This window comes from Papio anubis, chromosome 6 (assembly GCF_008728515.1).
Source record: "Papio anubis isolate 15944 chromosome 6, Panubis1.0, whole genome shotgun sequence".
Lineage (NCBI taxonomy): Eukaryota > Metazoa > Chordata > Mammalia > Primates > Cercopithecidae > Papio > Papio anubis.
Genome location: NC_044981.1, coordinates 126,442,486 through 126,554,756, shown reverse-complemented (window position 1 = coordinate 126,554,756; position 112,271 = coordinate 126,442,486). Strand labels below are relative to the sequence as shown.

The following is a 112,271-nucleotide window of genomic DNA, read 5'->3' as shown; positions in this document are numbered from 1 at the left end:
AAAGTCATAGGGTTCTGACATCTGATTCGCTCTTACAACAAGAACACGTTACAAGGTTGCATGGCAGATACGTATCACAATGGGAATAAATACATACACTCATGAAAAGACTAGTGAAATCAAAAGCAAACCACAAAAATGACCCTAGTTAGGACCCTGGGAAATATATTGGGAAATGCAATGACCGTCCCCCCCCAACCCATGGAGGCCGTGTGAACTTTGTGTTACTCAGAAAAATTTGTGTAAATAATTGATTGGGAAATGTCATGATATTTCTTCTGTCTCACACACATCTCAGAGAGATGCAGAAAAAAGAAGACAGAGCTCCTACCCTCCCCTTCCTTATAAAAGAAAAAGGAAAAAACAAAAAGCAAAAGTCCTACAGAAAGGGCACAGTCTATCTTCTGAGCCAGACATGAGCTCAGACAGGGAGAGCAATTTAGAGCTGTCGAAATAGACCCCTTTGGCCAAAGGCAGCTCTGTGTACCTTCTCTAACTTCACAGCACACTCACAGGCTATCTATAATAAGTATACAGCTTCTAGAAAATCTGACTGCTTCAAACACACATGTTGATTTGCCAAAGTGACATAAACAAAACATACATGGAAAACTCCAGGGCCCTGAGCAAGCAGTCTTGGCAGCCGCGCTGCGAGGAGGGTGCAGCTAACACAGCACAGTCTCCAAGCAGAGGACAGCACGGACCAGACTCCAAGCACTCGTTTCTGCTACTTCAATTATATTTATATGACTCGATGCTGAGGTGTTAATTTGCAAATAATGCCCTTATAACATGGAAAATGTTCTCCTTATAACCCTGAAAATTGTCATCACCTTTAGGAAAAGAAATTTTTCTCAAGCTCAGAAGGAACGGCACACTATTTTGGACACATTCGGCACTCACATAGTAGCTTTGGGAGTTAGTATTGCTGCCAAAACCCCTTTAGAACATGAAAAGTGAGGTCTAGAGCCACGGCCTATTAGTCAGTGAGCGGGGACACCTGCTCCTCCCTCCCACCACTTGTGTGTCAGCCTCAGGACATTGGCAAGGTCCTGGCAACTGGACCTTGGCTGTGGGCTCGCCACAGAACAGGGCAGGCAATTGCAATCACCCCATGCCCCAACCCCGCAGACACACACACACACACACACACACACACACACCTGGAACTATGCACATTGCTGCAGTCTTCGTAAGAAGCAGTAAAGAACTCCACCTTTAGAGAAAATAAATGGCATAAGTCCAAGGAGGTCTCAAATTCTGGCAGCAAATCAGTGGCAAATTACACAGGGAAGCAAAGTGAGAACTCACCACGAATGTCAGTTCCATCTGAAACCCACTGATCTGAGGTGCAGGGCCTAAAATGTGAGACCTCAGGCCTTATTGAGGTTTTCAGAGAGTCTATCCAGAAGTCCAATAATACAGTAATGATAAGGAAGAAGAGGAGCAAGAGAAAGAGCGGGAGAGTAGGTAACCTTTACTAAGCACTTACCAAGGCATTGTTTAGGAGCTTTGCATGTATTAACTCACAGTGACTCTATTCAGTGAGAGCTACTATTTTTTCCAGTTTCTATATGAAAAAAAGTTGAGAACCAAAGGGTTAAATCATTGTCAGGGTCCATGAAACCAGGCCAGCTGGCTCCAGAGCCTGACAATGTCGTATGGTCATTCAAATCCTCCTGGAAGAGTCGCCTCTACTTGAATACCTCCGAAGCAGACAACTCTGCATCCCCAGCCAGCCCTGCCATTAACGTCATCAGTGTGAACGTGCACAACTGCACACATTCTAGCCACAGTTGCACCTCTGGGAATTTAAGATACACATGTGCATGTAGGCAGTTATTTATTGGTGCATGGGTATAGTTTGTACAGAAAATAATCCGTATTTCCATCAACAGGTAACTAGTTAAATTCATTGCTGTGTGGTCACACAGGGCACTAGTCTATAAAGCTGGATTCTCCCTTCCGCTCCCTGCAACCCTGGAGGCACGTGGCTTTGTCAGTGGATAGCACTTTGATGGGAAGAAAACTGTGCCTTTTCATCCAAATGGAAGCAGGGCACTTGTACTGCAAGCCGTGCAGCCCCATAGCCTCGCAATGAATTACCATGCAGCAGCAATAGAAAAGAAAGTGGTGCACATACGTCCACGTGCAGACCATCTCTGGAAGGACCTGTGGGAAACTGATGACCACATTTGCCTCTGAAGATGAGACCTGGAGAACTGGGGTGGGAGGGTGGACTTTTAGCTTATAAGTCTCTTTGCTATGTTTGCATTTTACATGTATATGTAAACCAAGCGTATCTTTTAAGAAAGACTAAAATTTCAAGTTAAAAATTTCTAGCCTGGGCAACATGACAAAATCTCTTCTCTACAAAAAAATACAAAAATTAGCCAGGCATGTACCTGTAGTCCCAGCTGCTTGGGAGCCTGAGGTAACAGGACTGCTTGAGCCCAGGGGGTCAAGGCAGCAGCAAGCTGAGAGCACACCACTGCATTCCAGCCTGGGCAACAGAGTGAGACCCTGTCTCAAAAAAATAATAATAATACAAAAAATAAATTTAAGAAAAATTTTAATAAACCAGTGAAAAATAAAATATTCATTACTAATCAGTTATAAGCAAAAAATTAGAAAAGGTAAAACAAAAAAACTAAGTGTCCAACAATTTGGGAAATGGAATACAAAAATTAGCTGGGTATGGTGGCATATGCCATAATCCCAGCTACTCAGGAGGCTGAGGCAGGAGAATCGCTTAAACCCAAGAGGCGGAGGTTGCAGTGAGTCAAGATTACGCTACTGCACTACAGCCTGGGAGACAGAGAGAAACTCCATCTCAAAAAAAAAAATTGGGGACATGCATAAGAACATAAGAGGATATGTCTTCCATGAAATATCACGTCATCATTAAATGATGGGGAAGCTATGTAACAACAAGGGAAATGTTTAGACTACAATGTCAGTGAAAGAGCAAAATGCCAAATTGTATGTTCCATGTGATTACGATCACTATAATGTGAAGAAAATTGTCTTCTCTTAGCAGCTAGAATAAGTATTTCTTCTACAGGTGGGGGTAGGGCCGAGTGAGCTGAGATCGCGTCATCGCACTCCAGCCTGAGCGACAGAGTAAGACCTTGTCACGAGGGGAAAAAAAGAGGCAATGAGACGCAAATACATTCCAGCTCCAAAAGGCAGTTGGAAATCTTGCAGAAGACAGTGACAGCAAGGATAGTAACGAAACCTCCACGTTTCTCAGATCCTCAGGGCGCTTAGGTTCTTTCAGCCACCATGTCCAAGCCCGTCACTCCTGGGATCAGGTAGAAGTGTAAAAGCGGCATGAGCTGCAGGAGAGAGGGATGGGTGGGCAGTAGGAGGAGGAAGGAGTTTTGGGGTTTTTTCCTTCTGGGACGGAGTCTCGCTCTATCACCCAGGCTGGAGTGCCATGGCGTGATCTCAGCTCACTGCAACCTCCGGCTCCCAGGTTCTAACGATTCTCTTGCCTCAGCCTCCCAAGTAGCTGGGATTACAGGCATATGCCACCACACCAGGCTAATTTTTGTATTTTTAGTAGACACGGAGTTTCACCGCGTTGGCCAGGCTGGTCTCAAACTCCTGACCTCAGGTGATCCACCCACCTCGGCCTTCCAAAGTGCTGGGATTACAGGCGTGAGCCACCACCCCCGGCCGGTTGGAAGGAGCATTTTGTAAAACACCTTAACCTACCAATGAATCTCAAACAGATAACTGATCCTGATAGAGAAATTCAGGCTCAAGAACGGAAATAACAGGTCTTTCTTGATTATATCCGTTCTGTAGAATATATAGCTAGACAGTCATAAGGTTGCTTACCTCAAAGAGCACATGTAATAGCTAAGCAGGTAGATGACAAAGAGCATGCAGTATTTTATAAACCACAGTTCAATCCTTTCTCCTCTGCTGGTCTTCCCCACTCTTGTTCCTCCTTCATCCTTTATGCCCACAGAATGTAGGACTGACAGTGAACCACTGAGCCTCAAGCCTGATACTTGAACAGAGCACAACTTACCACACCACTTAAGCCCCCTAAGCCTCAGAACTCCACGAATGAGATGGGAACAATAACAATATTTAGCTGTTGAGGTTATCTTGAGCATTAAATGAGATCATGGATGTGAAAGGCCCCTGGAATTTTAAAGCATTCTATAACATTATCAGGGGCGAAAAAGCTTATGCTGTTTCGGAAAATACAGAAAAATATCCCCAAGAAATATGATGGCTAAAATACACAATTTTGGGATACCACATAATTTTATAGCATTAGAAATTCAAATGTTAATAAACTTGAAACTAGATATTACCGTCTTGTTTTTATTTTATTCTGATATGTACTTATAAATAGAATCTAGCTTAAAGAAAAATGGGCTAATTTGACTCCTCTTTTACTTTAATTAAGGCCTCTTAAAAAGTAAAAAAATAAAATAAAATATCTATGAAAGAGAGGTTGTTTCTTTAAAAAAGGGACAATGTTACTTTCTTGAAGTCACTTTTCAAAATGCAGCAAAAAAGTAGGCTTCAAATTGAATTGAGTGGAAAACTCAGTGATAGCTTCCTAAAAATTCCACATAGCTTAATCGGAATATTTCCACATGTTCTTTGATTTTTCTAGGTAAAAAAAATTTTTTTTTTTTTTTTTTTAGACCCAGGCTGGAGTGCAATGGTGGGATCTCAGCTCACTGCAACCTCCACCTCCTGGGTTCCAGCAATTCTCCTGCTTCAGCCTCCCAAGTAGCTGGGATTGCAGGCACCCACCATCACACCCGGCTAATTTTTGTATTTTCAGTAGAGATGGGGTTTCACCATGTTGACCAGGTTGGTCTGGAACTCCTGACCTCAGGTGATCCACGCACCCCAGCCTCCCAAAGTGCTGGGATTACAGTCGTGAGCCATGCGCCCAGCAAAAATATTCTTTCTAAGTTTACCTTTCTCTTTCATCATATTGAATATAAGCATATTCATAATAATTGGTAAACTGATGCGCATTATATTTACTATTATAACTATAAATAAATTGGTGTCAATCAATTGTAAGTGACTATTCTAAATGAAACTCAATATCTACACCAGGTCACAGAGCCATGAGGTCATGGTCAAAGCCCCCTTTGGTAGTGGTCCACAGTCAGAATCCCAATCATTCTGTCCATCTCCTCTACCCAGCGCATATTTAGAGCTGTTGGACCGAAAGGGAGGCCATGGCAGGGAGCTCATGGCCTTACAATGCATCCAACTCCAGGCTGAACAGCTCCTGGTATTAGAAGGCCATCTTGACTCTGAGCTTCCATCTACCATCCTTTGACTTCCAGCCATGAACGTAGAGCTTCCATCTGGAGCAACACATAAAATCAATCCCCCTCCATATGAAGAGAACTACCATGTTCCCCCATCATTATCCTTTTCCAAATTAAATACATTACATTGCATTAACTCCTCCTTATAAAACACGACATCCTGACTCCTTCGCCATCCTGGTGAAACTTCTCTGGGTACAAACTTCTCTGCATCTTCCCAGATGGATATACTATTCCAAACATGCTCTAAACTATTCCGTGTACAATGGAATTCACTCCTCTTACGAACGAATATTACCTATATAATTGTAACATAAATTTGCATGCATTTTATTGTTTGCTTGTTTGTTTTGAGAAAAGGTGTTTGTTTTGGAATCGTTATCTCATTCCAGGCTTATGCTGAGCTTGGTGCCTTATAGTTGGAATTATCACGATTATATAAGAAAATTTGTCTTTAAAATGTTCAGAAACTATCTTAACGTTTTTACTTAAATTCAGCATTCTTACATTCCTCAAGGTCAAAGAGGAAAGAACTACATATGTCTTAATACTAAGTATTTTCAGAAATGATGCCACAAATCTCTACAAAGAGTAAGGGACTTCTGAAAAATGCTGTGTGGTCGAAGTAAAGACGATTTTTCATCTTCAAAGTATATAGTAGCTAAGTGTCTTGAAAGGGGACGTTATAAGAAAATAGGCTGGCTGGGTCCTGCACCAACTGATGATATCTCAAATAAGAAAGGTTTTAGCAAAACATGTGATAATCATAAGCTAATCTAAGCAAGAGATGCAGTTGGGGTGAGATTTAAAAGTGTTTTATTCTCTCTCTAGGACCTAGCATGGTACCTGGAAGACAGTAAGCATTTTGGAATCAGGCCTTGTTTCGATGCCAGAGACACACCTGTGAATAAAGCAGACACAATTCCCTATCTACGCACAGCTTATGCCTGCAAACATAAGTATGTGTATGGTGATGGTAAGTGTCTGTATTAGTCCATTCTCACAGTGCTATAAGGTCATACCTGAGACTGGGTAATTTATAAAGGGAAGAGGTTTAACTGACTCATAGTTCTGCATGACTGGGGAGGCCTCAGGAAACTTACAATCATGGCAGAAGGGGAAGTAAACACTTCCTTCTTCACACGGCGGCAGGAGAGAGAAGTGAGAGCAAAGGGGAGAAAAAAACCCCTTATAAAACCACCAGATCTTGTGAGAATTCTCTCAGTATCACAAGAATAGCATGAGGGTAACCACCCCCATGATTCAATTACCTCCCACCAGGTCCCTCCCATGACATGTGGGAGTTATGGGAACTACAATTCAAGATGAGATTTGGGTGGGGACACAGCCAAACCATATCAGTGTCAATGAATTCATAAAAGCAAAATTCAGAAATTCATGTTTGCCCTCCTTTTCCATGAAAAAGAACAAACCAAGACTAGACACAGTGGTTCCCACCTCTAATCCCAACACTTTGGGAGGCTGAGATGGGAGGATCACTTGAGGCCAGGAATTCAAGACCAGTCTGGTCAGCAGAACGAGACCCTGTCTCTACAAAAATAAAAAAATTAGCCAGACATAGTGGTGCACACCTGTAGTCCCAGCTACTCAGAAGGCTAAGGCAGGAGGATTGCTTGAGCCCAGGAGTTCAAGGCTGCAGTGAGCCATGATTGTACCACTGCACTCCAGCCTGAGTGACAGAGCGAGACCCCTTCTCTAAAACAAAACAAAACAAAAAAACTATAATTATAGGCACAATTCTGAAATAGAAATTTTTCATGGTTCATTTCCTTGAGGGATCATTGATGTTCCATGAATTAATCGGGCAAGAGAAAATATTTCAGGCTTTAAAATAAAATAAATAAAAGAATAGACATGACATCTTGGATTTGTTTACTTTACAAAATAAGGTCAACATACTTAGTCATTTGTGCAGCTACCATAAAGGAGACTAGGTAACTAATGTATCTTTTAAAAATATACACATTTTATATTCCTTATTTAGTCATAGGGTTTTTTTTCTAAAGTCTTCATTTTATAAAGAAGGAAATTGAGGCCAAAAGACATTAAAAGACTTGGCTAATGTGACTCAGTAAATGAGGGTCATTGCAAGGGCTAGCTCTCCAGTCTCCCACGCTCAGTATACTCTTTCTACTCACCCCAACTTCTCCCTGTGACTTCAGACAGAGGAAAAAGAGATGAGCAACTCTAATAAAATGCACAGATCATTCTCTTTTTTAATTTAATTTTTTTTCCCACAAGTTATTGGGGTAGAGGTGGTATCTGGTTACATGAGTAAGTTCTTTAGCAGTGATTTGTGAGATTTTGGTGCACCCATCTTCTGAGCAGTATACTTTGCATCATATTTGTAGTCTTTTATCCCTCGCCTCCTTCCCACTCTTCCCCCCAAGTCCCCAAAGTCCCTTGTATCATTCTTATGCCTTTGAGTCTTCATAGCCTAGCTCCCACATATCAGTGAGAATATATGATGCTTGGTTTTTCCATTCCTGAGTTACATCACTTGGAATAATAGTCTCCAATCTCATCCAGGTCACTGCAAATGCTGTTAATTCATTCCTTTTTATGGCTGCATAGTATTCCATCATATATATATGATTATATATATGATTATATATATATGATTTTATATGTGTATATATATATACACACACACACACCCCACGGTTTCTTTATCCACTCATTGATTGATGGGCATTTGGATTGTCCCACAATTTTGCAGTTGTGAATTGTGCTGCTATAAACATGTGTGTGCAAGTATCTTTTTCGAATAATGACTTCTTTTTCTCTGGGTAGATACCCAGTAGTAGGATTGTTGTATCAAATGGTAGTTCTACTTTTAGTTCTTCAAGGAATCTTCACAATGTTTTCCGTAGTGGCTGTACTAGTTTACATTTCCATCAGCAGTGTAAAAGTGTTTCCTGTTTACTGCATCCATGCCAACATCTATTGTTTTTTGATTTTTTGATTATGGTCATTCTTGCAGGAGTAAGGTGGTATTACATTGTGGTTTTGATTTGCATTTCCCTGATCATTAGTGATGTTGAGCATTTTTTCAAATGTTTCTTGGCCATTTGCATATCTTCTTTTGAGAATTGTCTATTCATGTCCTTAGCCCACTTTTGGATGGGATTGTTTGGTTTTGTCTTACTGATTTGAGTTTGTTGTAGATTCGCACGGATCATTTTAATATGTTCTTCTAAAACTCTAGATCTGAAATCAGGTTGAAAGAGACAAAAGTTGGAATTCTTACAGAACAAAGCTTGCACTAAAAAACACTATGAATCTAGTGCTGAACACAGCATAGGGTAGATTAAATGCTCAAAGATCAGCAGAATTCAACAGAATGTTTTCATTCATTTCAAACTGATTATCACCAGTATTAACAATTTAGGCAGTCAGATTCCTGGCAGCAGGCATGTGCCATTAATGAAAGAGAAATTAACATCCGTGATGTTTTACCTTCCATCTGCTTTTTTAGTGACTAAATTTGGTCATAATATTCAGTTCAAGTAGAAAATAACAGATGGGTATAAAAGTCTCACATACATTACACCTTGAAGAATATAGGAAAACACATGTATTTTTTATGCAATACTTCAATGGCGTTTGTCAAAACTAACCTGCTTTTAACTTAAATAGTCAAAAATATTTTCATCTTTCTTCAAATTTTACTCTACCATCTGCTAAAACTAACTTTAAATCTTGGATCCAAACACCTATCCAGGCAATATCAATCACAACATATGTTGATGATTTTAAAGTCATGACTGATTTACTGACACTATTACCAGAAATTCTGAAAAATGAGTAAATTCTTTAAAATGAGTTGTATTAGTTCTCACACTGCTAATAAAGACACACCTGAGACTGAGTAATTTATAAAGAAAAAGAAGTTTAATGATAAAGGGGATATCACCACTGATCTCACAGAAATACAAACTACCATCAGAGAATACTATAAACACCTCTACACAAATAAACTAGAAAATCTAGAAGAAATGGATAAATTACTGGACACATACACTCTCCCAAGACTAAACCAGGAAGAAGTCGAGTCCCTAAATAGACCAATAACAAGTTCCGAAATTGAGGTAGTAATTAATAGCCTACCAACTGAAAAAAGACCATGACCACAGCCAAATTCTGCCAGAGGTACAAAGAGAAGCTAATACCATTCCTTCTGAAACTATTCCAAACAATTGAAAAGAAGGGACTCCTCCCTAACTCATTTTATGAGGTCAGCATCATCCTGATACTAAAACCTGGCAGACACACACACACACACACACACACACACTTCAGACCAATCTCTCTGATGAACATTGATGAAAAAATCCTCAATAAAATACTGACAAACCAAATACAACAGCACATCAAAAAACTTACCCACCACGATCAAGTGGGCTTCATCCCTGGGATGCAAGGCTGGTTCAACATATGCAAATCAATAAACGTAATCCATTACATAAACAGAACCAAAGACAAAAACAACATGATTATCTCAATAGATGCAGAAAAGGCCTTTGATAAACTTCAACATCCCTTCATGTTAAAAACTCTCAATAAACTAGGTATTGATGGGACATACCTCAAAATAATAAGAGCTATGTATGACAAACCCACAGCCAATATCATAGTGAATGGGCAAAAGCAGGAAGCTTTCCCTGTGAAAACCAGCACAAAACAAGGATGCCCTCTCTCACCACTCCTATTCAACGTAGTGTTGGAAGTTCTGCCCAGAGCAATCAGGCAAGAGAAAGAAATAAAGTGTACTCAGATAAGAAGAGAGGAAGTCAGGCCAGGTGCGGTGGCTCATGCCTGTAATCCCAGCACTTTGGGAGGCCACGGCAGGAGGATCACGAGGTCAGGAGTTCAAGAACAGCCTAGCCAACATGGTGAAACCCTATCTCTACCTAAAATACAAAAAAAGTAGCCAGGCATGGTGGCAGGCACCTGTAACCCCAGCTACTCAGGAGGCTGAGGCAGAGAATTGCTTGAACCCAGGAGGCAGAGGCTGCAGCGAGCTGAGATCACACCACTGTGCTCCAGCCTGAGCAACAGAGTGAGATTCCGTCTCAAAAAAAAAAAAAGAGGACGTCAAATTGTCTCTGTTTGCAGATGACATTATTTTATATTTAGAAAACCCCATCATCTCAGCCCAAAAACTCCTTAAGCTGATAAGCAACTTCAGCAAAGTCTCAGGATACAAAATCAATGTCCAAAATTCACAAGCATTTCTTTACATCAACAATAAACAAGCAGACAGCCAAATTATGAATGAACTCCCATTCACAATTGCTACAAAGAGAATAAAATACCAAGGAATACAGCTACAAGGGAAGTGAAGGACCTCTTCAAGATCCTTTCTTATTTCTGAACCACTTCTCAAGGAAATAAGAGAGGACACAAATGGAAAAAATTCTATCCTCATGGATAGGAGGAATCAATATTGTGAAAATGGCCATACTGCCCAAAGTAATTTATAGATTCAATGCTATTCCCATCAAACTATCATTGACATTCTTCACAGAATTAGAAAAAACTTCTTTAGGCCAGGCGCGGTAGCTCACGCCTGTAATCCCAGCACTTTGGGAGGCTGAGGCAGGCAGCTCACTTGAAGTCAGGAGTTCGAGACCAGCCTGACCAACATGGAGAAACCCAATCTCTACTAAAAATACAAAATTAGCGTGGTGGCACATGCCTGAATCCCAGTTACTCAGGAGGCTGAGGCAGGAGAACCGCTTGAACCTGGGAGGTGGAGGTTGAGGTGAGCTGAGATCATACCACTGCACCACTCTAGCCTGGGCAACAAGGGCGAAACTCCATCTCAAAAAAACAAAAACAAACAAACAAAACAAACAAAATAACTACTTTAAATTTCATATGGAATCAAAGAAGACCCTGTATAGCCAAGACAATCCTAAGCAAAAAGAACAAAGCTAGAGGCATCACGCTACCTGACTTCAAAGTATACAAAGCTACAGTAACCAGAACAGCATGGTACTGGTACCAAAACAGACATATAGACCAATGGAACAGAACCGAAGCCTCAGAAATAACACCACACATCTCCAACCATCTGATCTTCGACAAACTTGACAAAAACAAGCAATGGGGAAAGGATCTCCTAGTCAATAAATGGTGCTGGGAAAACTGGTTAGCCATATGCAGAAAACTGACACTGGACCCCTTCCTTACACCTTATACAAAAATTAACTCAAGATGGATTAAAGACTTAAATGTAAAACCCGAAACTGTAAAAACCCTAGAAGAAAACCTAGGCAATGCCATTCAGGACATAGGCATGGGCAAAGACTTCACGACGAAAACACTGAAAGCGATTGCAACGAAAGCCAAAATTGATAAATGGTTTCTAATTAAACTAAAGAGCTTCTGCAGAGCAAAAGAAACATTATCAGAGTGAACAGGCAACCTACAGAATGGGAGAAAATTTTTACAATCTACCCACCTGACAAAGGTCTAATAGCCAGAATTTACAAGGAACTTAAACAAAATTACAAGAAAAAATCAAACAACCCATCAAAAAGTGGGCAAAGGATATGAACAGACACTTCTCAAAAGAAGACATTTACACAGCTAACAAACATATGAAAGAAAGCTCAGCATCATTGATCATTAGAGAAATGCAAATCAAAACCACAATGAAATAATATCTCATACCAGTCAGCATGGTGATTATTAAAAAGTCAAGAAACAGATGCTGGCGAGGCTGTGGAGGAAAAGGAATGCTTTTACACTGTTTGTGGGAATGTAAATTAGTTCAACCATTGTGGAAGACAGTACAATGATTCCTCAAGGATCTAGAGCCAGAAATACCATTTGACTCAGCAATCTCATTATTGAGTATATACCCAAAGGAATATAAATCATTCTACTATAAAAACACATGCACACATATGTTTATTGCAGCACTATTTACAATAGCAAAGTCATGGAACCAACCCAAATGCCCATCAATGATAGACTGGATAAAGAAAATGTGGTCCATATACACCATGGAATACTATGCAGTCATAAAAAGGAATAAGATCATGTCCTTTGCAGGAGCTTGGAAGAAACTGGAAGTCATCATCCTCAGCAAACTAACACAGGAACAGAAATCCAAACATTGCATATTCTCACTCATAAGTGAGAATTGAACAATGAGAGCACATGGACACAGGGGACACAAGGAGGGGAACAACACACGGCAGGGCCTGTTGGGGGATGGGGAAAAAGAAGAGGGAACTTAAAGGATGGGTCAATAGGTGCAGCAAACCACCATGGCACACACATACCTATGTGACAAACCTGCACTTTCTGCACATGTATCCCAGAACTTAAAGTAAAATAAAACAGATACATAAGTAAAATAAATTTAAAATAAGTAAAATAAAATTTTAAATCTAAAAATAAAATTAGATTACATTTTTAAAAAGAAGAAGTTTAATGGACTCACAGTTCCACATGGCTTCAGAGGCCTCACAATCATGTTGGAAGCCACAGGAGGAGCAAAGGCATGTCTTACATGGTGGCAGGCAAGAGAGCGTGTGCCGGGAAACTGCTCTTTATAAAACCATCGGATCTCATGAGACTTATTCATCATTACAAGAACAGCAAGGGAAAATCCCACCCCCATGACTCAATTACCTTCCACCAGGTCCCTCCCATGACACATGGGGATCCAACAGACACCACCAGCACCTCATCCCACTTCAAATGTGGTCTCCCATGCTTGAGAAGCAGTACTCACCTTCTGGTCTGCAAAGCGCCATCCTGGCATAATTTGCCTTGGCATTTGTCTTTTAAACGAGTATTTTAAACGTATATAACATCTTTGGAAGCCCTTATTTGCATGTATTAGTTATGATATACCTAATACAAATTCCACCACTCTAATTTACCAATCTTTACCAGTTATAAAAGCAGAAACTATAATCGTGTCTTTCAAAATAAGCCTTGGGCTATTTTGTAGCAGTGAAATCGATAGTTGTACTTAACCTAAAGAACCTGTGAGAATCCCATTGCAATGTTGAAGTTTAACAATTAAGCAATACTATCACTGGCTTTCATCATTGAATTTCACAAAATACGTATTTGCTGGGAAAACAGTTGAATCGGCCTGATGACATGAAAAATCTCAGGCCTGTCAAGGATACAGCTGTATTATAATTGCTTAGTGTCCTTTAAGCTGATTTTGCAATTAATACTGAATGTAACCTTGCTTTTTCCATAATTTCTATAGTTTCATTTGAACGTGGTAACAGGTTAGCAGGGGCCATCAGCCTTGGCGCTGCCGGTGTTATACTGTCCTCTCGTGGTAAACATAGAGAACTGCAGCCTGACGGCTTTTTCCTCTTTCATTTTCCTGTTCCATTACTTTTCCATGCTATACATATCCTTATAAACTGCCTTAAATTCTTTCTGGATTACAGCAAAATCTAAATAAATAGATAAATAAACATAGAACATGGGAACTGTTGACTAGGAGCTTAAAACATGGGTTGGAAAACCCATCTGCCTGGGTTCAAATCCCAGCTCTTAAAGCCCAGCACAGTGGCATGTGCTTGTAGTCCCAGATTCTTGGAAGGTTGAGGCAGGACAATGGCTCAGGTTCAGGGGAAAAATAAAAAATGAAAATTCCAGCTCTGCCACTTAATCAGCTGTGAGAACCTGGGTTATCTACTGGGGTGGAGACTGTCTCTCTATGCCTAGCTCCTCATCTGTAAAATGAGGATAACAATAGCCAACATTGCATAGTGTTGATATACCTCCATGGCAAGCACTAGGAACAGAACTGGCACATGGTAGGTGCCATTCAATGTGAGAGCTTTATGGCTGGGCCAGGTGGCTAACACCTGTAATCCCAGCACTTTGGGAGGCCGAGGTGGGCAGATCACTTGCGGTCAGAGGTTCAAGACCAGCTGGGGCAACACGATGGAACCATCTCTACTAAAAATACAAAAATTAGCTGGATGTGGTGGCCCACACCTGTAATCCCAGCTACTCTGGAGGCTAAGGTGGGATAATCACTTGAACCCAGGAGGCAGAGGTTACAGTGAGCCGAGATCGTGCCACTGCACTCCAACCTAGGCAACAGAGCAAGACTCCTTCTCAAAAACAAACAAACAAACAAAAAACCAAAGTGAGAGCCTTATCACCTAAAAGGTCAATTACAGTTTATTCTTAAATACAGTGGAACAGAAGTTCTCTGGGACCCACAGACCACTTCCCCACTGTGTCCAAATTTGACACAGAGTGCAGAAACTGAAATTGCAACCCAGCTGAGCTGTGATTGTGTTTTTTTTCACTGGAGGAAGTAAATCATAGAACGTTAGTGTTGTACATTGGACCTTGCAGCATGTTCCATTTGGCCTCCTCATTTTACAGTTGAGGAGTTTGAGGCCAGAGAAGTGATAGCTCAGTTCTCCCGATACACTTCCATGCTGTGATCACTGCTTCATGCTCTGAGCCCTTGTAAACACAGGAATTTCCATGAAGAGGAAACGACAAAGCTATGACCAACCAGCCATAGGTTTCCCAGCCCTAGTTTTCCCCATGCAGCTACAGAAGTCACCCTGGAATAACCCATGAGCAAGGCCACAGGCACAGACACTTCGGGAGCTGACAGGAATAGATCTTTAGACACAGGAAGGCTTTCCTACCCAACCCCACCACCAACTTTTACAAGCAAACATTTCCCACAAGATAAATATAAGAACTAGTCTGGTCAAAGGATAACAAGGCAGTAGGTACTGGAAATTCTGGACCATTTGTACTACTCAAGCTAACTACAATGCAAGGCAGGCTTTGGAACTTAAGGCAAGCTATTACATCCGGCTCTGCAACAATTTCAGAATCCGTGTCCTCTGTAGTGGACGGACTGTGATGCACCACCATGCTCTGTCCTCAACAGAGGCTGTCCTCTGACAACCCTCTCTGAAAACTGCCCTCAGCTCAAGAAGGTTGCTTTGTTCAAGGTCAAGCCCCCCAATGCTTAGTCAATGAGAAAGTGTAGAGACTCAGCACTCCCAGAGCGATGGGGGACAACTCTAGAGCCCCCGGGTTTCTGCTGAGGCCCTGCTGAGATTGCACCACAGCCCAGCTGCCCCATCACTTGAGTATTATCCTGAGGACATGCCCAGAGAGATGTCCCACACGTTCATTTCTACTCAGAGCCTGCTTGCCAGAGAAACCAGATCAACAGCCCTTTTCTGATATAAAATTTCACACTTCTTGATATAAAATTTCACTCTTCTTGACCTGGTTGGGATTTTGTGCGGGTTTTTTGTTTTGTTTTGTTTTTTGTTTTTGTTTTGAGGGGAAGAGGATCAATTTAAAATAAATCCATCGTATACTTAGCCTCTCCAATCTGAGAAGACAGTGTGCTTTCTATCTGGCAAAACCTGTTTAAAATGCTCTTTCCCGATTGCTGCCATCTAAATTATCCTCTGTGTAAATGGCTGTTTCTCCGCATACCTAATTCCAATGATGGAATGCTTCTGTTCCCCCAAAATTCACACACTGAAATCCTACTCCCAAGGTGATCGTATTTAGGAGGTGAGGCCTTTGGGAGATGATTAGATCAAGAGAGCGAAGTCCTCGTGATTGCATTAGTGCCCTTGTGAAAAACCCCAGAGAGCTCTCTCACCCCTTCAGCCATGTGAAGACACAGCAAGAAGATGGCTGGGCCTTCTGTGAACCAGGAAGCAGGCCCACCCCAGACACCAAATCTGCCAGCACCTTGATCTTGGGCTTCCCAGCCTCCAGAACTGTGAGAAATAAATTTTCATTGTTTATAAGCCTCTCTGTTTAGGGTATTTTGTTATAGGAATCTTAACGGACTGTTGGAAATTTTTATTTAGATTTCATAATTAAAACACAAATACATATTCATTGTAAAAGTGTGACCTTTTGATCCTCCCTCCCCAGGGGGCCCCTGCCACTGTTTCCAATCTGGGTCCTCTTCAGATTTTGATACACACTCCTGGGTAGTCACGTCTCCCCTCCCTGCCTTGAAAACCACTATCATCTGCATATCAACCAGTCAAGATTTTGAACATTACCTTCTTGCAGTCTATATTATAAAACCCTTTTTAAAAATGTCTCCAAATATAAAATACTATTAGAATGCTTGGTGAAATGTCCTTGCTTAAACACCTTAGTTTGAGAGCACCAACACACACCCAGTTTGGAGGGCAATGCAACCTACTCAAAGGCATTTGAGGAAGTGGGAGAAGGGACTCTTCGAGGGCGAGAGAGAGAAGTCAGGAAAAGAAGCTATTAACATAACTTGCGAGAGAAAGCATCAGCATTTACAGTAATTTCATCAAATTTAAAAGTAATCAAATCTGGATTTTATAACATTTAGGCATCAGGTCATTTATGTATAGGCTCATGAGGAAGGCCTAAACTGAATCCCCAATCCTCAAGCATTCTAAAGTGAACACAGCAGTTACCGGGAGCCCAAAATAAGGCCCCTGAGGCTTCCCAGGATTTTAGGGCATATGGTCATGTCCCCCAGGATACCAGGAGTTATACTTTGAAACACAGGGGAGCACAAAGTCAGCTCAATTCTAATGCATCACTGGTGTTGAAATGTGCTTTGGGAACGCAGGAAATCTATTCTAACGTAGAACAAAAAAGCCCACCAAAAAACCAACTTGGGGTTTGTCAAGAAATAATATACTTCACTTGGCAGAGGATAGTATCTTCCTGCTGGTTATTGAGGGATTGTTGATTACACATTTTTGAACAAGGAAACTAGAAAATTGAAAATGCAAGCCTACCTACTTGGAAAATAAAGTTATTTCAAGAGAAAAAAAAAATCTTATTACAAGGATAATGAGAAAAGTCAGGGTGGGGAAAACGTTTAAGAGAGTCAGGAACAACAGCAAGAACAAAAACTGTTGGTAGCTAGTTAGAAATATCAAAAACAATCACAGGTTGGCTGCAGTGGCTCATGCCAGTAATCCCAGCACTTTGGGAGGCTGAGGCGGGTGGATCACTTAAACCCAGGAATTTGCGACTAGCCTGGGCAATATGGTGTAACACTGTCTCTACAAAAAATACAAAACTTAGCCAGGCATGATGGTATGTGCCTGTAGTCCAGCTACTTGGGAGGCTGAGGTGCGAGGATCACTGAAGCCCAGGAATTGGAGGCTGCAGTTGAGTCATGACTGCACCACTGCACTCCAGCCTGGGTAACAGAGCAAGACCCTGTCTCCAAAAAAAAGAAAAAAGAAAAAAAATCACAGAAGGAATAACGAACAGGCAGGCATTGAAACTACACTATGACAGGTGCAGGGACTCACGCTTATAATCCCAGCATTTTGGGAGGCCAAGGCAGGAGGATCACTTGGGGCCAGGAGTTTGAGACTAGCCTAGCCAACATGAGACCCTGTCTCTACAAATTAACCAGGATGGTAGTACACACCTATATTCCAGCTACTTCGGAGGCTGAGGGAAGAATACCACTTGAACCCAGGAATTTAAGCTTGCAGTGAGCCATGACTGCACCACTCACTCCAGCCTGAGCAACAGAGTGAGACCTTATTGCTTAAAAAAAAAAAAAAAAAAAAAAAAAACTACACTATTATACTTGTGGTGTCATTACAAATGCTTTTGGCTGCAAGTAACAGAAAACCCACAGGGCATATTTTTCTAATATATCTTTCTGACAAGAAGTCTGCAAACAGGACTTGTTGATGTTGGTTCAACAGCTCAGCAATGTCATCTCTGTGATTCTAACCCTTTTCTTCATGGTCATAACTGCCCCACAGCCACTCCTAACTGGAATATGGCCAGGAGAAAGGGTTGAGAATGGAGGTGGGGCCAGGCAAGCAACTCTCTGCCACAACAAGAAAACTGTAGGAAACCTGGGCTTTGTTGAAAGTGAAGAGCTTGGCAAAATGGGTGGGGCTGAGTCCATCGCAATGGTGACCTGAGCTCCTTGGCTGCTGCACACAGTCTGAAGGGTCCAGGGAAACATGTAAATTTCCGTATCACATTAGTATGTGGGTGAAGAGGGACAAAATATCTGTTGCAAACTTATGTTTCATTTCTATTATCCAAGAAACTACCTATGAAATTCCTCACAAAAAACAAACAAACAAAAAGGTCAGACTATGTGGTGAGAAAACATGAATTTGAATTGCTACAAAACACAAGCAAGTTCAAAAGGAATGTTTATTTTAAGCTCTATGTACAGAAGAACAGAGTGTAAATGTAGAAAGGAACAAAGGAAACAAAAATGACAGGCATAGATATTTACATAGCAAGTGTAGGCAAAATGTGTCAAGAAAAGTCTTTAAATATATCTACTTTTAGCCTTTAACAGTCCAAATCAGTTTCTAAGAATAATTTATCATCCAGGAAGAAGTTTTAGAAGTTTAAGGCTCAACCTTAAACTTGAGTTTAAATCCTTGAGTTTAGAAGGCTTGTATTGCTGATACCTTGGTCAACAGCTTTTGTGTTGACCATTTCTTCTTTAGTTCGCTGTCCTTCTGACTGTGAAATGTGATGTCCAAACTGAAATAAAGCAAATATTTAACATACAAATTATTCTAATGTTAAAAAAAAAAAAAAAAAAAATGGCAAGACAAAGGGCCGATGACCCTCTGAGGTTTAACACACAATATTTACTTACTGTATGTATTACTATAATACATCGTTATTTGGCTGTGTATCAGGTACTACACTCAGAGCCAAGGACAAACGTGAACGAGACACTCTCAGCGGCACAGACTGAGCTCTTAGGCAACTAAAATTTGAGTCCCTGTGTGCCCAGCCTGAAATTAAGTGCTAAAAATTACGTAAAAAAAAAAAAAAAAAGATGATTCTCTAAAAAACTTGTAGTTGGTTGGAAAGAAAGTGCGAGAGACACTGAACTAACAGCAAGCAGTAAATGACAAGCTAGTAACACTTCGCTTATCCACTATCACTGGGAAACGGTGTGTCCCGCCTACGGGAACTTCTCAGATAACTGCAGGTTTTCAAACATCCTGAAATTTTAAGAAACCAAGTTCTAGTCTCTGCTCTGCCCCTTATATAGGGGATTATAGGCACTACAGGGCTCATTTTCCTCATATTTTTCGGGGGAAGGAGGTTACCGCTATAAAGATCTAGTGAGATGAGTAAAAAAGGTACTCTGCAAGTTACAAATTGCTCTACAAATGATAAAATTAAACATTTATTTTAGACACATTTGCATTTTTATGGTAATAGTTCTAAAGCAAACTTCTTGTCTTCCTTTTTTTTTTTTTGAGATGGAGTCTCGCTGTGTCACCCAGGCTCGAGGGCAGTGGCGCGATCTCAGCTCACTACAAGCTCCAACTCCAGGGTTCACGCCATTCTCCTGCCTCAGCCTCCCAAGTAGCTGGGACTACAGGCACCCACCACCACGCCCGGCTAATTTCTTTTGTATTTTTAGTAGAGATGGGGTTTCACTGTGTTAGCCAGGATGGTCTTGATCTCCTGACCTCATGATCCACCCGCCTCAGCCTCCCAAAGTGCTGGGATTACAGGCTTGAGCCACCGCGCCCGGCCTTGTCTTCTTAAATAGTTAAAAGAATATAATTTTCTAAGTCAACATGCTAAACATCAGATATTAAAGTACACACACACAATGGTGAGCTAAGAGGTTGCTAGCACTGGAGTGGGAATGTATGTGTGTGACAAGTCCCTCCACTCTGTTACATTTTTTTATTTTTATTTTTTGAGATGGAGTCTCGCCCTGTCACCAGGCTGGAGTCCAATGGCACAATCTTGGCCCACTGCAACCTCTGCCTCCCAGGTTCAAGCAATCCTCCTGCCTCAGCCTCCTGAGTAGCTGGAATTACAGGCACACACCACCACGCCTGGCTAATTTTTGTATTTTTAGTAGAGATGAGGTTTCACCATGTTGGTCAGACTGGTCTCGAACTCCTGACCTAGTGATCTGCCCACCTCAGCCTCCCAAAGTGCTGGGATGACCATGCCCGGCCCTGTTACACTCTTTGAGGACTCAATGCATCTGAGCTTTCCAGTCTCTTCCTCTGCTGACATCTGTCCTTCCTCAGTGCTATCTAGCTGACTGTAGATGCTGTTCCTCTTCCACACTCCTGCCCAGGGCTTATTTTTATGTGTTAATACTACCTCAACTAAATTAAGACATGTGAAAACCACCCCAAAATTAGAATTACTTCTAAATTTAAGAAAAGAGACTTCAAGTAAATAGTGGTCTTAAGGCTCAAATGCTTAAAATCCAGTGTTTATCATCCTAGGCATCCAGTAAGTGCTGTCACTAAAGATAACTATAATCCCATTTGCTTTTTTACATGCAGAGTTAACATTAGATTCAACAAAATATCCAAAGTCTGTATATTTGACAGAGAAAAATCTTGGCGTATTCACATTCCATATGGTTAAGGGGAATCTATTGCACCATTCTTCCCCGGCCCTCTCAAACTGTCAGACACCCAGTTCATACTGCAGATGGCAACATCAAATTGGCACCTAAGATAAGTCATTATAAACATATGCACAAATATTTTTAAAATTAAGTATTTTATTTCAAAAGACCTCATAATAGGCTAAAAGTGAAAATGAGCATATAAAATTAACAACAAAAAAAAACCCCAGAAACATTAGCAGCATCAATAAACAATTATATAGCCCATTCTGCACAATTACTTCAAGAGAACTTGAACACAAAACTGTAACATAAACAATACATCTGAGAAAAACTGAAAAATTAATATTCCATTAGTGTAGCTTACCCTTGAAGTTTCTGGACTAGAAAATGGGGAAGATTCCCAAGATCTATTCTCTTTCTCAAAAGAATCATCTTCTTGAAATGCAAATTTCTGCTTAAGTGCATGAGATATTAAAGAAACTGGATCCCAATGTGAATTCTGTCTTTTCCTCTTATGAATGGGTCTACCGCCAGGTGACCTATTTTTTTAAAAAAAAAATTGAATTTATTAAAACTTGGATGTAATTTTAGCTCCTTGTTGACAAACATAGTAGGAATACAAGCATAATATCTTACAATTTAATTAGTCTTCAAGAGACTGAAAATAATCTAACCTTCAAGAAATTTTTGCAATGAAATAAGGAAAGCACAATGAATGAAGAATCAGAAAAACCAAGAACCAATCTGACTTGGGACTCTGCCATAACCCTGTTAGGACCTGAGATTTGTCAGATGTCACTATGCTGAAGATCTTTATTATTGTAATTTTCTAATTTCCTAATGGGTAGGAAAATTCAAATAAGAACTTTTAAAAGGACTAGAGTTCATGCAAAAAAAAAAAAAAAAATTAGGCAAATTGTTCATCGGTTTGGGCATTCATTCATTCAATCTTCATTGAATGCCCACTACTACATCCAGCTCCATTTTATGCTTTGGGAGTATTCTGCTTCCTATTCTTACAGCAAGATTATCATCAATATACTAGTGAGTAAGATCATTTGGATGGTAATAAGTGCTGTGAATAAAACAAAACAGAGGCTGGGCATGGTAGCTCGTGTCTGTAATCCCAGCACTTTAGGAGGCCAAGGTGGGAGGACTGCTTGAGCTCAGGAGTTCGAGAGCAGCCTGGGTAACATAGCGAGACCCCGTCTCTACAAAAAAATTAAAAATTAGCCAGGCAACTACTTGGGAGGTTCAGGCAGGAGGATCACTTGAGCCAAGGAGATCAAGCCTGCTGTGAGTCGTGGCACCACTACACTCCAGCCTGGGTGACAGAGCAAGACCTTGTCTCAAAAAAAAAAAAAAAAAAAACTAAATTAAAAAATAAAAATTAGGGAGATGTAGTAGCGACTAGGGACAGAAGCACTTTAGATGAGACATGATCAGAAACAAAGCCACTTTAAGGAAGCAACATCCTCTTTAAGAAAATGACAAGGGGTCAGTTTTAGTGTAAACATCTGGGGGTGCATCAGGAAGGAGCCTGGCATGTGTGAGAAATGGAAAAAGGAAACCAACTGCAGCTGGAGCTCAGTGGACAAACACGGGACGTAGGAGAGGAGTTCAGCGAGAGAAGCAAGGGCTGGCTCCTGGAGGGACCTACGGACACAGCAAGGGCTCTGGAACTGATTCAAAGCACAATGGAAACCCACAGAAGAGTCTGAAGCAGCAGAATGGCCTGATCTGACTTCTGGTCACTATCTGCAGAAAACATAACGAGGCAAGAATGAAAACAGACCACTGAGGAGGCTGCTGTGGAAGTTCAAGCTAGATAAGAATGGGCTTGGCCTGGGGAGGTGGCAGTGGAGGTCAAGAGGGTCCACAGAATTGAGCTATGTGCTGATGGGAAGTGTGGGAGATAGAACGGAAAATAAAGACGAATGATGATTCCTAGATATTTGTTTTTGTTTTTTTGAGACGGAGTCTCGCTTTGTTACCAAGGCTGGAGTGCAGTGGGTCACTGCAACCTCCGCCTCCTGGGCTCAAGCAATTCCCCTGCCTCAGCCTCCTAGTAGCTGGGATTACAGGTGTGCGCCACCATGCCCGGGTAAGTTTTGTATTTTTAGTAGACACAGGGTTTCACCATGTTGGCCAGGCTGGTCTTGAACTCCTGACCTCAATTGATCTGCCCACCTCGGCCTCCCAAAGTGCTGGGATTACTGGTGTGAGCCACCACACCTGGCCTGATTCCTAGATCTTAAGCAACCGGGTGATCGTGTTGCCATTTGCTAAGATGCAAAAGACATGGGAAAGAACAGGTTTTCAAGGTGGCGGAAAAGAACAGGTAGGAAGGAAAAGTCTTATTTTGGACCTGTGAAACGAGATACCTGTGAGACAGGCAAATAAAGATGTCAAGTAGGAATTTGGGTGTATGCACCCGGGCTCAGAGGAGAGATCAGGGCTAGAAAAATAAACATTTGAGTCATAAGCATACAGCTAGTATTTAGAGCCACAGGACTAGGTGAGCTCACCAAAGGAAACAGCATGGACAGAGAAGAGAGGGGACTGAGGTCTGAACCAGGTACTTCAACATTTAAAGACCAGGCCCAGGGGGAAGAGTTAAAGGAATAAGAAGGAATAGCCGATGAGGTCAGAGGAAACCTGGGGGTATGCTTTCTCAGAAACCAAGTAAAGAAAGTGCTCCAGGGTGGGCGCAGTGGCTCACACCTGTAATCCCAGCACTTTGGGAGGCCGAGGCAGGTGGATCACAAGGTCAAGAGATGAGACCACCCTGGCCAATATGGTGAAACCCCGTCTCTACTAAAAATACAAAAATTAGCCTGGCATGGTGGCACACACCTGTAGTCCCAGCTACTTGGGAGGCTGAAGCAGGAGAATCACTTGAATCCAGGAGGCAGAGGTTGCAGTGAGCCGAGATCGTGCCACTGCACTCCAGCCTGGCAACAGGGCGAGACTCTGTCTCAAAAAAAAAAAAAAAGAAAGTGTCCAAGGAGGAGATGGGGACCACCATGGGCTGTATCAAATGCTTCCAAGAAGTCAAGTAAGACGAGCAACGCAAAGAGACCACTGGATTTAGCCACATGGAGAGTCACTAGTGAAGCAGTTTCCAATGGAGTCACTGTGGGTAGAAGGCAGCATTAATAGAAACAAATTATAGACGACTTCAAGAATTCCTATCAGAAAGGGGAGCAGAACAGAACAACGGCTGAGAGTACATGTGTTCTGAAGATGGGAAGTACTTAGGTATGAGGAGAAGGATGAGGTAAAGAAGGAAGATTCAGTGATGCAGAAGGGCTCATTTTAAGTGAAATCCTTGTGAAAAGGAAAGAGAAAGGAAACCAGTAACCAAAGGAAGAGCCTGGCCATGAATGATGACACTTCGCTCACAACAGCAAGACAGAAGGCAGAGAATCTGCATGGGGAATCTGTAGGTGTAAAGAGGTAAGAGAGCTCATCTGATTGCTCAGCAAGGTACAAAACAAAGTTAGCTGTACAGGCAATTCAGGAGAGAGCAGGCGGACAGGAGGCAGCGTCTACTGGCCTTTTAGTTGTTTTTCCAGTGATAGTAACAGTCACAGAGTTGCTGTTTGATACTAAGCCTGATGACATAAGTACAAGATCTAGCTGGGGCCAGGCATGCACCTACAGCCATGGGATTTTTCTCAACAAGCTGCCTCAGGCTCTTCCTTTGGTTACTGGTTTCCCTTCTCTTTCCTCTTCACAAGGATTTCACTTAAAATGAGCCCTTCTGCATCACTGCAAGGAACAAACTCACAACCTCATTAAAAACAGAACTGACTTATCTGTCCTAGGACTATTACTATACAGAAAATACATCTATTTTCTCACCAAAATCCTCACTAAGGGATTTCCAGGTAAACATGGCAAATCCCTTGTGAAATCCTACTAAAATGACAGTAAAGAAATGAAAAAGGTCTATATATCCACAAGGACAAAGAGATTAGAAGGGGGACAGGAGATAAGAATTGCAACCAGATGCTGGAAGCTGGAAAGATGATGAAAGTGAGAGCGTGGGGCATGAGTGAAAAGTCTGTGCTGAATAGACACTTCTCTCTTGCTCGTCTTTCCCCACTCAGCTCTCCAATGACCTGGCTTGCACCCACTGTGTAATCCCCACCCCTCCTGACCATGAGGGCGACTGAAGAACTTTCTAAGGAAAATCCTGTAGCCCAAAAGAAAAGACATACAGCTCTGGGATGTGGCCAACAAAATGGTCCTCTCCCTAAACACTAAATTGTGAAGCCCCCAAGTTGATAAGCCCCCCTCACACAAAGAACATGCAATCAGCTTTTCCTTGTCTCATTTTTAAATAAGAATCACCAGATGCTTACACAAGGCTACAAAACTAAAGACAGAGATCAAAGCTAAAAGGAAAAAAGAAACTCACAAAAAATAGAGTAATTCAAGAAGACAGAAAAACTTAAAACAAACCTATACGTTTAATACTGTCAGTGGGATAAGACCAATAAAACCAAAAAGATTTTAAAAAGAAGCACTTGAAGAAAAAGCAACAGCTGTTAAAAATTAAAAATGTGGGCCAGGCACAGTGGCTCACACCTGTAATCCCAGCACTTTGGGAGGCTGAGGCCAGCGGATCGTAAGGTCAGGAGTTCATGACCAGCCTGGCCAACATGGTGAAACCCCGTCTCTACTAAAACTACAAAAAGTAGCTGGGCATGGTGGCACGTGCCTGTAATCCCAGCTACTTGGGAGGCTGAGGCAAGAGAATTGCTTGAACCAACACCTGGGAGGCAGAAGTTGCAGTGAGCCAAGATCATGCCACTGCACTCCAGCCTAGGCGACAGAGCCAGACTCCATCTCAAAAAAAAGAATAAAAGAACATTTTTGGACATGCAAAGTATTAAACTAATCTACCTTTTATGTTTCTCCAGAAGCTACAGGAAGATACGATATTTAGGAAATCAGTGATGCAGCACAGAAAAAAAGGGGGCAAGAATGCTCAAGAGGTAAGCGAAGAAAATCCTTCGGGCACAGAGGGATCCTCAAGGAGAACCACCAAGAACTAAATGGAGGTTCATCCAAAAATTAGAAATAGAACTACCCTATGATCCAGCAATCCCACTTCTGGGTACTTATCCAAAAGAAGTGAAATCAGTATCTCAAAGACATATCTGCACACCCACATTCATTGCAGCGCTATTCACAATAGACAAGACATGGAAGCAAACTAAATGTCTACCAACAGATGAATGGATTAAGAAACAGGATATATACATATAATAGAATATACAGTATGCTAAGTGAAATAAGTCAGTCACAAAAAGATAAATGCTGCATGATTCACTTATATGAGGTATCTAAAGTAATCAAACTAGGCCGGGCACAGTGGCTCTCGCCTGTAATCCCAGTACTTTGAGAGACCGAGGCAGGAGGATGGCTTGAGCCCAGGAGTACAAGACCAGCCCGGGCAACACAGTGAAATCCTGTCTCTATTTTTTTTTAATAAGATAAAATAAAAAATAAGGCAATCAAACTATAGAGGTAGAAAGAAGAATGGCAGTTGCCAGGGGATGAGGGGAGAGGGAAACAATTACTGTTCAATGAGTATAAAATTTCAGTTATGCAAGATGAAAAAGCTCTACAGACTTGTTGTACAACATTATGCTTATGGTTAATGATACCGTATTACACACATAAAAATCTGTTAGCAGAACAGAGCTCATTATGTTTTTTCACCACACACACACACACAAATGCAACTCAGAGAGGCAATTATTAACTCTAAAAAAATTATTCAACAAACAAAATGTAGTCAAAATATATGAAATGGGGCCAGGCACAGTGACTCACACCTATAATCCCAGCACTTTGGGAGGCCAACATGGGCAGATCGCCTGAGCTCAGGAGTTCGAGACCAGCCTGGGCAACATGGCGAAACCTCATCTCTACAAAAAATACAAAAATTAGCCAGGCATGGTGGCACATGCCTATAGTCCCAACTACTAAGAAAGCTGAGGTGGGAGGATCACTTGAGCCCAGAAGGTCGAGGCTGCAGTGACCTATAATTTCAACACTGCCCTCCAGCCTGGGTTACAATATGAGAAATGGCTTACTATGGATGTTTACCATTATAATAAGGATATTAATTTTGAATACTCATTTAACTAAAGATTGTGGTTTCACTATTTCAGGAAAACATAGCAAGATATGTGTGTGTAGAATATCTAAGAAAATATATTCCTAATATCCTACAATTGGAAGTCAATATAATTAAAATATCAAGAAATAGCAAATAAGTATGTTGTTTCAAAAATATGGTGATAAGAGACAGTAGAAGAAGTAGTCAAAAATAATTGAATGTCATTATCTCTGGGATAGGTATTCAGGGGTAAAGAATAAGAAAAAAGACATATGTTAATTTTCATAAACATAATAATTTTTCTAAACATATAATTGACAAAATTTCAGTTCACTTTTCAAATCACAACAACATACCGCTCAATTGCACGAAGCTTAACCTTATTCATATCCTTTAGAACGTCCAACATGTTTGGAATATCTTTGTTTCTCTGGCTTTTTGAATGATGACTATAATTGGTCTTATTAGCAGCCAGGTTCTGTTTGTTCATTTCAGTAGCTGGATTATCTGAGTCACAAATATTACTAGATCTTGGTTGTACGGGAGGAAAACACAGTGGCTGGAGAGATGAAAACTGAGGAGGAAGTGGTGGTGGAGGAGGAGGAGAAGAAAGCACTGAACTTGGAAACTGATCTGGCTCCACACTCAGACGGGCAGCCCGCGATGATGACAACTGGCCCAAACTAATGGGCTTGTCATTCAAGCCAAAGGAACCTACAAACAAAGTGGTTGATTACAAAATCATGCACAATTATCTCTAACGTAATATATATTAATAACACTAATTAGAACCAAAACAGGAGCAATTTCTGTAATGCTACTAAAAGTAGCGATATAGTAGCAAGGAAAGAGAATCAATTCCATCTGCTTAGTAATTTAAGAGTCAGGTCAAATTGTGAATTCATTTTTAATCCAGTTAGGAATTTTCAGTGTAGGCCCAAGAGCAGAGGGGGTTGGAGAATGCATTTAAACAAACAAACAAAAAAATGTGTTTTTTCAGTAATTCACATACACTCTGAACTTCATCCTCTATTTTAAAAAGCTAAAACATAATCAACAACTTGTAGTTAGAAATACAAATTGATGTATTCACTCTATAATGACATTGGAGAAATAAGCATATTATTTTCTAAGCAAAGCTTAAGATGGGTACTGAGTATTTAACTTTTCCACAACAGATTTGCTCTTAAAGGACTGTGGGTAAACATGATTGCTTAAGAAAACTGTGTATAGTTATATATCATTTTACTTATTATGTATAAATATAAGTTATTGTATATTATATAATGTGTTTATATGTAAATTATGTTATAAATATATACTGTATAAATATATTAAATTATATGTGTATTTATGCATTTGTATACATATTAAACAATTTTTAGCAATTATATTTACACACAGCCCTTTACAGCCAAATCTGTTGTGAAAAGCATTCAGTACCTAGATTGCTTTACATTTTATACACACATACACAAATACATACACGTTGTGTGTGTGTGTGCATATGTTTAAAGCAAGCTGTATCTCTATAAATTTATAAAACAATCATCAGGAAAACATTACTCACCTCAACTTGCTGGAAGTGTAGCAGCAATAACTAAAAACTATAAACATATATCCTCAAACCTATATCCTCTTTCAAACCAATGCATTCTTCCTCTTTAATCTCCAATGCTTTCATGAAGAGTTAGAAAAGCTTTCTGAGGGCCGGGCACGGTGGCTCATGCCTGTAATCCCAGCACTTTGGGAGGCCGAGGCAGGTGGATCACGAGGTCAGCAGATCGAGACCATCCTGGCTAACACGGTGAAACCCTGTCTCCACTAAAAATATAAAAAATTAGCCAGGCATGGTGGTGGGCGCCTGTAGTCCCAGCTACTCAGGAGGCTGAGGCAGGAGAACGGCGTGAACCCAGGAGGCAGAGCTTGCAGTGAGCCGAGATCACACCACTGCACTCCAGCCTGAGCAACAGAGGGAGACTCCGTCTCAAAAAAAAAAATAAAGAAAAGAAAAGCTTACATAGAAGACAACAGACTTTTTAATACAAAAATACAATCTTCTAGTATAGTAAAGCTAGTTCTTCTTTAAATCAAAGCCATCCCCTCACTACAAATGTGTCTTAATTTATCTTGAATAAACATCAGATATAATAATTTTGTATATCCAACATCCTTTTATGTGCATTTAATGTTTTCATGGTACTTATTCAGAATTGTACTCACTTAAATATTAGATGTTCCTGTATGCTACTGTATGTACTATATTCAGTACAGTATCATGCTGTACAGGTTGGTATAGGCTATACCATGAGTATCATCTAACTGAAACAAAACTCCTGGTGTTACTTACTAGAATTTGCACTGTTTTTCAGTTCCTGCATTTCCACAATTGCTGCAATCTGAGAGCGAAGAAAAGTCAGCTCATTTTCAAGGGCAGCTATTTTTTTAATTGCAGCTTCATTTACAGGCATATCATTTTTCACTGTTTCTTTCTGTCTTACAGCAGGTGACAGTGGATCCCGAACTAGTTGCAAAGGATGAAAAATTTCCACCTTCTCTTCTTCATTTTTCCATATACTATTTCTGTGGGTGAAAAAAACAAGAAATGAAAATCAAAAGACAATAAAACAAAATAAAAGCTACTCTCAGGCCAGGCACGGTGGCTCACGCCTGTAATCCCAACACTTTGGGAGGCTGAGGCAGTGAATCACCTGAGGATAGGAGTTTGAGACCAGCCTGGTCAAAATGGCGAAACCCTGTCTCTACTAAAAATATTTTTAAAAATTAGCTAGGTGTGATGGCGTGGCCCTGTAGTCCCAGCTACTTGGGAGGCTGTGGCAGGAGAATCGCTTGAGCCTGGGAGGCAGAGGTTGCGGTGAGCCAAGATCGTGCCATTGCACTCCAGCCTGGTTGACAGAGTGAAACTTTGTCTCCAAAAAAAAAACTACTCTCTACCCCCCATGATTGTTTCTAGAGTCACTGAGGACAAGGAAAACATCTTATTTAGCTTTGTATTCCCAATATAAACAGAACGTAGCCTCCAATAAAGGACCATTCAGTGACCAGGGAATGAACAAAAGAAACCCTGCTTTTAGATTATAAAACAAAAATAATTATTCTGCAATTGCTCTACTTATTAACTTTAAATGCAGGTAAGTTAATTTATTTAGAAGTTCTATATAAGTTAATAAAGAGTCTTACATTCAGGATTACATTAGGGTGAAATGTATGTTCTTTTAACTATTTGAAAATTGGTGCCAGTTTGATACATCAGCCAGAATACTTAAAGAATTGACACTGTGCTTAGAGCCTGTATCTGAATATACTAACATATAAGACAATACTCTCTAGGAGTAACACATCCAAATTTTGAATTACATTTAACATCATTGCCTGGTGCACAGTAAACACTATGTAAGTTTTGGCTAAATATATGATTCTAATATCCCTTTGATAACCACTCCCTCCTAGGCCTGGTGTTAGGTTTAAATATGCATTTAAAAAAAAAACTGGCTAAAAAAATGAAAACCCGCCAGGCTTCTTTACTAGGAAGATACAGTAGGGCACAGCACAGTTTGAAGATAAACAAAACAAAAAAAGCTCCATCAATCGGAACAAGCTTCGACACAAGCAAGAATTCAGTTTATAGCCCACTTCCCAAGGTAAGCATATAAAATTACCGAAATCTGAGATAACTGGCTTCTTCATCATTTGCCACATACAAAATATCAGCAAAAGAAGGAACCACAGATCCACAATTTTCAGAGTCTACAGAGTTCAAGAGCGGGATCAACTAAAGTAAAAAAAAAAAAAAAAAAAAGTCAGAGCTCTGCAGGGAGTCAGGAGAAGACACATGCCCCATGGTATTAAATTAGTTAATGATCTAAAAGAAAGAAAAAGAAAAAGAATATTCAATAGAAACACATGCACCTGTTAGCAAGAAAGAACACTGGGAAAAATGTTATGCTGAAGTCTAAGCACTAAGCAATATTCTCTCCTCTGGTTAATTTCATCTATCATAAAATGCAAAATAAAATTAAATAAGCTCTTCAGTTATTGTTCACACTTGCCCATCTGTGAATGTCATTACAGACATGTACCACGTAACGTTTAGGTTGATGATGGACTGCATATACATGGGGTCACATAAGATTACAATGAAACTGAAATATTCCTATGATGAGTATTTACTATATTATACTTTTTATTATTATTTTAGAGTATATTCCTTCTACTTTAAAAGAAAAGTTGGCTGAGCATGGTAGTGCATTCCTGTAATCCCAGCACTTTGGGAGGCCAAGACAGGAGGCTCAATTAAGGCCAGCAGTTCAAGACCAGCCAGGGCAACATAGCAAGATCCTGTCTCTATCAGACGAAAAAAAAAAGTTAGCCAGGTGTGGTGGCATGCACCTCCCAGGTAGTTCCAGCTACTCAGGAGGCTGAGGTGGGAGGATCACTTGAGCCCAGGAGGTTGAGGCTGCAGTGAGCCATTATCATGTCACTGCACTTTGGCCTGGGCGACAGCAAGACCTTATCTAAAAAAAAAATAAAAATAAATAAAAAGTTAACTATAACGCAGCCTCAGGAAGATCCTTCAGCAGGTATTCCAGAAGGTATTGTTATCGTAGGAGGTGACAGCTCCATGCGTGTTATTGCCACTGAAGGTCTTCCAATAGGACAAGATGTGGAGGTAGAAGACAGTGATACTGATGATTCTGCCCTGGGTAGGCCTAGGCTAACATGTGTGCTTGTGTCTTAGTTTTAACAAAAAAAATTTTAAAAGTACAAAAAATTAAAAAATTTTTTAAATCATAAAAAGCTTATAGAATAAGGATACAAAAAATATTTGGATAGCTGTACAATGTGTTTTAAGATAAGTGTTACTACAAAAGAGTCAAAAAGTTTTTACAAAATAAAAACATTTATAAAAAAGTTACAGTAAGCTAAGGTTAATGTATTATTGAAGAAAGAGTTTTTGTATAAATTTAGTGTAGCCTAAGTGTACAGTGATTATAAAGTCTACAGTAGTGTACAGTAATGTCCTAGGCCTTTAAATTCACTCACCACTCACTGACTCACCTAGAGCAACTTCCTGTCTTCCATTCATGGTAGGTGCCCTATACAGAGGTAACATTTTTTATCTTTTTATTAGACTGTTACTGTACTTTTTCTATGTTTAGATACACAAACACTTATCATTATGTAACAACTGCCTACAGTATTCAGTACAGTAACATGCTGTACAGGTTTGCAGACTAGAAACAACAGGTCCTACCATATAGCCTGGGTGCGCAGTAGGCCATATACCATCTAGGTTTGTGCCAGTATACTCTGTGATGTTTGCACAATGACAAAATCACTGAACAATGCATTTCTCAGAATGTATCCCCCCATCATTAAATGATGCATGATTGTATTTAAAAAAACAAAACCACAAAAACATATATGAAATGGCTTGTTCCCAAGGGTAAATTAAAGGTTTTTGGCTTGCAGGAAATGTTTCTTCCTTTGTTGTTCTACCCTGTATCTGTAAGAGTACCTAGGATTATTTTGTACTTGGTACTTAAACAATTTATGTTGACTGACTTACCTCAAAATTAGGTCTTCGACAAGGTTCTAATGGAAGCATTTTCCCAATGATACGAACAATACTCCTAGTTGATCCATAGTCTTTATTTTCCCAAATCAGCAAAACCTATTTTAAACATAAAGTATGAATTAAAATGCACTCTGATTAAGCAGATTTATATAAGTATGAAAAAAGGAGATGTAAAAAAGATGCGGTGGCATTTTTTTTAAAATACAGGGAGTCCTGTAAAATACATTTATTTTTAAAAAGAAGTATAGAATGGCAGAGCCTCTCTTCAAGAATAGAACTTTATGAGTATTTGTCTAAAAAAAAGATGGTAGTAAACATATATACATTCCAGGAAGATCTTTTAAAAAGCACAATTCATTTTGTTCTGTTTCTGATAATGTTCAAATACCCTGGAGGAAACTTTGTTCAAAAAAATTGCATCCCCTCCTCCAGCTACAAATCTCATCTTTTTGGCCCAGCCAAAAATTGACAATTTCAATTTATCAAGCAACGAGGTAATACAGAGTATACTTATGTAATTTCCTTTAAAGGAGAAATAAAAAAGGGAATAAATAAATCAGGTCCTAGACAATTCAAAGAGTTATTGACATAAAGCAAAATGTATCTGCTGGCAGTAAGCTCTTGAAAAGGTATTAGAAGTGAAAATGTGCCACTATAGCTCAAATAATACTTCGTCCTTTAGTGTAGGCTTCCCAAATTAGTGTAAACCATTGCCACAGGAACCACGCTCCCCCACCAGCCAAAAGATATAATAAATTGGACATTTTTCCTAATATCCCAACAGATATAAGTAGCATCCTATAAGCATCCTCGTTAAAACATCCAATAAACAGCCTGTCTCAGCTGTTAAACAACAGCAACAACCAACAACAGCAGGCTAAGTAAACTGTGGGTTATGCACCTGCGTGTTGATTGTGACCCATCGTATGAGGTTAGGTGTAAAATTTTCCCATTGTGGTGTCATGCTGGCACTCAAGTAGTTTGGGATTTTGGAGCATTTCAGATTTCAGGTTTTGAGTGATGCTCAACAGATAATATTTTTAAATTGCTAAGATTATTTCACATTTTTTTCACACTCAGTCTTCAAAATCCCTTATATAGTTTACACCTTCAGAAGATCTCAATTCAGATATTTTGAGTACTTAAAAGTGACATGTGGCCAGTGGCTATCATACTGGATTTCACAGCCTAGAGGATATAGATCCCAGACCTATTACTAGTAGAATATTTGGAGGACTGAGCATTTATATTTAAAATATTCTATAGACCATTCATCTGCGTAGCCCTGCTAAGAACCACAGGCATAGAGGCTTTGCTACCATGAGGGCTACCTATGGCATATACAGTCACCCAAGAGTTGGGTTAGCTCTTAGTTAATTTAAATGATACCTTCCTATCTTGCTCGGCAGTTTCTATCCTAATAAACTCCTGTCCTTCCTCTCATTCCTTCATTGCCCCTGGACATCTTCACCACTTTCGTTGTTGTTGTTGTTTGCTTTTTGAGGTGTTTTGTTTTTTTTTTTTTTGTGATGGGGTTTCACTCTGTCACCCAGGCTGGAGTGCAGGGGCATGATCAGGGTTCACTGCAACCTCCATCTCCTGGGCTCAAGCAGTCCTCCTACCTCAGCTTCTGAAGTAGCTCGGACCACAGGTGCACACGACCATGCCTGGTTAATTTTTGTATTTTTTATAGAGCCGAGGTTTCAACATGTTGCCCAAGCTGGTCTTGAAAACCTGAGCTCAAGTGATCTGCCTGCCTCAGCCTCCCAAAGTGTTGGGATTACAGGAGTGACCCACCACATCTGGCCATCTTCATCATTCTTGTTATTTCATCTTCCCTCTATTCCTGGTCTAGCATCCACATTTCGACTTCACTAATTTTCCTACCAAGCATGGATTTTCTGGTTAATTATTTCAGTAATATGTTCAACGTCACTCAAAAATGGTTCATTCTTTTGATATTATGTGCTCCCACATTGCTAATGAATACACGACCCTAATTACTCTTAGCTAGGGAAAAAAAAAAAAAAAAGACAATATTTAGAAAAACTATGACTCCACGATGACTTCAGCTGGGTTCTCACAGGTATTCTGAAATCCCTTCATAACAAGTTAGATTCTATACCACATTGCCCAGAGCAGTCTCCAATCTCTGAAATCCCTTCTCAAATCCCACCACTTCATTACCTACAAGTGACCTTGTCTCTGCTCTTACTGAGAAAACCGAGAACTTCAATTTGACATACCTCAACTTAATTTCTCTTACTTAGCTCCATTCAAAATCTCTTTTCAGGCCGGGCGCGGGGGCTCACGCCTGTAATCCCAGCACTTCGGAAGGCCAAGGCAGGTAGATCACTTGAGGTTAGGAATTCAAGACCAGTCTGTCCAACGTGGTAAAACCCCATCTCTACTAAAAATATAAAAATCGTTGGGCATTGGTGGCAGGCTCCTGTAATCCCAGCTACTCAGCAGGCTGGGGCAGGTGAATCACTTGAACCTGGGAGCAGAGGCTGCAGTGAGCCAAGATTGCACCACTGCACTCCAGCCTGGGCAACAGAGCAAGACTCAACCTTAGGGAAAAAAAAAAAAATCTCTTTTCACTCTCTCTCACTTTCATTCTGTTCTTTAAGGCAGAAGAGTCTCTCTCCTTTCCAAGACTTATTTAATTAGATCCCTTGCCCAACTACCTTCTCAAAGGTGTTGTTCAATCACTCTCTCATGTGTATCTTAAATTTCTTCCTGTCTGTTTCTTCCAGAGTGATGACAAATATGCTGAAGTTACTTTTAACTTTAAAAATAAAAATAAAAATTCCATCCTGCAGCCCCTTCAGGTTGATGGCCTCTCTCAATTTCTTTTCACAAGCAAACTTTTCAAAAGAAGGTTGCTGATCCCACTTCCCTTCCTGACATTCTTCAAACTATTCCAACACAGTCCCATTCTCCACTTACAGAAATTCTTAGGGGCACCAATAATGCAATAGTGATAAACAACTGTTCAGCTGTTATCTTCAGTCTCTTGATTACTGAAATGTAAAATGTTTCAATCACATCTAATGACATTTGCCATTATCAAGGTCCATGGCTTCAAATATCAAAACAAAGCAGTTAACTCCCCAAACTGAATCTTTTTCTTTCCTACATTCTAAAACCATATATATATATCCAATTGTCTGAAGGATATTTCTACTTATATGTTCTAACATCACCTCTGACTCACCTCATCTCCATATTCAAACTACTTTCTCATACTAATATGCCCATTTATAATAATGGCACCATCATTTTTCAACTTACTTTTGCTTTAAAAAAAAAATTAAATTATCCGTGACTACTTTCTTCTAATTCACCCCACCTGTTTTCCTTATAGTCAATCTCATATTACAGTTATCTTTATTGTTTCTTATTCTTCATACTTTAAGTATTATGAATACAAGAACCATGTATTACTCCTCTGTATTACCTGCAGAAACAAGCATATTGTCTTTAGATACAGTAGATGTTCAACAAGTAGATAAAATTTGATTTGCTTATGATAGAGTTTGGCTGTGTCCCCACCCAAATCTCACCTTGAATTGTAATTATCCTCACGTGTCAAGGGTGGGGCCAGGTGAAGATAACTGAATCATGGGGGCAGCTTCCCCCATACTATGCTCATGGTAGTGAATAAGTCTCATGAGATGTGATGGTTTTATAAAACGGAGTCCCCTGCACAAGTTCTCTTGTCTGCCACTATGTAAGATGTGACTTTGCTACTCATTTGCCTTCAGCCATGACTGTGAGGCCTCCCCAGCCATGTGGAACTGTGAGTCAATTAAACCTCTTTCCTTTATAAATTACCCAGTCTTGGGTATGTCTTTATTAGCAGCATGAGAACAGACTAATACAGTTTATAATTCTCAGGCCTAAATCACCCTCTTTCCATTAGATTTATTCTGGATTTATTGAGGTTTAAATATTGAACTTGTTTATAAATTACCCTGAATAGAAGTTTTAATGTATCTGTGCAATAAATGTAATTCTGTGAAGGTCATGTCTGTATTTTGCTTCCTTTGTATCTTCTGTTGGCATTTGTCCTATCAGGTAAATATGTTCTCAATAATCTCATCCCTCTTCTAACTCAAACCATCAAAGCTATACTATTGCAAACTCAACCTTTGTCCCACCTAAAAAGAAGCAACAATTTTGCCTTAAATCAAATGACTACATACAAGTCATTTCAAAATGAAACCCAAGAACAAATACAACAGATCCATTCCAATCCATTAAAAGATATTTACCTGGTCTACAGGAACGCCAAAATATTCCAGCATCTCTCTTAAGATATTCAGTATGAGAGACATTGATGAAGCAAATACAGAAGCCAATTCAAAGGAACATTATCAGTTTCTTGGTGCCTTTGGGGAAAATTTTAGAAAATGTTACTCTTGACAAATAAATGCCACACAAATTGTACTACATAACCTGGAAAAGTCCTCTTGATACACACTACACCGTCAACTAATTTCTCCTAGCCAGCACTATTTTGAAGGAAGTCAAAGAAAAAGAAAGGAAGGGGAAGTCTGGGGGAAAGAGAGGGTTGTAAAGAAAATTTCAATTTATTGGTTAAATTACATTAAAACCTCATAGGATGTCTGAGCTTATGAAGGGGCCTAGTTAACAGAGACCAATCAAGAACAAACTGGACATCTACTTAGGCAAGGCTTCAAGTTACATGCCACAGCGAAGCTCGCTTTCCTGAAAGCTTTGGGCTGAGACTCAGCAGATGGGTGAGTTTAGCCGACCCTTGAAAGCAGGCAAGGGCCGGACTCAAAGTTTTTAAAAAATGAACAGCTCTTCTCACACACATATCGAAGTACTGCCCATCCCTCCTCGCTCTTTTAAAATAACGAGCATGAATTCCAGATAGGTGACGTGACTTGGTCACTCATCTAGTAACAGGCCGTGACCAGAGCCGGATCGCGTCCCTCGCTTTGGCCACAAGCTTCCTGGTGCTCTCCAAACACAGCGTGGTAGCCTTGCTCACCTTCCTCCGAAGCCGAGACCCCGGGAATCACCAGAACATCAAGCGGAGGGGTTAGGAATTCTCAATCAAATTCCAGACTGCGCCACTCCTTGTCCACATCGCTCAGACGTCTACCCAGACCTCGACCCAGTTTCCACCCGCGCGCCTCGGCTTGCAGCCACAGGCGGTAACGATGACCTCAGCGAGGAACAAGAGGTCGACCCAGTGCCCAGCCCTGGAGCCTCCCGTTCAGCCAGGGTAACGTTACGGGAAGCTCGCCCACCTCCTCCCGCACCCAACCAACCCACCTTCTAGTCCCTAGGACTGGACTGCTACTTCCGCATGACGGGACAGCTACTTCCGCATCCCAGGACGAAATCAAACTCCGCGGGCCAGGACCCGTACCCAGTCTCACTGGGCAAAACTGAAGATCGCTGCTTCTGATTGGTCATTGCATGACGTCAGGCAATTCGGGAAGGGACGGCTTTTCCTTCTCAAGAGGCGGGTCTTCCGAGAGGCAGCCAATAGGAGATGACGGGCAGGGCAGGTCGCGTTAGGGCGGCGGCGCTCGCGCAAGGCAAGGTTTTAGGTACAAAGCCGTGAGCTGGACTCGCAGGCCAGAGTTCGTACCCCATATAACTCTTCGCAGGGAGTGCGTTGCTCACTACAGCCGGACCCTAAGCGCATCCGCCTTCCCAAGGTCACCTGACACAGTTGCGATTTATTTTTTGGTTATTTCATTTATTCAGCTAATATTAAAATACCTGTGGGACTAGCAGAAGCCAAGCACTACCCCCGAGGGTTCTGAAGCTTTGCAGTGGCTAGGATGCATTTGTTAGTTCACTAAATACACCTAAGTATCCAGGCTACCGAATATGGGTCGGACACTCCTGGCTTAGCCGAGGACGGCAAGTGATGACAGGTGGTATCTGTTTTCATTTCTGATTTGAGATTATTGGCTTCATACGAAATAGCTTCCTCTTCTGAACTTCAGCTAGACGTGCACTGGAGTAAATATAACAATTTAAGATGTGTGTCTGCTACTGACATAATTTGAAAATATAAGTTTTTAATTTACATCATTTACTCATTCAACCAATAATGGGTATCTACTACGTAGCAGACACCATTCTAAGCACGAAAAATGCCTTAATCAGCAGGGCAGGTCCTTGTCTCCTGGAGCTTACATGCCAGTGGGGCATCTCTTTCCATTCTAACCCTCATTTGCTTTTCTCTATAGCACTTACCGTCATATTCAGATATGCTTCCCCTACCACCAAACAAAATTGTACACTCCAGGAGAACAGGAATTTGTTTTGATCCATGCTGTATCTTTCCCCAGTGCTTTAGAAGAGTGTCTGGTATATAATAGGCATTCAGTTCGTTTGTTGAATAAATACCTAAATGTGGTATGACAGAAAAGATGATAAAGAATGATTTGGGACTAAGCAACTAGCAAAACAATTGATAGCAATTACAGTGATATGCCCAGTAGTCTGAGCTGGATATGGTTGAAAGTGCAGAACAAGGATGATGATGGATCAGAAACCCCACATGGAGTAAGTCGCCATTTTCTCAAGTTCCTTGTCCTTCCCTATGCCCTTGTGAATAAATCACGGCTTTATAACCCCCTCCCTTTCCCACTCTCTTATCAAACAGCAGAGTCAGAATGAAAACATTCCTGCAGAATAAGAAGGGAACCACTACTGTTCCAGCTGCACTATTAGCATAGCTTAATATTCCAACTGATTTAGATAACAAGGAGGACCCAGGTCAAATACTACATCCATGAATGCTTTGCTGACAACTTTCTTCTAAATTCTTCAGAGGTATTTCCTCCACGGTTTACTAAAGCATTCATAATTCCATTTTGACAAAATCCTTTTATGTGATTGGACATTTTTTCCATTGCTCATTTTTACATGAAATTAGATTTTCCTGAACTCTTAGAATGATAAGGTCCAAGAAAGCTTTTCTGACACCACAAAGCTAGCTTTTCTGTTGTCTCTGAGTAGTGTTAAAAAATATGGTGGCTTGCTTTCTGAGGTTTTTCCTGTGTTCCCCTCCCCCAGTTTGATCCAGGCAGAAAACTTGCTATTCACAAGCTGCATGTAAAAGTATCTAGTTGTCAATTATTAGCTCATTATATTGAATTAGCTCATTATATTGAGCTGGTAAGCCTATGTCCCTAAGATTTTTTACCTACTGACTGATTTGTCCTTTAAACATGTAACATGTTAAAATGAGGAGATCGGACAAGGAAGTATCAAATACCAGTCTCCTGATCCTATGTGATTTGAAAGTGTCTCTTATCTGGGAATGCCCTTTAAGGATTTCAACACAGCAATCAAGAACCTATCTTGGCCAGGAGCGGTGGCTCACGCCTGTAATCCCAGCACATTTTTAACACAACTCAGACTGTACATGTTTCAAGCAGCAGCAGCCATAAAATTAAATCAAGCCTTTATAAATATGGAATTACCATTCTTTCATTTATACACTCAAGGACCATTTATTACATAACTACAGTATGTGTGCCAAGCACAATACTAAATGCTAATATTTTATTCTGGCGGAGACACATAAGTGGAATGAATTACTAGTTTAATATGTGCTGCATTCAGTGGCCTCAGAACAAAAACAGGAATTGGAAATGTTTTGCTAGGGTGTAAGACTTTAAGTGAACAAGGAGTAGCATAAGGCAAAGCGGCCAAAAACAGTTCATAGGGAGTTCCTATAGTTCATCATGGCTAAGGTTCAGACAACAGGAAGACATCAATGAGTAAATTTTGGTTTTAAAATGATTGTAATTTTGTACTTGAAAAACATCCCAGAGATGGCAATATAAAGATTAAATTTATGGGTAGAGTCCAAACTAGGAGACCAATGCAGCAGTTGGGGATAGTGATGAGCATCTATTATTGGGGGTGGGGGTTTTGGGGGGGGCAGCGGTGGAGAGGAAAAGACAGAACATACACTTTATAGGGATGTCCAACTAGCTTAATGGATAAAGGAAAGAACATCAGTTTGCAGTAGGATGGGGTACAGGTGATGAATTCAGTTTGGAGTGTTGAAGTTCCAGCAGAACTATCCAGGGAAGAGTTGGAGAGAAAAAAATGGAGTTCAGGAGAGAAGTTTAAGAGGTAAATTTCAGAGTCACCACCATCTAGATAAAAATGTTTGAAAATCTGTCATTCACAAAGTACTTCCATTCTTGTTCCTTCCACATACCAATGTTATTTACTAATTTTTGCTACCCCCTCTCACTTTGTAAACTTAGCCATAGACAATACCTGTGAAATGCTGGATCTGAAGTGCTAGAACATGTTTAACACTAACCTGAAATATGACTGCACCATGAAAACTCTTTACGGCTCTTCCAATTACTTTCAGGGCTTCATCTGAAATCTGTATTGCCTTTCTACTTCCTTTTAAACAATAGCTTATCTTTTGGAATATTCAAATAGTAAAATGGCAAGAGAACTTTGTATAATTGTAAGCTTGGAAATTTTGAATAAAAGTGGTATTTAAAATAATGTGAGGAAAGTTTAACATTGAAAATGAGTAATAGGCCAGGCGCGGTGGCTCGCGCCTGTAATCCCAGCACTTTGGGAGGCTGAGGTGGGTGGATCACAAGGTCAAGAGATCCAGACCATCCTGGCCAACCTGGTGAAACCCTGTCTCTACTAAAAATACAAAAAATTAGCCTGGGGCGTGGTGGCGGGCGCCTGTAGTCCCAGCTATTTGGGAGGCTGAGGCAGGAGAATCACTTGAACCCAGGAGGTGGAGCTTGCAGTGAGCCAAGATTGCGCCACCACACTCGAGCCTGGTGACAGAGCAAGACTCTGTCACAAAATTGTTTCTAAAACAATAGGAGTCCAACTCATAAATCAACAATCTCTGTGGCTCTCAATTAAATACAACTAGATTCCATATATTCCCGAATCCTAAGAAATGTAAAACTTGTTCATTTAAACTTCATTAGGACAGTGTACTAATTTTTAGTATCTACCCCAATAAAATTTGAAACAGATTTAACAATAGTATCAACTATTTGAGAACTCCAAACATATAATGGATATTACTTTCTCATATTAAGGCTCAAGAGATTGAGTCTAGCCAAATTAATCCCAATGACAATCAAGTTTATTTCTCCATTTGCCTTCCCCTTCAACTTTGTAAACTGAGAAAGGCCTCTGTACTTCTCTTTCTGGATGTGACAGTGTATTATTCCACAAGGAAATTATAGGTACATCCCCACCAAAGGGATTCCAGTTGAAACCCAGAAAAAGTAAGTTTAATAAATGTCCTTAATAATGCAGCATACTTATATAAGAAATTTGTATATATCATTACAATTATCCAGTATAACTAAGCTACCAATGATCTTACACAACCCTTTACAAGCATATATATGTACACACAGTGTTCTTATTTCTCTCACAGAATTTTTAAGGACTAATTTGCCATTTGCATGAGTCAAAATGTGTCAGTTTGTCATAGCAAACTTCTATGAAAATGCTTTGTTAAAAGTGACAGAATGGCACATGGTAAGAATTATACCAGATCTTACTCAAAGTGAATGAAAAGACCATTCTTTTTAGTTATTCACTAGCTACTGCATTTTTAGAAAGAGAAGTAATCACCATATTATTATGGGTGTAAGGTCCCAGATTAACATAAGAAAAAGAGGACAAACTAGAAATCCAGAATTCCTATATTTCAAAATAATGGCTTAGATTTACCAACTGTAAAATTTCCCACTTTCCCAGGGGAGACAAGGGAAACAAAAACAAAAACAAAACAAAACACAAAAACAGTACAGAGAGGTTTGAGGGATTTTATAAAGCATTTATCAAGCCTTACCACACCAGTAATCTTCCTAACAGATGTGCTAGTATTCTAAAATAGGCCATGGAAATAAGTTGTGTGAAACAGACACAGGTAAACAAACAACAGCGGTTATTACTTGTGACATTTTATTGGCGTATGACAATTTACAAGGGTCCCTGTTGCATTATACATCACACTGAGTAAGAATCGTTTAGCCATCTACATTCAATGTTACTTACTGGGTAATATTTTTCTCAAATTATAATTCCCGACACTGATTTTACCTGTGACAAAAGGAAGAATAGTAATTCCTTGAAGTAGACTGTAATTGGAAAAACGTTTTGCTTTTAATATAAAAATTCCTAGGATGCTGAAAGGTACACATACACACCTAAAGAGTCATGGCCTTCTTAAACAGCTTTCTTAATCCTTTCTGGAAATATCCTTTGGTTCAGTTTTTATTGCCCTTCTCTAGGCAAAATATGTTAACGCAGGTATCAGTGAGTTATTTCCTAGCATTTGTAAGCAAATATCCTTGCCAAGAGGAACCATTCAACTTTTATAATGTCGTAAAGTGTGGAGTTAAGATGTGTTTTAAAAAAATATACAGGCTACTTTTTATATGCTTGATCTGAAAAAGATAACATCCATAATGACATTCTATTACAGAGTTCTTACCATCACCCTAGCCTACTATATTCTGGTATAACACTCTTTCCTCAATTTTGTTTAATAGAATAAAAGTAACCAAAGGTTAAAGCAGTGCATTTGAACTTAAAATATAACCTGCCCACAGGAATTAAGTAGCTTTATTTCCACTCCCTATTAAATAATTTCTCAAATCCCCTTTTATCTATTGTCTTAAGTGGATAAGCACATAGTCATGCACACAGATTTGATGTCTAACCAAGTAACTGTTATGTATTTATTTGTATACAATAAAAGGGTCATGAAAATTCTGTGTTGGGGATCACATCCATGTTGCTTTCACACGCTGAACAGGAAAATATCAGTTATGTCCTGATTAATGCAATACATACTTCCTTTGGCAGGTATTTCCTCTGCTTTAATAGACAATTTCAGAAAGACATGTTAAGGGGGGGAAAAAAATCACACAATACTAAGGATCTGAGGGCCATAAACATCACATATGTTGAGTTTGCTTTTAGTTTTGTTTCCAACAGCTCTTAACCAACGTCCCTGGCTGTAATCGAGGTGCTAGACGCATTGCAAATCCTCGAAAATGTTTTAAGATGAAAGAGCAATACACTTAAGATCTTCAAAAGTTTATATTAACAGAATAAGCATTAGCTCCTTTTAACACACACAACTAAATTAACAAATGAAATGTGTCTACTTTTATATATGCCCATAAAGCAGATAGACTTAACATTGAAATTTAATATTTTAGATTTTCACTCCTTTAAGAGCTATCAATATATAGACACAAAAGATAATTCACATTTGAAAAATTATCTACCTGAAGAATAGAACCCTTAAGAGAAAAAAGAAAAAGCCATTTTACAAACTGCAACTGAAAAGTGGGGAGGTCGGGGGGGGGGAACAAGTTAGATCAATGCGGCAACAAGCTTCCTGCCAAAACTTTTATTGGTGACATTTGAAAAACAATTTTCTTAAAATACTATTAATGAACAGTATGTTGTGTTTCTCTATTTTTACTAATAGTTACACTACAAACTAATGTTCAGCTCAAATAAATATGTAAGATATGAAATCAGGTACTAATGTATCAACTTATTCTGCAGGATAAACCTCCTCCATACCAACCCCAGGATTACAGTTTTTCTTCTGTTTAAAACTAGGATGTTCAGTAGAAATGGGGTTTCTATTTGCAGTATTATTACAAACCAGTTTCCTCTCACAAATAGCTAATATCTAAGACCATGACTCAAACTATCAAATAGGAATAGAAAGAGAACACTCGGTTTTGAACGCAAATAGAAAAGGCTCCTAAGAATGTTCTTTATAGGCCACTGCTTGCTTTCAGTAAAAATAACATTTTCTCAAAACTTTTCAGTCTAATTTTTAATAGCTTGTACTTTTTAGCTATTGGCAAAGCTTTTTTTTTTTTTTTTTTTTTACTCCTTCTTAAGCATTTGCTCAAGTGTTAAACTAGCTTAGTTTACCAAAGTAACAACCTTTTGTCTGTGGTATACTTCAAAAATTAGTCACCCTACAATGTAGTGTGTTCAAATTAAACAGATGTATACAGTTAAAATAATTAGTGTAATCTCTATAAACAATTTCTGTTCCAGGATTTATATGTAGAGCTAACGTTTACTTCAGAATAAAACATTGACAAACAGGGAAGGAAGAGAATCAGAACTTTCACAGAGCTGTACTTGACCGTATCTTATAGACAAAGCAGAATTACAATGCATGTAACAAAAACGTTAAAAGTTTTTTTTAAAAGTTGATAGTTACAAATATGGTACGTAACAATTTTCTACTTTATTTCAGTACAATTTTCAACATACAGTCTACTATTTCTCAAGATATTTGAAAACTTAAAACAAAATTTCTATAGACTACTTGCAAACAGTAAAATTTAAGTAAAATGCTTACATTCTTATTTGAAAACAAAAATCAGGTAAAAAATGGTGGGTGCAAGTTCTGCTCTGCTGTAATCTTACTTCATTATTTATTATTCCTAAAAGAGAGAGAAAAAAAATTAAAGATTAACACAAGATGTGGAGAGTGAAAAGGAACCATATTAATAATTGTTCCTAAAAATGAAATAACTAATTCACCCACCAAACCTGTATCAAAAAAAATCTGTCAGAATCACAAGGTGAAATTTTATACCTTTTCCTCCTTGCGTCTGTCCTTCTTTTCTTCATTATTTTCCATGGTCTCTTCTTCATCTTCAACAATCCCATCCCCTTGGTATTTGTCATGAGTCCATTTAGGACTGCTACCTGATTTTTTGAAGTTAAAGCGCCCTCTGCCACGCTGAAAAGTACCACGACCTCTTCCTCTTTTGGCCCAATAATCCACACCATCATCTCTGTCGTCATGCTACAGAAAGGTTAAAAACAATTGTCAATGAAATGTTTCTTGTAAAGATCATTTCTCCAATCATAAACCACAGTATTAATCTTCTGAAGATTGGATATATGAGATTGGTAATATTCTAAAACAAAACCAGTAAAACTGCATTTTTCAACAAAAATATATTCCATCGTCAAGAGAATAACCACATCTTACTACTTAGCAACCCAAGCACTGAGGGTTACCCAATCATTTGGAGAATCTCAACTGCTAAATTACCACTGATTTTTAGAATTCTCAGTTTTGTTTTCGTATTATGTCAATCCAAGTCCACTTATTACACCAAATGCAATGAGATAAAATAACCAGTTTTTCTGGTTATTTCTAACCATGTTAGTCATAAAGATGCAGCAGAAAGTCATAAAAATATCACTAACGTTCACTAAAATGAAACTGGTGGTATGAATTTTATACTTTACATATAAAAGTAGATTTTAAATATACTGAGATTGAAATCTAGATCAATGTATAGTACATATCAATGTTCTGGGTTAGAGAATTTCAACGGTAAATCATGACATGGTCCCTAGAATTAACACCTCACTCAGTTCTTCTTCATCAATCTAAAGTACTGCAGTTATCACATCCCAGCTTTAATTATTAATTATATTCAAATACAGATGTTCCCTAAATTATGAATTGTTCTACTAAGCAAAACAATCTGCAAAACTGAAAAGTACTAGACTTTGTAGATGAGTAGAGATGGGTATTATATTCATACAAAAGGCCAAGGGAGTCCTGTATGTAATTTAATTAACTGCTAACTTACTAACTTTGTCACCCACAAAAATGAGAAATAAAGCAAAATGCCCCTGCATGAGAAAAGCGGTATAATGCAAACAAAATGTTGTGTAATCTATAGAGTACTAGTAGTGAGCAATCATCCAAAAGCCACTAAAACTTTTTTTACGTAATATGTGATATGAGTTTTTTTTCCCCAAAACAGAAGACTTTGCCTTTGGACATATTCATTTAACTGATTAACCCCCTTCATGACTTGAAAAGTTCAATTATATGGGTAACTAACAGGCTATATGAAAGAGAACTTACCAACTGCTAATAATCTATCTTTATCAAACCATTCAAAGATTACTAGGTAGAGGTGTACATGACTCTATAATGAATCTTGGAACTATCAAAAGTGTAAATTTAAATACAGCAGTTTATTGCAAACCCAAAATAAACTACTTTAAAACAGCCTGCCACTAAAAATAATGCCCACTTGACTACATAATTTCATGCTCCCTTATCACATTAACATACCCAACTCTTGAGAGCTTTTTTATGATATTTACACAATACGCCATGGATTCTGGGAAGAGGTTTTGGAGTAGAAGCACGGATTTAAATCACCACAAACTGTGTGACTTTGGGCAACCTCTCTAGAATTTACTTCATTTTAATAATATGTTCCTTGAGGGAACACAGATCAGTAGAAAGTGCCTGGCCCAGTGTCTGACAAGCAAGCACTCAACAAACGGTGGCAATAATGTTTCTATAGTGTGTAATATGGGTCTGGCCCTGTTCTGAACACTTTACATGTACTTATTCATCTAATCCTCACAACAACCCTCTAAAATACTGTTACTATCCCCATTTTAGAAATAAAGAAACTGAGGCACAAAGAAATTAAGTAACTTGCCCAAGGTCACAGAGCTAGCCCTTACTTCTACCCCTTGTGACCATCACCCATAAAACACATTTCCCAGATACCCTGGTGGCAATATATGATTACCACACCAGGTAGTTAAGAGTTAGCAGAAACAGAAAAGCCAATGGCAAAGCTAAACACTGGGGTTAAACTAACCATTGCTTTTAATATACAATCATCTGAAACTTGGCAAACACAACAGCACCTAAACAATAACTGTGTCTTTCGTAGGGTATCCTGGCAGCTACTTAATTGAGATTTTTGATGCTAAACATATTCTTAATACTCAAGTTTTATATCGAAGATTTCAATCTCATTATTAAAATTTTTAAATTTTAATTATCTCAGATTAAGATGGGCCAGAAGTTAGATATTTATACACAGCTAAGAACATGTTAACAAAGGAGTCTGTATTAGAACCAAGACCTTCTGAATCATCTTCTCTCTTCTCTATACAAGGATCAAGTTTCAAACAGTTAATTACCAAAACTCCAATCCTGAACCCCCTTCCCCACCAGGGATTTTCTCTTCCTTTGAAGGCAGCAACTCAACACTGAGAACCTTCAGTACTTTCCCACTTGCTCCAACTCTTCACACTCATCACTCCATAGAATTTCAGGTTCTAACTAAAACTAGTATCTTTCCTGGAATTTTTATTATGAAAACATTATCACACCTTTGCATAAAACACATCTTAGAGATAGGAAATTTCAGAAAAGAATGCAACAAAGATTACTATAACTCAGTATTGGACAACAAATAGTACAAACAAGACCTTTCAGAACCCTGACTCTGGAGCCCAATGAGTTAAGTCCTGACCCCACTGCTACTAGCCACATAACTCTGGTTAAGCTACTCAACCTCTGTACCTCAGTTTTTTCCATCCACAAAAATGGAGTAACAGCCGCAACTCAAAAGGCTTTTTAAAGTATTAATACGTACGGAACACTCACAACAGCACCGAGCATGGTACATAATGCTTAATAAATGTTATCTATTATTACTAAGCTTTGTTTTGTTTTTTTGAGACAGATTCTCGCTGTCTCCCAGGCTGGAGTATAGTGGCGCAATCTTGGCTCACTGCAACCTCCGCCTCTTGGGTTCAAGCGATTCTCCTGCCTCAGCCTCCTGAGTAGCTGGGACTATAGGCAACGCGCCACCACGCTCGGCTAATTTTTGTATTTTTAGGAGAGACAGGGTTTCCACATGTTGGCCAGGCTGGTCTTGAACTCCTGACCTCGTGATCTGCCTGTCTCGGTGTCCCAAAGTGCTGGGATTACAGGCATGAACCACCGTGCCTGGCCTGTTATTACTAAGTATTAATGTTTCATCCAAATGGGCAAACTCTCTTAAACTGGTCAATTGTTCTGAAAGAACCTAAGGGAATGAATGTCTAGTTTTAGAAGACTTTCCTTCTGAATCGTATTTTTCTTTTTTTCCCTCAACATTCCTTTACATGTAAGATACAAAATTTTTTAATTTAACTATCCATGTGAAAACCAAAGTTGCCATTTCAATGGCTCATAATTAAGTAAAAACCAAAATAATTAACTTTGGGAATTGATTTATAAGGAAACAGTGTGTAATTTTGCTTGATATTCTAGTGAACATGATCAGTCTGTGGCAAATCAATGTGTACGGTTTTATACAGAGACCAAGATTTTTAAATATAACCCAGCAAAGCAACATATAAAAATACTACTGCTACTTATATATGGCTAAATTCTTAAAATAAGACACTCTTCTTAATGAAACTACTGCCTAATTAAATGCCAACCTAAAATGAGTATGTATTTTTTAAGGGATAGCAGATTCTTAAGAGAATGCCATAGAAAAAAAGGCCTAAATTTTGTATTTGTAAGTTGTTAAAAGTGGTAAACAATTACTATCTACATGTTCACCTCTCATTCCTTCTTCACCTCCTGACCTATCATACCTGGTCTACTTCTCTGGCATTTTTACTCTCTCTCTTACTTTTCACCCCACCTTTGATATGTTGGTCTTTATCTCTTCTCTTCTGTGATCTTACCACAGCTTTAACAGTGACCTATAAAATTACAGCACTGTTTTTTGTTTCTCTAAATTTGAATTACCAACTATCCACTGGACAGCTCCATTTCTCCCAAGAACTTCAAATTCAACCTGTTCAGAACAGAACTTAATCTTTTTAAAGTAGCTTCTTTCCTATAGATTTAGATTCCTTCCTCTCACTACCAACACCCCTGAATTCAAGTCCCCATAAATGTTACTTTTTCTCAAATCTAGCCCCTTAGTTCAGACACTATATTTTCTCAAATTGCTTAACTTTTAACACCCATGATTTATGTAAACTCTGCTTAAAACTCTATTTTCTTAAAAGTATTAAGACCTTTGACACTGTGACTCCTTGTACTCAATTTTCCCAAACTTATACCAACCATCTAGCCATCTGAATACTATAGTCCTCTATACCATGCTGTTTCACTCCTTCTGCTATGTGCAGTACACTTGCCTACCTCTTAACCTCAAGATTAATTAAGGTCAAGTTCCTCTACAAAAGTCTCTTCTAATCACTCTCTCCTTTGCAAAAATCCACCTATTCCTTCTTTGGGAAAAGCAAAAAGCCACCATATATATTTAGAATGTCTGTTTCTCTACTACTAGACTCTAAGTCAAAAACTGGAATCACATCCTACTTGTCTTTCCATCCTTAGTACCTAGCATAAACATAATCCTACTTGTCTTTCCATCCTTAGTACCTACCATAAACATGTCTGTTAATAAATTATTGAACCAAGAAGTAGATGGATCTTTCACATTTTTCTACGTATCAAATGCCTTTTACTTTCCAGAATGTCAATTCAAGCCACTCAAGAAGCATAAACTGAGAAAACATCATGCATAACGCACTCTATAACCTTTTTTTTGGTTCTCGGTCATTAACATGCCAAAAAAGAGGCAAATGGAAATATATTTTTGAAACAAATATATTGTTTTTCCAGACAAAACAGAGATCCACTTCGAACTACAGCTATAATCTCTAAGTAGGTATGTCATGGACATTGAGGTTTATTCAAATATATTCATAAAAAGCCAACTGAAAAAGTCAACAACTCTTCAAGTCCAATACAATTTTCCTCCATGGAAGCAACTAGTTTTCAGAACTAGTCTCTGAAACATAAATTCTCTGAAAAGCCATGATAAAAAAATGAATACTTCTGGTAATAGTTTTGGTATATTCTTGTACACCTCTATAATGCAGCAGGGACCCTTTTCCCCATGCCAAACAGCAGAAAATGCCCATCCTTATCTAGAGAATCCTTCAAGACCTATCACCTCTAGCTTCATCCTTGAAAAACTATTTCAGAGGGAAAAGCACCTCTACCACAGGAAGCACCAAATTAGTTTACCCAGCAGCAACTTTTCTGTAATTTTTCATCATCTTTTTTCACCAATGAAAGCTGACAGCCTCCCTAAAATTCTTAATTACACGTACTTTGAAAAAATTCTTCTCCTTTTCATTGAAACAAATAGCTATGATGATGGAAGCTACATCTTAATGTGAAGTTTCTACAACTGTCACTGTCTTATAGACAGATATAAAACAAACATTAAGCTCAACTATAATATGATGTTCTTCTCTGAATGTGGGTAACAAATCAGGTATATTTTTCGCTTACCCTGATCAGCCTATGTTTAGTACCAAGAAAGTATGAACAGGACTAAAGGGACCCACATTTTTCAAAATTTCAAATCATCTGGGTAATTATTTTAAAAAAGGTTTCCCACATAACGGTGAATCTTCTTATAATAGTGGTTATCTGTACTCAAATGTATTCACCTAGTATGCTTTGAAAATTAATGCAAACCAAATAAACACAGATGTCTAACACCCACCAAGAAGTACTTCTTGCTCTTTGGGGTATATTCTGGATCCCATTCCTCTTCCTTCGGTCTCTTTTGAAAAGTAGTATTTGAGTTGTTTGGACCAGTATTTGTCCCAGCAAAAACTCCTCTGGCTCTTCCTCTGCCTCTAATTCGAAACTGATTAACATTAACAAAGTTGTTTAGTGATGCAATCAAAAGGTATTTAGTTACATGCAAACTCTAATTTTACTGCAGTAACAAAAAACATATGCCCTAATTTCCTATCTAAATCTCGTAGCCATTGAGGATGAAAAGGATGGCCATTTTATATCATAGGCAAAAAATTCTGCCAACTAAAAGTTGAGTAGGTTAAGAAGAAATGATCAACCTAAGTGTTAGAATACTGTACTTTCAAGGACTGAACTAATTTTTTTATTTTTTTGAGACAGTCTCGCTCTTTCTCCCAGTCTGGAGTGCAGTGGCACAATCTCGGCTCACTGCAAGCTCTGCCTCTCAGGTTCACGCCAATTCTCCTGCCTCAGCCTCCCGAGTAGCTGGGACTACAGGCGCCCGTCACTACGCCCGGTTAATTTTTTGTATTTTTAGTAGAGACAGGGTTTCACCGTGTTAGCCAGGATGGTCTTGACCTCCTGAACTCATGATCCACCCGCCTCGGCCTCCCAAAGTGCTGGGATTACAGGCATGAGCCACCGCGCCCGGCCTGAACTAACATTTTCAAATAATCAAGCTGTTTTTCCTTTTTACTAGCCAAAAGTTATCTAATTTCTTTGAATTACCATAGAAGCCCCAAGTATTCAGCCATACCTAACACTACATAAGCAAAGCTCTTCTCTTTCCCAAATTATCTAATTAATGAACTCCACCAAAACCCAACTAGATACTCGCTCAAGGTAGGAGTGTGAATCTAGAAATTAAAGAGGCAAGAAGATGCACTACCATAAAGTCATTATATTAATAATTATAACGACTTACGGAAACATGGGGATAATGTATACGCTATATGAAATATTTCTGATTTCTATGATTGATACCCATATAAGCAAGGATTTGAAGAAAGCAGGCAAAATGAATGTAACTGTAATACAGAGATGAACATACAGGGGTTTTATTAAGGCGTTAAGGTACTTTTTCAAAAACTAAGTGATTAAAGAAATGTTATTACCAATCAGTAACTTTCCTTGACTCTTGGTCTTTAAGGACTAGGTACAGTTATTGATCTCGAAGTCAAGAAAAGTACCTAGTTTATACAGATGCTTCTAGATCTCAAAATGGCATTTCTAAATGAAGACAGCACTTCAAACACCACTTCGTGTTTCAATACTACCTCTGACTTTAGGAATAACGACACACATAACATCTCTAAGTCATGTATATGACCTTCCTTATGTACATTACTCTAAGATAAACTCCCACCAAACAATCAAAGATAATTTTTTCACTTACAAAGGTTCCTCGTGGTCGGCTAACTCCTGCAAAGCCTGAGTATTCTTTCATTTCATGGTGAGTTTTAAATTCTTCTTCTCTTTCCTTCTTACTCTCCTTTTCTTCTCGAGAACTGGGAGAAGAAGGTGATGCTGAAGAGGATGAAGATCGAGAATGATCTTGCTCTCTACTTTTATGTTTACTGCAAAATAAAGAAAACAAAAAATGTGCTACTTTTAAAAAGATAAAGACCCTGCTGAATCTTACAATAGAAGAGATATTTTTCAAGTCAAAAACACTATCCCCTAATAAAATTATGTAAATAAAATAATTGGGTGTTAAATTTTGACACAATCTGTTTCCATTCTCCTTCAATATGTGTTTTACATCAATAATGAAAAACATGCTAGGGCCTGCCAGTTAGAAAATAGTAGTCTGTAAAGGTCAAGAATAAGGTTCAGTTCTTTAGTATTTTTAAATTAACTTATATCTTTTATTACTTTAACGAAAGGAAGAGAAGAGTAGGAAAAAGTAAGAATGTTCTTAAGGCCAAGTTTCAAAATGACTGCAGTTTGTACACTCTGGGTGAAAATAGTTGGTATAGTTTGGGCTATAGTACCATTATAGCAAATAAAAAGCATATGACATTACAAATAACAGCCATAAATTTAATAACACAAATAAAATCCACCATTTACCTAATGAATAGCAAGGAAAAAGATTATCTATAATACTTTGTGTTCCTATTTGCCTCTATGATGATCAAATTTACATGATTTAATGCAACACCCGAAAAGGTCATACCTGTGGTTAACTCTTACCACTGCTAACAGTTTCCATGGAAATATTATTTTGAAAGACTAATACACATTGCTATTTCTAGTCCTTCCTCCCCCCCATCTCTCCCATGTTAAACCACTAGATATCAGTTTAAAATTCTTGTACTCTGGGTGTTATGAGTTGAAAAAGTGCGGAATCAAGCATAACGAACCAAAGTTCTTACACAAACTGTTTCTAGAAATGCACTGCATTGAAGTCCAACCTCCTGATGTAGCCTGGATAATAGGACACATTAATTTGTCATTTTTTTTTTCAGTGTTAGCTTGCTATTCCAAAGTTTTTGTCCTCATCCACCATAAGCCGTGTAAAAGACAAATACATTTTTGCTGTAAAACAAATAATTTTAATTGTTTAAATTTAAACATTCGATTACACAGTCAAAATTGAAAGCAATTAAGCTGACAATTATTAAAGGCTAATTAGAAGCTAAAACCTATCTTAGTCAGTTTGAACAATTACCTGTCATCTTTGTAAGATTTGTATTCCTTGTAATCTTTTGGAGTTTTTTCCTGCTTTCTTGATCCACTGGATTCCCTGGAGCCCTTGGAATCTCCCCGTTCTTTACTTCTTTCTTTTCTACGGCGATCAATGTCATGCCGAAGGTCAGCAGAGTCACATCTTAATTTTTTATCTCCCTATAAAAGACAGACGTAAAATACAGATTTCAGGGGAGAAATAGAAAAAATATATATACACATATTATAGAGTTAAATTTTATGCCAGCTTCTAAACTGGCATTTTAGTATCAGAAAATAATGAATCATATAAGATACTATCACTTAGTTTTTGTTAAAAAGTACTTGATTATTTTTACTAAACATTTGGGTATACAAAGTGCAGTGGAACTGGGGAAATTATTAAAAGCTAAGTATCTTGAGAATTTTGCAGGTTTTTATCCAAAACAATCTATAATAAATTTTTGTACAGTAAATGATACAAATATTTTTTCCACTCAGCATATCCTATTATCCCTCATCCTTCCAAATGCTGTTTTCAATAGTTGAATACAGATGTTATAATCTGTAGTTGTGATGTAGCCTTCTACCTAAAAAAGAGAGATCCTAACATAATGGTTCTCATTACTTAAGCCTCATTATGATCAAGCTCTTCCCAAATAATCTGACCAACCCAATAAAAAAAAAACTTCAAAAGAATTCTATAATTTCCATAACATGCACGTAAAATATGATTAATGAAACCAATTGAGGTTGAACAAGGGTAGAAACAAAGCCAGAAAGATATTCGCAATCCTGTACTCAGTATCTTGGGCCATATACTGCCCTTTCTCAATTCAGGTATTGCAACGGACATTAGTTTAACTGGGTCACAATTCACCTCCTTCTTGTTCCATTGCTTTTTCAAATACTATATAATTTAGGAAGATGGAAAGAGGCATCTAGGAATGAAGAGAAATTATACATCAGTAAGATGCTAAGCAATGTGGACATCCTTGCTAGTATTCAACAATAAGTAGTATTTACTCTGGGAAGTCTGGCTATAATATTCATAAGCATTCATAAAACTGAAAGTACGTATCTCCAAATGGTATCAACTACTCACCTATTTGCTCCCAAAGTCACAAAGAAAAAAATCTAATCAAGAGCAAAAAAACCTTCCTATTCACCTAGGTATTACCAAGTCCACAAGTAACAAGATAATATAAGTGAAACCACTTTGCAAATTACAAACTATATATACATAATTACATATTAACATGTTATTCATCCAGACAGGAAGATAAAAACCAATGGCATATCCTCTTATCTATTCATCAGTTATCTCTACTTTTTCTCCTCTGGATCAAAATCTGGTCTAAGTAATCAGGAGAGAAGATACTCACTGTCAGAGCATGAGGACAGACTAAACTGTTGGGAAAACTAAATTAACAACTTTGAACCCAAGGTGTTATTTAAGTTAAAAACCAAAAAAAGCATTCACTTCTCAGAATCTGTTCTTTCAAGATCAATACACCCCATGCAAAACAAAACAAAACAAAAAAAACACCTTATTTGTAAGCTCTAGATTCCACATCTAGTAATAGCATGCCCTATTAAACTTGTACACTACCACTGTCCATAATAGCTTCTAGTAACAAATGTGCCTGTTTTCAAAATAACCCAATTATTCAACAACTCTGCAAAACAGAAGCATTCTCGTTTTTCTAATTAGAAAAGCAAAGTTCAAGAGGTTATTTTCCAGTTATCATGTAGATAGTACTTAGTGACAGCCAGAATTGGAATCAAGCAGTACTTCCAAGTCCCCTAATCTCTTCAAAACAGTTGTTCCCTATCTTTCCCCACATTTCTACTACTAGACATTTTATGGCCTGATATAGATTAGTCTACCTGGCAAAGGTCATTTTGAATTGTCAGAGTATATTGGAGACCCCTTAACCACTGAATTCCATTCTCACCAAGACCCCTCAATGTCTTTCACAGGCTCCTTTCTCATGTTTAAAAGACATTCCCCCATTCCCCAAATATTCCAAGAGTGATAAGTCTTTGCTCCAAACGTTTTTTGTAAATCAGTACTTAGAATGCTTATTTCTTAATCCACATCAAAAATGCCCAGTAGCATGGGGATTACTTCTTGTTATCTGTGAAGAACCTAGAGATATTAAATTTAGACACACAAATCGAGAAATATTTACTCTCGCTAATGAATCTCATCTCAAAATTCTAATTTGTATCTTTGATTTTATAATTTTCCTTTGTCTACCCACTGATTCTTTACGCTTTTCTTAGGACTATTTTTTTTCCTTTCATTAGCGTTCTGAAAAAATACTCCTGGTTTAAATTTAAGATAGCATAGTGTCAGCTTAATTTCTTCCAGGAAGGAACAGTATGCATACTACCATGATGTAGTTATGAATTAAAAGTAGAAGATATCTATAGACATTTTACCTTGAGAAACTATATTTGGTACAGTATCATTAACTAAGCTGAACTTAACATGAAAAAAATTACATTCAAAAACATACCTTCTGATTTTCTTCTTTAAAAACTCTCTCTTCCCCTGCTAAACGGGTATGCTTCCTCAAGGTACTTGGTGAGATGTCAATTCTCCTTAATGTAAAATAAAGTATATTTTTAGTCATATTACTAACTTTTTGGTTTGAAAACATCCACACGATTATCCATTTTCCTAAGACAGTTATTTCTCTCCCAATCAACTAATTGAGCACACCAAGACTATTAATTTACTAATACATAATTAAGAAAAAATATCCACGAAGAATGAATTAAAATGCTCCAACCAGATATTTTTATATAGAAGTCTGGCCTTTAAAACATCCAACTTATTGACCAAAAATAGAAAAAATGTGTTTTAACTGGGTATCATTTTAAACATCAACAAACACACATGAATAGGATTATTTGCTCCTGTCTTCAATATTTTTAGATATTCAGTGCCCCTTTGGTTTTATTCTGCGCCTTTCCTTTTTAAGTCAGTATCGGTTGCAACTACCCAGTGCTGCTTTAGCAGTCATCACTAAAACCACACCAACTGTGTATGAAGTACCAAGTCAGATACTTCATAGCCAGTATCACTGTCACTGCCACCCTGCAAAATGGGTATGATTATCCACATTTCATATATGAAAAAATTGATGTCCAGGGATTAAGTTGTTCATCACAATGCAATGAAGAGACACAGCCAGGATTTCAACACAACTATCTGACTTCAGTGCTCATGCTTTTGTTCTCTCTCATGGAACATTTTTTATTTCACAAACTTACTAGAAATTCAAAGGTTACTCTAGGCCTTCACTGCGCCTCCCAAAAACCAGACTAACTGATAACTATTTAATTCCATACTGCAGAGAAGTAAGAGTTAATATTTCAAGTTCTAACAACCAGTTTCAACTAAGCTGAAAATTGAGAATTACAGAATTTTCAAGACTTAGAAATATATTTAAAGCATAAATGAGGAATAAAACCAAATTTGTATCAATGACAAAAGCAAACTTCCAATACAATATTGTTTTAACAGAGTCTTCCTACCAAAACAACGTTTTTATATGTCAATTCAGCAGGATACATACCTGTGTATTTCAGGGCTCTTTTGCCGAGTACTATGTTCTTCAGTGGCTTTCTGATACGAAGTGAACCGCTCGTTTAGGGTCATTGCAGCTGACTTGAAGTATTGCTCTGTTGATTTAGAAGAAATACTGTCCAATTAGTTTACTTTACTTTAAGAGAGATTTGTTTGTGACAGAAGGGCATGTAGCAGGTGAAAAGAAAATAAAAATACTCAAGAAACCTAGCAAAAGAGAATCAAGTGTTACAAGGAACTCCTACCCTTTCAATTTCTTGTACCTCAACAGGAAAGTGCTTCGAAAGTTGCTCACAGGTCCCTGTCAATACTACATCTAATCCAAGAGCAATTAATAGATTAAATCAAGAGTCTCTAATTCTACTTCATTAATACACTACTTCCTCAGAATAAAAAGGAACACAATCTATGGATGTTCTAATACCTTGCCAATATGAACCAATGACGTTACTTCAAGTAATCATTTGCAGAAAACAAAAATTAACAGGAAAATATGGAGTTAACCAAAAAGCTAGTTTGAGTAAACTATTAAATTTCATCAGTGACTATGCTGCCATATCAACAAAAATGGATTTATAAAAACACTGAATACTATCATTGAAATTGGAAAAATATTTTTAAATCAACTAACATTCAATAATTATCCAAAAATCTGGCATCTTGGCAAACCCAACAGCACATTTGATATTGCTGTTTTGTCTCTCTTTAAACAATTTTCAAACTAGTAATATCAATACTGATTATTTTAAAAACCAGTTAAAGATATGTTGTAAATGTAAAATAGAAAGACGTATAAAGTCATGAGCTATGAAATGTCACATTATGAAGCAAGCTATCTGCTTAACAGGTCAACATACATCTGTGTCAACTTACCGCCCAATATCCAGCACATGTCTCATAACCAATCATTAAAACTTGAAACGGCCACTACAAGGGTAGTGCCTCAATCATAATTCCATGAAACCCAGGAATTTGAGCTAGCAACTCAGTTTTTATGCCATTTTTGCCAGGAAGACAGAAGATTCAACTTTGCCTGTATCTTTCAACAGCTATTTTACTTTGAAACATGGATTTTGCCATTTCAAAACATATTCCAGGACCTAGTTACAATGAAAAAGAAAACATCACTGGGCATTTTCAGCTCTATATAAAGTAAGAGCTGTTCAGATCGGTTGCACAATACCAATTATGAAACATCACTACAGTTCTTTTTTTAAAAAAGAAAAAAGAAAAAGGAAAAAATTTATCAAAACCTGATCTCAAAATTCAGCAATAAATTGTAAAATGTGGAGATAGGCCAAAAAAGATTAAAAAATTTAAAAAAAGAATGTTTCATATTTTATGTACCACAGTAATATGGTCATAAACTGGTTCACAAACCTACTTAGAGCCAAATAGCAAAACTGTCTTGTTACCATGTTTAAATAATTACAGCCCAAAAGAAATTCATTTAACTGGTTCACTGTTCTGATATATCAACTGCATAAAGAACTGCTAGAGCCAAGTTTCATCTATTACAGTGAGCTGTTCTCATGTCAAAGGACAAATTTTTTTAAAAAGCTAGGAGGGGATTAATTTTAAAGGACAACAGTCTTTGAAGTTCCTGGGAAAGAACATGTCTCACAGTAAGTTGCTTTTTAAACACAAAAACAAAACTTAACCTAACCCAAAAGAGATACCTAAAAATCTTTGAAAATTACTAGTAACTTTGCAACTATAATTACATACTGGTAAAAATTAAAAAAAAAAAAATCATTACTTTAGTTGAAATAAACACCCTTATCTTTAGGACCTAAAGAAGTGTCATCATCATCCTAATTAGTGACTATTCATGTAGCTAGTATTTATATAATATTCTTCTAAATTTCTTGAACGTTTTTCCTCTAAAAATCCTGATAAATTTTGTTTTATCATTTTAAGTTTATATATTAAAAATTAAGCGCAAAAAAGAAAGTTTTTCCACTTTGTATTTCTTTAAAAGTTGAAAAGAAATTCCTAGTAAATAATATTCAATAATCCTGTCTGACTTTGTTATAAATCTATGCCAAGATTTACTATCACAAGCCATAGGCATGCAATGAAAGACTATCTGTAAGCCTTCTGCACTTCAAATACACTACAATGACATACTTAAAAAACACTTTTAGCATTCAACAAATCTACATCATGTTCTACCATGATACAGATTTTTAGGGTATGGTTTCTCCAGCATTTCAATCACTTTTTATTAACTATCTTCCTAAGTTTCAATGCTATCAAGACTAGGGACTCTTCCATGAAACTGCTTTTCCAAGTTTTAATAGCATTGATGTATATTTGCTAGCCCTGGGGTACATGAATTATTAAGCATAATTACTCATTTTTTTATTTGCATGCAAGAGAAATTTAATTCACAATACTAAACATACTAAGCATACCTTTAACATGATGAACCAAGGACACAATGTGTTGAATAAATGACTCTGAAGTGCTTTTGCTGGCCTGTGGCAACTTAATGTGGTCAAAGATGGATCGGAACTCTTGCTCCTTCTTGACAGAATGGACAAGTGTACTAGCAAGCAGCCTGTCTTTAGTCAAGGAAGCAGGTCTGGAACATATTGATAACACACACACACAAAATATACCATTGGTTTAAATAAAAAAATGGTATGTTCAGAAAGTTTAAGATAATTAACTGGAATATTAACTACCCACAGATTATTTACTGGGGATCAATATGGAATTACCTGTTAGAATCATCAAGAGGAACAGGTGCCATTTTGAGTTTGACTTCAGGACGATGAGAATCACTCGCTATCATTTTGATCCTAAGTGGGCTTTCCTCTCTGAAGGTAGATTTTTCTCGTGCATCCAGATTCTTGTGTAGAGGGGGACTGTAATCAAAGAGGTCTTTGAGCTTTTCAGACTTTACCTGCTCAGGTGACTGAGTTTCTTTCTTTACTGTTATTCTTTCAGAATTTTTGTCTTCTTCTTTGTGCTTATCTTTTGTAGTGCTAGGCCTTTCCACTACATATCCAGTCTCTTTAAGTTTATAATTTTTTTCTTCTCTAAATCCATCACTTTCTCTATTGCCTTTCAGTGAAACTTTGGACTTGTACTTGAGTCCTTCCTCCTCAGTATTCCGGTGAGATGCAGTAGCAAAACTTTTACCCTGATCTGCGAGGACTGACTTCCTGAACTGTCTATAATCCTCTGTCTCCTCTGTGTCATCCCCTTCTGAATCATTAAACTTTTGTTTTCCAGACTCTTTATCACTGAAGTAATCTAGAGCTTCCTGATCTTCCCATTCTCCCTCTGCCCTCCCTTTCTCTGATCCTTTCTCTTTTGAAGCCTCTTTATCCCTGGTATTACCCCTATCAAGCAGGAATACTCTAGACTCTTCATCTGTGAACCTGCGAATAAGCAAAGAAGAGGATAGTAACTCTGGATTGCATTCACTGTAGATCGCTTCCATATTTAAATGTGTTGCCCAATCCCTCAGGACCAGCAAGAGAGAAAAAACCCTATTGAAAAGTGCTTTTTCAGATCCCACTTTTAAAAATCATTGAAAGCATCCATATAGAACTTATGTACTAACTTTTAAAATAAATTCACATTTGACTTCTGAAGTTTAAAAAATAAAGCCAACCAAAAACCTGTCCTATTTAGTCACAATCCACAATTCTGCACTATCATGAACTTCTAGAGATTGCCTGAATTTAATTTTTGAAGCTAAGAACCACTAAGGATAATACACATTATGTTAGAATTCTATTGATAACTACCCCCCAAAATTCAGACTGTTTCACTTACTTATCTATTAATATAAACAAGAGTTCACACAAATGGATTTAAATACCATTCCAGTAATACTCTTTATGAATCACAAAACAGTTCATATCTACTTGCTCTACAAAAATAATGATTTCTGGCACTGTTTCATAGAAACTAATGATCAGCTCAGTCATAAATTCTAGGTTGTGCAGTGCTATTCCACAAACAGCATGTTTCCTCTATTTTCTCACTTTTAAGTCAAATCACAATATATGAAGCAACCAATTTTCATTGTTAGCAACTTTCAGCAACACTTGAGATCAGAATTTAAACAATGTTATCTGTTTCAAACGTCATTAGGCAGTGAGAAATACCATTACCTTCTGTATAGTCAGGCTGAAATCATTAAATATTGACAGCCAGACTGTTTATGCCACCTAAGAACATGCAATATAGCTGCATTATTTATGTAGGTCACATTCTAATAATGAAAAGAACAAAATAAGCCTCCAATGCTTTAATAAACAAAATTTCTAAAAGATTTACAGTTATTAACATATATCATTTAGTTATGCTCTAAGCTACTCAACTTCTCCTCATCTGTATTTTTAATTCTGGACCGAAAATGGTAAAATTAAGAGGAGAAAAGAAATTAGTGTTTTTTTTTTTTTCTTTTTAAAGAGACAGGGTCTTGCTCTGTTGCCCAGGCTGGAGTGCAGTAGGCACAATCATAGCTCACCAAAGCCTTGAACTCCTGGGCTCAAGAGATCCTCCCGCCTCAGCCTCCTGAGTAGCTGGATACATTAATTTTTATTAAAACACTTAGCTTCCAAAGTTCACCAGATAAAAGTAAAAACAATTTGGAATTATCTTAAAATGAAGGAAGTCAAGAGTAAAAACCGCTAGTTAAACATGTATCACAAATTTACGTCTTTTAATTCCAAATAGAATTCAAAGAACAAAAACAATATTATACTGTAGATTCTGTATTTTAGTTTTTACCTTTTTAAGAACTTCCCAGTCTTTGCAGTTTCCTGATCTCCACCATCAGGATAAAATGAGGAACGGCCCCTAGACTCATCTCTTGGAGCATTCTGTGGTGCGATTGTCTTTGCAGGACTTCTTCGTGAAGGGATGTGATGAATTGGACTATTCTGAGAGGGACTGTATCGACTAGATCCATTTCCAACAGAACCAGACCCAGACCTTTCAGGACTATGCTGAATGGAATGTGAATGCTGAGAAGGAGTATTTTTTGCAGAGTGAACTGTACTGAGCATGGGAGCATCAGAGCAAGATGAACTCTGACTAGGTGGTGTAGCAATAGGTGAAGGACTATGGGGTGATCTAGGACTATTATCATAAGCTGAAAGGCCAGGCCAAATATCACCGGATGTGGCTGATGACTTATTAAATTCATCGATAGATTCAGATGGGTCATGTTCAAATGTATCTTTCGGTTCCTCCTGTGATTTACTTTTCAACGGACTCTCTTCTTGGGGTTCCCCTTCAGCTTTTTTGGTTTGTTTTTCCTGAGACCCTCGTCTTTTAGAAACAGGAGATTTGCTATATGGGGATGAAGAACGAGAAGAGGATGATCTTGGAGACCTAGAAGATCTATATGACCGGCGAGATCTGCTTCTGGATCTTTGAGAAGAAACGGATCTTCTTTTTGGACTCCTGGAACGTGAACGACCTCGTCTAGGACTCCTAGAGTGCCTTCTATTCCAGACAGGTCTATAACCACCTCGATGATATCTACCTCCTCCTCCTTGATAATACCCTCTACCCCTTCCTCTGTACCCGTAAGGTCGTCTCATTCCTCTATTATTTCTGTAATCACGACGATAATCTCTAGAATACATACGATCTCTACTACGAGACCTTGAATATGTTCTGGAACGAGACCTAGAACTAAAAATGAAATAAATATCAATGCAAGAAAAATAAAGCATTTCATCTTACCATTCTAAATACTCTGGTTGAAAATAACATGTAAATAAATGGTAAAGATAAAAATACACTTTTTTAAAAAACCTCATCTGTACAAAAGTTTATGGTTTCTAATCAAAAAGCCTAAGGTAAATACTGAGAGAATACATTAAAGACCTTAAAAATAAAGGCACAAAACACACACACACACACACACGTGCGTGTGTTATATATATATCACACACATTAGGACATATTAGCAAATTGTAGTACATCTAGGCAAGCACTTAAACTGATAATTGTGAAAGAATATTTAATGGGATGACATAATATACAGTTAAATGGGGGAAAAGATTACACAAAACTGTATCAGTGAGATACTATTAATTAAATATATACATAAAATAAAGTTAAGCCTGGGGGGAAAAAAAGAATAATCATCAACTACTATTAACTCTTAATGGGATTATGGTCATTTGTATTTTCAACTTCTGGTTTCTGTTTTCTATGCTAAGTATGTATTACTATTTAAAGAAAAATAACCAGAATTGTTAATTTTTTAACAAAAAGAATTATTTTGTTAGAATTCAAAGAATCAAAGTCGGAAATGAGAAACTATAAAACAATACGCACAGATTTTTCACTGTCAAATTCTTGCATTACCCAATTCATCTCTTAACATTGTGGACAAATACAAAGAAACCTACCATATATTATATAGTAAAATTTGAGACCTGGAGTCAGACTAACTGGATTTCAATCCAAGCTCTGCCATACTAGAGCTTGTTAGTTGAACATTCTCAACTTCTCGCTTACAATAAGGGTAACAACAGATCCATTTCAGAGTTCTTAGAGAATAAAATACATTTTGGGGTTTAGCACTGTGTTTAAGATGCGCATTCAACAAATAATAACTGATATCATTATTTTAAAAATTTAAAGCACATTAAATCACCTGTATCGCTTCTTTCTAGAATGAGATCTTGATCTTGATCGAGAACTAGACTGTGATCTAGACTTTGACCTTGAAGAATGTGATCTAGAATTGGAGCGACCCATTTCTTTTCTCCTAATCAAATGATAGGGCAAAAAAAGGTTAAAATTACAATATGATTTTTTAAATTTTACGTTATTTATTTTCAGATAAAATTTGATTTTTACAAGTTTCTCAAAGGCTATTATTCACCATCATTTTCAAATCAGTATTCAGAAGACAAGTCAATTATCCCTGACTAAAACTGTTTTCACCTGCATGATAGATACTGTAGATTAAAGACACAACTGAAGATTTTTATGGGCTGCCCCACTTAGGTGCCTCAATCCAAAAAGGCAGCAGCTATAGAAGCCAGAAAGAGCAATGAGATCAGACTGCAGCAGCATGTTATGTGTTATTCCATGCCCAATACAAATGCCTACCTCTCCTGTAAGAAAGATAAATAAATAATAAAGGTATTACAGATAAGGCAACTGAAATAAAATAAAGTGTCACAATACTAACAAAAAATAAACCTACTAGGCTGTTATCTTGTGTTTTATGGCCTTGAAAATGAGACTGAGCTGACCACTCCATATACACAATACTGTCTGGAGTGGTACTATATAGTATACAGGACACAAAGTTTCTGAACAGCTGGAGCCGTGGGTCTGCTCTCAGTACTCATGACTACAGAATAAAGTGGACTTTTGTGACGACTAGTTCACCCTGAAGCTTTGTTAAGAAGATATAAGAAGAATAAAATATAAAGAATTGGAGGGATTACTTCAAGAAAGATATATTAGAACTACAAGAAAAAAAACTTGGGCACCAGTAGTTTAACTTTTCTAACACTACATGGTATCCAATGCTATAATTAGACCTCAATGGGTACAGAAATCAGTAACTGTCAGAACTAATTGATTTATAAGATCTACTCCTCACAAAATTGAAAAAATATACACACATAGCAAATCACTGCATGTACATCCCAAATGTCACATTTTCAACTTTTCAATGATTGAGATATCTTAGCCTCTGAAGCTTGTTTTTGCTGCATAGAACTATTTCCAAATTTACACTAACTTACCAAAAAGTATTTATTTCAATAAAAATCAACTTATTAAACTTCTAACAGCTTGCAATTCCCATAATACTTAAATAGTATCTCCTACAACCAAATATTTTTGAAGGCACTTATTTTACCTACCTAGACTTTGTTCAGTATAATAAAATACTATTTGGAGGTACTAAGATGAGTTCACTTATAGAAGAGGTAATGGTAATACCTGGATAGTTCCTCATCAAACAATATAAATAACAAATTCATGCTGATTTCAAAACAGAACATAACTATCCTCTAATAGACTACCACCTTTGTCTTCTCTCACTCTTCTTCTGAATCCCAAGGGAGCAAGAAATACATAAAGACAGAAATAAAACATAGGTTCAGGGTTCAAAAAGGCAGAATAAGAATTCCACAACACAGAAGAAAGAAATTTAGCATTAACATAGGGAGATCTGATACCTCGTAGAACACAAATTTGGTTTAGCAACTGTAGTTTTGACAACATCATGAAATTGGCAAAAACCAAATTTACAGCCTGTAAAGGAAGGAATCTCGGCCACTGGGAACTGCGACATTCTAGTGCTATCTGATTTCAAAATTCTGTCCTCCCAAACATTTTAAAAGAATATAAATACGTAATTTACATTCATTGTGATCAAATTTACTTTAAGATATTTATTTTTATCCCACTCTGAGATAATCAGACACACTGTAAGAAGAAACCAGAGCTGGAAATGATTTTGGAGATCCAGTCCAGCAATAAGGCAACATTCTTTTCCATTGTATTAATTCGTAAATAAAACACTATGAGTTTACTAAAAGCTAGAGATGCTGTGTTGTGCTGTATCTCCAGAATCTCTGTTCTTGGCTCGAGGCTTTTTGGATGGTAATTTCTGTTAAGGTTTCATGAATTCTGTAGGCTTTCCCAGTCAACAGGATGTAGCTGGGCTTGTGGCACATAAGTACAACAGGTATTTAATAAGTAACTATCAAATGTATGCATTCCCCAGAACCTGGATATTTTTTAAAGCAGCAAGTTTATTTTTAAAGGTTTGTGTTTTGCTTTGTTTTTTAATAGCTACACCTGAAACTTCAAAAACTAATGGAAAGAAAGCATGCCTATCAAATAGCAGTCTAAAAGAAATGGATATCTTCTGCTCTACTGCAAAAATATACTTAGGAAAAAAGCTAAGAACATGGTCTCTGCATTTAAACTACATGAATTCAAACTCCTTAAGCTCCCTGAGCCTGTTCCTCAACTGTAAAACAAAGAAAATAACAGTGCCTACTTCGCAGACTTGTAGGACTTAATGAGTTGATAAACTTAATTCACTTAACACACCTAGCACATAAGAAACAATCAATTTGAATTACCTAAACACTACAGTAGAAACAAGTTATGAATCTCCTCGTTTACATTAGGGAAAATGGGTTAAGTAACAGAGTTTATCTTGTATGTCCTGAGTCTTTTAGTAGATGTGTTTATAGAAATAGAAAAAGCAGGAACACAACCTGGAAGAAGACAGAAAAAGAACCTTTTTCCTAAAACTAACTTAATATCTGACTTACTTCACACAAGCCACCAAAATAAACACAAAACTGAATCATCAATTCAGTAGTGACATTTCCTCAAAAAAGTCAATAGTGAAAACTAGAAAAATGAATGCTCTTTACCTTGGCTTTAAGCAGGATCAAGAAGTCAAGTGAAGTCTTTCAGATACTGTAAATATTCCTCCTGGAGAGAATGCTCTGAGAGATTAAACTCTAAATTCAAATTCCTAGCGAAGACAAAAAAACATTATATTGATTTATGTTAAATTAAATAACCATTATTTACAATGCATATAATGGGCACTGCAATAAACTCTAATAAATGCACTTACAATTTCAGGGAAGGAAAAACTAATTCAGGAAATAGGAAACTTTTAACCATAAAAGCCTAAAACTCAACTTTTTTGTAAACCACAATGCAGTAGTGTATTATGAAACTGACAGCATCTTTTTACTTTTAACTACCTGAATTCTAATTTTAGCAATTTGAGCTTTAGGAAACATGATATGTTGTCGTTCCATCAGAAAATTCCAAGGTAGCTAACATAATGCCATCTTGTTAGAGGGGCAAGGTAGCACAAGCCAGTAGTCCCAGTTACTTGGGAAGCCGAGGCAGAAGGAGTTTGACGCTGCAATGCGCTGTGATCACACCTGGGACTAGCTACTGCACTCTGCAATGCGCTGTGATCACACCTGGGACTAGCTACTGCACTCTAGCCTTGGCAACATAGCAAGACCCCATCTCAAAAAAAAAAAAAAAAATGTAATCTATAATTTTCATAATGCTCTACTTTATAACATCTAAAATATGAGTTTAATGTTCTGCTACTTATTCTCTTTGGTACTTCCTTTCACACAATTTAGTTTCATGTGAAACTGATTTTAAAATCCACATTAACAGCCATCATAGTAACTTCAAATTCTGTGCCTAAAAGCATCTTGATACATGTATATTCAAATAAAAGAACAGTCAGCAATGAAACTTTTATCTATTGAAAGTATTCTTCCTAAAATAATTTATCATTACTCTGTAAATACACTTTGCACAAAATATTCAAGTTACCAATACTGAAAAGTTTAGCTCTGTATATTCACATCAAGTATGTGCAAAGGATAGTCTAAAGCACTAGGGGAACAGAAACTAAAGAATACAAGATTAATATATGCCAGCACTCAGAAGAATTCATGAACAAGTTTAAATGGAAATCTGTAACTCTCACCAAGATCCAATTTTAAAAATAAAATGAGACTGGAAATACAAAGAAGAAATAGTAACATTAAACTGGTGAATCAAGAATAGTGTCTCTTAAAATATCCATGGCCCTCCAACTGGGGAGAGATTTGAAGTTCAGGCTAGGAAGGAGGAATCGGAACCTATTATGGGAAACATACTAAAAAAGTAGTAAAGTCAAAAAGCCAAGTAAGGCTGGGTACAAAACAAAAGGATTTCTAAAGGACATATAAGTTTAGTTTTTAAAATATCAAAACCCCAAGTGGCCAGAGGAAAAAAATGGCAGTATTTTAAACTGGAGTACTGATAAAAAACTGTATTCTGACCTGGAAAGTCATTACTACTGATTCACTCCTAGAAGTGATACAAGGCTCATTTTAGCTAACATTTTCCTAAACAATTTCAAAAGGCTAATTTCTATATATATCCAAAGAAGACTCAACTGCCAGATCTCTTTACTGCAAGTCATGATATTTTGAAGTTCAAAGAAAATAAACACTAGATACAAAAAACTGACAGAAGAGGGAACATAGGCTGTTAGACCAGTGGATATACATTCCTGTTCACAATCTATAAATATATTCAAGGATCCACACCAATAACTCAAATAACACACAAAATGTGATACAATAAATAAATCAGTATCAAAGCTGATTAGTTCAGCTAATTTTTAAAAAATGAAAGTCTATATACAAAGCACAATACTAGTTACTATAGGAAATATGTCTCTGTAAGTGGTCCCTGCCTTCCAAAAACCAAAGCAAGAACAGATATCAGCAATAAATCATAGTAAACTAAACATCTAAATACCAGCCATGTGCCAAGAACCGTGCTAGGTGACTTAAATAAAATAATCTCATATTTGATCCTGATAATCTCATGAGCTACATATTAATCCCATCTTTCAAATACAGAGAACTCTAGACTTTGCAAATAACTTGAAGTAAGTGCCTTACATGACAGACACTACTATTCTAATGCTGGGAATACAGCATTTTAAGAAGGACTTTAAGTTCCCTACTCTCTTGAAGCTTTCAGAGAGGGGAAGACAGAAAACAAGAAAAAAATCAAATAGTGGCAAGTGCCACATTGGAGAGGGGGGAAAAAGTACAAGTTGACATGCAGAGGAGGTGGGCGGGGGCACTACTTAGGTGGATCCTTGGGCCCTCTTTAAGGAGGTAACATTTGGGTCTAAGGACAGGGAACACAGAAAAGATCCACAGAGGAAAGAGCATACTAGGCAGAGGACACAAACTTAGCAAATTCAGGACAGAAACACCAATAAGAAGGTTGAGGCAATGTGATCAAGGAGTTGAGCGTATGAAATAAGGCAGCAGGAGGAGGAATGGACCAGATCAAATAGCATCTAGTAGATCACCAAAAGGGGTCAGGATTTTACTTGGTTGAGAAACCCTTGCAGGGTTTGCTTGGGTGAGTCACTCATCTGATTTCATTTTAAGATGGCTTCTATATAAAAAATAAACAGCAATGAAAAAAAGAGGCAAATTCAAGATGTGGTTTGTCAAAATGACTTGTTAATGGATTGTTAGGGGTGTGAAGTACAGAGAGTGAGGAAAAATGAAAAATCACTAGTACCCTTAAATTCTAGGTTTTAGATTTAAACATCTCGGAGAAGGACAAGTTTGAGGGAGAAAACAAAAGATATGTTTGCCGTTTTTTGTGCCCATAGTCGGACTGTAAATGGTTAATCCAAAATTTGACTGAAATCTCCTGACTCCAACTCCAGTGCTCTTTCTTCAATACCCTAAAAGGTGCCTGAGGTGGCCAAAACCCAAATACAGAATTAAAAATGCCAAATTAATCTTCCCTTTATTACAACCAAGATCATTTAATAGATTCCCACTTGTATAGAGAGATAAGGAATAAATTGCAGTACGTATCTTTAGCCAATTGACACACTAACCAATGAGGAACACAGGATAAAATAAAGCAGGTTTTATTTTTAAAAATAAGGTTCTTAAATATCTAAACAGAGCCTATCTTTCATGAAATAATACATAATGACCAGCTAGAACATAAGTGATCAGAAACTAGCTAGAAAACAATTATATCAGGCCAGGCATGGTGGCTCAACGTGTAATCCCTGCACTTTGGGAGGCCGAGGTGAGCAGATCCTGAGGTTACGAGTTCGAGACCACCCTGGCCAACATGGGGAAACCCCGTCTCTACTAAAAATACCAGAACTAGCCAGACGTGGTGGTGCACGTCTATAGTCCCAGGTACTCCAGAGTCTGAGGCAGAAGAATCACTCGAACCCAGAAGGCAGAGATTGCAGTGAGCAAAAATTGCACCACTGCACCCCAGCCTGGGCAAGAGCGAGGCTGTCTCAAAAAAAAAAAAGAGAAAATTTGATCAGAGCAAAGAAACTGGATTCAACAAAATATCCAAGACAAAGCCACCCAAAATGAATTCTTTAAGATTACGATTTCAAGCATACTTGATCCTAGTCTTCATTTTAGCAGACTCAAGGAGTTTGGTCCCTAGATTGTTGTAAACAAAGTAATGCTATTTCCATCTTTTCAAATCCTAAAAATATAGCCCATGACTATTATTCCAGTTGACTAGATTCAAATCCTGGCTCAGCCATTAACTAACTGACCAACACTGAACAAGTTAACTTAATCTGTCAGCTTCAAATTCTGTTGGTGTTTTTTTGTTTTTTGCTTTTGTTTGTTTTTTTAAGGCTACTAATGGTACTTCCTTACAAGTACAGGGTTAAATGAACTAAGGTACGTAAACAGCTTAGTTTAATGTTTGGCTCATGGTATACAATCTAGCAGTAGCCATCATTATTGCTAAACCTTGTTTAGGCAGCCTTTCTACAAGCTAACCACGTTTACTTAAAATGATTCTTGCATGTAAGGTTACCTTAATATTTTTGATACAGCATTAATCAGCATCATTTAGAAGTCTTTCCAGACATGCTTAATAAAATGTCTGGGCTGGATGCAGTGGCTTACGCCTGTAATCCCAACACTTCGGGAGGCCAAGGTGGGCGGATCAACCCAGGTCAGGAGTTCAAGACCAGCCTGGCCAACATGGCAAAACCCTGTCTCTACTATAAATATAAAAATTAGCAGGGCGTGGCGGCGGTCGCCTCTAATCTCAGTTACTCTGGAGCCTGAGGCAGGAGAATCGCTTGAACCCGTGAGGTGGAAGTTGCAGTGAGCCAAGATCATGCCACTGCACTCCAGCCTGGATGACAGAGCAAGACACCATCTCAAAAACAGAAAAAGAAAAACTAGTCGGCCTTTGTGGCGTGCACCTGTAATCCCATGTAATCCCAGCTACTGGGGAGGCTGAGGCATGAGAATCACTTGAATCTGGGAGGCAGAGGTTGCAGTGAGCCAAGATCACGCCACTGCACGCCAGCCTGGGCGACACAGCAAGCGTGTGTCTCAAAAAAAAAAAAAAAGAAAAAGAAAGAAAAAAGAAAAATTAGCGGGACATGGTGGCAAGCGGGCGCCTGTAGTCCCAGCTACTTGGGAGGCTGAGACACGAGAATCGCTTGAACCAGGGAAGCAGAGGTTGCAGTGAGCCGAGATGGCGCCACTGCACTCTAGCCTGGGCTACAAAGCGAGTCTCTGTCTCAAACAAATAAATAAATAAAATTAAGGTGTTTGAAAACTCTAAAATACTACACAAATACAGGCTAGTATTATCTTCGTGTTAGTATACTAGCTGGTTTTCAGCCTTAGGGACAGTCAGAACATATTAAATGCTATGACTGAGGTAACACTTACTACCTGAGTGTAAACAATTAACAAATTCATATCCAACAAGTACCCAGAGATTTTAGCTTCTTAATTCCCTCTTCTACTTATTTACTAAATAACAAACCACTGTAAATTACACAGCTGAATTCAGCTAGTGTGCAACTACTGATTTCCAACGTAGTTTCCGGAAACTCCCAACCTAAGCCCTACATAGAACTGATAAAACTTTCTCCATTTCTAAGTCTTCTCATCACATAGTTAAACCTCTTACAGCTTGCTGCCCACAAAAGTTTAATAAATTCAACCGAGGACGGGGACAGGGGCTCACCCCTGTAATCCCAGCACTTTGGGTGGGCCAGGTGAGTGGATCACCTGAGGTCAGGAGTTCGACACCAATATTATGAAACCCCATCTGCACCAAAAATACAAAAATTAGCCGGGTGTGGTGGCGGGCGCCTGCAGTCCCAGCTGCTGGGGGGGAAGGGGGGCGGGGGGCTGAGGCAGGAGAATCGCTTGGACCCGGAGACGGGAGGTTGCAATGAACCGAGATTGGGCCACTGCACTCCTGCCTGGGCGACAGAGCGACATTCCGTCTCAAAAATAAATAAATAAATAAATAAATAAACCAGACCTGAGCTGAGCCTACCAGTGGGCCTATCAGACCTACAGGTCTGTCACCAAGTCTTACAATACCACTGTTCTTCAAAGTCAAGAAGGGCTCTGGCTAAACAGTCTCCTTTGCCACCATTTTAATTACCTGAATTAAAGAAGATATTTCAGTGTTCACCACAATGTAATGGTTAAAGTATGATATCACTAAGAGAAGATGCTCCAAGGTTGTTTACCATGAGCTACCTTTTTAAGTAACAAGGTCTCGCTCTGTTGCCCCCTCTGGAGTGCAGGGGGACGAGCATAGCTCCCCGCAGCCTCAACTCCCGCCGAGGAGTCACTTTTTCCCTCCCATCAAATTATTTATCCTGAATTGGTTATGATCAAAAATGCACAAACCTTGTAGCAGTTTTTCCTACGTAAAGGTTATTTACTGCCTAAACAGTATCCTAACATTTCAACTAGAGTCGAACTGAAATGAGAATTCACACGAGGAGCAATACATTTTGTTTTGCTTTGTAATACCAAAAAATTTGAAAGACGCTGTTGCAATGAGATACAAGTCTCAAGTAGTTCATCTTTTTCATCAGTGTTAGCCACACTTGCTTTCAACTTGTCTTAATTTTTTTCCAATTCTAAAATGCTTTTTCAAAAAGTCTGAGGTAGCAAAGTAGCTGCTGGTACTTCAGCTTGATTCTGAAGAAATAAATTTTAAAAGCGAATCTTAAAAGCCAACTCATGAATTTAAAATGAAGGCAAAGTCCAATTCGCCACTCCCACCCATTTCTCACACCAGCTGTCTAGCAATTGTGGCTGCAACTTTTCTGACACGACTAAACGGGCTGAATCACTTGCTGAAGACTCGGCTTCGCTAGTACTCGTGAAGAACCGCACTTTCAGCCGGATGGGGCAGGGCCAGGCTCAGAACCACCAGCTAAGACCCAATCCCCTCGCTAGGGAAACGTAACTAGGCAACCACCACAAGTCAACAGCGCGCGCTAGCTTCAAAACAGCGGGTTGCAGGGGGTACTGAAATTAACTCCAGAGAACCAGGGTCAGCAGCGAGGGGCAGAACAGAGCCCTAAAACCTAGTAGCATCACAAAAACGAGGCATCAACTGACGGGTAGTCTGAAGCTGGGGAGTTGTTTTAAAGACCACGAGAAAAGGGGCAGACCTACTCAACGCACTTTGCTGCGGGTCACAGTTATTTTCTCAAAACCCCAAAGGCCAGGAAGAAACGTGGCAGTCCCAGCCAATGAAAGGCGGACACAAGTTGCACCTCTGGCGGCCGTCGGCGCCGTAGGCGGGGTAGAAAGAAAGGAACGAGCGCGCGTGCGCGGAAGGCTCAGGCGGCCGCGCGCAGGGATACAGGCTGAAGAAATGGGGGAAGGGTGGAAGAGGAATATATGCGCACGCGCACCGGAGGCCGCGCGGGCTCTGGGTCTCGAGCCAGGTTCGCAAACACGAGCGCGCGCGCCGTTAGCACTGCTCAGCGCCCCCGCCCGGCCTTTTCGGCTCGTAGTGCCTCGAAAACCTTAAGGAAGCTGACGAAAAAACGCACAAATAACGGCGCAACGTCTCCTTGGTTCTCCTTTTGCCGCCAACCCGTCACCACCCACAGAAGAGCCAAAAATATGGCCTGTCCTCGGTCTTCACTGCTTCTTGAGTAACTTGAATACAGCGCGAGGCCTACCTGACACGCCGAATCGCGGTTCCAGGGATTTATCTCCGTTGCAACCACACAGCGGCCATTTCCCGACTCAAGAACGCGAGGAAAACCATAGAGGTACCTTCGACGCGCTAGCTCGTCTCCGTCACTTCCGATCTGGGGCGTGGCCTCGGGTGCCGCTAAATATGCGGGCAAGCCCCGCCCACCCTTCCGCTCTGGTCCGGCTTCCTGGCTGCTATTAAGATGTTGCCTGAGGCCTTCTGGGAAGTCGCGTGGCTGGTCTCGCGCGAAGGTGTGGCGGCCCCGCCCTCTGGTCCGTAGCGACGGCCTTGGCCGGAGAGGCGGTAGAGTAGGGTGGGTATTTTGCTAGGCCTGAGTTAGCTTGGCCGTAAGGCGCTTTTTGCTGGCGTCTCTGCCTAGTTCCGAGGAGACCCTCTAGACCTCACCGCCGCCCGTACTTTTTACCTCAGTAAGCTTGTCTGGTCTATTCTTTCTGTGGGGCCAGCTTAGACCAGGCAGAAAACAAAAAGACAATCCCACATTGAGGAAAAGACCAGGAGGCGAAACGCGGCTGTGATTGCAGACACGCTGCTCCCTCAGCCAGCAAGTGCCACTTTTCTTCCTCTTGGACGCCTAACTGGAGATTAGAAAGCGTGGCTTTTGCTTTGCTATTAAGTGCGCAGACGCACTTAGTTGAAAAATGGCCACTATCTAAATCCCTTTCCTGAGTGGCGTCTGATCAAATCGGAGCTCACGCCGCAGCAGCCGGAAGCCTCTTAGGCTGCTCGCGCCAGAGGAGGCAGCCCTCCTGACGGCGTGGTGACAGCTTTACCACATCGGCAACGTTGGCATAGGCATAAAAAAATAAAGAGCACGAAGCAGTTGAGCTTTCAGCCTGTGAGGATGATTTGTGGCAGCCGAGGAACACAGCCCAACGTAGCTTGGTTGGCCAAAATTATAAGTCAGATTGAAAATAGGCAAGCCACATTTGATTTGAATAGAATTTAAATAACAGCCTTAGCACATTTTCCATTTATACTTCTCCGGGCTGCACTTTCTTAGGGCCTAAAACAGCTATTACTTTGATGTTTAGGGATGTTAACTACCTTGATGGATTTCAGACTTGTAATTAGCAACCAGAGTGTCAGTGAATGAATCGAATCTAGTATTGGGCCTTGGTTGTGAATTTACCACTGTGCTTAGGGCATTCTTTCTTCACAGTCCAATTTACCAGCTCAACTAGAAAAACGACAACATTTTCATGGAGTGAATCCTAGGTTTTTATTGTACAATCTGTCCCTCACCCCATTACCACCTCAGGATGTGGACACAGGAATCTTTGGCCTTTTTGTTGTGCCCTGATGTCCCAAGCATTCGCAGGTATCAGGGGAAACCCCACCCCCGATATTCAACGTTTGTTCTTTTCTATTTCCCTAAGCGTCAGCTGGTCTGAGATATTCTCAGTAAATGTTTGTTGAGTGAATGAACTATATTTAAAAAAATAAATAAAGGCTCAATACACCTCTGCTATTCTGCATGTACTGGGAGTCGGGGCGCTCAGGGCCAACAGCTTTTATTCATTTATTCAAAATACACCAAATCACAGGCTAGGATATTATCTTGAACCACCCTCTGCAGTTCTATTGCACATGTGTTGAAAATGAAGTCGTCTATTTGAGGCAATATAACTGATTATGATTTTATTTACATAACATGAGGTAGTAACAAAGGAGATCCTTTGAAACAAAGCCTTTAGTAAATGGAAGTTATCCAGACTTCTCTTGAAATAGATCCATTTGATACGTGATGCTTTCCCAATCTACAAAGTAGGAGGTTCTTGAATTTAGATGTTTTATGCACATTCTTATTTTCAAAACCTGAAATTCCACCATTACATATTCATTCTTTGTAATAAATGTTTTTTCCTATTAAAATACAAACGCTAAAAAGAAAAAGGAGCACATTTAACAAATGGGCATTGGGGAAAAATAGAACATTATCTCAAGAAGAAATATAGTTGTAAACAAATGACCAAAACTGCTAAGAAGATACAAATAGAATGCTGAGATAAATTAGTAAGCTGATTTTAATTTTTTTTTTTTTTAAAGACAGAGTCTCGCTCTGTCTCCCAGGCTGGAGTGCAGTGGCGCGATCTCCGCTCACTGCAACCTCCGCACCCCGGGTTCAAGCAAGTCTCCTGCCTCAGCCTCCCAGGTAGCTGGGGTTACAAGCTCCTGCCACCAAGCCCGGCTAATGTTTGTATTTTTAGTAGACACAGTGTTGCACCATGTTGGCTAGGCTGGTCCTGAAGTCCCAGCCTCAAGTGGTCCACCCACCTCAGCCTCCCAAAGTGTGGGAATTACAGGCGTGAATCACCGCACCAGGCAAGGTAATTTTAATTTATGGTCATGGAGAAGTTATTGTTAATATGATTATAAAACTCTTTCTTGAGAGATGTTCCTTTTGTTTTGGTTTGATTTTAAGATAATTGAAAAAGAGAAATGGACCAGATGCTGTGACTCACGCCTGTAATCCCAGCACTTTGGGAAGCCGACACGGGCGGATCACTTGAGGTCTGGAGTTCGAGACCAGCCTAGCCAACATGATGAAACTCTGTCTCTCCTGAAAATACAAAAATTAGCCGGGCTTGGTGGAGGGCTCTTGCAGTCCCAGCTGCTTGGGAGGCTGAGGCAGGAGAATTGCTTGAACCCAGCAGGTGGCGGTTGCAGTGAGCCAAGGAGTACACTCCACTGCACTCCTGCCTAGGCGACGGATCAAGACTGTATCTCAAAAAAAAAAAGAAAGAAAAGGAAAAAGAGAAATGGAGAAGAATGGATATGTGAAAAGGACAAAAACAAGAAGATAGGAATGAGGATGGAGTTGGAAGTCTAGCACAAAGGCAAGCTCCAAGACCTGACTGGTTTTGTTTGGTTTGTTTTGTTTATCTTTTTAGGTGAAACATCTGAACTATTTCCATTCTACATTATGGTGAGTTGTATAATTATTTCACTATATATCACAATGTAATAATAATAGAAATAAAGTGCACAATAAATGTAATGCACTTATATCATCCTAAAACCATCCTACCGCCCTCAGTCTGTGAAAAAATTGTCTTCCACAAAACCGGTCTCTGGTGCCAAAAAGGTTGGAGACCGCCATTATAGCCTGCAAAGCAGTATAAGACATCATTGCTGCTTCTCTGCTGTAACTCAGAATCCAGCAGAGATAAGATATAACTCTCACATCAGATCTACATGGAAGCAAGTACCAATGGTGAAAGAGGGAAAGAACTAGCATTTTAAAAATGAGTGGGATTTCACCTGTCATTTATTAATTTGTTTATTTAGTCAGCAAATTTGCCTGAAGCATATGTCATTTATAGGTACTAAGCCAGGTGCTCAGAATGGAGCAGTGATGAAGCCTAACGCTGACACTGCTCCCAGGTAGACTTCCTCTCTGTGAGGGAGACAGAACACATGTAAGCAGACACAAAGTCTGCTATCAATCAGGAAGTGACATAAAATCAAAGAAGGAGACCTTATTTATTTATTTATTTATTTAACTTTTAAGTTCAGGGGTACAAGTGTAGATTTGTTACGTAGGTAAACTCGCATCCTGGGGGGTTGTTGTAAAGGTTATTTCATCACCAAGGTATTAAGCTGAGTACTCATTAGTTGTTTTTACCCATCCTCTTCTTCCTCCCACCCTCACCTTCCTAAAGGCCCTAGTGTGTGTTTTTCCCCACAGTGTGTCCATATGTTCTCATCATTTAGCTCCCACTTATAAGTGAGAACATGTGGTGTTTGGTTTACTGTTCCCATGTTAGTTTGCATAGGATAATGGCCTCCAGTTCCATCCCTGTCCCTGTAAAGGACATGATCTCATTATTTTTTTATGACTGCATAGTTGTCTATGGTGTATATGTACCACATTTTCTTTATCCAGTTCATCATTGATGGACATTTAGGTTGATTCCATATCTTTGCTATTGTGAATAGTGCTGCAGTGAACGTGTGTGCGCATGTTATCTTTATGATAGAATGATTTGTATTCGTTTGGGTATATACCCAGTAATGGCATTGTTGGGTCAAATATTTCTTTTTTTTTTTTTCCTTTTTTTTTTATTTGAGACAGAGTCTCACTCTGTCGCCCAGGCTGGAGTGCAGTGGTGTGATCTCAGCTCACTGCAATCTCCGCCTCCCAGGTTCAAGTGATTCTCCTGCCTCAGCTTCCTGAGTAGCTGGGACTATAGGTGCGCACCACCACACCGGGCTAATTTTTGTATTTTTAGTAGAGATGGGGTTTCGCCATATTGGTCTTGAACTCCTGACCTTGTGATCCACCCGCCTTGGTCTCCCAAAGTGCTGGGATTACAGGCGTGAGCCGCCGTGCCCTGCCTGGGTCAAATATTTCTTTTTTAGATCTTTCAGGAATTGCCACACTGCCTTCCACAAGGGCTGAACTAATTTACACTCTCACCAACAGTATATTGAATTTCTTTTTCTTCACTACCTCGCCAGCGTCTCGTATTTTTTTGACTTTTTAAGAGTAGCCATTCTGACTATATGAGATGGTATCTCATTGTGGTTTTTATTTGCGTTTCTCTAATGATCAGTGATGCTTTTTTTTTTTTCTGTTTTTTGTTTTTTTTTTTGAGACAGTCTCCCACTGTCGCCAGGCTGGAGTGCGGTGGCACAATCTTGGCTCACTGCAACCTCCACCTCCCGGGTTCAAGCGATTCTCCTGCCTCAGCCCCCCAGGTAGCTGGGACTACAGGCGCACACCACCAGGCCCAGCTAATTTTTGTATTTTTAGTAGAGACGGGGTTTCCCCATGTTGGCCAGGATGGTCTTGACCTCTTGATCCTCCCGCCTCAGCCTCCCAAAGTGCTGGGATTACAGGCCTGAGCTACAGCACCCTTCCCAATACCATTATAATAGTTGGACAGATTGGAGAGAATGATAGGGAAGGGAAGAATGGAATAGATTGGGAAAAGGGAAGGAAATCAGGGGTTCAATTTTGAATATATTAAGCTTGATACATGTGTGAAACTTTTAAGTACAGAGGGAAGGTATGAAGTTAAATGTGTGCATCCGTGGTTCAGGGGTGAGTTCTAGCCAAGAGATAAAGCAAAAAGATTATATATTAAATTATTGGATGAGTCTTGGTGCATTGGCTCACGCCTGTAATCCCAACAATTTGGGAGGCCAAGGCAGGAGGATGGCTTGAGCCTAGGAGTTCAAGACCAGCCTGGGCAACATAGGGAGACCCCGTCTCTATTAAAAGTAAAAAAAATTGGCTGGATGTGGTAGTGCACACCTGTAGTCCCATCTACGTGGAAGGCTGAGGCAGGATTTCTTGAGCCCAGGATGTTGAGACTGCAGTGAGCCATGATTCCACCACTGTACTCCAGCCTGGGTGACAGAGCGAGACCATTTCTAAAAAAAATAAAATAAAATAAGATAAAATAAAATCCTAGGATGAGCAATATAGGCAGACAAGAGAAGACAACCCAGGACTGAACCCTAAAGAATCCCAACATTTAGGGATTTGTTAAAAGAGGAGGCCGAGCCAGTAAAGGAGACTGAAGTAGGAAGTAAGTGAAATCAAATGTATTGGTTTCACTTAGTATCAAATGTATTGGTTTCAATTCCTATGAAGTAGGAAGTAAGTGAAATCAAATGTATTGATTATCTACTGCTGCGTAATGAATGACCCTGAATTTACCAGCTTAATGTTTACTATCTCACAGCTCCTGTGGGTCAGAAATCTGAGAGTGATTATTTGGGTGGTTCTGGCTTAGGGTACCTTGAAGTTGCACTCCAGCCTGGGTGACATAGGGAGACTGTCTCTAAAAATAAATAAATAAATAAGTCATTTTAAAAATCTCATTTAAGAGTTTATCTATCTGTAGAAACAGAAGAATCAACCTCAAAATGATACTGATCTGCGTTTGTATTGAGTGGCCACATTATTGGCAATTTTTAAACCATTTTCTTCCTTTGCTGTTCTGTATTTTCCAAAATTTCTACAGTAAAAATTACTTTTATAATATTAATATCAAAAAAACTTTTAAAAATGTAGACCATTGAATTTTATTTGAATTGTGTAAGATAATGAAGACCTGAAAACTGAGAGGTTTTGTTTTGTTTTTGTTTTTCAGACGGCGTCTTGCCCTGTTGCCCAGGCTAAAGTGCAGCGGCACGATCTCAGCTCACTGCAACCTCCACCTCCCGGGTTCAAGCGATTCTCCTGCGTCTGCCTCCCAAGTAGCTGGAATTACAGGCATGCACCACCACACCTGGCTAATTTTTGTATTTGAAGTAGAGTCAAGGTTTTACCATGTTGGCCAGGCTGGTCTGAAATTCCTGACCTCAGGTGATCTGCCCACCTCGGCCTCCCAGAGTGCTGGGATTACAGGCATAAGCCACCGCGCCCAGCAAGAGTTTGTGTGTGTGTGTGTGTGTATGGTTCTTCCAAATCAAGTGTAAAAGTTCTCATTTAATAAGAAGAATAAGGATGGGTATGGTGGCTCATGCCTGTAATCCCATCACTTTAGGAAGCCGAATTGGGAGGATTACTTACACCCAGAGTTTGAACTGTATGAGCCACTGTATTCCAACCTGGGTGACAGAGAGAGAACCTGCCTCTAAAAAATACATACATACATATATACATAATAAAATATCCATTACTAAATCACAATCTTGATAAGCCTAATTATAAACTGCTGCTAGGAGAATATTTGCTTCCAGAGAGAATCTTTTAGATTTGTTTTTGTGGGATTTTTGGGGGTTTTTTTCCTAGAGTGCTCTAGAGCCCTCTTTTAGCTGCATGAATCTTCTGTCGAGCAATGAAGGGGAGTACTTGGTTCAATAAGAGGAAAACATATATAAAATTGTTTGCTTCCATTTAAAAGGAACCTTTATACTGAATTCCAACCAACTGTGATAGTTAGGCCTAAAAATGGCTTAATCCTTTGCAAGACAGTTATTTTTCAAAATTCTATTTGTCATATTAGGGTCTGGCTAGTTAAGTTAAAAGCACCACTGGCTGATTTCTTAAGTTCAATTTTAGAGAGTATAATAAAAGCACAGACCTGACTTTGTGTTTCTAGTATTTGTGCCATTATTTTTTTAATCTACATTATTAAGCTTAACTTTGTACTGTAATGAGGTTAATTTCTGCCCACACAAGCCCATCCAATAGCTTTTCCTAAACACATTCGTTCTCCATTATATATTCCAGGGAGATATTTCTGTCAATGGCATGTGAGATGATCTATTGACCCCATGATGAGATGCTTACTGCTTGAAAACAAATTCATTCACATTCTTAAAAATTGCTCAGGAGCAGGAACTATACAAATATTTATTGTTATTGGCCATTTATAATTTATTCATAGAGATCTAGGTGACAACCATCTGCTGCATAAAACTGAAAATTGGAAGAAAAAAAGAGTAAAAGTCACTGGAAAAATATAATTTAGTCTCTATATGTCTTTGATACATAATTCAATTTATTACTTGCTAGTGGTATGAGATGCTTTGTAATAATAGATACATATATGAAATTTAACACAAAGGGAAATTGAAATTTTACTCAAAAGTGTACGTTGAAGGACAAAGTGAAGACAATAGTAATAATACAGTAATTAGCAAATGTATATTGGCAAAGATAGTATAAACTAGACTGTGATAACGACTCCAAAATACATAATGGCTTACACACAATAGCAGCTTTTTCTCAAACAGTCCAAGATAATTGAATTAGGTTGGTAAGTATTTTCTCCATGCAGTGATTCAGGGCCCCAAGCCATCTTGTGACTCCACGAGTAGAACTCAGGGGTCTACCAATTCCCAAAGAATCCATGGATAGAATTCAGAGCTGTCACTACAATTTGTTGTTGTTTTTAATTCAATAGTTTTTTAGGTGGTTTTTGGTTACATGGATGAATTCTTCAGTGGTGAATTCTGAGATTTTAGTGCACCCATCACCCAACCAGTGTACACAGTACCCAGTATGTAGTCTTGTATCCCTCATAACCTCTCCCAACCTCCCAGAGATGTCACTATATTTGTATGGGAAAAATTACATCCCTGTTGGGGCCAGGCATGGTGTCTCACGCCTGTAATCCCACCACTTTGGGAGGACAAGGTGGGCAGATCAACTGAGGTCAGGAATTCGAGACCAGCCTGGCCAACATGGTGAAACCCCGTCTATACTAAAAATACAAAAAAATTAGCGGGGCATGGTGACAGGCACCTGTAATCCCAGCTACTTGGGAGGCTGAGGCAGGAGAATTATTTGAACCCAGGAGGCGGAGGTTGCAGTGAACCGAGATCACACCACTGCACTCCAGCCTGGGCAACAAGTACATCCTTGTTAGCTTCAAACTAAAATTTATCATTTCCCCTAATTATGAATGTAGGCAAAACCACAGAAGTATTACCAGTACTTACAGCTTTGAAACAAATAAAAAACCGATTTTTAAAAAATCATTACTGTTAGGCCAGGCATGGTGGCTCACGCCTGTAATCCCAGCACTTTGGGAGGCCAAAGCAGGCAGATCACGAGGTGAGTTCGAGACCAGCCTGGCCAATATGGTGAAACCCTGTCTCTTCTAAAAATACAAAAATTAGCCGGGTGTGGTGGCGCATGCCTATAGTCCTAGCTACTTGGGAGGCTGAGGCAGAAGAACTGCTTGAACTCGGGAGGTAGAGGTTGCAGTGAGCTGAGATGGCGCCACTGCACTCCAGCCTAGGCAACAGAGCCACAGCAAGACTCCATTGCAGAAAAAAAAAAAAATAATACTGTTTTGCAGATCTTTCAAAGAATCATTTCTACTTGGAATGCTTTCAAGATTATAGCAGTTGTATACCCACCTCTAGATCCTCTACTTTAATATATTTTTTAAAAAGCATGTTATTGTAAGAAACCTTTACGTTAGCTCCCAGTGATCCTGGTTTCCTGGCATTCATACCCTTGTGTAATCCCCTTCCAGTAACAGAATATGGCAGAAATGATGGGATGTTATTTCTGAGATTAAGTGTACTGAATCTAGATTCTGTACCCTCTCTTGGAGCACTTGCTGCAGGGGAAGTGAACTGCCATGTCCTGAGATAACGAGAGTTTGTGGAGAGAGATGCCATGAGTCTGTGGAGAGGTCAATATGACAAAGAACTGAAGCTTGCCAAGAGCCATTTGAGTGAGCTTGGAAGTGGATCTTTCCCCAGGTAATGCCTCCAGATGACTGCCTACTTAGTTGGCATCTTGATTGTAGCCTTGTGAGATACCCTGAGCCGCAACCACCCAGCTAAGCTGGTCCCAGATTCCTGACCCCCAGGAATGTGAGAGAATAAATGTTTTAAGCTACTAAGGTTTGAGATAATTTCTTATATATCAATAGAGAGCTAGTATATACATATATCATATCATTAACTTTTTTTTTTTTGAGACAGAGTTTAGCTCTCGTTGCCCAGACTGGAGTGCAATGGTGCAGTCAGTCTCGGCTCACTGCAGCCTTTGCCTCCCAGGTTCAAGTGATTCTCCCTGCCTCAGCCTCCTGAGTAGCTGGGATTACAGACACGCGCCACCATGCCCAGCTAATGTTTTTTATATTTTTAGTAGGGACGGGGTTTCGCCATGTTGGCCAAGCTGGTCCCAAACTTCTGACCTCAGGTGATCACCCACCTCGGCCTCCCAATGTGCTGGGATTACAGGCATGAGCCACTGCACCCAGCCCATATCACTAACTTTATAAATGTTTTTAGAATTGTATTCAGTATACTTTATTTCCTTTATAATTCTATTATTTTATTTTATGCATTTTAAAACATTATTTTGCCAGGCTTGTGCCTCTAATCACAACCATGCAGGAGGCTGAGGCAGGAGGATTACTTGAGACCAGGAGTTTGAGACCAGCCTGAGAAACATAGTGAGACTCTGTCTCTAAAACAATAAAAATTAAAATTTAAAAAATAATAAATAAAATGTTAGTCTGAGAAGGGATGCAGAGCATTCTTCAGTGTGCCAAACAATCCATGCATGGTACAAATAAGATTAACCCTTCCTGGCCAGGTGCGGTGGCTCACATACATAATCCAGCACTTTGGGAGGCCAAGGTGGGCAGATCATGAGGTCAGGAGTTTGAGATCAGCCTGGCCAATATGGTGAAACCCCATCTCTACTAAAAATACAAAAGTTAGTTGGGCATGGTGGCATGTGCCTGTAGTCCCAGTTACTTGGGTGAGACTCCACCTCAAAAAAAAAAAAAAAAAAACAAGAAAAGATTAACCGTTCCTGTGGCCTCGTTGTTGCCTTGTACTAGCTGGCGAAAGGAGGACAGAACAGGGAGGAAGCATACCTCTTTTTAATATCCTTGACCTAGGAATAGCAGACTTTTCTAATCACATTTATTGCAATAAACATGGACACATCTTGATGCAATAGAGACTGGCAAATGGAGTTCCTGGGTAAACTGGCTTTGCTCTATATGGTGCAAGGACCTATTTTGATAGTACCAGAGCAAATGCCAAAAATGTTAATAAAGCAACGAAAATAATATCTGCCAAAATAGAATCCTAGGATTTTTTGAAAAATAAACACAAGGAATCAAAGAAACAGATGCTGATGACATAAAAAATTTTGTGAACTTTTATTCCAAATGATATTTGTAGACCTGAAGATGTGAAGAACTGATTTGGATTTAGAATCTAGATCAGAAATCAAATTATTCTTCAGTCTTCCTTAAGAATAAATAAATGTTGTAAGACTATGAACATAAAGTCTTAATTTTCCTGAAGTCATGGAACAAAGAATGGGATAGGATCCTTGCTGTTTATTTATTCAGTAAACATTTGCTGAGGGTCTACTGTGTAACAGGGACTGCACTAAGAACTGGGGAAAATGAGACTGCCAAAAATATGACAAGACCCCTGCAATGGACTGAATGTGTTGCCCCCAAAATTCCTATGTTGAGACCCTAATTTCAATGTGATAGTATTTGGAGGTAGGGCCTCTGGGTAGTAATTAGGACATAAGGGTGGGGCACTCTTAAATGTATTAGTGCCCTTATAAGAAAAGCCCAGATAACTAGCTAGCTTTTGGTAGAATTATTGAAAATGCCCTGTGATGGTTAATGAATGTCAACTTCATTGGATTAAAGGATGTAAAGTATTGTTCCTGGGTGTGTCTGTGAGGGTGTTGCCAAGGGATATTAACATTTGAGTCAGTGGACTAGGAGAGGCAGACCCACCCTCAAACTGCGTGGACACCATCTAAGCAGCTGCCAACTGGGCTAGAAAAAGCAGGCAGAAGGTGGAAGGAGATGACTTGCTGAGTCTTTGGGCCTTCATCTTTCTCCTGTGCTGGATGCTTCCTGCCCTCAAACATCATACTACAAGTTCTTCAGCTTTTGGACTCTTGGACTTACACCAGTGGTTTTCCAGGGGCTCTTGGGCTTTCAGCCACAGACTGAAGGCTGTACTGTCAGCTTCCCTGCTTTTGAGGTTTTGGGACTCAGACCGGCTTCCTTGTTCCTCAGTTTGTAGATGACCTATTGTGGGACTTCCTCTTGTGATCCTGTGAATCAATTCTCCTTAATAAACTCCTCTTCATATATATATACACACATATATATACACACACACATATATATGTGTATGTGTGTGTATATATATCCTATTAGTTCTGTCCCCCTAGAGAACACTGCATTTATGAAACCATATAAATGGTGGTTTCATAAATTCAGTGTTGCGTGAAAAAATTAGTTATCTTGATGACTAATGACTCCTGGAGAAAAATTAAGACACAGATAAGTTGGGCTGCCAATAGCTCATCAGATGTCTTTGAGACGATGAGGCAAACCTACCCTTTCCTTGAACTTTCTGCCACTTGAGGATATAAGGAGAAGTTGGCAGCCTGCAACCCCGAAGAAGACCCTGACCAGAACTGGACCATGGTGGCACTGGATGTCAACTTTCCAGCCTCCAGAACAGTGAGAAATGTTTCTTTTGTTTGTAAGGCACCCAGCCTATGGCAATTCATTCTATCAACCTGAACTGACAGTCAGCATGTTTCCAGAGATCTTATACTGAGGGAAGTGGCTCAGCAAAGTAAATCCGTACAGTGATCTCTACTAAGTTCTGTGACATACATAAACAGAGTGCTAAAAGCAGTGTGCTAACAGCAAAATCATTCACAGTTTTTTAATTTCAACATCATTGGACTAAAACGATAAACTGGAAAGTCAGGCTTCAATTGTTAAATAGGGTAGGATTCCTATGGGGATAATTTTTTATGCCTTCCCAGGACCCCGAATCCACAAAGTAAAGCTGTCCCCCAATGTTCACAGAAAGTTTTCAGAAAAGATCTTAGGCCTCTGCTAATGGGGAATGACAAGAAAGACTTGAAAATCCATGATGTTGTTCCATAAATGCAGTGTCATGTGAAAAAAACTAGTTATCCTCTGCTCCCTCCAATGTTTACAGGCTGACTCATGACTGATGACTCCTGGGGAAAAATCAAGACACAGGTAAGCTGAGCTGCCAATAGCTCATCAGATGTCTTTGGGAAGATGAGACAAACTTACCCTTTCCTCAGGCTGAGGCATCCCCACGCTTAGGCATGTGGCTTGAAGAGCAGGTGAGCAGAGTGCAGGCTGGAGCTCGGCCCTCTTTGAGCCTTTGGCTATACATTCTGGCACAGCAGTGGCCCTGCCAGAAGCTCCCTGGCAAAGAAACACCTCTCCCCACTGCACCCTTCCTTCTGAGCACCTATTACTTTGTTATTCATCCCTCAGCAACTTGGGGTTCCTGGGACTATGTCATTCTTCCTGCTTAGTTGACAGTGTTATACAAGATTATATTCTTTTTCATAATGTTGAATATTCATTCTTCAGTCAACAAATATTTATTGAAGAATAAATGAGGTATTTGAAGAAATGAAGTATTATACACTTATGACAGAAAAATAATAGAAAATTATCTCATTGAAACCCAGGGTCACATCAAGTAACTGGTATAATCTGTATTTCATTGAAACATCACTCTTTGTCATTGCATATTTCAGGAATAAGCAATATGCTTAAGGGAATAAGCAAATGAGTAACCCAGTTCTATTTAAGGAAATATTTGATTTTCAAGAGGTGGTCTTCGAAAAGTTCTGATTGCCTCTCAGGAAAGATACTAATGCTGGCATTCTGCCCAGGTGATTGTATTTTGCCTCTGTGATATATGTATATGTATGTGTATATATATGATAATGTATATCCTCCCTTCACTAAACGGTTTTTAACAGTGGTACTCAAGCCTGTTGTTTTAACATACTGATGAGTTGTACAGCATTTTCAATGTGACTTACTACCATGTGGGCTGAACTGAGATAGTCCTTCTTCCTTCTTCCAGGAGAGGAAGGGTATTGCCATTCATCCCAGTAATTCTAATAGAGGAAATAGTCCTTGGACCTGCAGCAACAGCGTCATCTGGGGATTTGTTAGCAATGCAAGTTCTCAGACTCCACCATAGAACTACTGAATCAGACATTCTGGGATGAGGCCCAGCATTCCATGGTCTAACAAACCCTCCAGGTGACTGTAATGTACATTCAAGTTTAAGAACCACTGCAGTAGACCCATTTCCTGGTTGATTAAATGGCCCTTCTATTGTAAATAAGCAGAATAGTCAAATATTCCTTCACACAACAGGCTGGGGCTGTCATTTGACAGGATCATAGTCGTTTTAACAGGAGGAATATGATGAATCTGAAAAGCGGAAACACTATTTGCAATGGCAGTTGTGTGTCCCTATGCAACATGAGGCAAGGAGGCCTTGAGGATTCCACTGATAGAAAGAATTGAGCTGAAATCTGAGCACCTACCATCCTCTTCCTCCTCTCCCCTCCCAACATCTGCATGGAACCACAGCCCTCCCCTCTTTCCTTTGGAGCTGGTGAAGCATGGAAAGGGGAAAGTCATTCCCAGCATCCACCAAGGTTTAGAGGTAGTGCCATAAGCAAATCTCTATACCACCAAGTTCTCCAGTAAGGAGGGGCAGAGGCAGCGTGTGGGCCACACACACTGAGTTTGAAAAATAGCAAAGTTTGAAAAGGAGTTAAGGGGTTATGGGCAAGAGATTAGGTGGCCAGTGGGAGGAGATTGAGAATAAAGCAAACCAGAAATCCTCAAAGACCTGAGGCATGTGACTTGAAGAGCAGGTGAGAAGTTGTTGCCTGCCCATGCAGTTAAAAGTCGCAAATCCCAGTTCATCTAATAGATGCAGCTTTAGGAATGATTTTACAGTAAAAATCCACTGCTTAGAATGTCATTATAGTTTGTTCTGGGAAGACAGGTGAAGTGGCACTCCATCCTGGAAAGACAGCTCCGCTTTCTGACCAGGCAGGACTTTCTCACTCCCTCTCACACTTCAAGTTGAAAATTCAACAGCCAGCTAAACCAAACGGCCCGCACACAGTTGCGTCTGACTGACCATTGTCAACAGTAATGCCTCTTTGTTCTCTGTGAAGTAAGTGGAATAAATGGAGCACTGCCTTAATGCCCTTGCCAACTGAGTACTCAATAGTTCTGTTGTTTAAGGGCTCAACCCCTCCCACTACCCAGAAAGTAATGTGCTCTGAAATCTAGTGACAACCCAAGGTAGACTGGGCACTCTGGAAAGGAGGCATGGCCTGGTTGTTATAATGCGTGTGATATAAGATATTTTTAGGACTAGAATGAAGTGAAGGATATTGAAAATTCCAAAAAAAGCCCAGGCACAGTGACTTATACCTGTAATCCCAGCACTTTGAGAGGCCGAGGAGGGCAGATCACCTGAGTCCGGGAGTTCCAGACCAGCCTGGCCAACATGGTGAAACCCCGTCTCTACTAAAAATACAAAAATTAGCCGGGTATGGTGGTGCTTGCCTGTAATTCCAGCTACTTGGGAGGCTGAAGCAGGAGAATTGCTTGAACCTGGGAGACAGAGGTTGTAGTAAGCCAAGACCGTGCCACTGTACTCTATCCTGGGCAACAGAGCAAGACTCCATCTCAAAAAGAAAAAAAATAAAAATTAGCAGTGCATGGTGGTGCGTGTCTATAATCCTAGCTACCCAGGAGGCTAAGGCAGGAGAATTGCTTCAATCCAGGAGGCAGAGGCTGCAGTGAGCCGAGATCACGCCACTGCACTCCTGCCTGGGCGACAGAGCGAGAATCCATCTCAAAAAAAGAGAAAACTCCAAAAAAAGTAATATTCACACGTAAGGTTTAGTCTAGGCTAAATGTTGCCTTAAACCAGGGGTGGGCAAACTATAGCCCATGAGCCAAATTTAGCCTGCAGCCTGTTTTTGTAAATAAAGTTTTATTGGAGCACAGCCAGGCTCATTCATTTAGGTACAATACATGTCTACTTTTGTCATACAACAGCAGAATTGAATAATTGTAATAGAGAATAGATGGCCTGCAAAAGCCTGAAATATTTGCTGTCTGGCCTTTTGCAGAAAGAATATGCTGGACCTGCCTTACACTCAACTGTAACCTTTGGGCTTGGAAGTCACCACAGGCCCTCCATTTTTAGGGCTGTTTGATCAATGCAAGGGCTTAGTTATGTGAGCTACTGTTACCCACAAGTAAATGCCCCAATTTTTATCAGAATAAAGTAGAATATCTACCTCTTCTTGTCTATTTTGCTTTTTCTTTAGTTCAAAACCACATTTATCATTCACTTTCCCAAAATGATGAGAAATTTTGCTTATCCCAGTTATATTTAAAGAAATATTTGATTTTTAAGATGCCTCTTTGCCTTTTTTCAACAATGACCCCGCCTTCTCCTTGGCACCTTCAGTTGACAGTTTCTCACTACTTCATACTAGGTGCTCATTTGTCGCCCATCTCCGAGTGACTTTACCATTTTCCTTATCCTCAGCCACTGACAGCCAACATATTTTTAAAATGCAGTGGCCTGGCCGGGCGCGGTGGCTCACACCTGTAATCCCAGCACTTTGGGAGGCCGAGGCGGGCGGATCACGAGGTCGGGACATGGAGATCATCCTGACTAACGCTGTGAAACCCCATCTCTACTAAAAAAAATACGAAAAAATTAGCTGGGCGTGGTGGCGGGCGCCTGTAGCCGGGAGTCTGAGGCAGGAGAATGGCGTGAACCTGGGGGTCGGAGCTTGCAGTGAGCTGAGGTCGTGCCACTGCACTCCAGCCTGGGTGACAGAGCGAGACTCGGTCTCAAAAAAAAAAAAAAACCAACAGTAGCCTGTGGCACTAACGAGCCACAGTAAAGATCTGCAAGTCCCCTCTACCCCCACTCCCTGCTTTGAAATCAAGTCTGGTAAGTCAGCCCACTTCTTAAAATTCACGTACACAGATGCAGGACTTCATACACAGGTACCCTTACAAACACACATTGACCCGTAGTCTGCAGTTTTTTCTTTACTTCTTTGGGACTAAACTTTTCATTCAAAATGAAGTCTGTTTTATTATTCCATATATCTTAGGGCTTGAATTCTTCCTAGGTGGAAAATGCTGGGAGCTGCAAAAACTTGGCATATTCTGAAAAGAGTGTATTGCAGCCATTTGTTTTCTACTATTATGGTGGACACGTGGGCCGGCAGCATAAGTAGGCAGGCTTCACATTAGTTTTTGATGTTAAAACTATGTAGGTAGATATTCAAAATACCTGATAAATAATTTTTTAAGAGTGCATACCAGCTGGGCACGGTGGCTCATGCCTGTAATCCCAGTGCTTTGGGAGGCAGAGGTGGGAGGATCACTGAGGCCAGGCGTTCAACACAACCCTGGGCAACATAGCAAGACCCCATCTCTACAAAACGTTTTACAAATTAGGTGGCACACACCTGTAGTCCTAGCTACTTGGGATGCTGAGGTGGGAGAATTGCTTAAGCCCAAGAGTTGAAGGTTACTGTGAGCTATGATTGTACCACTGCACTCTAGCCTGGACAACAGAGCAAGACCCTGTCTCTTAAAAGGACAGAGAGAGAGAGCATACTTTTTAAGACTGACCATTTTTATAGGCAATATGGAAAAATGTTGATGTAGAAGATTCCAGATCATTGCCTTCCTAGAGAATTTCAAATCTAGAACTGTTTCTATACTTTTTTGCAGTAAGCCCACAGCTCTCCACCAAATATGTAGAATACTTTAAATGTTGCTAAAATTTAATATAATAGAGGTTCTGCAGAGGCCACTTTTGCCCCTAGTGAAATTCTTGCTAAAACAGTCATTATGAAATGGCAGATTATCTTTTCTACATCAAAATCTATGGTGAAGTGGGATATAGCTTCTCACCACTCCAGGCAAGGCACAGGACCAAAATGGCAGAGTACCAGGTAAGTTGGACATTCCTGACCATAAATAAAAAGGAAGATGAAAAGGAGGTGGAAGAGGAGGAGGAGAAGAAGGAGGAAAAGAAACAGAAGTGACATGTTTAAGGACTGTTGTTATATCTTTCTTTTTTTTGGATCTCCTGGTCTCAAGCAATCCTACCTCAGCACCCCCACCGAGTAGCTGGGACTACAGGCATGCACCATGATGCCTGGCTAATTTTTGTATTTTTTGTAGAGATGGAATTTCACCATGTTGCCCAAGCTGGTCTTGAACTCCTGGGCTCAAGCAATCTGCCCACCTTGCCAACCCAAAGTGTTGGAATTACAGACATGAGCTACCACTCCCAGCCTGTTGTTATATCTTTCCTTTAATGAATTGTCTCTTTATATTTTTTGTTTGTGTCTTTTTCTCTCACTTTTAGAAAAGTTTTTAATATATTAGGCATATTGGACCTTTATGACATATATTGCAAATATTTCCTCCCAGTTTATCAGCCCGACTTTGCTTATGCAATTTTTGCCATGCAAATGGCTTCTTTTGTTATTTTTTATTTTTTGTAGAGACGAGGTTTCACCATACTGCCCAGGCTGCTCTTGAACTCCTAGGCTCAAGTGATCTGCCCACCTTGGCCTCCCAAAGTGTTGGGATTACAGGTGTGAGCCACTGCACCCAACCCTTTCCTTTTTTCTTCTCTTTCTCTCTTCCCTCCCTCCCTCCCTCCCTTCCTCTTTCTCTTTCTTTCTTTTCATTCTTTCTCTCTCTCTCTTCTTTCTTTCTCTATTTCTTCCTTCTTTCTTGCTTGCTTTTCTTTCTTCTTTCTTTCTTCTTTCTTTTTTTTCTTTCTTTTTCTTTTTTCTTTTCTTTCTGTCTTTCTTCTTTCTAAAAGGTTCTCACTCTGTCACCCATGCTGGAGTACAGGGTAGCCAAAGTGATTCTCCTGCCTCAGCTTTCCAAAGTGCTGAGATCACAGGCCTGAGTCATGGCACCTGGCCAGTTTTTATTTTTATGTAATCAAATTTGTCTGTTTTTCTTTCACTGCATCTGGACTTTCAGTCACAGTGAGAAAGTCTTTCCCAACACCAAAGATAAAGATGACACCCATGACATGAAAAATCTTCTCATTTTTTACATTTAGATCTCTGATCCATTTGGAGTTTGTTCTTATACATGTGAAATATAAATCTAATTTTATCTTTTTCCAAATGGTTAACCGGTTGTTTGTTTGTTTTGAGACAGAGTTTTGCTCTTGTTGCCCAGGCTGGAGTGCAGTGGCGCAATCTCAGCTCTCTGCAACCTCTGCCTCCTGGATTCAAGAGAGGTTCTCCTGCCTCAGCCTCCTGAGTAGCTGGGGTTTCAGGCGTGTACCACCACACCCAGCTAATTTTTTGTATTTTTAATAGAGACACGGGTTTCTCCATGTTGGTCAGGCTGGTCTCAAACTCCCCACCTCAGGTGATCCACCCACCTCGGCCTCCCAAAGTGCTGGGATTACAGGTGTGAGCCGTTGCACCCGGCCTAACCAGTTGTTTTAACATCATTTATTAAAATTCTTTCTTGGTCCCAGTGACTTGAAATGGTACCTTTATCATTTACAGTACTAAAGTTTCATATGAGTTTGGGTCTTTTTCTAGATTATCTATTTTACTCCACTGGTGTCCCTGCATATTCATGTGCCTGTACCATATAGGTTTAATTATAAAGGTTTTATAGTGTGTTTTCAGTCTGGGAGGGCTAGTGGGCTCATCCCTTCTCATAGATTTTCTTTTTTAGTGTTCTCTGTTTTTGTTTTTGTTTTTTGGGGGGGGGGGGTTGTTTTTTTGAGATGGAGTCTTGCTTTGTCGCCCAGGCTGGAGTGCAGTGACACGATCTTGGCTCACTGCAACCTCCGCTTCCCTGGTTCAAGCAGTTCCCCTGCCTCAGCCTCCCGCGTAGCTGGGATTACAGGTGCACACCACCATGCCCGGCTAATTTTTTTGTATTTTTAGTAGAGATGGGGTTTCACCATGTTGGCCAGACGGGTATCAAACTCCTGACCTGAGGCAATCTGCCCGCCTCAGCCTCCCAAAATGCTGGGATTACAGGCATGAGCCACAGCGCCCGGCTAGTGTTCTCTGTTATTACATGTTTATTTTTTCATATGAAGTTAAGTATCAACTTGTCTAGCTTCATGAAAAAAAGTTAGAATTTGAAGCGGGGGTGGAGACTAAGTTAAATTTACAAATTAATTTAGGGAAAACTGACATCTTTATGATGGTAAGCCATCCTATCAAAATATGAGATGTCCTTTCTTTTGTCAAAGTTAATTTTGTCTCTTTTAGCAGAGTTTTAAAGTTTTCCTCATATAGATTTGCACATTTCTTATTAAATGTATCCCTAATATTTTATCTTGTTTGTTGCTATTATAATGAGGATTTTCTCCGTCATTCTGTCTCTAGATGGTTACTTCCTGTGCATGTGAAAGTTACTGATCTCCACATACTGTTGTTATATTCTACTATTCTGTTCAATTGTTTGAATTAATTTTATCATTTTCTAGGGTTTTCCAGGCACACCATCATATCATCCAAAAGCAGCTAATACATTTCTCGTGGAAATTGTCAAGTTGATTTGAACACTTATATGAAAATGCAGTGAATCTAGAAGAGCCAAAACAAAAAGAAAAACATACTGCTGCCACCTGATTTCAGATTTCACTGTACACCTGATTTCGGATTTCACTGTACACCTGATTTCGGATTTCACTGTACACCTGATTTCGGATTTCACTATGGTGTGAGGACAGACAGATCAATGAACAGAATAAACAGCCTGGAGATGACGCAGTCACCAAGACAATTAAATGGGGAAAAGAAAGTCTTTTTGAATAAATAGTGCTGAACAACTGGTTACACACATGGAAAGGAAAAAACCTTGATTGATTACTGCTACTTCCTGATCTTTACTGCTCTTTTGTGGTCTTAATTGTATCATCTGTGAAATAATTATGCTGTAGGTCCACAGTTCCTTACTTGTGGATCCAAAACAGAAAATTCTCTAAAAACTGCAGGTTTCTTTCTAAGGCTTTTTGTGCCAAAATCCAACCGTACCTAGATTCATCTGGTCACAGACCTTATCTGAAATGATTTGAGGCTACTTGTAGTCTCTATGTAATTTAGTGTAGTCACACATTTCACTGAAAATATACACATTTACTTGATTACAAGTTGTTACCTAGACCCTGCTGATTGAGTTCCATACTATATAGTATATGCAATATATTACCTAACTAAAATCCAAAAAGTTTTAAATTCATACATACATAAGAATTAAACAATCCATGTAAAGCACTTAATATAGTGTCTGGCGCAGAGTAACCCCTCAATATAATATAGGTGGTAATACTGGCCCGGCCCAGTGGCTCACACCTGTAATCCCAGCACTTTGGGAGGCTGAGGTGGGCATTTGAGACCAGCCTGGCCAACGTGGTGAAACCCTGTCTCTACTAAAAATACAGAAATTAGCCGGGCATGGTGGCGGGTACCTGTAATCCCAGCTGCTTGGGAGGCTGAGACATGAAAATCGCTTGAACCCAGGAGGCGGAGGTTGCAGTGAGCCGAGATTGCACCACTGTACTCCAGCCTGGGCAACAGAGTGAGACCCTGTCTCAAAATAATAATAATAATAATAATAATAATAATATAGGCATAATACTACCACTATAACTAGTACTATTACCTCCACAACCACTATTATCATTACTATTATTATAAATTGTAGGAGTAGCCAATAAAGTGACTAAACACAAAAGGAATTAATAACAACAATAGAAGTTTAAAGGACTTGTGCAGTATCTGTAGGTGAGTCAAGCCTCCCTAGAGTCTACAGGGAAGTGGCGTTGGTGATTCAACAGAGATACCCAGGAGGAGAAGGTGAAACAAAGCTGACTGCCTGTCAGGAAACTTGCCTCCTGCCCTTGCTCTTGGGTGGGGATTCTCCTTGCATTGCTAAATTTAGAGAACCTGAAGGGATTCGAAGACGCGGCATGCTTCCTGATAGACCACAGTCAGGAAAAGATTGTTACCATCCAAAAGGCATTTACTTTTCAGGGAAAGAGAGAAAGAAAGAGAGGAGAAGATAAATAAATACACGGAGAAAAAATAGGGAAGGGAAAGAGAGAAGAACCCAAGAGAACAGCGCTTTTCCTCCTCCTTTTTCTTGGGCCACTGCCCAAGAAAAAGAGTCGTCACCTGCAGTGACTCCGACTGCTGGTGCAGGTGTCCTCAGGAGTAAATCAGTCGACTGCACAAACTCTAAAGTAGGGGGGTAACTGAGGACAACAGGTGGAGAATGACTGGAATAGTCACCTCCCCACACTTCGGGCCAAACCCCCACGACTGACAGATGGCACTTCCTCCTCTACTCTCTAGAAGAGCATATCACATACAGTGGGACAATAATCAAATTGATAACAATATTGTCAACATGAACACTGGAGGTAACATATATGTAATATACAAATACATATTTATTGTTGTCCTATAAAGGGGAACACATCCCAACCCTTTTTTAAGATTAGCATGACTTTGTTACCAAACCAGGAAAAGACATTATCAGAGTAGTAAGCTATAGGCTCATGTTACTCATAAATATAGATTCAAGAATCCTTAAAAAAAAAAAAAAAAAGCAAATTAAATTCAACAACACACAGGGAAGGTAATACCCTTGCCCAGTTGGGTTTATCTCAGGCATCTATATGTTAGTTTAATATCAGAAAAACTATGGATATAATTCACCATAATAGCAGATTAAGAGAAGATTTGTAATGATCTCAAGGTTTATGCTGATAAAATCCAACATAAATTCATAATACAAACTTTTACTAAATCAAAAATATAGCCAGTTTCCTTAACCTCATAAAAATGTCTATAAAAAGCCTTTAAGCAAACATCATTCTGTATGGGAAAACACCAGAAATATTTTCTTTAAAGCAAGAATGAAACAAGATGTTCACTCTTACCGCTCCTCAATAGCAATAAAAAATTAGAATCATAAAGATAAACCATTTTTATTTATAGATGGCATTATTATTTACACAGAACAAATAAAATAATTTATAGGCCAGGTATGGTGGCTCACTCCTGTAATCCTAATACTTTGAGAGTATCACTTGAGACCTGGAGGTGGATCCAAGCAGATCAAGGAGGATCACTTGAGTCCTGGAGTTTGAGACAAACCTGGGGAACATAGCAAGACCTCATCTCTACAAAATATTTAAAAATTAACCAAATGCAATGGCTCGTGCCTATAGTCCCAACTACTGGGGAGGTTGAGGTAGGAGGATCTCTTGAGCCCAGGAGTTTGAGGCTACAATGAGCTATGATGGTGCCACTGCACTCCAGTCTTGGAAACAGAGCAAGACCCCATCCTACCCCTACTCCCCTCCCCTACCAAAAAAAAAATAATTTACAGGTGATGTATTTGAAATAGGAAAGGTTAGCAAATTAGCAAGACAGTTGCATTTCCGAACACCAGCAACAAACACGTAAAGATTGAAATTAGAAAGAAGACATCATTTGTAATACTTCAGAGACTGTCAGGAGCCTAGAAAAAAATTCTAGCAAAACGTATAAAACATATACAGGGAATTTTTTAAATTTATTTTTTAGAGACAGGGTCTCACTCTGTCACCCAGGCTGGAGTGGTGTGCACTATCACAGCTCACTGCAGCCTTGAAAAAAGCAACCAAAATGAATGAAATATAGCAACATGCAACAATATGGATGAATCTTACCAATATGAACTTTAAAAAGTCTCAACATACTTACATAAAACCTGCTATCCTTTTCATAAAATGGAAAAGTACATTTTTTAGAAATTCATATAGTTGAGTGAAGAAACTGCATAGAAAGAAAGCAACAGATTGATGGATGCTGGTCTTTGGATTCTGGTACCTCAGGAAGGCAAGGAAAGAGAAGAAGAAAGAACATGAGTAAATGTAAGATACTGTCAAACTCTTAGTGTTTATAATGAGAGATGGATTCATGGTTGCTTATTATATAATAATAATACAAAGATGAGGAGAGAGAGAGGGGAAGAAATGGACATTCATAAGCCAATGATAAAAGTGAGTTGGCCGGGTGCAGTGGCTCACACCTGCAATTCCAGCACTTTGGGAGGCCGAGGCAAGCAGATCAACTGAGGCCAGGAGTTCGAGACCAGCCTGGCCAACATGGTGAAACCCCCATCTCTACTAAAAATACAAAAATTAGCTGAGGGTGGTGGCACACAACTGTAATCCTAGCTACTTGGGAGGCTGAGGCAGGAAAATCACTTGAAGCTAGGAGGCAGAGGTTGCAGTGAAGCTGAGATCATGTCACTGCACTCCAGCCTAGGCCATACAGTAAGACTCCATCTGGGGAAAAAAAAAAAAAAAGAGTCATGACCAAGGATTACGATTATGTGGACTTCGATATCCAGTGAAAAACGAGCCATAACAAAAGCTATAAAAGTTATTGACCAAGAAAAACAAGGAAAGTAGGTGGTTTGGATTTTGCAAAGTTTCTGGAATAAGTAAACCCACTTAGCCACAGTGTGATTAAAATTCTACTTTAAAGTGATATCTGAGAGTAGGTAGACAGAAGATTAAAAACTTTTTGTTATAAGGGATAAGAAACTTGATAAAGGAATTCTCCAGGTTCAGGACAGATGGCAGAAGACAGAAAAAGGCTCAGATGCACAGCAGAGAATCAGGGAAGAAAAGAATCCCCACAGGACCAGAAATACATCAATTCTCTTGATTACAGCTAAGAGCTTTGCCAGCTCCTTCCTGAGCAACCCAGTATACATCTTTGCGGTTAGATGTTGTTTTACAGAGTGAACACTTATGCTCCCCCCCCTCCAAATTCATAAGTTGAAACCCCAAACCCTGATGTGAGGGTATTTTGAGATGGGGCCTTTGAGAGGTAATTAGGGTTAGGTGGGGTCATGAGGGTGTGACACTAATGATGGGATTGGTATCCTTATAAGAAGCAACATGGAGAGCTTGCTCTCTTTCGCTCTCTGACATGTGAGCACACAGTGAGAAGGGGGCAATCTGCAAGTCCGGAAGAGAGCCCTCATCAGGAACTGAATCAGTTGGCACCTTGATCTGGGCCTTCCCAGTCTCCAGAACTGTGAGAAAATAAATTTCTATTATTTAAACCACCCAGTCCATAGCATTCTGTAATGGCAGCCTGAGCAGACTGAGGCAATTGTATAGCAGTGCATTTACATGTTTACTCGTTCATTCAATGGTGTGAGGTTAATTGTTTCAAATGAATCCTGTTGCCATTCGTCCAAAGTGAAGAGCCCTTCCAGTTATTTTTATTTATCTATCTATTTATTTATTTATTTTGGAAATGGAGTCTCACTTTGTCGCCCAGGTTGGAGTGCAGTGGCATGATCTTGGCTGACTGCAACCTCCACCTCCCAGGTTCAAGTGATTCTTCTGCCTCAGCCTCCTGAGTAGCTGGGACTACAGGCATGCACCACCACACCCGGCTAATTTTTGTATTTTTAGTAGAGACGGGGTTTCACGATGTTGGCCAGGCTGGTCTAAAACTTCTGACATCGTGATCCGCTGGCCTCAGCCTCTCAAAGTGCTGGGATTACAGGTGTAAGCTACCGTGCCTGGCAGGTATTTTTATATTTACATGGATTGAGTGGCCCTATCCAAGCATTGTAGACCAGTGAGATCAAAACCAGGGAAGAAGCACCCTTCCACTGCTTTAGGAAGGACTATTTCTGCCTGGGAGTGCTACACATTAAATAATTGAAAGAGGATAAAATGGCTAGATAGGCCAACTTCTCCGCACGATTCAGCTTGGTTACTGGCCTTTGAAGGCAGAAAAACCCATTGGTCTGAAATCTCAGTGGCTCACTGCCTCCACCTTCTGGAGATTTGGAGACATGGTAGTGTTGTTGTTTGCTATGGTTAGCTTTCTCATTTCCTTTAACCATTCTCATTACTAGAAATTAGTATCAGGACAAAAACAACCAAAATCCTATCAAGATATTGTAGTTTGAAGGCTTTAAAAAACACTATGTTCTTTTTAATGTCACTTTTATAATAGGAAACAGATAACTGGTACCTAGAGTCTCTTTTGCTCAACTTGTTCAGTTTAAATAGGTATTTTGAACCTGGGCAGCATAGCAAGACCCCACCTCTACAAAACATTTACAGATAAGCTGGGTGCAGTGGTGCACACTGGTAGTCCTAGCTACAGCCCAGGAGGTTAAGGATGCAGTGAGCTATGATTGCACCACTGCACTCCAGCCTAGGCAACAGCGTGAGACCCTGTCTCTAAAAAAAAGAATAGATATTTTGTGATCTATAGTCTATTCCATTTTCAACTAAGGACAAAGTAAAAAGGTACCTTCTTTCACATACTTACACAGACCTCTGTTTTATTTTCATAGATCTTTATGAGTTCAAGGCCTGTGTCTTCCAGGCTCTTAGAATAATACACCATCAATTCATCATAGAAACTCTTAGGAGACTAGTACTAGAAAAGAATTTCCTTTATCTGATAAAGGCTATTTACAAAAATCTACAGTAAACACCATTTTTTTTTTTTTTTTTTTTTTTTTGAGACAGAGTCTCGCTCTGTCACCCAGGCTGGAGTGCCGTGGCACGATCTCAGGTTTGCTGAGCTTGAAGGAGACTGATTGCTGTTCCGGGAGGAAGCTGGCAGATGGCCCCAAATTCTTGAACTCAGCTAATGCTGCCACCATTGATGTGGTTCCTAGCAGGCTCACGTGTGCTGACAGCTTCTCTGACTTCTTCTCCGAGTTGTTTTGCTGTTCATGAAGTGAAACACACAGTTGCTGTGGGTATCATCAAAGCAGTGCACAAGAAGCCTGCCAGAGCTGGCAAAGTCACTGAGTCTGCCCAGAAAGCTCAACAGGCTAAATGAATAGTATCCCTTATACCTGCCCCCAGTCTTAATTAGTGGTGGGAGAATGGCCTCAGAACTGTTTGTCTCAGTAGGCCATTTAAGCTTGATAGTAAAAGACTGGTTAATGATAAAAATGCACCATAAAACCTTCAGAAGGAAAGGAGACTATTTTGTAGACCACACACCACACAATGTGTTTGTGTGTGCATGTTTGTATGTGTGTCAGTTTTACGTTACTAGTTTTTAAAATCAGTCCTTTTAAATAGAAACAACTTAGGTTGGGCATGGTGACTAACACCTGTAATCCCAGCATTTTGGGAAGCCAAGGCAGGCGGATCACTTGAGCCCAGGAATTTAAAACCATCCCGGGCAACATAGCTAGACCCCATCTCTACATAAAACACACACACAAAAATGAGTCAGGTATGGTAGCACACGCTTGTAGTCCCAGCTCCTCGGGAGGCCGAGGCAGGAGAATCGCTTGAGCCCAGGGAAGTCAAAGCTGCAGTGAGCCATTACTGTGCCACTGCACTCCATCCTGGGTGACAGAGCAAGACCCCGTCTCAAAATAGTAAATAACTGGAAACAACTTGGCAAAAAAATCTGCCACAGAATTTTGAGAACTATTAAAGTTTAATGAGAAACCTGTGTCTTAGTCAACACTGAAACTTCTACAGAAATGCAAAGTCATCGGTTTCTAGTGTTGAAAATCTGCTGAAACTTGACGAGAATTTGAACTTTGGGGGTTACCATTTTTTCCTGGGCATGAATTGAGGAGTTTTGTTGTTGTTGTTGTTGTTTGAGATGGAGTCTCGCTCTTGTCACCGAGGCTGGATTGCATTGGCATGATCTCAGCTCACTGCAACCTCTGCCTCCCAGGTTCAAGCACTTCTCCTGCCTCAGCTTCCTGAGTAGCTGGGATTACAGGCGCCTGCCACCACATCTGGCTAATTTTTTTGTATTTTTAGTAGAGACAGGTTTCACCATGTTGACTAGGCTGGTCTCGAACTCCCGACCTCAGGTGATCCACCTGCCTCTGCCTCCCAAAGTGTTGGGATTACAGGTGTGAGCCACTGCGCCCAGCTTGAATTGTGTGTGTGTGTGTGTATGTGTGTGTGTGTGTGTTTTCCCCCCACTTATGTCTAAAGAGGAATCCTGTTTTAAGTACCTAGTGAAAAGCTGTGAAAGGGATTTGTTGGTTGCAACACTATTGGATAGGACAGAAAAGCAGAGTAACTTTGTTTATATGAAATCTAAGTTGGGGGCAGGTGCAGTGGCTTATATATGTAATCACAGCACTTTGGGAGGTTGAGGCAGGAGGATCACTTGAGACTGAGAGTTGAAGGTCAGCCTGGAAGATATAACAAGATCCTGTGTCTACAAAATAATTTTTTTTTAAATAGCCAGGCATGCTGGCACATGCATGTAGTCCCAGCTATTCAGAAAGCTGAGGTGGAAAGATTGAGCCCAGGAGGTCGATCCTGCAGTGAGTCATGATCACATTACTGCACTCTAGAATGAGCAACAAAGTAAGACCCCGTCTCAAAAGAAAAAAAAGAAAACAAAACAAAACAAAAGAAAAGAAAGAAATCTAAGTTGGAAGGCCAGATTTTAAAGGCCATGTGTTACATATCAAAAAACAAAAACAAAAAAAAAGTGGGGAGAAAACCAAGAAAAATTAGCAAGAGACATGAATATCCAAATGGCTAATTAAAAATCGAAAAAGTGCTGCATCTCATTAGTAACCAAGGAAATGCAATGAGATACCACTCTATACCCACTGAAATGGCCAAAATTAAGAAGTTTAATAAGACCGGGATGGGAATGTGGACGTCTCGTCACTGCTGGTTAGAATATAAATTGGTAAATTTATCTTAGAAAATGCCTTGGCATTGTCAACAAAGTTTAAACATTTGTATTCTTGTCGTCAAACAGTTCCACTCCCAGGATATAAGATATGTGTAAGTTGACTGGGCCCAGTGGGCTCACACTTGTAATTCCAGTGTTTTGGGGGGCCAAGGCTAGAGGATCACTTGAAATCAGGAGTTTGAGACCAACTTGGGCAGCATAGCGAGACATCATTACTACAAAAAATAAAGAAAATTGGCCAGCATGGTAGCACACACTGGTACTAAGAAAGTGTAGGATCACTTTCTTACTAAGGCAGGAGGATCACTTGAGCCCAGGAGTTCAAGGCTGCAGTGAGCTATGATCATATCACTGCACTCCAATCTGGGTAACAGAGCGAGATCCAGTCTCTCTAATAACTATATAGATGTGTGTGTAAGTGTACACAAATACATGTGTTCAAGAATGTGTATAGCAGCAATATTTTCAATAATCCCAAGTTGGAAACAACACAAATATCCATTAAGAGCAGAAATAATATGTACTTTTTTTTTTTTTTTTTTTTTTTGAGACAGGGTCTCATTTTGTCACCCTGGCTGGAGTACAGTGGTGTGATTTCGGCTCACTGCAGCCTCGACTTCCTGGGTTTAAGCGATCCTCCCACCTCCGCTCCCCAAGTAGCTGGAACTACAGGCACATGCCACCACAACCAAGCTGATTTTTCTATTTTTAGTAGAGACGGGGTTTTGCCATGATGCCCAGGCTTGTCTTGAACTCCTAAGTTCAAGTGATCTGCCTGCCACTACACCCCAGCTCCACTGTGGAATAGTCATACTGTGGAATACAATAGAGCATCACAAATAAATATGAAATTTTAAAATGTAATATTGGTCAAAAGAAACCAGACACAAAAAATACATACTGTATAATTCCATTTACACTTGCTATACAAAGCATAGCGTCTAGGCATGCACACTGACGTTAAAGGCTTAAAGAGTACAAGTAAGAATAGTGGTAATGGCCGGGCACGGTGGCTCTCGCCTGTAATCCCAGCACTTTGGGAGGTCAAGGTGGGTGGATCATCTGAGGTCAGGAGTTTGAGACCAGCCTGACCAACATGGAGAAACCCCATCTCTACTAAAAATACAAAATTAGCCGGGCATGGTGGCACATGCCTGTAATCCCAGCTACTCGGGAGGCTGAGGCAGGAGAATGACTTGAACCTGGGAGGCAGAGGTTGCGGTGAGCCGAGATCACACCATTGCACTCCAGCCTGGGTGACAAGAGTGAAACTCCGTCTTCAAAAAAAAAAAAAAATAGTGGTAACTTTTAAGAAGGCAGGAATTTGTGTTTTGGGAAGGGCATGTGAAGGCTTTTCGAGGTTCTAGTGAAATTGTCTCTGACATAGGAGGTATTAACATGGGTTAATATCCATGTTAATGTAGGCTTAAAATCTACATTATCTTAATTAATTCAGGTGGTAACTTCAAAACAAAACTGTAATTTATATTTTACCTATGTTTCTGCATTTGTGTTATATGTCACAGTACAAAAAGGTAAAAATTACTTTGTCTTTTAAAATTCTAGGCAAAGCCAGGCACAGTGGCATGCACCTGTAGTCCCAGCTACTTGGGAGACCGAAGCAGGAGGATCGCTTGAGGCCAGGAGTCTGAGGCTGCAATGCGCTACGACCATGCCTGTGAATAGCCACTGCATTCTAGCCTGTGCAACAGAGTGAGACCCAGTCCCTAAAAAATAAATAAATAAATAAATAAATAGATACAGTAAAATCCTAGGCAAGACAATTAGGTATGCACTCTTTACCCAAGCTAATGATCCTTGCAAAAACACTCCCACAAATTCAAATACTATGTCCCCAGGCAGAGCATAACAGCTTCAGTCTTCCTTTTGTTGTTCTAATAATAGTAAGAGGAGTAGCAATAACAACAATAATAATAGCTAATATTTATTTCAAGAACTGTTGTAAGTGTTTTCCACATCTTATCTCGCTTAATCCTTATTCACACTAGAAGGTTGGTACTATTACTATACTCATTTTTCAAATGAGAATTAAGGAACAGAGAAGTTAGCAGAGAGCCTATTAAGTGGTGCAGTCAGAACTCCAGATCCTCTTAATCACGACATAGTGGCAGCAGCAGTCTTACTGCTTCAGCAACCTATTGGGTGCTTATCTCTGCCAGTTTGATTCCAGCTTTAGCCTCACTTGGATCTGTGTGACTGGTTCCAGATGCAGTGATAATCACCAGTGAGAATTAAAAGAAAAAGCTTTTCACGTCCTAATAAAATCATTCCCTGACTGTCAAAACATTTGAAGTTTTTAAACCTTATGTTGAAGTCCTTAGTGAACAAAAGCTTGCGTTTTCTTTTGAGGTGAAATGTATTGTGTCTTAATCGCTCCATAAGAGGTTCACTTTCTTTTTGGATTTTTAGAAATTGCTTTTGCAGTAAAGTCTGAAAATGTTTTGACTTGTGCTAGATGCCATGCAGCAAGCCTTTTGCGTTCTGAAATAAGATTTAACATTTATATTAATGTAAACTATTGTTTTTAATTAACTTGCAGAAAGTCTGAACAAGGTATTAATTTATGAGAGGGTATAAAAAGGGAGGGATAAATAGTGGGCAAATGGTACAGTGCCACAAACTACAACTAATAGGTACTAACTACATGGTATAAAGGAGTTTAATGCAATCTAAAGGCCAGGGGCAGTGGCTCAAGCTATAATCCCAGTGCTTTGGGAGGCCAAGGCAGGAGGCTAGCTTGAGCCCAGGTGTTGGGAGACCAGGCTGGACAAGATGGAAAGACATCTTTCCTAACCCCAACTCCCACTGCCGCCCCCCCTGCCCGCCGTCTCTACAAAAATAAAAATTAAAAAGATAGCCAGGCATGGTGGCATGTGCCTGTAGCTTTAGCTACTTGGGAGGCTGGGGCAGGGAGGTCATTTGAGCCCAGGAGTTCCAGGCTGCAAAGAAGCCATGATCACACCGCTGCACTCCAGCCTGAGTGACAGAGTGAGACCAAGTCTCTAAACAAATAAAAAAATAAAATTGAGGTAGATGAGGAAAAGGAGGAGGAGGAAGAGAAAGACAAGAAGTACAAGAAAGAGGAGAGAAAAGAAGGAAGCGCGTATGATGATGATGACATGGTTGCAGGAATAAAGGACACAGATTCTTCATTTGAAATAACCCTCAGAAAGCAAAATATACTCCAGCTGACAACAAGCCACATTACCGAACTGCTGAGAACTATTAGAGCCCATACTGGATTGGCTTTTGGTACTTTGAGATCCTCTTAATGACTATAACTACGCTACTGCATTTATTTAAAAGTCTTACAGGGCTGGCATGGTGGTTCACACCTGTAATCCCAGCACTTTGGGAGGCCAAAATGGGTGGATCCCTTGAGGCCAGGAGTTCAAGACTAGCCTGGGCAATGAGGCAAAACCCATATTGAACCCGAGAGGTTGAGGCTACAGTGAGCTGAGATTATGCCACTGCACTCCAGGCTGGGATACAGAGCAAGACCCTGTCTCAAGAAAGAAAAAAAAAAAAAAGTATTATGTGACCTGTGGATAGTACAGCTCTGGTCTTTGAAAAAATCCATGTTTACATAGCACATGATTCAACATAGCCAGTGTTGCCTGATGTAACTGCGGAGGCTTGATTGATTTTCATTTAGGTTGAAAGCTTGGATAGCAGACTTAGTCCGTTTATATTCTCTTTCTCATTCTACCCTTTGTTATACATTTCCAGAGAGGATAAGTCTCAGTGTCAGAGGAGCCATGTCGAGGGCATACAGTACTTAACAAAGATTATAGGTTATGTTCAGAAAATGTCCAGTGTTAAAATGAAGATTAGGATGTCTCTGCTGGCTGTGTTTTGTTTAAACCTGTTTTCTGTGGCCTTGAATAGGATTAGGGCTCAGAGGGAGGCCGGAAGGCAGTATCTGGTCGAGGGAGAGAGCTTCACAGTGAACAGCGTGTGCCAGCTTTTCCACAGAATCGCTCAGTCAGCTTGTGGTGAGGAGACTTCCAAGCCCATGGAGCTGCAATATCAAATTATGAAGTTGGTGGAACTTTCTCATAGAAGTTCAGTTACCGTCCCTGAGGGAAGGAGAGCCGAGTTTTGTTTTGTTATTTTGTGCCAGGCACTTTAATGTGTTAGAAGAGAATATCCTAAATATATTCCCTTTAATTAATTAATTAGTTAGCTAATTAATTAATTAATTTTTTGAGATAAGGTCTCACTCTGTCACCCAGGCTGGAGCCATCACAGCTCACTGGAACCTCAACCTCTGGACTCCAGTGATCCTCCTGCCTCTGCCTCCCAAGCAGCTGGGACCACAGGTTTGCAGCACCATGCTTGGCTAATTAAAAAAAAAAGTGTTGTAGAGATGGAATCTTGCTATGTTGCCCAGGCTGGCCTGGAACTCCTGGGCTTAAGTGATCCTCCTGCCTCAGCCTCCCAAGTAACACAGCCATTGCATTTTCTATTGGAAGTTTTTTCTACTCTGAGTATTGACCTTTTGAGAGACAGCCTAAGATTTTTTTGACCTAAGTTTAAAACATTTTTTCCAATATCTATCTTTAGAAATAAGGAATAAAATAGTGCCAGACTGGCCAAATTAGTAACCCCCATTTGGGGTGGAATGCGAGGCAGCATGTGGGGGCACACAGGATCAGTGTTTTATTTGAAGACGATTTCTGTTTTTCAGAAATCCCTATTGCTTATGGGAAATCGAATATATCTCAATGTTAAAATAGCAGCATAAATGTTTTAATTAAGAAAGTGCCAAGCATGGGTGTGGAAGGCCTAATTAGACCCCGTGGGTATCAGCGATGTCTGCCAGATTAGAAATGTGTCCTAGCCCTGAGAGAACTGCCTTGCTGAGAGCCATGGCTGCTGCCCGCTGCCTACAAATGGCTGGTCCCTGTAGAGGTTTCTTTCTCACCTTGAAAATGTTTGCAAATGGAGAAGTAGGTTTTTGAGTGTATATCTCATTACAAAATCCAGCGGATGGTCCAGTTCTAATGAAAATGGGAAAGGGAAAAAGAGAGTGAGAAGGAAGAGGAAGGAGTCCGCTGGCACAGGGCTTGGAGGCTTTACACAGCACTTGTCTCTCCACTGGGCCTCTCTCGCAGCTCTCGGTCATGTCCCTTGGGCAGCCTGAATTCCAGATACATGGAGGAGCTATGTCTCCATGGGAACAGCACGGGAGAACAAAATGAGGAACAAAGTTAATATTTATAGCCCATGCCTGCTGATTTTCTGTGCTGGCTTTACTCATTAAGCGATCTCAGGGCTGAGGTGAATGCGGGAGTGTACGTCTCCCTTGGTATCCAAATCATTTTTCTTTTTTTTTTTTTTTACATTCTCTTTCCAACCCATCCCTAAAACGTCAAACACAAATAGTGAGGATTAGCTATGGAGCATACCTGTGTAACCCTCCTTCCACTGTGCTTGGTAGACGGAACACAGGCTTTCGAGCCTGGGTCTTTTGTAGAGACTCTTGTCTCTACAAAAATAAGCCCAAAGCCCAGGATTTGGAGACATGGATTGAAATCCTACCGCTGGCACTAACCCACCTTAATTACTTCCAGTTCTCAATTTCTTCATCTCTAACATACATAGGAATAATGATACTTAACTCTACCATCGGTTGTAAGGACTCAAAATGATTCATACAAAGTCCCCGAGTCTGGCGCAGGGTAGGTCCTTAACAAATGGTAGTTATTATTCATTATATTATTGACTCTCTGATTACTTAAATGGTTCTTATCACATTTTGATTCACAGAAAAATTAAATGGGGATAAGGAACAGAAGGAAAAATCATATTCTTTGGCAGAGCTCAGTTTTACCAGTAGAGCTTGTATCTTGAATTGGAAGAAAATGTTATATAATTAAACATCTGGATTCCTCAGGCTCAAGGAGCATGAATAAGGATCTTGTTTTCCTGGCTTTCTTGCCTTCACGTATTTTTTAAAACATCTCAACATGTTGCCTGTGATGTTTTAATTTTATTGTTCTTTCCAGGATGTCAGACTGGCCGATTTCATCAGCCATGAGAGCCAAAGACTCAGAGGATACACACCCACGTACAAAAGCCTCTGCCAGCAAAGCCTGTTTGTTTTGTCATGACAACCTTTGTCACTTCCATCTGGAGGGTGAATGATGATGTCATTATTAGGAGAGGATGAGGGCACAGACTGAGAACCTGTCTGAGCTGCAATATTACAGCGAATTCTATTTCACAGTCAAACGATTATGACACAGAGAGAAGCCATCAGTATGAGGTGCTTAGGCTTTACATAAACAAGCATGCACTGTCTTTGACAAGGAAACAACTGGGCTTGAAAATTTCACATGAAGAGCAATATCGATGTGTATGTGATTTTAAGAGGGAGAGAATGCATGAAGCTACTTCAGTGTGCAGGCAGTTCTGTACTGGTGCTTAGTGAGGCTATAAATGGCTCTCACGGTCTGGTGGTTCTTTTAAGTCTTGGGCACAAAGTTCGCCATGGTCTGGTCAGTGATCTGCTGACTAGAGATGGAAACAAATCGGAGGGTGTGTAGGAGACAGACAGCCCCCGGGAGGCGGGGACAGCTAGCATCAGGAGGGGGGTTCCAGCAGCCTAGTAGAATCCAAACAGAGACCCTTTGAAGAATAAAAGGGGATGCTATCAATACTTGTTGCAGGAGAGCTGGCATAACGGGCGACTGTTCTAAGCAAACAGGGATGCGAGGTCACTGCGTGTAAGTGATGAAGAAAACCATTTCCTGGTTCCCTCTTAAGATAGCGATGCTGATGTTTTAGAACTAGAAGTGCTGCTGTGTGACAAAACACAGCTAAGAAGATGACACTGGTCATCTACACGCAGATTAAGAGAAAATAGCAGGTGAGGAGTTCATATGTCACCTCAACAAACTAGTCCTAGCCGAAGCTTCACACACACATGACGACAGCAGGTGAGAGGCCTGATTCCAGGAATCAGCTGTGACAACTGTTAAAATATACAATCTCAGGCCAGACATGGTGAATCACGCCTGTAATCCCAAGACTTTAGGAGGCCAAGGCAGGAGGATCTCTTGAGCCAGGAGTTTGAGACCAGTCTGGGCAACGCAGGGAGACTCCTGTCTCTACAAAAATAAAAAAAAATCTGCCAGTGTGGTGGTGCACACCTGTGGTCCCGGCTACTTGGGAGGCTGCAGTGAGCTATGATTGTGCCACTGTACTCCCGCCTGGGGCAACAGAGTGAGACTTTATCTCTAAAAAAAAAAAAATATTAAGCAACAATACATAGAATCTCAAGCCCTCCCTTGCCCACCATACCAAATGAATCACAGTCTCCAGAAAAGAAACCTGACAATACATCTTACAGAACCTTTATGCCAAAAGCAGCATTAGCAGCCATCTAGGGCAATTTGGTCTTTTTACAAAGTAGTATAACAGAGTGGCAGTTAGCCTGAGCAGTGCATGAGATAGGCCTTAATTCATAGCCTGCCCCTGCCCCTTAATAACTGTGTGTGGCCCTGGATAAGGTGCTTAGCGCCCTGAGCCTCCTGGCTGTGTTGGGAGGATGGTGTAATGTTTATAAAGTGATTTGGGCACTGTTTCCACAAAGACTAAGACTTCAATAGATGGATACCATTGTTATGTTTGACCTGCTGAATGTCACAGCTCTGGTTTATGGCACAGCTGTGACTAGATTCCTTAAACTGTCATAATTGTCGTTATATTTTTTGTGTTAATGGCAGGCAGAAGGAACAGAGATCATGCCAAACTTGTGTACATATGGTTTCTTCAAATCTTTGTATTTTGAAGTAACTTCAAATTAATAGAAAAATTATTAGGAACAACACAAGGAATTCCCATATATCCTTTACACAAATTTGCCAGTTGTTAACTTTTTATGTTTGCCTCATGTGCATATATACACATACATATAAGTTATATATTATATGTATATTACATATATTCCCCCTAAGTTATTTGAGGATTACAGACATACCCTGATATCCCTTAATACTTCAGTCTTGTGTTTACCTGTGTAACAAACCTGCATGTTCTGCACGTGTAGCCCAGAACTTAAAGTAAAATTAAGGCCAGGCGCAGTGGCTCACACCTGTAATCCCAACACTCTGGGAGGCTGAGGTGGGCAGATCACCTGAGGTCGGGAGTTCAAGACCAGCCTGACCAACATGGAGAAACCCTGTTTGTACTAAAAATACAAAGTTAGCTGGGCATGGTGGCACACGTCTATAGTCCCAGCTACTCGGGAGGCTGAGGCAGGAGAATCGCTTGAACCCGGGAGGCAGAGGTTGCAGTGAGCAAAATCGCGCCACTGCACTCCAGCCTGGGTGACAAGAGCAAAACTCTGTCTCGACAACAACAGCAACAACAACAAAAACAAAAAAACTTCAGTCTGTAGTTCCTAACAAGAGCAGTCTCCCACCTAGTGAGAGTACAACTGAGTATCAGAATATTAACATTGATACATTACCAATTAATTCACAGACCCCCATTGGTTTTGCCTATTGTTCCAATATTGTCTTTTACAGGCAAAGGAGCCAACCCAGGAGTGTCCGTCATAGTAGATCTTACATTGTTGTTGAGGTCACTTTTGATCTGGAAATATCTTTCTTTCTTTATCTTTCATAGCTTTAACATTTTTGAAGAGTACAAGCCTGTTACTTTATAAAATGCTCTTTACTCTGGATTGCCTGATGTCTCCTCATCATCAAATTCAGGTTATGCATTTTTGGCAGGAATACCAAAATGCCATGATTTATCAGTGTATTGTATGAGGAGGCACACACGTGTCTTTGTCCCATGACTAGCACTAGGGTTAACATTTATCCACTGGTTAAGACGATATTTGTCAAGTTCCTCTACTTTAAAGTTAATTGATAAGTATTTTGTACTTTTTGAATAAATAAAGGTTAGGTATTTTGTGGAAAGGTACTGTAAGACAGCATACACATGCTGTTTCTCATCAAATTTTCACTCACTCATTTGTTGAATTCATTGATGATTATTGCCTAAATCAATTATTAGTGTAATTGCAAAATGTAGTTTTAAAACTCCATCATTCTTTCTGTATTTATTACCTGGAATTTAATTGTGAATTAGATCTTTTCCTTCTTCTCTTTTTTAATTCATGTATTAATTTATATCAGTATGACCTCAAAGACTGTCTTGTATTCAATGAGTCACAATCTATGACCATCAATATTATTTTGGTGCTCAATTTGTCCTAGATTTAGCCATTAGAAGACCTTTTAAACTGGTTCCTTTGTCATTTTGACATGTTTTCATAATTTTGGGGGCATTTTCTTACTTTCTGGGACATAAGATATACCAAATTCATCTTATACTTTCCCTGCTCCCAGCCTATCATCAGCCATTTCTCCAAAGAGCCCCGGTTCCTTTAGTGGAGGACGGTATTCAGTAACCAATATGTAGACCCTAGGTATGTTTGCTACTAGGGATTGTCATTGCTTCTAGGCCCTCTCAGTAGACAGAGCTTAGAGATAAATGCACGCATACACATATGTACACACATAAATCTGTCAGAAACTGTGCATTCACATCAATACCTGCAAAGCCAGTTCAACACTATGGGGTTTATTTTAGCCTTTCCTCTTTCCATATTTGTAACTACACTGCCTGAGAATGAGAAATCTGACCCCAATTATCTCCAATGTATTTGCTTATTTGTTCAGTCTCTCTGTGTTTAATTAAAACTGCCAGCTCCTTTTTTTTTTTTTTTCAAGAATTGACTGTTAAACTAAAGCAATAATTCTCTTCATATGCAGCAGAGCACATGGATTTCAGTGAACTCATTTTGGACGTCACATCACAGATGGAGCAGTGGTTGTAAGCTTGGGCTCTGGAGGCAGACAGACCTGGGCTGTAGCCCTGGCCATGTACTCAGGAGCTGTGCAACATTCACAGAATTCTTTACTTCTCTCAGTCTCCGAGGATAATAACCATAATAGGATTAAAGGAGCTGTGCATACACAGCAACAGTGCTCAGCACATAGTAAACACAACGAATGATAGCTATTATAATTGTATTCTCTATCGAACATAGGAAATCTTTTAGAACTCCCTAGGCCAGGATACAAATTTGCAAAGGTAGTTACCAGTAAGCTTCAGAATTCATCAAAGCTTAGAGATAAAACAAGTCTTAACAACATTCTTATTACTCGTATCTCCACATAAGAGAAAGAAACTGACTTACATTAAAAACCTAACTATTCAAAAGTTTTACACGCATTTTTTGGGTCTCTGTTGAATACAAAAGGAAGAAAGTGTTAGATGTTATGTAATATTTTCCTTTTTCTTTGTTTAGGTCATAAGTATTCATCTACCTTGAGTCCAAATCAGTTGATG

The 112,271-nt window shown here is 39.6% G+C and overlaps 2 protein-coding genes and 1 long non-coding RNA gene across 12 annotated transcripts; 1 reads left to right on the top strand and 2 right to left on the bottom strand.

Annotated features, from left to right (window-relative positions):
- Positions 1–18,512: 18,512 nt before the first annotated feature.
- Positions 18,513–44,958, bottom strand: MTFR2 (mitochondrial fission regulator 2). 3 transcript variants are annotated; one of them, XM_003898134.5, is made up of 9 exons: positions 44,896–44,958; positions 37,498–38,876; positions 36,752–36,868; positions 32,466–32,570; positions 30,556–30,668; positions 29,226–29,458; positions 27,232–27,589; positions 21,101–21,275; positions 18,513–18,872 (listed from the first exon to the last, which is right to left on the bottom strand). In XM_003898134.5, the coding sequence occupies exons 3-9, from the start codon at positions 36,812–36,814 to the stop codon at positions 18,759–18,761; spliced, it is 1,161 nt and encodes a 386-aa protein (XP_003898183.1). In that variant the 5' UTR covers positions 36,815–36,868; positions 37,498–38,876; positions 44,896–44,958; the 3' UTR covers positions 18,513–18,758. The 3 variants fall into 3 exon arrangements, with proteins under 3 accessions (XP_003898183.1, XP_003898182.1, XP_009204299.1); XM_003898133.5 differs by having other exon boundaries at positions 37,785–38,876; XM_009206035.4 differs by lacking the exons at positions 37,498–38,876; positions 44,896–44,958 and adding an exon at positions 34,721–34,884 and having other exon boundaries at positions 36,752–37,478.
- On the bottom strand, positions 42,439–73,905 carry BCLAF1 (BCL2 associated transcription factor 1). Of its 7 annotated transcripts, XR_646439.3 has the most exons (14): positions 73,767–73,886; positions 66,619–66,722; positions 63,858–63,971; positions 61,973–62,884; positions 59,944–60,609; positions 59,635–59,804; positions 57,207–57,312; positions 56,142–56,226; positions 53,621–53,796; positions 53,325–53,487; positions 52,343–52,523; positions 50,909–51,055; positions 45,136–45,348; positions 44,376–44,980 (listed from the first exon to the last, which is right to left on the bottom strand). XR_646439.3 is itself a non-coding variant. In XM_003898132.5 (13 exons), exons 3-13 carry the CDS (start codon positions 63,959–63,961, stop codon positions 44,975–44,977), a joined length of 2,766 nt encoding a protein of 921 aa, XP_003898181.1. In that variant the 5' UTR covers positions 63,962–63,971; positions 66,619–66,722; positions 73,767–73,905; the 3' UTR covers positions 42,442–44,974. The 7 variants fall into 7 exon arrangements, 5 of the variants coding, with proteins under 5 accessions (XP_009204294.1, XP_009204295.1, XP_003898181.1 ...); XR_646440.4 differs by lacking the exon at positions 50,909–51,055 and having other exon boundaries at positions 42,439–44,980; XM_003898132.5 differs by lacking the exon at positions 53,325–53,487 and having other exon boundaries at positions 42,442–44,980; positions 73,767–73,905.
- On the top strand, positions 73,748–94,000 carry LOC103884009. 2 transcript variants are annotated; one of them, XR_001902136.3, is made up of 6 exons: positions 73,748–73,859; positions 76,696–76,730; positions 82,831–82,981; positions 86,237–86,280; positions 87,152–87,333; positions 93,629–94,000. It is a non-coding gene; the product is annotated as an uncharacterized LOC103884009 (long non-coding RNA). The 2 variants fall into 2 exon arrangements; XR_001902135.3 differs by lacking the exon at positions 73,748–73,859 and adding an exon at positions 74,010–74,096.
- The last annotated feature ends 18,271 nt before the right edge of the window (positions 94,001–112,271 follow it).

What these genes read in the sequence shown, in the direction of transcription:
- MTFR2 (XM_003898134.5), bottom strand. Translation starts at nt 36,814, where the DNA reads ATGTCTCTCATACTGAATATCTTAAGAGAGATGCTGGAATATTTTGGC. An exon ending in GAAAAACAGTGCAAATTCTA is followed by an intron (nt 27,590 to 29,225) that starts GTAAGTAACACC and finishes CTTTGTTTGTAG; the next exon opens with GTTCCTTTGGCTTGAATGAC. An exon ending in AAGCTTCGTGCAATTGAGCG is followed by an intron (nt 21,276 to 27,231) that starts GTATGTTGTTGT and finishes TTAAAAAAATAG; the next exon opens with GTCACCTGGCGGTAGACCCA.
- BCLAF1 (XM_003898132.5), bottom strand. Translation starts at nt 63,961, where the DNA reads ATGGGTCGCTCCAATTCTAGATCACATTCTTCAAGGTCAAAGTCTAGA. An exon ending in AAGAGCCCTGAAATACACAG is followed by an intron (nt 56,227 to 57,206) that starts GTATGTATCCTG and finishes TTTTACATTAAG; the next exon opens with GAGAATTGACATCTCACCAA. An exon ending in TTAAAGAAGAAAATCAGAAG is followed by an intron (nt 53,797 to 56,141) that starts GTATGTTTTTGA and finishes TGTCTTTTATAG; the next exon opens with GGAGATAAAAAATTAAGATG.